Genomic DNA, 121,896 nt, shown 5'->3' on the forward strand with positions numbered 1-121,896 from the left:
ATGCTGCTATTTAAATGAAAGAATACTTAGATAGCAGCTTTGGCAGTCAGGATCATCTTCGGCTTTATCTTGCCGGGCTTTTTTGGCAATATTTCAGTCATGCTCCAATTCTCAGTGAGTTCATCTCTGGAAACTGACAGGGAAAAATGTGTTTTGAATAATTACGATACAGAGGGACTAGCCAGGGAAGCCTCGGAATAAATCAGTGAGAATTTCCAAGAGAATGTCATGCCCTTGAAGGGCGGACTCAGCATCAAAATTTTGGGATCATGCTCCCACCACAGTCCAAGGCAAAGAATCCCACCGACTTCAGTGGGAACAGAGCTTCAGCTTTTCGTTCGCATTTCATTGTCACTGACAGTATTATAGTTTCTTCGTGAACCTTTTATACATTTGGATCACCTGGTAACTGTATAACTACTGAGATCAGAATTACATCATCTTCCTACCAGCTTCTTTCCATCCCACTTCCTTATGCCAGTTGCAGATTATCTTTACATCAGCATGTGAGCTCACTGTGAGAAAAATGTTTTACTTTTCACCTGCAATAGCCAAATTTTTCTTGCCATTCTAGAATTGTATTAATTCAAGGTTCTGCAAGTTGATAGACTCCAGAATTTCCTTCTGAAATACATTCCCGGTTACATTTTTCCATGAAACAAATATTGCCATCTTTTCTTGATTGTGTGTATCACAGAATAGTTTGGCTCTGATATTGAAAGTAAATAAGAACATGTAAACACTAATAACAACACCCCTTAGTTTACTTGGGAAATTACATTGATTTTTGTTTTCTTGAAATAATGTTAGCTTCAGGTATAACTTACACCAAATTATATACTTATAATCAGAAATTATATACCCTAACACTAGTAAGCCAGGTCTGGGATTTCCATTCTCATGTTATCTGTCTGTATGCAGGCACCTGCATACATTCAACTTTCCCAGTATATCAAGGATGTGCTTCAGCTGCACAGCGATACACTGCTTCACTGTTGTGGTTTGGTGCAAACTATTCCATAGCAGAATCTTATGTTTAAATAAAAGATGTTGCTAAAACATGACTCTCCGTTCTCCAGAAATCTCCCTGCATCCGTGACTCTCATTCTCACTGACACTAAGGTCACTTTATGTTGCCAGGAAATAAATGAAAATCAGAGGAAATAAATGAAAATCAGACTTTACACACAAAGATGTACTATATTGAGGAATGGGAATCGAGAATCATGGAAAATAGAAAAGAACAAGTTGTGTGGAAAATTGCTATTTTCATTCCACATCTGCAAATGTTTCTCTTCAACGAAGATGCAAGATGAGCAAAATTCCTATTATAAGATTTCTCATGGGTTTACCTGGGAGAAGGCAGAATTTACCTGCGATGCTTGGCACTTGCTGCAACATAAAATTCTGGAAACAGAAAAGTGTTTATATCAACAGAGATCAAAAGAAAGGATAAAAATAATTGGCAGAGAAACTAAAACTTTATTTACCTGTTATCAAAACTATTATAGAAAGCAGTTTATAATATTGCTATACTGTTATTTCTCTGGAGAGCTGTGTCTCTCATGGCCAAAGAACATCCTGAATATTCTAGAATTTGTTTCTTGAAAACATCTGAAAAGAAAAGCATGAGAGATTTTACTGCATTGCAATTTCATTCCTGACATGCAAAAAGACAGTTTTATAGTTATCATTGGTACTATTTTTTCTATTACGATTTTATATATTAACAGAAGAAAAGGGAGATGGCTCTGTAGGCTTCTGGGAATATTTTGATATAAATTTCAGTGTTCTGGCCTGCAATGAAAGGACTAACCTGCAGTAAGCCACATCAGTGTGCACTTCTGATTTATGCTAATAACACTGTTTGAATCGGAAAATCCTGAGAAGGCTTTTCAAATAGGCAGCAGGATATGGTAAATAATAACAGAAGCATACTTCACATTTTAGCATCCCAGAGAATATTACAGAATAGAAATTTTACAGATTTGGGTAGTATTTTTACAAGGAAATTTCCATCAAACTAAATGCTTCTTGTTAGTACAGTTGTCCAGTAAAGCTGATGACCCATTCAGTATTGTATCTTCACTGTTCATCCCCAGGGTAAAATAATAGTAAATTCAGTTTGCAACTAGCGTAAATGAAATTATTTTTTATTGTTATTATTATTTAAGTTATCTGTGTAAGTTATCTTTACAAAATGAGGGCTTCTTACAATCAAAAACATTGGGTTTGTATTATAAGCAAGAAAAGATAATGCTAACAGTTTTGGTATTGTGCAGACTAGCAAAAAGTGAGTGCTTTTGCCAATATCTTATTCTGTATTTTAATTCTGGGTACCATGAAAATTGCCTATGAATGAAAGTTGTATGTTGCTTTTTTTCTCTTGGACCCAAAATAATTTCCCATTTTACTCCATATCAGGCAACATATACCCAATTCCTGTGTATTGTAACACTAAATAGATGAGGAATGCATGTTTATATTAGCAGATTATTTGCTTCTGTGGCCAATGCATGAGAACAAATTCTGCCTTGATAGCTTCATGCTACATATAAGCAAAAGGAGGAGCTGTTGAGCAAGAAATGTTTTTTCCACAGGTTCAAGTCATTACATAGTGTATGATCAAGTTTATTTGTGAAGCTGACTGAGTGATGGCTTTTCATTCCTTTCACAAATGAACAGAAGTCAGAGTCGTCATCCCCAACAAAACCAAAATGAAATCCTTCGATAACAAATATTTGTGAACTTTTTATTATTGATTTCCAGTGTTTAAAAGAATGTGTTTGGCTTGAAGCTCTGTTTCTCCACTGGGGAGATTTGCTATAGTAAGCAGTGCAGGATTCAGCCATGGAGTGCATAATGAAACCCGTAAGTGGGCTTTTTGGCTCACTCTGGATCAGACTACTGAGCTGTCTCAATGGCACTTTGAATTTTGCACTTAATGGTACATTTGTGTAGAACTTGCACTTAATACCTGGATTATTAGCATTTAATTAGTGGACAGTTCCATTTATAGGGCTGAGTATTTACACGGATTACTTTGAGATGGCCCTATCACGATGACAATTGCTACCCCATTGCAATCATTTAGCAGAACAAGACTTTGTCTGTATCCTGTCGTTTCATCTGCCTCCCATTCAGAAAGGAAAGCTTTAGACACTCTGCAGCTGCAGAGCGTTTCAGGTCGTATTTTCACAGCTGAGATGCTTTTGGAACCAACTCAAACTCTTTTGCAGCATAAAATATGTATAATGCAATGGAAGAGAGGCAACAATAATCGTTTTGCTAATGGACTGCTCTGAGGTAGTATCAAGCATCTTCTGCTCCTGGGGGTGTTGAGCACAGAGAGGATCCTGTACTTCTTTGGAGAAAGTTGTTGGACAGTGTATGGATACTTGTCCTCGGCAGCTGAAATAACAATGAGCTGGTGGTTGGAAGAGCGATTTGTGCACTCTCTGGCTTGAAACCACTTTATTTCGCAGTTCCATAGTCTGAATTCAAATTGCCATCAGTGAAACACAACTTTCATACAAGTCACAGTTCCCTGACAGTATATACACATCTATATTTCATTAAAATGATGATTAAATAAATAATGAATTAGTTGGCAGTAGTAAGCAGTATTCTCTGCATTTTTACATTTATTTTATCTTTCATTAAACATAAAATTAAATAGAATTAAAATAAGCCATAATACAGTTGCTATTATTAAAAACAAACACAATCATTACAGAGCCAGTTTTGCTTAGCAGCCACATATGTCTGGCAGCCAGTGCAATGAACAACTCAAAGGGGCGTTGCTGCCGCAAATACAGCAAAAAGCCAAGGAGAAGAAATCAGCTAAGGGCACACATACAAAGACAAATTGACTGCACTGAGGAATTTATGTTGTAATGCAAGTGTCCCAGGCACGCTAAGACGCAGTTTAGATAGAACAAAACTGAGGCTTTGTTTAAACTGAGAAGTTTTGCTAGAAAAGCTCTATTCGCAAAATGGGGACTTAGTCTGACCGAAAAGCTTCAGGCTAGATGTAGCTACAAAGTTTGTAGTAGCAAGAACATTATTTCATTGGTGCAACTTCTGTCAGCCTCTGTTTGTCACATTTAGTCTTATGTTTCCTGGAAGTACTCGTTAAGTTAGCTATTCAGTCAGCGTCATAAGCTACAGATGCTCTCAAGTCTGTGTCATTACCGTATACCGAACTCATGGGCGCATATTTTGGCCTTTCAGGTAAAGAGCCCGCGGCTCCACTCAAGCGGATAGTGACAGACTGGAAGATAAAGGTAAGAGTTTCTTCAGGCCTGAAATGTACAGCTTTGATAGTCCTTTGAAATACTAATGAAGTGTTACGTACCTCTAGGATTTAAAGCAGTATCATTGTTATATGCAACATCTGTCATTAACTTTCCTGCTTCTCAGAGTTGGATGTAAGAATCGGACACAGAAAGGCTTAAATCATTAACTTTGGGTTAACCAGGTTGGGGTTTATGTAATTTACTTAAGGTGATCTTTGAAAAAACTAGCAAAACAATAGTTTATGTATGTTTATGTGTGACTTCTATGTTAACAAAAGTCCTGAGGAAGTGGGAGCTGCTGGAAGACTTGGAAGGCATGTACCTGAACACTCAGCCTTGGCTGAAAGGCATTTTATTGTATTTTGCACTAAAAATTTCAGACTGGTTTTGTGGTTTGCTAATTCATTTTCACCACCACTCTTACGTGTTTGACTATTATATCAGCTGTCATACTCTCTCAGGTTGGTTGACGCATTTTGTCAGTTTTCAGACCCCCAGCCTGCCAGCTGGATGAAAATCACTCCAGCTCATTCGCAGCTCAGGCACTACACTGAATTGTTTATATTCCAGCAAACTTCTGCTTACACAGTCACAGCTTGTAATTTTCATTGCTTATCAGTTAGCAGAAAAACGATGACTTGCAGAAACGGGTCAGCGAAAGAGAATACACGTTTTGAGTATGGGTTTTTTTTTTCCCTTAAAATGCTGTCTAGGCAAACTCTGTTATCAGTTTAATAATTGAGAAGTTCCTACTTTGGTTCCCCTTTACCTGCGAGCCCGTGAATGTAATTGGAGACTACCTGATAGTCCTGTGAGAGTATCCTCCAGAAAAATCACAGCCCTGTTTTGTTTCTTGGTTTCCCGGGGTTTTTAGCAGAAGCAGGGCTGGCTGACGGGGTCACCCCGGCTTTTGAAACACGGCCAGTTTGCCGCCCCGGTACTCCCTGATGGGAGTCCGAACTGCCCGTAACAGACCGGGCTATCGCCGCACCGCTTTACACCCACCTGCCCGGCGCGTCCCCGCACCGCCGCCCGCCTCCCCCGCGGCGCCCGCCGGACTACAAGTCCCAGAAGCCTTCGCGTCGGCCCCGCCAGCCCGTGCCGGCGCGCCCCCCTCCCCCCCCGCGAAGGCCGCCGGGGCTTGTAGTCGGGCGGCCGGGGCCGGGCGAGGAGGAGGCGGCGGCGGCGCTCCGCCCCGGGGGAGGGACGGCGCAAGGCGTGGGGGACACGGGAGACAGGTACCCGCGGGCGGCCCTGCCAGGCACCTCCTCGCTGCGGCCGGCCGCCGGCTCCGCGACGCGGCGGGGCGAGCTGCGAGAGCGGCGGAGCGCGGCGGCCTCCCGCGGGGCCCTGAGGCGGAGCAGCGGCCTAGGGGCGCCCGCGGCGGGCTCGGGCTCTGCGGGGGGTGCGGCACCGGCGGAGCCTGCTGAGCTGAGCCGGGCCGGGCCCGCTCCTCGCCGCTCCTGGCGGCGCGGCTCCCCCGCGGGAGGCACGGGGCGCCGCGGGGCCGGGACGCGCCGGTGGCCGCCGCCCGGCAGCGGCGGTGCGCGGAGCCGCCCCCCGAGGCCGCCGCCGGGAGGAGGGAGCGGCGGGGCGCGGGACTCGGCGCTGCCCGCCCGCCGGCTGCGCCCCAGCGGAGCATGCACTGACTCGCTGCCTCGGATCAGAGCCATCCCAGCCGCCGGGGTGCGCGTTGCATGGTGTGGGGATACACGGTCTCGATAATAAATGATAGAGGATACAATGACTTTGCTGTCTCTGCTGGGTCGGATCATGCGTTACTTCTTGCTTAGACCGGAGACCCTGTTCTTGCTGTGCATCAGCCTGGCCCTGTGGAGTTATTTCTTCCACACAGATGAGGTGAAAACCATTGTTAAGTCCAGCAGGGATGCGGTGAAGATGGTGAAGGGCAAGGTGGCCGAGATCATGCAGAATGACAGGCTCGGGGGGCTAGACGTGCTGGACGCAGAGTTCTCCAAGACCTGGGAGTTCAAGAGCCACAATGTGGCTGTCTACTCCATCCAAGGCCGAAGGGATCACATGGAGGACAGGTTCGAAGTAATCACTGACCTGGTGAACAAGACTCACCCTTCCATCTTCGGGATATTTGATGGGCACGGAGGAGAGGCAAGTGCTCAGCTGGAAAAAAACAACAAAAAAAAAGGGGTGGCAGGGGGGAGGATGGTTACAGGGCAAGGAATGGATGTGTTTTCGCCCACCAGGTTTGTGCAATTGTCTTGAGATGTTTTTTGGGGGGGTGTTCCTTGGTTTTTGGGGGGGGGGGGGGACGGCGGGAAGCCTCTAAATAGGGAGAGGGAGCAATCCCTTTATTTCTCATTACCCCTTCCACGATCGGTGCAGTATAAATGTGTTTATACCCCCTCTGCCCTTTACAGTAGTAAACGTTTAATTGAAATAAAAGCCGTTGGAGGTGGTTCTTACGTGCATGGAATAACGATGGTGAGCACAAACTCCCTGGAGTCATCTTTTGTTACAGCAAAGTGTGGTGTGATCTGATTTTGGCACAGGGCTGGTCTCCCACTCCTGTCAGGGGGTGTGCTCAGCAGTGGTTAGAGAGGAGTTAAAGCGGGTGTGCTTAAAGCGTGTCTTCGCAGTAATTCACTCTCCTGTGTAGACCAGCGAGTCACTGAGAATGAGTGTGATGTTTGTGAATTGCGTGTAGTTTTTAAGTCATTACAACTGTGCTGTCATACTTGTTCCCTCCCTACTGGAAAGCCAGGAAAACTGTGTTTTAACCTCTTAACTTTTTTAGGCAGGGTGATTTCCTTTAGGTTGTGCTGTGTAATTAGTATTGCAGCTTGATGGGATACTTCGTTTATTACAGATGACAAATGTTGAAACTATAGCTTCCTCTTCATTTAGGATTGTGGTGCTGCCACATAGCTTTTTTGTGTAGAACAAAGCACATGTTTCATAACTGTGGAAAAGGACAAAGAATTTGTCCTTGTGTGACAAATTAGCTCTAGCAACCATTATGCTGGGTATGAGATTACCGTACGGGTTTTGCTGGGATGATGGAAGCTGGAGAGAAATGTTGAAGTTTTTCACATAACCGAGGAGGGGTAAGGCAGCAAGAGAGCTTGAGTGTTCCTCCAGCTGCTTCCACAGATCAAGTAGTCAGGGTCCTTCCTAGAAAAGCTTTGGCAGTGACCAGACACTAATGGAGCGCAAGGATGGCAGCTGCTGCCCCTCTAAACCTGTAAATGCTGCCTGAAAAATCCAGGCCTTAGGCACGTAATCAAAAAGCTGCTTTTCTGTTGCCTGCACGGTTGTAAAGGGACTCAGTCGTCTGTCCTACTGCTGTCTCGCTGCATCTAGCATTTTGCCCCCTTTAAAATAATGCAGACACTTCAGATATTGAAAATTGTCGGCTTCATGAAAAATTCTGGTCGTGAACCTGTTTTCCTTTTTATGTCTGATTTCAGTTGGGGCACAGTTCTGCCAACTCTTACTGGCGTACTTGTGCCAGTTCACTATTCCTTGGCCTTTGAGGAATACAGGTAGAAATGTATATGTATCGCAAACTGGTACATGTCTTCTGCTGAAGGAATATTAGCTCTGATCAGTGTATTTGGTACATCTGTCTCTTTTGTTTTCTGTGGCTTTGGATAGAAGGTGCGTGTGCTCTGTCTTCTGCCTTCTTCCCTTTGTTTAAACTGACAGTTTTCCTTGTCTGAACTGATCAGCTAAAACAAGTTTGCAGGAATATCTATGTCATGTTTTTAAACAGTATTATGAGATTGTTACGGATGGAAGTATGATATACACGCTTAGACTTTGGCATTGTGAAAGGGGGATCTTACTTCTTTCTTTAATTTTGTATCATATATGTATCTTGCCCTACACTTGATTGCAAACTCAGGATGTTAAATAATCCAAAACTAGCACAGAGAACAGCTAAATGACAAGAATGTGTCCTATATATATTTTTTGCTTGTTTATTTGTTTTGTTGTGGATCTTGGAATTACATCCAAAGAATATATTAATGATAATACTGGATCTGTGGAAAGCTCGTTTGTCTTTTGTATTCTGATTCCTCAGAACTGGCTCTAATTGATTCAGTGACAAAGTGTGAGGCTTTTATATGAGGCCTGTCATTTTGAAAGGTTTAGCAGATCTCTCTCCAAACCTTACTAAAGTTAGTATTTTAAAAATGTATCTAGTATCTCTTATTTATCTTTCTGATTAAATCCCCAGATGTTCTTAGTGGCCTTTATTCCTACAAAAATAGGTGCCCAATCATTGAGGACATAACTAGTTTCTAGCTTTAGATTTTGTGTAAAACTGATCAGAAGAGCATGAACTGTGTGCTGTGCATACAGCAAAAAATAAATAACAAAAAATAGGTTTTAATCTAAGCAGGTTTTGTAGTTTTGAGTAGAAAAGAGGGGAGGGAAAAGAAATAGCAAAAATTTATGCTCTTATTTAATCCGTAGTACATAATACTAAATTTCAGGTCTCCATTTGAATTGGTTTTCTGGATGTCTTACTTTATTTTTACTTTTTTAAACAGATAAATGACTTTGTGGAACACTTTACCTACATATGTAGCAAAGCCTTTGTGAAGATTAAATTTTCCGTATGGGCTCCCATTAAATTTCTTTATGTGTATTTAAAGAACAAAGAACTGCTAATCTCTGGAGTTACATGTGAAACAAGCTGTTCTATATGGGGGAAAATTGTTTTTCCAAACAGACAATACCACAGATGAGATGCTGGATTAATTCTTTCAGCTATATACAACGGAGTGTGTCTCCATTAATTACTTCCTGCCATATCATGTTGAAGTGGAAGGGTAAAGAAGCATGGTTCAAGTAATATGAATTACTGTGTAGTGCTAATTTATGAAGATTTCTGGATTTTGCTTAAATCTTGCCAACATTTTGCATAAATTCTACTTTTCTGTTATGTCATTTCCTCTTCCATCTTACAATTTTAGCCTGAATAGGTTGGCAGCCATTTACTTAAATTTTGTGGCTGGCTTGATGAGAAAGCAATAAGCAAAAATAATTATTAATGCTCTGTGTTACAGCTAAGAATTTGGTGTGCTGCTGCAATTACTTGTTAAACGCAATAATATTTCAGAGATAAAACTCAATACATGGTGTGTAGTGCAGTCTTCCTTTTATAAAAAGTTAGTTTGTTTCTTGAAGATTGAATAATAATAATGCAGAACAGGTAGAGGGCAAAGAAGTAGAATCAGAAAGAATGAAGAAAAGTTTCTGCCTGTTGTCTCACTGAATGACTTTGGCCAAAGGAGTCTTCAAGGTGATCTAACTTAGAATCAAAAAAGAAGAGAACGTATTTGTCTGTTCTCTCATCAACTTCTTTATAAGGCTTAAAGATGGCTTGAGAGCTTCCCCCCCCCTCCTTTTTTCCTTTATTTAGAAGTTTGGGGGCTGTCTAGACTGGAAGATTGAGAAGTGGCAAACTACATAAATGATAAAGTAACAAACAATGAGCTTCAAAGCTGAGCAAAGGAAAGGATGAATGCTTAATCATAATGATTTAACTATTTCAACTAGCATTTACTAAAGGGTTCGTTTCTCAAATATTTAAGGTTTAAGCACTGAGTTTAATGAGATCTCATTATTAGACAAGAACAAAGTAGCTCAGCTACCATCTGCAGTTTTATGGTTATGGCTATGTCGCATATCCTAACCCTATGAGGTGAACACTTTAAAAATAATTATGCTAATAGATAGTACCTTATATGCTGCCTGTGCTTGTTTGCGGTTATAAACTGATGTGATAGCAACGGTGGGAAATTAAAGCTCAGTAACTGTCTCATAAAAAATCTCTTGCTCTTTCTATTTCTCTTAGCCTCCTTAAATAGGAACATGGCAAGGTTTGTTGCTTATGATCTGTCGGTGTGGATAAGAGCATTTTGCATGATGTAATTGGTTTGTAGAGTTGCTGATATAGTGCTGCAGTATGTGAAATGCACCTTTTTATTTTTATTCATAGTGTAGGGAAAGACTGGGGAGCTTAAATGTGAAAGGAGGGAATTTGCTGTATAACTGGCTAATGTTTGTAACCATATACAAAATCGCGTAATGCTTTGTGTGCCACAGGACCTTGAAATCAGTAGCACGAACTGTTGGCAGAAGTCTCTGGTTACTGATTAACTTACAAAGACAAAAAAAAGGGAAAGGTCAGAAGATAATGGTGAGAGTCCTTAGTAGCATTATCTGAGTCTGTGGAAATGTGAATGCTGAGGTAGGGCCTGGAGAAGAGGGCACCGTGCCAGCTGTGTTTAAATGAACCTGCTGTGCATTTAAAATCCAGGTACTTGAAAGCATGATTAATTCCTCCCTGATTCATTGGGGTGAACTTGCTGTTGTCTCCAGGCCCATCGCAACAAACAACTTGCTGCAAGGTTAGGTTGGGAAGGGAACTTCTGAAATGCTGCGTAACATGGTAATAGCTCATGTTCATATTCTCCTCCTTTAATGAATATGGGATGACTCAGTCCTCAGTGAAGGCAAACAGGTAAACTACCATAAATTTTCCAAATATGTGAGGATATTGGCAGAGGAGCTGTAAATCATACTGTCAGAATAGGATGTAGTGTCTGTACACTTGTGTTCATACCAGTTAATGTGATTTTTAACCCCTTCACAAACTGATGACCTGAAATCACCTGGGTGTAGGCTGTGCTATGATGATGAGCACCTTTTCAGGCACTGATAGGGGGAAATTTATTCCATTTAATTGGCGATGATAGTTGACAGTTGGAAGATAATGTTTGCCTTCTACCAAATATGAACTAATGAGCTAATATTTTTCTTTTTATGATCTTTGGATTTTTTCTTTTTTCTTACTTTCTGATCCTAATAGCAGAAGGTGTTTATGCTGTGTTGAAAGAAGAGAAAGCTAACAATTTTGGGTTTTTTTTCTAAATTTATGCAAATCTGCTAATTCTAATTCAAAACCTGCTCCTCTGATACTGAACTACTCAAGCAAACTTAGTGATGAAAATTTATCTATCATACTTTTGAGTAAAGGCCATTAAGGATTAATGGCTTGAGATTTTATAAAATACAAGAATAAATCAAACAGCAGCTTTGAGTTTTTATGGATGTTATAGCCTAGTTGTAAGGTGAAGTCTTTGAGGCTTTGCAGTTTTTAAAAAGAAACTGCTGGGATGGTTTTCCTTTTATAGTAATTTCCTTCAGTTTCTAATCTAGAATCCTCTGCAAAGTGCCTAAATGTTTGAATAAATATTTACATAGGTGAGGTCATGTTGATATGCAAGTCTCAAATCTGCTTATAAATTCCACATGAGGAGCCTGAAATATAAGCCAAAATGATATATAGGAACATTTCTGTCATTTTGTTCAGTTTATCCGAGTTTTGATTCTTGGATATCATGTTACAGGGTTATGATTTTCACCCTACAAAACCATGCTTATTTGATTTTTATGTCTACGCTATATGCTCATTTACTGTACAAAACTGTAACTTAAAATTGATTAAAATGGTGTAAAAATATGTAATTGGAAGTAGGAACTCTTATCAGTGCCATTCACAGCTGTATCGTTGGGTGTAGAATTGAGTCTTTTTCAATTTTTATAAAAATCAAGAAGTCAATTAATTTTAAATGTAGTCTGCCAACTTAGCTTGCATCGGTGCTTCCATGTTTGGGCACACAGGCAGCCAACTGATTGCCACTGGTTTAATTAAACCAATTTTGATTCTTAGATGCATTCAGATTATGAAAGTCATTTAAATTTCTCCGTGAACTTGATTAACTCGGGCTTCTCCATAGGAAGTGTTTGTGTCCGTGCTTTTGCTGCGTGGTCGATGCTCAGCAGCTTATCCATCGCTGTAGAGGGGGAGGATATTTCACAGCTACTGAACAGGAATGTTCAGACCGCAGTTGTTAGTGTGCCTGACGCTTTTTAACTTGATACCCTGCGGTAGCACTCTTGGGGCCACGTCCTTAGATACATAAGCAATCTCTAAAGACGGATCAAGGCTCAGAAATGACAGCATCTTAAATTTCTTAAAAATGTGCTTATTTGTGCTACTGACACTGCTTACCACACAACATAGGCAACAGTGAAGTCTGTTAGCTAGTCCTGCTTAACCTGGTGTCCAGCCTGGATGTATAACAAACAAATTTAGGTACAGTTTTGGGGCAGTAGGATTTTGATCGATTCTGTTCTGGAGTTCTGTCAAGTCAGGAACTTGGACATTTTTGGTTTTGATAGTGTGAGAGACAGAAAATTCGGATTCTTTTGTCATGTGGGGTTAGTTAAAACAGCAGATTGCTCTAGCCCTATCTTGAGTGTTATGCTTTCAGTAGCTCTTTTGGACTGGAGTGGTATTTCTTCTTCCTCTCTCTTGTTAGAGATCCAAATATTTATGATGTAAATTGTTCCTTAAAACTGAGTTTTTGGCTTCTGGCAGTTTCACTTTTTAAACAATCTCCTGGCATATGGATGCTTTGTTTTGCTGCTGTCTAGTTTTTGCCGGTGACTGCAATTCTCTCCTGTAGGAGGTCCCCGTACTAGTTGCTGGGTTCCCGTGCACTGGATCTGGCACCTCTAAATTTTCCCTTGCTCTCAGGACTCTTCAGCCCTGTCCCTCTTCATCTGTCCCGTCCAGCGTGCTTCCTCAGCGCATACATACTGCCTTCACAGTAGTGAAACTACGGGCAGTGCTGCACCTTTCCCCCATGCCCAGGAGCCTTTGAACATGCTGATCTCTTCGGAAACGGTCATGCATGAGATCGGTCAAGTTGTGTGACCCAGAAAGGCAATCTAAATGTATCTGGCACTAATGTTGCTTGGGTCTCGAGGTTCAGGGCTTGCGCTTCATTTTAAGCACAGCATAGATTTTGATAGATCTAGAAAAAGGAGCAAAATGCTTACGTACTCCTTCTGTAGTGCCCTTTGGTTTAAATCTATGCGCTTGAGAGGAGAGTTCCCTAAAACCAACTTAAGGGCAGCAGCTGCTATAATTATGCACAGAAAGTCATATGCCTGTAGCTCCACTTCTTCACCGTGGTATTTGTTAAAACCTTAAAATTTAAGCAAACTCACCCACCCTTTGGATGCTACTGCCGTCCTCCCTACTCTGTGCCCCCGCAAAGCAAGCCTCCGCACCCACACGCCCGTGTCCCCTGCTGTCCAGGCAATTTTGTGACCATGCTTTTGTACCTGAGCATCCCATGAACCTTACACCTTCATCCATTCAGGGGATGCTCTACCTCAACAAGCTGTGCTCTGTTTGCCCATGCCAGCCCTGCACCGGGTAGGTCCTTGCGTGTGCTGGGACCCAGGGTAGATCCAGGAGGAGCTTACAGCGGCGCTGGGGTGCTCAGCCTGCGTCCCGGGCAGGATGCCAAAGACAAGCAGTAATAAGAGCTGTTGCTACTCATACCGTGTGGCACATCCGTGGTGATTAAAATGATCTGCATGTTCCTAGCAGTGTACGTGCGTGCCCCAGTTTGAAAACCTCTGTAACAAGTTTGGGAATGTATGTCCTGTGCCACCGCCTTCCAAAATAGGGAGTAGTATGAGTGAGGCTCTTTTTTCTTTAAAATAGCTTCTATAGCTATCAGTTCCCTTCGGCTGCTGACTTCCTAGTCAGGTTCACGTTATCATCAATGTTCACCATCACTGACTCTTATTAGATACCAGTCCAGCTGGACAGACCAGTTTCTCTGGCTCATGGCCAGTCCAAGAGATATTCCATGTAAAAGAAAGTCATAAAAATTTAATGACTCTTTGTCTTTATTAGCCCTGTAGAGTTTCAGTTCATCCCAAAGGTAATAAGACAACAAAGATGACAGATAAGGCAAGTCCAAAAGGAAGTTTCCATCCTGACAAAGATGTACATACAGACAGCTCGTGATCTCCAGGCCATTATAAGTTGTATGCAGAATCAGTAGTTGCAACAAGTTGGAGAATTTCATTCTTTTGGGCTGTTTGTGTGCTTTTACTCCTGTTGTTTAGCTAGTGTTAAACACTTCAGCTAGTGTTTTTATTAAAGCAGTTTAAAACTTACTGCCAAATGTAGAGATTTCATTTGAAAGCAGCATAGCTTGAAAAAAATGTAAATTTCAGTGCAGTTTACAAGAAAAAAGGTTTGCAAATGCCAGAATAGTAATAAATACTCGAGTCAGGGTAAGTAGGGGAGACTAGTGAGAGTGTGTAAATTGTAGGTTAAATGACTGCCCACTTATGCCATAAGGCCTGATATTTAGATGGCAGTTCTTCCTGATCTGGTATAAGCGAACTATCTTGATCACATTCAAGAAATAAAAAGAACAGAAAGTACTTGTTAAGACTAGGCTTTCAGGTCTAGAGTAATTTGCAGGCCATAAAATAATCCAAATGGAAAAATCTACCTTTCTTTCTACTCTTGTGGAAAAGTCATTCCAGAAAAGTAGCTGTCGGGTGGTTACATATGGCACAGTGCTGGGACAGGGGCCCGGGCTCCGGGGAGAGCAGCGTCCGCGTTGTCGTGTGATAAGCAAAGCGGACAAGGAGAGAGGAAGAAGCATCATTCTTTCGGTTGGGTGCCATAACGAACTTCTGAGAGCTGCGTGGCAGCATGGAGTACCAATCCTACTGCTGCTGATACAAATTGATTATGATACTGAAACATTGCCGGCTCTCATCATCTCCGACCTTGTCTGATTCACAGCTGTGTGAGCAGCTGACATCTCCAGCCAGACAATCAAAGTACGTGTTTTAACTGCTAAACCACAATGCAATTATCCATAGCACGTCATGTCGGCAAACCTCAAAGCTCCCCTGGAGAAATGAACATTTATTTGCATTTACTTCCAGTGCTAAAATGTTATCCCTTGCAAATTTTCTCATTGTCATAAATGTTGAAAAGGCTTATTTTTTTTACAAAATCCCCTTCAGGGGTAAACATTTGATTTTATTAAGTTCTGTTATAATAGCTGAAACTGTCATACAGTACTGCTTTCAATCAATACACTTTTTAGTGTAATAAATCTCCTTACTTTTTCGTTCTCTACCAGATAGAAAACTGCTGGAGGGCATGAAACATTTCTTCTGATAAGTGAAAGTGCGTCACCCATAATATAGTTCTCTGGTGTGCCATGGCTTGCTTGCACTTCTTTAAACTTGCATTTTAAATGGGAACATGATTTATTTGCAGGTAGCCTATGCACGGACTGCACCACAGAATTGCCTAAACTTTTCCTGAAATTTATGTTTCCTCCAGACACACGCTGAAGCTGAGGTGTTGAAATACCTGATTGTGATCAGCGTTAAATAAAATGTGTATCCAAGGCTGTGTGCTTCAGGAATGGAAACTTAGTGTGGGAGGAGGAGGAAGGGGAGGACGAAACGTGCTTGTCTCCTTAGTTTTCTTAATGTTTATACCCCTGAGCTTTCATCTACTTTCCTGCATTTGAGTGTGAATGGTTTTTTTTCTAATTTTTCTAGCCTTTGTTTTTTAATTTATTATTTAGATCTTTTTAGAGATGTATAGGACACTATGTAGGATGTAGAAGGTGCTTTTATTGTTTGGTTTTGTTTTTTTTTTTAATCTGACATATATGCGACGTGGTTACAGTGGGTTTATTTCTGCTGAGAAGCAGGGATGTTGGACAAAAGTCTGGATGATCTCACTGAACAAAACTAGTATATTCATTAGATATTTACTCCTGATCATCCTAAGTTTGGCCTTTTATTGGTATGGAAGAAAAGGGAAATCACACAGGGAGAAGTAGGAAAATAACTACAGAGTAGATAAAAATAGTCTCTGGTTCACAAGGAGAGAAGCAGCAACACTGGGAGAGTGTTGAGACAATCTCATTTCCCCGAAGTGGCGTTAACTGGGAGATGCCAAACTGACCGAAGTCATACGTAGGATTACAGTACATGTAGATGGTTGTCTTATAACTCATGTTCTCCTACAATTGAGATTAAACAAGATTTTGTTATGAAAGGCCTATGATAATGATCACCTGATACTGGGATCATGATGCTCAGCACACCTGATCACAGCCGCTGATGTGAGGACTGAGCCCACTTGTTTGTGGGCAGGATGCTGCTGGGATTCCCACTGGAGAGAGGTGAAGGTGAGTGGCCTTGCACTACGTGCTTGGAGATGCAGTTAACTCTGAAACATGACAAGGAAAGTAAGTTTTTACTAACTGCTTGAAAAAAAGCTGTTGCTAGCTTTTCTGGCCATGCCATTGAAAGCAGTCAGTGTTCTTACTGGAATAACAAGGCACAGGGACTCCAACGCAGAAAGGGCGTGAGGGAGGTGAGAAGTGGAGCTTGGGACTTGAAGACAAGAGTGTGAGTAGAGGAGAAATGGGAGAATAGTGTGTGTTTTTGCATCATAGCTTGCCTTGATTTTAGATTGCTGTAAGACTGACGTATTTAATAACAGACTGTCCTAGCAAGATCACCAGGCAGCCATAGGAAAACTACTATCAGTTTCAATGTACCGTTGTTTATATACTGCCTGAGATCCAAAACCCGAGAGATGTATGTGTAAGGGTTATTTCTGTGGTTTAGGATGAATACTGTTTTATCTCTGTTCATGTTTGAGAGAAACAGAGAGCATGAGTGTGCATTTTGGCAGCGTTTCTTTATGGCTCTTGAAGGAGCACTAACAGTTTTGTAACTCTGGATGCTCTGAAAACTAAACTTTGCCCTCTTTGTTTCTACTGATGGTCACTGGTTTGCTGGCACGTATTGACAGTCCTTATTGCTCAGGACTTAGAGAACAAAATGTAGGACCAGCTGCCTGTTTCATAGTGCCAATTGGAAGAGCTCCAAGCAGCCCCTCTTCTTGCTTATGTTTCATGCATAAATAGTAATGTGAGGTGCTACATTAATTTACAAAGAGATTGGTATGACAGACTTTTTCATTTTGCAAAATGTTTTATGCTTTCATATAAATACATCACATAAGTTTGGCTTTTTTTAAAAGGGACTTGCCTTACAACTACTATTACAGTAGTTTTGGAAGGCAAAGTAGAGTGATTGAATTCTCTGTGGATGAATGTTGCATAAAAGATTTGTAATCTTTGGCAATTAGAAAATTGTTGCTGAGGTTAATGGTGATATTATTTTTAACTTTGAGGGCAGGAGCAATCTCCTGCCTCTGGGATGGAATTATTTCAATCAGTGCTTTAAATAAGCACTTTCTGTGATGGTTTAAATTGACAAACATTTAAATCATCAACCTGAATTCTTCTTTTGCTTTAGTATTTATTTTAGCAATTATGTATCCTGATATACCAATTCACATTATTTTTATTTTGTATTGTTTCTGAAAAGGAGAATGGTATTCACTATCATTTTTTTCTTTGGTGAGATATTTCCGCCCCCCCCCCCCCGTTTTTGTGTCGATATCGTAACTATAAATAAAAGCAGAACAAAAAACTAAATGAGAGGCCAAATAATGTATCTACATTTGTTAGAAGTTATTGAATGATTTGCATCTAGAACTAATTGTACGCAGCATTTTAAGCCCTTGGAGGGTGAATTGATCTGAGACACGCTTCTGGGACTTTTAAGGTCGGTTTTGTGATGGAGGTTCTCTTATCAAGGATCTCTGCCTGAGACCTGGACTTGGTGGCCAGATCGTCCGTGATGAGGTCAGGTACCGTCTCCTCAGACTCCAGTTATAACTTGAATTAGAGCAGGACAGACAAGAATTGGAGGTAATTCTACCTGATCAAGCTAACCTACCACCTCGTCAAAGAGAATGATGATGAGATAGCCAATAATTTCTAAAACCCCACATTTTTTCTTGCTTAGGAGAACCTCCTATCCTGTAAGGTACTCTGCTAGAGTATTGGTGTCCTCATCTAAATCTGCTCGAAGGCTCTGTCCTGGTGGCTCTGGTAGGAGGTGGTACCTTGATATTACCAGTTCAGCAACTCTATTTCTCTTCAACCTTCAGAGGCAAATATGTGCTGTTTCTAATCTATAATTTTAATTTGTAATGTATCACCCTACTAAGATAACTTTCTCAGGCTTTGAGATATAAATTTTGTTAATAGTTTTATTTTTAAATAACGTGGTTTTTTAGAAAAGCAACTTCTCTAACTTACCTGCCTCCTTGTAAAGAACAGTGCTAGTCTGGCTGGTAGTGTTGTATAGCAGCTCAAGACAGTAGCTGCATAGTGGTTCATGTTGCATGTCTGCATGTGATGACTAGAGTAAATTAGAGTATCTCTTGGGATGTGTTGGGTTTTGCACTCCACACTTTTAAGTTGCATGAGTTGGAGTTTGTATATTCTAAAGTGTTCATGTAAACTTTCAAGACTGGCAATTGAGATAGCTGTTTCTAATAAACTATAAACAGTGTTATGATGCCATGGTAGAAGCCAAAAGAAGGTGTATCCAGCTGCATATTGGAATTAGTTGTTTCAAAGGTAGGTTTTAAAAGCTTTTTTGGCATGCGGGTGGTGCATCTCTTATTAAGGAAAAACCTGACTGTGAAGGAGGATGAAAATCATGTTGATGAATAATATGAAAGGCCATAATCTTAAACCTATTACAGTGAAGAGAGGTATTTTTACTGGGATGTTTTTTTATTGCGTTTCTCAGCACTCCCGATTGATAGGAGAGCTAAATACAATTTCAGTGACCAACACTGTTTAATTGAGATATTTTTATATACAAATTGAAAACTTAGCATGTTGTCTGTCACAGTGGCTTTCTAAGTCGACCTCACTGTGCTTCTGATTCAAAATATTTCAAAAGTGTGTCACGAAAAACATTATACCTCTGTGAACAGGTGTTTTTAGATCATTTTACAGGCTTAAATTTCTGCTTATGTCCCTTGGCTGATCTGATACAAGTCAGTAACACAACTGAAAATAGAACTTTGTAGTCCTCCTCTCCTTCTCTCCCAGGTGCAACTGCTCCTTTTTTCTCTCTGTCAGACACCAACATCGTTAACTGTGTGCCTTCCATTATTTAGTGTAACACCATCACCTACCTGCTGGGTTTTGCAGTCTTCAGTTTCTTTTCTTAATGTGATTATCAAGAAAGTAATGGCATGTAAGACCTAGCAGCATCAATGCTTATTTCACATCGGTACCGTGGATCTTAGTGGTCGTCTTTCGTGCCAAAGTAATATTACTGGCGTGTCCCTGTCACTGTGAGAAGCTGATTTGAACCTGCAGCAAGCGCTGTGCTACTGTTTGTCATATTTTAAATGAATTCTTTCAGCATTTGTTGTGAAACAGAATTTTTGGTTTAAAAGTAATCTAAATAGCAAGGCATCAAGTGCGAGAAGATGGCCAGCTGTTAGACATAGCTGGTCACTTACCAGCTCTTTTGGACGTGACAAGGGTGAGGAGCACAGCTGGTTTCTCGTTAAGTGAACTCCCAGTCCTGGTGGCTGATTTGATAGCTGAAACTTGCTGTGGATGTCATGAACTCATCACGCGCATAACCTGTGAGTCTGGCACTTCATCAGTCATTTCTGGAGCTGGAGGGGGTTTGACTGGCCGTTTCAGGAGACCCAAGCACGTAACCATTTAACTGAATTAACCTCCAGAGCTTCCAGCCCTTATCTGCTGTGTTGGGGGAGAAGCTGAACTTAATCTTTGTGCTCACCTGCTTCTCTGGAAGGGGAACTTGGTGTTCCCTTTCTTTGCCAACAGGAGTTTTTCAGTGTAGGGAGCTAATGGCGAGACTTGAAAACTTGGCATAATTTGTTCTCTCTTGAGCAACATGAAGGAGAGTCACTGCAAGCAGTCTGTTGCTTGCAATTTAACTGCTGCAGGTGTTGCAGCGTGGGTTCCTGAGGCAGTTCTCTTTCTTCTCTCTAATTTTCTGGTGTTGAGAGTTAAATAAATGCCCTGGAAGACTAAAATCTTCTGGAAGCTTTTCATCCAGGAGACCAACTTCTAAGAGGCTGGGGATGTGAACATAGCAGCAACGTGGAGGCTGGAAGTGAGTATGGGTAATGTTTTCTGATTTAAATAAGGAAAAAAAAGTTAAATTAGGGAACATAGGGTTTTTTTATTGTTTTCATGAAAATGCCCCAGAAGATCTAGTTAAGTGGTTTTGGTTTTGACTTTCGAAGTTACATTAATAAAACATTTAAGACCGCCTGATCTTCTTGAATTTAAGTGCTGTATCGCAAGAAAATTGCCCTTAGCAGTGAGGGGCGTTTCAATGTGAAGAGGGATGAGTTGGGAACAATAAAAGGAAATTACATGAATTAAAATGGGAGTGGGGTGTCCGTGTTTTACCATGCCTCTGTATAGCCACGTGAGTAGAGGAAATTAAATGAACCAAATGAAGTAAGTGTGTGTATACCCCAGCTGAACAGGGATCTTACTATTGCCTAAAGCTTATAGCTTAAACAACTCCACACCACTGGAAAGAACCTACAGGCATTATTTTTGTGCAGCAAGAATTAGTGAGATACTAAAAAAAAAAAAAGAGAGAGAGATGATGACTGGTCAAAAGGAGCAGATATGTAAATATTTTATAGGGAGAAGTAATTAGTGGTAGGAATGAGCTAATACCCAGGCCCTGAGCTGCCAGAGAATCTAGATTCCCCAATAAACAGTTTCAGAATGCATCACCAGTGCCTTCTCTACGTCAGTCATTAAGCCATAATGCCCAAGAATTTATTCAAATGTCAGAGTTCAAGAGCTTGTCATGAAACTGTCTTTATAGGAAGAAAATGAGTCAAAACACTCCAGGAAAGCTTTTTTTACTAATGTATCTCTGCAGATGCCTGTGTCCTCGGGAGCACAGTTCCCACCGATGTACTTTTAGGAGTTTGTGCGAGCACCTCTGCATCTGGATTTTGGAAGCTCTGGCCCCAGATTCACGCGGTGCACAGACACCTGCAGGGAGCTCTAGCGGTGGTATAGCACTGGCAGCGCTCCATCAGTGCTCTGCAGTTTTTCCTCTAACTCTCTAGCTCTAGGTTGACAAATTAGAGAAGGATCCGGGCTGCTTTAGGAGTTATCAGTGTTCCCTGCACTTCAGTAGGCGATACGAGGCCAATGTTGCCTTGACCTGTCCCTGTTGTGCGATCTTACTATTTCAAATGCGATAATTTTCAATATTTGAGTCCATTTGAACCACTTGGAATTGCTAAATATGTTAATGATCTCTTATTTGCATGAACTTGAAAAGAGCAGAGCTATTTTAAATTTCTGTTGAATTCCTAAGGGACCAAAGTAAGGATGGGCTTAACTGCCTGGTGCATACCTCGCATACGGTACCTGGTGATTGTGGGGCATGTACCTGAAAAGGGAGGCGTAAGTGCAGGCTTTCTTATCCCTATTTTCCTTTTTCATTAGCAGAATTTATAGCATTATGGGACACTATTTACAGCATAAAAAGAGCTTGACTTCTTGATTTATCAAATAATAGAAACTGAGGATCTCATCAGTCCGAAGTGCGATTTGAGGGGAAGTTTGAAAAATAAAAGTGAAACAAGCGAAGTCTTTTCCCTTCCTTTAATAGAAAAACAAAATCAATTCATTGGTTTCTTGATTCATTCCGGTCAAGATAAGAATGTCTGCTTCAGCTTGAAAACAAAGGTTGAAACAAGGATTAAGAGGGACCCATATACTAAGCTGACTTGAGAAAGCTGGCTTTGTTGTGCACGTGCGTGTATGTGTGTAATAATCATGGACACCACTGCTCCTGCAGCTGGATAGCTCTTTCTTCAGGACCTCCTAATGAAAGCCACCACTGGCCCAAACAGACAGTGACAACATGAAAATATCGGTGTGCTTGGAAGCAGCTGTAAAGAGAAGTTTCTGAGTGTTCTTAGGTATTCATCAGCCTTGTTTGTTTCCAGTTGTGTTGTTTCCAAAGCTCTTGATAGAAGGGCTATTTGTTGTTTGGGACAAAAGTGAAAAAGGAAAGATGGCTGCTCTGTGAGCAAGATGCAGAGGCTCTCAATATATTTCTGTGTGTTTCATAATATCGGGTATTCCCATGCTGGACTGAGAGGTGATATAAGACTACAATTGCAAAGTCTTGGGTATCAGTATCTCTCTTGTAATTGCAGTGCACCTTGATAATGTACTTCAAGATTTGCAGAGAAGCCAACTCCTGCTTTGCCTTGTGAGTTCTTAATTGGGAAAAAGAGCAGCTTGTACAGAAGCCTGAGGCTATGATGGATTTAACACTCATTTTAAATGTTTCTTCAGATGAGGAGAAATATTGCAATAGAATGCACAATTGTATCAGGTTATGATAGTTTGGAGACTAAGGCATGCCTGTATCACCGACACCGCTGTGACTGTGGCATGTGCAAGCTTGTTTGAACTAGCTTGAGTCCCATGGCTTGTGCAGCTGTTGCAGCACTCTTTGAGACTGAATAAAGGTGTGTAAAGTTAGCCTGCATGGGTCTCCATCTTACAACAACCACATGCTAGCAATACGCAAAGAAGCTATTTAAAATTCAGCACAGTAGTATAGATTATCTTCAGTATAAATATATCTTCTGCAGTCTCCACCAGACCTACTTAATTCCTCTTCATTTTTCCCAGCAACAAAGTTGAAATGTTTAACTGCTTAAAGGAAATATTTGTTAGCTGTTGCAGGAGTTAATACTTGGTATTTGTGCATGAAACCAGATCGTTGTTCATTAGGATGGAATTGGGATTTCTAGCTAGTAAAAGAAGATAAAAGTGCTGTTTCAGATTCTGCTATATGAGAGAATTTAGTACTAATTATTCATTCTATGGATATTAGGTTTTATTATTTTATATACAGCTTTTTAAGTAGAGACTTTAAATCCTCATATCCTGTCTTGAAAACTAAATTCCAATCTGAACTTGACAATCTGGTTTTGAAACATGAATAGGTAAGCTTGCAAAGCACTATCCAGCACTATATCTGCATGTCATCAGAGTTAGTAATGCTTCTTTTTTTCTGGACAAGGAATTTACATACATACTTATTTAATGAATCAAGCGTGGGGAGAAACGTTCTGCGTGTTTGGTCATAGTGCGTACGTAAACAGTAGGAGGTCAGACTCCAAAATGTTACTGTTCTTTTTAAATTGAAAGCAGATAATAACCATAAAGATTTCATACCCTGGAAGTGTATTTAATAGAGGTTTATTGACAGCTGAGAGGGATCTTATTTAAAATGAAATCTGTTATTACATGCGTATATGTTTAATATCAATGCCATTTTCCTTTCATTGCTCATAGTATACAACTTGCTTGTGATTTGACTGTAGGAAGGAGATGGTTAGTCTATAATCCTTGCTGTCAATGCAGACTGGATTTAACAAAGGAGGTGATTAGAGAGTTTGTTGGAGGGACTTTTTGCTCCCACTTCATAAAGGTTGTTTAACACTGCCCTAAAAGTGAAGTTCATAAATTTTTTAAATTGTCCATACAGTAAAAATTGTAGATTTGTATTGGTTGAATAATTCATCGCTCCCTGATTGTAATCCTGATGCGACTGCTGCCCTTCCCACTGCAGATTAAAGTTCTCAAGACTTCTTTAGTTGCAAGACATTCATCTAGATGAAAAGGAAACAGAACTTGTGAGACCAAAAAAGAAAAGATTTAGTGTGTGCAAGTATGTAAGGAAAGAGATGAGGAAGAGCAAAAAGAGGATAAGAACTGCAGCGTTGTGCAGTTATATCAAGCTTTTTGTTAGGATGTACAGGACTAGTAGTACGTCCTCTCGTGATTCTCCCAGATGGTGTTTTCAGTCCTTGTTTGGCTGACAGAAGATGGCTGGAATGACAACTATGTATTATGTCAAGGGAACGCCTTGGGTGGACAGCAGTCTCGCTCTGCGGGAACTCATTCAAAGACTGTTGAACTGAGTGTGCTAATATAGGAAAACAGGCCATGAAATGCGTGTAAAGTATGAAAGAGAACCCAATTAACAAAGTTTTCTTCCATCTTAAAGAAAAGGTGGAGATTTCTTTAGCAAAAAGATAAGAATACTTGAAGGAAACATTGTGATATTTCACCAACTGAAAAAGAGCAAGAGGTCTCACTGAAAATTTGCTATTCGAAGGCTACAGCTGCTCATCGACAAAATTTATCAGAGCCAAATGTCGGGAATGGAGAAGTTAAGATAGACCATCTAGAAGATGAAGAAGAATCTGTGAGCATTATTGGTGTTTAGGTCTCTGTTAGTCAAGAGGGTCATGAAGATTTGTTATTTTAAATTGTTCCAAGTGAAAAAATAGGAAACGTTTCTTTAGTACCTCCGTAAAACTGTGTTAGCATGTCAGAGGTTGAGCATTTGCTATGTATATTATATCTGCCATTGAAATGGAGTGGTGGTATACAAAAACACGTTTCACTAATTCTTTCATTGTGGAAACCAGATTTTGCTTTCAAAATATTTTGAGTATCTGTTGTAAACATGATCCTTTAAAATAATTTTTGTGTTTATTATTGGATTTATTTTTCCCATCTTAAATGAATCCCATCTTAATATATGACTTCTCTTTAGAGAAATAATGCACTTTTAAAATCTGGATATAGTCATACTCGTGCTCTGTGATTATTTGATCTTCCTCAGTCCTGTAATGCGTTAGTCTGGTTTTGAGGTAATGACCATCCCGTCGTAAATATTGATTGCAATTCTGTCCTCCAGAGTTCAGTGCACATTCTCTTTTTGAAAAGTTAAGTTTGAAAAACTGACTTTCGATTCTTTACATATTGAGCGAAGGTAGAAAAGAAGAGGAACTTTTGCCATATTATAAAGGCTGTTAATCTCTAATAACTACAGCTTTTCAGTCTGAATTCGATTCTAATTTACTGTGCCAAAAACATATGATTATTATTTTTTTGAATTTCTGAACTACTTTGCAGAAATTGTGCAGCAGTGTACTTCTGGTTGGAAGACTCTTCTATGCTGAAGATGGGGCTATTTTTTTAATTTATCAACTGAGCAGCTGTGTTGCAAGAAAACATCTTATTCTAAGATTGGGAGACATGGAAATACACTTTTTGGGAATGACCATTACAGCTGTGATACAAACTGAAGGACACTTGCTAACAGAGCAAGTCTGTCTGGGGAAAGAACTTGAAATAGTTTGAATTCATCTTATTTTTTTCGTAGAAGCAAAAACAGAAGTTGAAACAGCACTGATCTGTAATTTGACAGTATTTTGACTGGACACAAGCAGGTTTTTTCAGTGCTCAGCAGTTCAATAAAGGAGAAGAAATAATAGTCAAAATATTATCCATAGCTACAACAGAGAAAAAGGAACTGATAAATGTTGTCTAATTACTTACAATGATCTAATTTGTCCTGTGACACAAACACCTATTTGTTTGCAAAATCTATTGGGTGACTGCGTAGGATAAAGACATTTCAAAATAGAGGTCAAACGCTGAAGTTCAAGATGTTATAAAAAGACTTCTGCACATGGAAAATCTCCAGTCAGTGGGCAGAGCTGGCAGGAGTTGATGAATCTTTGCAGGAGTGGTCATGGCTATGAATTCCCCAGCTGTGAAGTTACTCTGGCCTCCCAGTACAATACTGACTTCCAAACACCTATAAATGTGCTAATTTTTTCATGCATACTGTTTAATTTGAATATTTTCCAGTTCGAGATTTTATCTAGCTATGTAAGATGTCTGTAGCAGGATGTCTCTCGGATGCGGTCTGTTGCTAGCTGCTCTTGCCTGTCTGAATTAACGTGATGTTATTCCCCACCTGCTTTTTGCTTTCTCCTACATAAAAAACTGCACCGAAGTGTACAGCCCTCATCGTCTGTTTGTAATCAGGAGAAAATGTATTACCATATTCTAGGAACACTTAACTCCATACAGTGTCTTGAATATGTGACAACATATTCAAGCGATGGTCACAAGTAACCACCCTTGCAAGGAGGAACATTTTCTTTCTTTGTGATGCATTAAGATCCAGTTGGTACTCTTAAATATACATGAAATTAAATATATATTTCTTCCAAGGCAGGATTTTATAATATATAAATAAATGTTTTCCAAGAAAGGGTCCTTGCTTTGTCTTATCAGAAAGGCCACAATTCTTTTACCACAAATGGCATAAGTAAATGCAGCCTAGTTCTTTCTCTGTGACAAGCCTGTGTGCCTACAATAACCCTTCTGCTGTTCAGTTAGAGATGCGGTGTCTGGACAGAGGGAACATCCTAACCAGTAGATGCTGGTTAAATGTCTAAGTGTTAGAAGAAATTTATCGGTCAGCTTTCTTAGGTTGTATGTCTTCTGATTTAGTCTGCTAGTCAGATGTCAGATACATGTATTTATACACAAATACATATGCGCATACACCTGCTCACAAGTGAGTCTTCAAATGCAGAAATAAAAATCCTCAGTGTGATATTGGGCATAAAATGTTTGCGTAAGACTTTTTTTGCATAAGACACAGCAAAAACTGGCAATAGTTCACTTAGATTTCATGCTAAATTCAGATGCCATTGTGGCAAGAATGAAGTAGAGGAAAGTCCAAAATGCAAACTGCTATTCTGCTGAAGCCTGGAGGGCACCAAGCAGTTTCAGGGGGCACAATGGGAAATTTGCTTTGATTTAGCAGTTCTTGGCCCCGTCAACAAGTTAGTTACTAATAAACAGAATTGAACTCTGTGAATGAAAGCTTCATGAAAATGTTATTTTAACAGGTGCACTTAAAATATTTAACAGATTCTGATTAGCCCTATGGTTTGGGTTTTTTTTTTAAGAAAACCTGAGGAAATGGTTTGAGAGTTACATATTTCCAGCTGATCAAAAAATCTGCACTAGACTTAGCTTTTTAGAGATGTAGATGTGGAAAACAGGCAGATGTGGTAGCAATCAGCATGAGAGAGCAGTGCCAGCGTCATGAAGAGTATCTCAGAGTCCTTTGCCTTTCAGCTGGACTTGGTGTTCTCTGTCTTTGAGAAACACCTGCAGCAGGAATGCTGTTAAACTAGTGGAAAGATAATTCTGAATTTTTGTGTTAAAACATTTGTCTGAAGTCTTTAGAAAACCTTTAATATGGTAAATACATGTATTTTGGTGGCTTTTTTAGTGGAGTATGTTGTACCTTCTTTAAAAAGAAGAAAAAAAAACAATTGCTGTAGAACAGTTCAGTTACTGGATGCAGTGTAAAAAGCACTGATCTGCAGTGAGTAATACTGTCTGAAGTTACCCCAGGTATCGTCAGGAAATTTGCCATATGTATAGGTTCCTCCTTTGGATTTAGAGTCACAGAGTAGGTTTCTTTCCAAGCTCATCAAAAATAGCTCTAGCCAGTCTTCCACAGACTGCAGCCTGTATTTTCTTAAGGCTCATCTCTATGCAGAGGTTCCGGTAGATTGACATTTAATTTGTTTGCACTAAATTACTTTGCATCAACATACAGGTCTTAAAAATCCTCTAGCGTAGGGTGTCCTACCTACCCTTTTAACTGGCATAGCTGCCTTCTGCCTACCCTACTTGTTTTCTTCTTTTTCTGGACACTCGAAACACTGCAGTTAAAAGTTTTCTGCCTCACTGTTAAATTAACTCTCCATGGACTTTGCTTCCTCTACAGCTTCACTGTGCTAAAAAAAAAAAAAAGGGGGGCATTCCTAATTCCACAGTCCCCCCTGGGTACTGTCCTAATAAAAACCCAGCACCTTGTCAGCCGATTGAATTGAAATGAGGTTGTTTTATGCAGCTAGGTTGGCGATAGCTCTCTAAGCCAAAAGATGTGTGTTTCTGTGGGGTTTGCTTTTGTTGTTTATAGCCTGCTATATCACAGTAAACAAACAAGCAAGCAAAATAAAACCCTGCGGAGCTTCTCCACTGAGATGAGTGTACTTTATCTAAGAAGCTGTCTGTTCTATCCAGTGAAATTAGCTAAAGCCAACCAACTAGTTCAAAGCTATCAGCCGGTCCTCATCGAGATCTGACCCTGGGTGAGTGCAGGCAGTGCAAGGGAGCACCAGTTGCAGCTTCTTTCCTCGGCCACAGCACCCAGCTGTGCTTGTGCTCACTGCTGCTTCTCTCTAAAGTAAAAAATACATTAATTTATTACTGATAATAAATGACTGAGACTACAAAGGTGGTTTTTACTTCTTGCCGAGGTGCACGTATCGCAGCTCATTTGCTAAACAGTAAGTTGCTTAGCAGAAGTAGCCAGGATGTGGGTTCGGGGTGTCAAGCTGATCTAAAAGAGGCTGTTTCCCCTCGCTGCTGCCCCGACCTTGCGTTCCTCCTGCCTGACGCTTCACTGACTGTCAGGAGCTGCTTCAGGAAGCTAAATTGGCAGAAGCTGTTTTTTTCCAGCTGGTATCTACAGGCGTGAGCTAACCTGGAGCCCGCGGGAAGGGAGGAAGGGGGACGTGGGGCAGGGACCACCACTTAGCTGGGTTTCAGTGCACAAACGTTGTCGTTTCAAGCACTTGTTTTTCTGTGTAAACATGACATGAACCTGGTTTTCTTTGCAAGGGCAGTGCTACAGGTTAGGCTCCTTCGGGCAATCTTCAAGTATTTCTGTGACTCACTCTCTGCAGTTTCCTACCCCCGCCCCAATCTTCCAGTGTGGTTTTTACACCTGTGTCTCGTTAGAAGTATTTTTCCTATTCCTTTTCAAACCCTTCACTGCCTCTGAAGATTAGCTTAGCTCTTCCAGCCTTGGTGTCACAGGTATTCACTGCTGACCACTTGCTGTATTCTTTTTTTTTTTTTGTTTCTCTGGTTTTGGACATTAAACTGCTTGTGGTTTTGAGTCAGTCTGGGAAGCTATGGGGGAAGTAATCAATTCTTTAGAAATGTTACAGCGGTGTGGGAGACTAGCAGTGCTGCTTTCCTGCATGTTTTTTTTTAAACTACAGCAGCAGAAGCCAGCCATAGTTCATGTCTTGCGAAAGAATATATTTTGTGGGAAGAAGGCAGGAGAGGTAATTAAGGTGGTGTTTGAGTGCATGGGTTTGTGTGTGCATCCATTGTTCTGGGGTACAATGAATTACTTGTCTCTGATATGATAAACTGTTATTGCAGATTTAAAAGTGCTTCATATTACGCGAGGCATAGTAGAGACAGAACAAATCTCCCCAAAGGCTATATTAATATTCATTACAGAGTTAACAGCATTACAACGCTCCAAAACAGACATAATATATAGAGAAGAAACTTCGTGGGGGTTGAATCTGAGGACTCTCTGATCTAAAAGTAGCTGCTGCACTTTTGGAGCTGAAGAATCTTGGCAGCAGCAGTAAAAGCACTTCCCTCCTTCCAGCCATTAAAAGGCAAGTAAAATATAGCATTGCAAAGCCTTTATATTTTGAGCTCCATAAATTCAGTTGGAAAAGATACACAGGTCTCCTGGCACTGACTCTAGGCAACCTGTCATGAAGTCCATAGAAACTCAAGTGATGTGCCATAAGCAGGCAGTTCTGGGGTCTCTTAAAACCGGCTTGCAGACGCCTTCTCTATGAAATACCTCCTTCGATGTGTGCGTGTCTCCCATATTAAACTAAATCTTATATACTGAAACCACTGCTCTGGTTAAAAGAAAGCTGTTCTCTGTCTCTTTTGAATTTGTGCAGCATTCTTAACGTTAACAAATGTTTTATTCTCAGCGATGGTCTTGTGAAGTAAGCAGTAACCTTTTACAGACAGAAGGCGGCTAAAATGGAGCAATGTGTTCCTAGAAAAACTGTGTCGCTAGAAGAGAAAAGGGACTGTCTCCACACCAGTGGTTGGAATAGGAGTTACTGGGGATAAATGAGTTCCACACAGCAAAGGATGAGGGAGTGTAGATGGTGTTTTTTCTGTGCCAGGCCACTATGCATCTGGTTCAGCTCTAAAGCAAAGTGATGGTGATAAACTCCCAAATAATCAATAAATAAAATCTGTGCCATATTATTCCATCATTTTTACATGATCTAGTTGCAAAACACATAGTATCCTGTACTCTGTATATAGGTATTACTCCTTTTTTTTTGTTTACCTGACTGTGATATTGCTATAAATTTAGTTAGGAGTTGAAGCTAGAGCTCAGGTGCTACCTAACATATCAGTAAATTTCAATCTTACTCAAATTACGTATTATTACATTTGTTTAGTAAGGTAGCTTTCATTATCTTGGCCTCATTGACTGCATTTCACAGATTCTCAGTGTTACGGTTTATTTTCATTTTGTAATCGAAAATGTGTGATTCCAAATGGGCTTTTGTGCATCTTGACCTCTTTGGCATCAGCCATATTTATTAATTTTTAATTCCTTTAATGTAAAAGTAGGTGTTCCATTTGATGTTTGCTTTGTGTTGTCTCTTCGGTATAGCAAAAATTAGAGAGAAAAGTCCAAGATTATCTAACAATAGCTGTAAGTTTTATAAATAAGGCCTTAAACACTACATTTTCTTGTAGTAATAAAGGTGGGTTAATTAGTTTTACTCCTCTATGGCAAAGGGAACTGAGTGGTAGCTCTGATCTGATGGGTTTCAGACCCAAGGGACTAAAGCTATTCAATGATTGGTTTGGGGTTTGTTTATTTTTAAACTGAGTAATTGTCTAGGATGGGTCTTTGTAAGGTGTATTTTCATCTGTTTAAGTGTGGTTAATACGGTCTGTCTCTTCAGTGGAATCAGTCTGTGTTACATGGATGAGCAACCATAGTTTAGTAACTGATACTAAATATTTCTGATTGCTTCAGAACTATGACTAAGATCAGGAAGAGCAAAATAAAAGGGACATAATTAAAATTTTAAAATAAAAAAAGACACAATGCATTTAAGATTATTCTATTTGTAAATTATATGGTACTGGAGAAAATGCAGGCTGTTCTTAATTTGTGCTTTAATAACATTTCTAAATGGAAGACTAAAAAAAATAAGTTCAGAAACGAGTTGAAGAGGAGCAATGTTTACAAATTACTTTTAAAATACCATTTGCTGTAGTGTAAGATGGGTGTTCATCTTCCTGTCTGCCAGTGATGATGAGGGTTCAAATCGCAGAGGTCATTACGATAGGAGAAACATCCCTCTTTTGTTGACGGCCTCAGACTGTTGTTAGCGACAGTTGCGGCATCCCAGAGCAACGGTGTTTGGTTCAAGATTAAGATTTGTGTCTCCGTAAAAGTTCTTGCCTATTTGGCAGTGTCAGTTCAAAAATTCAGCCAGGAAAATAAATGTTCCGCATCTAACAAGTTCACTTGAAAATCATCATGAGTTACATAAATAATATTGTTTTAAATTTTTCCTACACATCTCTTAAGAGAAGTGTGGTTGTTAATCCTGCCAGATATGGCAAAAGTGTATGGTGAAAAGGTTTTAAACAGCTCAGCAGATGGATTTCTTAAAATGCTACGTTATTCCCACTTCAGAGCACAGTATTTGCTGGGTTTGTTTATCTGCCTCATCTGCACTCCAGGAAGTCTCTTTAGGCCAGTGCTGACAATTTTAAACCAGCAATGACATCGATGCATCAAGTTTTGGAGGCTAAAGTTTTTTCCCCCAAATAGATTGCACTGTCTCTCTACATTACAAATATTTAGCTCAGGGAGCATGCGAGGTCCAGTCCAGATCACTGCCAGTCCACAAATAAGTAAGTGCGAATGTAACTTTGAAAGGGAAAAAAGTTGCTTATTATGTTTATAAAAGTAAAGCTGAATGTCTCTTCTTACTTTGTTTTAAAACAATTTGAAGAGAGACCTATGACAAAGCATAGGAGTATTGCTTTATCACCATTTAATCTGTAGAAGAGCTTGTGGAAATAGCAGTGAACACAATAAAAAAGACTTTGCACTTCTCTTTGTTGAGTACCAGCCACAAAAGAGGTGTCTTTGTGTTAAATCCGTGTTGTATGACATAAGGTAGTCAAGCTGTTAGTGAGGGAGAAATAGATAAATAACTTGATAAGAATCCCTGTACGTGCTGAAAACTGCTTCAGATGACAAATTTGAGGGGTGAAAATTATAAATACTTTACAATTGTAAAGACTTAAAGAGAGATTTTAAATTAGAGTTGCTATTTTCTTAGAATTCATTCAACCTGATATGAAGCCAATGTTTTGGAGAGGTTAAGATAACAAATAATGAACCTCCAGTTTTACAATTGATTCCCTGAAAAATCAATTACACTCCAAAGTACACTATTCTAGAAATAATAGTGTGGTTTTATTATTGTAGTTTTATAAATTTTCTTTCCAGGGCCTAAAGAAACTAGGTTTTTTTATTTTTCCATTTAAGCCTTCTGGGAATACAATATGTTGTAAGCATATAATTTTATAAAGAATTTGGAGAGTGAGGGATTAAACCACGTTGCTAGAGCACCAGTAATGAAATAGTGACTCTAGGCATAGGAACTGAATTACATTTATGAAAACTGTTCTAACAGTTGCAAAAAAATCCTGAGTGCTATAAACGTGTCTGAAAATTTCAGTAGAGAAGAAACTGTTTCTAGTGCTGTATTTAGAGATATGTATTTGTCATCCATTTGCTGCTGTCGGTTAGTACGGGTGGAGCATGCTGTCCTCTGGAAGAGGCAAAAGTCCTAATGCTAAGAATTGAAATACTCATTTGATATGACAGCCTGTTGGCTTTTTCAGGCCACCTTGGAGCTATAGCATTGCCATGCTGGGGAACAGCTTAAAACAAAGCCCTGACCTGATAGGTACGAGTTCATTCTTCTGGTGGAACTAAGACAGTCGAACTTGAGTGTTGCCCCCTGCAAGCTTATCTTGTCCCATCGCAACACTGTCTAAGATAATTTTGCAACGTGTCTGCCACACTAGAGAAGGACCGTGTGCCAGGTAGGTAAATGCTAATACTAATGGAGCACCTAAAGAGCTGTCCGAAGGGATGAGCAGTCCTCAGAAACACTTGCTGAGCTCCTTTCACTACTTTTATTTTGACACTATTCTATCACACCTGAGTCAACAATGCTCCGTATTCTTTAACCTCTATGTCTCAACAAAGCCTGCTGTTAGAGATTAAAGGGTGTGAAGAATATGGAGTAACCTTCAGATACTGCTCCTAAGGTTTCAAAGCACGCTTCCCACGCTTCCCGGGATCCCATTTCCTGCCTAGTGGTCCCTCCGAAGTTGATATTTATGATGGACCTGCCTGTCTTCTGGTGCGTAGGGCTGTTCCCACAAACGCTCTGTACCTTAAACAGGGGGATACTGAAAATAGTTGCTATCTTTAACATAAGAGGAAAAACAAATCAGATGATTCATTTTCATTTAGCTTTCCTTCACTGCTGTGGTCCAGTCTTTAGCCCGATTTTTGTACAGTTATTTTTATAGCAAAAACTTATATTCAATTTCAGTATTCTCATTCACGGTTTTATGCGAATTTTGCAAATTATCCTTACCAGCATCTTTCTTCCTAAAACTTCAGGCTCTGTGATCTTCCTTGTAGCTACTGCTGATGTTGTGACCCTAGCTGACTTAGAGTTTAGACCTCCCGCTGCTTTTATGTCTCATCTTTTCCTGGGCCCTAGGTTATCTCCTTCCTCTCTTTCATACTTCTTTTTCAGCACTTTTTTTTTTTTTTTCCTTAATCTTTCTCTCCCCCTATTCTGGGAGAGTCCCTGGAAGCTGTCCTCTCGGCCCTTCTTTGTCTTCTTCTACCGCTAAAGGTAAAATGTGCAAATTTCACCCTCTGTTCTCTCCGAGCTAAGATGTCAGTGTTCATGGCCAAGTCCTGATCGTCTATCACTGTTACTATTATAATTTCCTTGACTGACATTCTATATATCTGAGGGCTAAATTTTGCAACACCTTGACACATGCTCATCAATTTCCTCGGAGAAGGTGTGTCTTGTCTTTTTTTGTGGTGGTGTTTCCCAGCCGGTTAGTAAGTATGACTGCTGCAAACAAAATAGTGGTGCACTTTCTCCGGTCCATTCCCCGTCATTAATATGGTCTTGGCTCCATTATTTTTCTAGACATGTTGTTAATACTGAGTCCTCCTCCTCTCTGGTTGAGCTCCTAAGACTGCTGGTCTTGGATCTATGCTCAGATCCAGCTCATGTCTTGTATGGAGTACTGTCCTGCTTTTCTTTTCCTGCTGGGAAAGAGTCCTGGATTCCCATTGCCTTGTTCTTATCTCTGTGTAGTATTTCTACACAAATTGTGTGGGCTTAGGAAGAGGTTTTTTGGTTTTATTCAGGTGAATTGTGGTCTGTGATTTTGTAGGATGAGTGTGCAGCCTTACAGAGGAACTCAAGGCAGTTTAGAGAACAGGATCTGATACAGAAATAGGTACTAACAGTAATATAATATTTTTTAAAAGCCGCTACAAAACATATTCAAATATTTTGCTTTTTTTGTCAACTTTGCACATTAACTGCTCACTGTTGTAGCAACAACTGTCTGTGCCTATTGAGTCCTGATTTATTCCTTTGCTGGAAAAGTCATTATTCATTGCCTGGCTAGATTTGCTATATTAGTTTATCACTTAGTAATACAAATGTGAAACACAATCAGGGAGGGGGTAAAAAGTGTAGTTAAATTTGTTATATGTAATGCCAAATGAATAAATTCCTTGTTTTTTAGCTCTTTGTAAAGTTTTCTGTGTATAGGCGAAATACTTTCACTGTGCATCCAGCTGTTTCATGTTCAGCAGTTCTCACATGGGAAGAGAGTGGGGAATTGTCTTCAGTGCTGTGACACTTTGTGGATTTCTAATTAGATCACCCAGATAGAGTCATCAGCTGTAAGTAGTGCTCTGCTAATTTGATGAAGTTCTGGGCCCACAGTTAGCTGAACAAATATATCTCTTTGTAGAAACCACAGGCACTTCCCCAGTAGACAGCAGTTGTGCTTGGGTGCAGCGAGTAAAACGAAAGAAAGCAAAGAAGAACAATGCATTACGTGTGCGAAACAAAAAATAGCAAAAAACCAAAATCCGCCTGCCTTGCATGGTGTCGTCATAGAAGGTAATTGTTCTTGCAAAGCTTTTGCTCTCTTTGCCTCCTTATTCTGTTGCTGGAATGTCAGCCCCCTCAGAGGCAGGCTTGGCTGTTTTGATAAAAGAGCTTTTTATTTAATTATTAATATTCAGAAATGGGCTTTGGTTGTTAGATACCTTGTTTAAAAACTGTTTTTTACCTAGGTGTTCAGACAAGGTGGGAATAAATTCATCTTGGCATGACTTTTTGTTTGCAGAGTAACTCGGTCCAGTGGTATGTTTTAGTTACATCCCCATACAGTCTAATACCATCTGGTGAGCTTTGGGGAGAGGTAAGCATATAGTGACATATTTGCAGTGTTTCAGAACTGGGAGAAAAATAAATATTTAAATATTCAGCCAGTGCCAGGTAACTGTAGTGAATTTCCCACACCTGAGCCAACCCTGCTACTCCTTTCATCAGATCTGTATGTCTCCCTCTTGCAGATCTCTGTTATGGGGATCAGCATCTCTCACAATAATATCTAGCATCTTCCAGTACTTTTGCTGATGTTTGATCATTATAATTCAGAAAGAGTCTAATATAAGGCCAATGAATTCACTAGATTAGGCCCTAATCATTTCAAGACAGATGGGCACAAATTAGCTATCACAGGGTTGAGGACCATGTAAGTATCTAGCTAAATGTTTAATGATACAAAATATTAAAAACTAGCTCTCCCATAGGTAGTAAAATGTGAGGAGTAGAAAACTATCGAGTGACATTTAATTGTAATGTTGAGTGGCTTCAGGATGTGAAGAGCAAACACTTTTGGGCTTATGTGGTGAAATAAAGCTCCATAATAACTACAAGACTTTATTCCCAATCTGGGAATGAATCCTTTCATGGCTTTCCACTTGGCTGTGGATCCTTTTTATTTAGAGAATATAAAATCCTCTGCCTGTGATGTAGGCAGTTCCCTAGGAACCAGTAGAAATTTGAAAAATGATCACAGGACCATGTCGTTCTCCACAATTGTATCAATTTCAGCTTTCCTTTCTTAACAAGGTCTATCCTGTGAGCACAAAACACTTCATGTTTAACTCGTCTCTCACAGCTAAAAACCTTGTAGTCATAGTTGGATAGCTTCTGAAGGGCATCAGCGTGGGTTAGCGAGGTAGTCTCTGTCTTTGCTGTTTCCTGTTGATTAATGAAAATCTACATTTCCTCCTGGCATACTTGTTCCTGCTGAAATGTTATGTTGTTTTTATGTTTACATATCAACTAGTTTCCTTTCATGCTATCAAACTGAAGGAACTAACTGTCTGGGAATAAATACTCCCAGATAACATTAATATTAAATAAATATAATTAATTAATATTATGTATTATCAAAAGTTTTTTCTTTTTTTAATCTTACAAATGAAAAACACTACTGCCTCCTTCATTTCTTTGCTTTTCTGTTAAACTGTCTCTCTGGCTGTTGAGAATATGGCAATACTTTGCAAAAAAAGGGTAATCTGGAAAAGTCCTCTTAAAGGAGCCAAGGGACTGCCTTTTAAGTTGGCGACAAGTTCAAAAATAAATCACGCCATATAAACATATAAAACACAGTATTAGGATAAAAGTTTGCATATGTGTAGTAAATCTAATACAAGGCTGCATGCAGCCTTTCTTAAATAGATGCCTCTTGTAATTACGTTTCTTCCTACTTATTTTAAAAGGTTTAGTATGTCAACCTCTTCAATATGTTTAAAGTTTCAAAATGTTACTGTGAGTGCCAGCTCCTCTTAGGAGGAACCTGAAACCATCTCAAGTGTTTTCTAACCTGCCGTGTGAAGGCAGGAAAGCTTTTAATGCATTCCTTCGGAGCTGACACGTGCTAGTGGAGTGTGGTGGAAGGTTGACTTCACGCGTTGAAAGCCTGGGGTGCACGACTGCAGCATCTCTTGGCTTTTGCTGTCGGTGGCTTTTACAGTTTTGTCACTATTCCTGCTTTTGTTTGTCTTGATCTTAAAACATTTACTGTGATAGTTAAACAGCAAAGTTTGTATTTGTCAGGACTGTGTTACATTTAAGAGAAGTACACAGAATAATTTTTCAGAATGAAGAATTGGACTATTTTTAAAAAATAATTTAAAATCATGTTACATGGGGTATTTTTCCCCCAGATAAATTCATGCTTATGTTAACTTTACAAGCCTATTACTAGTGCCTTTATTGGATACACGAGAGAGGCAGACTGTCTCAGTGCTTACATCTCCAGCCGGCCTTTTCTCCATTGCAGAGTTCCTGTGTGACCTTGGGTAATTATTTAAATTTGTGTGCTTCATTTCCCCATCTGTGAAGCAGGGAGAAAAACTCTTCCTAGCATTACAAATGTCTGAATACAAATACACCAAATTGTGTGAGGCCTGTAGGTACTACAGTCTAGATTAAAACAAGGGCACTATTGATCACAAAAATCTGTACCTTCTAAACAAATCAATTTTTTCAATGAATAATGCAGAATAAGGATTGTTTTTATGTAGTTAACTGTACAATTGGTTTCATTAGACCTAATGAAGTTCATTTCGATATCAACTCGGAAGTTTGTTTTCCTGTGGGGACACTTGGTTTTAGGCTGCTGAACTGACACTGTATTAATTTTTCCATGAGAGCAGTTGGAGATATTCTTCTTAATGCGTGTCAAGTGTTTAGTGGCTGGAGGGAGCCGTAACTTTGAATCTGGCTTCTCCGCCTTTCAGATGTTAATACCTCTGTTGCAAGGTGGTTTGTACTGTGGGTTGCATGTGTTTCCATAAGTAACTGGGGAGCGGTTTAAAAAGACGAATTGGTGTTGTTAACTACAGCCAAATCAAGTGACAAAAGAGCGCGCAATAAATTTTCTGTTGCTTTTTTTTTTAATTGGAAGCTATGTTTATTAATTAATTCAAAGCAAATATGTTCCACAGCAGATACGGTGAACATAAAGCTAGAGTGCGGAACAGATAAATTAATGACAAGATATTTTAGGTGTTTATACAGCCTGCTAATAGTTATTTTCTGAGACTTTCACAAAGTGCTTGTATGCCTAATTTACTTTAAACAGGATTGAGGCACTTGGGCACTGCAAGTTTCTGCCAGTCACCGATCTGTATCTTTTAGAACCTGAAAACTTAAAAATATCCGGCACTGCCTGATTTCCTTATTTAATGCCTTATGCAGGGCATTACAGGATCTAAAATTCCTAATTCTTTTCCTCATAACACTAAATAACGTTTTCTTCCACATAGAAATGGAGATTTTGGGAATGCTACTTAATCAATGGACTGGAAATTGTCTTTTTCAATCTAACTGTACAGTTTATATGCCCAAAGCAGCCCAGATGGTCTGCTCTTCTACACTGGGGGGAAGGATGAATAGCAAAGCTTTGGGACTAATCACAGGTACAGCCCATCGATGACAATATTTGGTACAAAACGCAGTTGTAAGAGGCCTTCTTGAGTTTTAATTGCGTTGTGAAATCCTCTGGCTTTTGCACCTTCCTGTTCACTGCAGTGAAGTCTAATGGTACCCTACTGCCATGGTAATCTTGGAGGACCTGAGAGAGGTATCTTTTGGATCCCTTTAGTAAACCAGAAGTGCATAAAAGTATTACACGATAACTGTTCTTCAGCAGGTTGTACAAACAGTCAATCAAGAGTCAAGCTTTCTATCACTGAGCCATTAGAGCCATCTTTAATCATATGTAATAACTTGTGGTTAAAGAAGTTCTGAGTCACAAAATTAAAGTTCATGTGAAAGTCTTCATGTAGGATTGCACTCCATCTTCGTCATTGTCCTAACAACAAATTAAGCGATATTGACACGGAAGTGTCATGTGAGCGAATATTGACTTCCCCCACCTGACTGTAATGAAGTATCACCTTTTAAAAATACTTTTGAAACTTGGAGAAGCGTAGAGTAGAGGTGAGGTGGGGAGCAGGGATGATGCACCCTCTCCCCAGGGAGGGCCAGCAGGCTTGCATGGGGCTCCCCACCATGGGGTGGAGGAGTGACTGTCCCTTACCATCACGTTGCAGCTGTGCTATCTCCCAAGTAGCTTATGAATTTATAAAAAAAATTACCATGCAACCCGGTAGTTCTCATTCCTAAAAATTCGGGTGGGTTTAATTTTTCTTCTGAGGGGATACATATAAATAAAAAATTTGCATTGATTGCATTGCATGTGATTTTTGGCTTGAATTGGGGAACAGGTTGATCCATGTTGCAAAGTGGCTGGTTTTACAATGACCGTACACACAATTTATTTGCAAGTGAAGGCCTAATTTCGGGCACTAGCTAGCTTTCTCCCTGCATGCCCTGCATTCATGTTGCAAAGCCGGTGTCAGTCGTGCATCTCTCCCGGCTGCCGGCACCCTGCTCCGCAGCCTCTTTCGCATCTATTCTGGGAAGAGCCATCTATGTCACTGTGCACTTGGGGGGTGGCCCAGACGAGTTTTCTGTCATTTAAAAAGAGGAAAGTAGGCTGTGCTGCAAATCTCTGGGGTGTGGATACTGGGAACGTGTCAGCATAACCTCTGGGCTCAGAATCAGGATCCTGCAGGATCAGGAACTTGTCTCGCACTGGTTTGGGTTACATGCAGCAGGGCCAGGAGGCCAGCCAGGATTTGATCAGACAGCACGTTTTGGGACATATTATGTTTATTGATGCTTTACTGTATGCTCCTAAGTGGTCTTCATGTACAATAGTAAGAAGAAAAAGTGGAGAAACATTCTCATGTCTAAGAAATGTTACCTCTTTTCCAGTGGCTTGAGATTTATTGGGCAGATTTGCATGCAAGAGGTGTTTTTAGCCTTCTCATCTTTCAAATTCAGAAGAACAGGATAGGCCTTTCCAACGTTTGTAGGGAGTGGTAGTTGATAATTGCTGCTTTTCTTCCAGAGAATTTGACTAAACTGAAAAATAATACAGTTTCAGATTTCAAAGAAATCTATTTTTTAATTTTAAACCTACTGTATCACCTAAAGGATTTAAAATATGCTCATTTTAACTTCTTATGTAGATAGCGGGAGGGGACAAGCCCTGTTCCTGCTTTAAATTTTGATTACGGTTTACTTGAGTTCTGAATAGATCTAGGTCAGCAGAAACGTTAGCAACTAAACGAACAGATTTTTTGGGTATTACAAAGCCATTTTTTGAACGCTAAGACAAAATACCCAGGATGGGTGAGGGAAAGATTTTAATTTTATTAGAAAAAGTACTGTCTCCTCTGTGGAGCAGCGGCAGCCAACTGAGGAGAATGAATTAGTCATGGTAGCTGGGTAACATCTCTAACTGTGGCATGCTATAATCTGTGGACATATATATGCAAATATTAAAGCCATTAACTAGACAGCTTACAAGACTCCCATGTGTCCCATGGGCAGCCGTCTGTTTCAGAACTACGACCCTATTCCTTCATCTGGAGGACGGCCGTCCTGGTCGTATCCTGGTAGTTACCTGCCAAGGTAGAAAATAAATGCTGGAGCGAAGCTGACTATACCTGCTGGAAATGGTGTAAGACATCCCACAACACATGTCCAAATCTCAGCGTGAAAACCTGCTGCAGTTCTTCATTGTTCAGCTCTTTGAATATACATTTCTTCTTTGTACTAATTTAGTAAGCTTTTTATACATTATACCATGTGTTAGCACTTGGATATCATCTTTGATTGTGCACCTTGACGTTCTTACCAACTAAATGGTTTTTTGCATATATTAAACATGCACTCAAAACCATTTTAGCAGCACCTTTCTGCTCAGCTCATGCTAAGCAATTTTAAACGCCACGTTCGGACGCGTTCTGGACACTGTGATCTGTGCCATACCGTGAGTCTCACTTGCCGACTGCTGGCGCTCTCTGTTCCCCAGGCATCCCGGTCACGACTCCACATGGCACTCCCAAGTTCCTTGGTGCTATTGTTCAGCCACAGTAATTACTCATATTGTGTTAGGTTTTCATCTGTTTACTTTAGCCAGTAAATGGCTAATTATTTACTACAGAATTCTCTGCCATGAATAACTGAATACCCTGTAAGTCCTACTACTTCAGAACAAACTTAAACCTTTCTCTTTACACACTTTTCTCTTATAGCAAAACCAGACAGGTGCAAGATAAATTCTTCTGATCCTGGATATGCAGCAAGAAAAGAGATTATGGATTAATATTGTTTGATCCGTCTCTGAATTTATGTGTGTTTTTATTAGGTACTCAAAAGTGATATTGAAGTGTATGATTACAGGGCAAGAGGAAAGAAAATCAGCAACAGAATGGAATAAAGTTATTTCTCCTCTGCCATCACCACTAGGAATTAATTATCAGAGCTATGTATTCAAGGAGATACAGGTCCCGTTTTAGAGCTGTTTCCCTGAAGAGCCCCAAATCCCAGGTGTCCTGCCTCTCGGCATCATGTGCTTTCTCCCACTTCCTTGATTTGTCTGTGCCATATCCCAATTAGTTGTACACAGTTGATTATATTATTCTGTGGCCTGAAATGGAGAGTGATTTATTTATTTATTTTGGGTCACACTTGTAACATCTTAATGAAAGTTTAGCAATTTAAGTGCAACATCTTGTAGGATGAATGGGAATTTTAAGTTTATGGCCTTTTTTTCTATTGAGGAGTTTAAAATTTTTAAAAATGGATGAAAGCTTTAAAAAGTTGTTTGACAGGAGCTGCTATGAATAACTTCCAGAAGCAGCTGAAGTTACAACTTTGGGCCTGCTTTAGTTGTGTTCAGGGAGGTAAACATGCAGTTTTCCTTCACTTTGTACAAACAGTGTGATAGATATAGTCTGTTTTAATTTGCCTGTCTTGATGAATGGCATTTCAGTTTTTCATTTACAAATTGCTAGGGCATAGCGCGTTGAGTTATTGGAATAATTGGGGCTTTCAGAAGAAAAGACTAAATGAAAAGAGAATGGCTTTTTAAGACTGTTATTATGCAAAGATTGTGGGAAGCAACATTACTGTTATAGTCCTTTTTGGTGCATCTATTATATAAATGCTCACTATTCTTTAATTTGTTGCGAGATGAATAATCTGACTTGTTAATGCTCACCAACAGCTTGAATGCTCAGTAGTACATCAGCCCGAGGAGATGTCACTGCTTGTGACTTGGATATTGCTTTCTTAAATAAAAATGCTCACTGGGTTTGGGTTTTTGTTTGCCATACCCAAAGACATACATTTCCCGGGAACTCCTATGGTATATTTTTCAGCTGCTTAAGTGTCTGTCCCATTGCTTGCACCAAGTCAGGTGCGTTTGCCTTGAGCTTTGTTGCGGGATGCAGCGCCGCACGACATTTGTTTGTACTATTTATAGACCAATATTCTTTGAGCCACAAAGTTCTGTTTTAAATGACATAGTCTAATGACATAGTCGGAAGTGTCCGACTTCACATGTAAGGAAGCAATTAAGCCTTTGGGCAATTAGCTGTCAGTTAAAGCATGACTCTTCTTAAATTGCTTCAAAGTAACCATGAGTTAAGTTCATCAAGATGAGAAATTCAGCGAGTAACACCAGAGTTTCATCTTAAAAAGGCTTTTGTCTCCATAGTGGAGACAAAATCAGTATTATTAGCACTGCCTGGCATGTGTTTAAACCATCTCTCCAGCTTCATCAGCAGTAATTGCTATGATCAATATGCAATTATTGCAAGTAAAACAAGTTCCTAATGAACTTGGTGAATCAAATAGGTGTCCAGGTTTATTTCTATCACATTTAAATCAGTTTTTCAAGGATTTTTTGTCTATTTTGCACTAAAACAATTATTTTATTTTGTGCTTATACATCTACAAAATGATATGGTCTACATCTGCAATATGTATTTACCTAGCTCTTTTTTATTGAAGTCTCTTAAAAAAATTTGCTGCTTTATGGGCAGACTGAAATAGAAAAACATTTTGGATGTCCCGTTTGAGATATCTAAAGCCCAAGAACATCGTGGCCACAGATGTCAAAGGTTTTTTTAATTTTGTTTTTATTTCAAATGAAGTTGTGAATGCTTTGTATCTTCACAGATTAAGCAGTACTGTCTCAAGTTGATAATGGGCAAAACGCAGATACCAAGAAGTCATCAAAGTCCACTTCCAAAAATTCAGGCTCAGGTCACACACCAGATGTGTCACAGGGGATTGATGAAGGCTGGAAGTGAAAGGAGGGTTGTAGCCATTAAGAAAGACTGTTCTGAGTGTATCTGCTGGCTTTGAGGGGCTGGGGGATGCAGGTTGGGAGGCAGAGGGGGTCCCAGCTGTGCGGAGGTAGCTGGGGAGCTGCAGGATGGTCGCGATGGCCGTGGAGCCAGGGATGGCGGGGGCTTTGGTGGCCAATGTTGGACAGAAGGCAGCTCTACGGGACCTGGTGCTGAGCACCGCAGGGGTCTGCGTGACACCCAAGCGGGGAATGGTGGCTGGGGGCTGGATTTGCTGAGGTGGTGGGCTGCTTGCTGGCAGGGTGGAGGGGACAACATAGGGTGAGCCAGGCTGATGGAAGCAGCTGCTACTGCTTTCTCCTTTTCTCGCAGCTCCTCCTCCTCCATTACGCTGGTCTCAGCTGGCCTTGGCAGCTCAATCCCCCCATCCCTTATGGACAGACTGACGATACGAGATTATCCTGTTTTCTATTGACTTAGGGTATAGTAATTAGCAGGTGTAAAGATATTTGTGAGTTATGAATGGAAGACACCCCCTTGGTATTCTCCATGAATATGGATGTATAAAGTATTGTATCAACGAAAGCAAATTATCCTGAAAAATGGAGCACTGGCAACAATGCTATTAAGAGAAAATTATACAGGCTTACCCTTTCTGAATAGAAGTGCCTCTAGCTATATCGTTTGTCCAAATTGCAGACTATGCGGTCTAAATTTTAAAAAGCACTTCAATATTCCTAAACTGAGGAATTATTCATAGCATAATGTACATGTGAACTATTTTTAGAATGTGCAGACTACAGACTATTCATTTTACATTTACTTGGGGATTTAGACTCTATTTCGTATTGTGTAGCACGGAGTGAGTTCTCTGTTAAAATGTCTTGTCCGTTCAGAGGAGGAGGAAAGTAGAAAATACTGTGCCTTGCTGCTGTTTTCAAACCATACAGGTATTTTGTACGGTATGAAAGGACAGAGATACTGCCTTAGTCTACTTAATTAATTTTCTACTTATTGTAGGAAAGAAAGACATAACCTTAAAAGCTTCAATGGAAGAATACAAGTTCCACAGTGGTGAGTGTGCGATATCGCTGCAGTTCGAGTGATTGCCAATAATGTTCAAGTCAGATATATAGGCATCCATGTTGCCTTCATCCCATATCAAAAGCATAATCCTTGCAAATAAATACTTAACAGAACTGTGCCTTGAACATATTGCCTGTATTTCCCCTGTACAAGCACGCAGGACACATGACCGCTGTAAATGCTTTTGGGGGGCATGAGGAGTATCCTTTACTCATAGCGCAAGATTGCTGGTGGTGAACAGGCTGTGTTGGCAGAAGTCGGTGCCCAGAGGTTGAACGCTCAGAGATGCAGCCCACCTTGCAAAAGCACCCCTCAAAGGGCATTTTTTTTGCCAAGAGAGAGGTTTCAGCCAAATTGCAGTTTACTTCCCCAGAATGCACTTGCCAGGGAGGCCGCAGAGCTGCTCTCCCCACGCCTGGCAGCTTTGCACAAACATCAAACCCATTTTTATATGAGCCTCTAAATGCCACTGAAGAGAAACCCAAGCAAAGCCCAGAAAATATGCAGAGGAAAAGATGTAGTGGAAAAAATACTTTAAAGCACTTATTTAGTATGAAGTAGCTGCAGAGGAATCACTTGAGTGTTTACTCCGTACTTTGCCATTAATATTTATCTTGGAGGAGCTGAGAAGGCAGAAAGGGAAAGTGCTTCGGTATCGGTCCATTAGTCTGGAGGTGAGACAAAAGAATACGTGAAAGTGTTTGCTGACCATGCAAGATGTATGTCTTTCAATAATAGAAATATATTTCTATTTTTGTGCTCTTGAGGGAAGCATTTGTGTTAATGACTTTCACTGCGGTAAAAGCTGTGACATGGCTTCTGCTCAGCCTAATGACCATTCATATCCAGGTCTTGGGAGGGTGGGGGCTGGGGAAGAAAGTATCTGGCAACCTTCTTTCCAGCACCAAATGCACGGCCAGATTTATGTCTGAGATCTAACCCAGCTGTAGGGTTACAAATTCAACCCTGCATTGAGTTCGTAGAAGAATTTGGCTCTTGAAATAGCTTATAGTTGATTGCTAGACTATCTGTTCTTGACGAACGTCATGGTTAATTTGCAGCTAAAGCTGTTTCCTTGAAGACCATTTGTGCGGATATATATAGAGTAAACTTTTCTCATATGCACTGACCAGAACTGACTGCCAGATTAAAGCAGAAATTCCTCTTCTCTTCGTTAGCTCCAACATCCTGGCAACAATATCAAATAAGGTCCAGTGATTATCTTGAAATGAAGTGGGTGCCCTGCTTTATGGTTTTTGGGGGAGAATTATTTCCAGTTCCTATTTTCAATGGAGGTCTGTCACAAAGTTTCTTGCAGGTCATAAATATAAAATACACCTTGCATTCACAACTGAGTTGTAACTCTTTGGTGAAGACCAAAATATAGTACATTATTAAAGATGCTTTCAGGAGGTGTACCCATAAAACAGAGTTATGAATAACTATCCCTTATCTTTCATGCATATTTTGCAGGAAAATATGTCTTGTCAAGTTGACTGTGATGGATGAGATTTATTGTACTATACTGAATATACCAATAGATAAAAATCTGTACAGTTGTGTTTCTAAGGGGGAGCAGCTGGAAAACCACAGGCAGCAGAGTATTACCAAAACTTAAAATTCACAAGAGTGTCTTAAAAATCTCCAGACTTCACTGGAATTATTATATCCTCTTTATTTTGGCCTTTTAATTATCATTTTAGTTTCCCTATTCATTCTTTATGAGTGGCTGCTGAGAGACTGCTATGGTGTACACATACATATATGTAAGTTGCGGTTTGACCTTCTGTGGTAGAAATACCAAGGTTTGTATCATGGGCTGCCCGGATATGTGGAACTTGGATGTAATGCGTGAATTTTATGCTAGCATAAGATCACCTTTGCCTTGAACCATTCTGTCCCAGGCTCCTTTCCTTCTTACACCCCTTCTCAGCTGTGGTGTCACAGCAAGGGAGGGCAGCGCTTATTCCCCCTATTTTCCCAGAAGGGGAAGAGGTAGATCTGCTCCAAGCTATTATCTCTCCTGCTGCTCTCCTTTCCTCTTCTCTGTTGTGCAAACGCTTCCCTGCATCCCCTGCCTGCCTCAGCATTTCTCCTGGCTGGGAGAAAATGGAAGGGGAGCATCCCTTTATTGATACAGTTTCTGGCAGTTTGCAATCTAAAATTCAGTGGAGCAGCTATGACAGTTTATATTCAGCAAAAATCTGCCCTTGGGTAGTATTAATAGTGTAATTTTATATTCATATTAATCAGTCTGACAGCTTCCTCCTGGAAGGACAGCTTCCCACTGGAATAGGAGCTGCTGATCAACACGCTTCAGATAGGAAGGTAGGAGTAAATTACTGAGGTTTTAAAGTTTATAAAAAGTGGCTTAAAGAAGTGACACTTTTTTTTTTTTTTGCTCTTGGCAAATCATCAGTTCTCTGCTGTCAGCAATTACGGTGATAGTTGTCACTAAAAATGCATCTTGCTTGTCTACACCGTAGTGACTGAGCGATACCAGTTTGAAACGGGTCTCTCTGCTGCTGAATTGCTTTTCATGAGGCAAAAGCAGCTGTAAGCTTACAAATTGTAAGATGAAGGAAGAAGTGGGGAGCCTAGCTGAAGCCTGGAGTTCTGCAGGAACCTGCGTCTCCTGTTTTGGAGCGTCATTTCAGCAGTATTTCTCTGAAACTTGTAGCCTTCTTGGCACTGATTGTTGGTATTCAGACTATTCAAAGAGCGTTTTTTAAGTTATTCAGCCTGTGTGCACACATATTTCATGCCTTACAAGTTCCTGTACTACTTGTCCTAGTTGAAGTATAGCTGGATTGTGTTAAGGTACATAACATTGCTCATTTTTCTGTGCATGGTTTTTTCAGGTGGGAACTTGTTTGTGCAGCGAAATGTTTGCTTTGATAGGCTTTCCTTGTTAAATGGATGCTTCAAAAGTGTTGCTTTGTCTCATGTAAGAGGATGTAGATGAAAGCAGTGCACCTTGGGGGGTGAGTTTTGCAATACCCTTGAAGTTTTGGGGGGATTTTAGTTGTATAAGCTGATCAGGGATGATAGAAAGCATGTTTCTGCACAGTTTACCTTTATCTGTTTGGGAAGTGTTGTGTTTTGCCTAAGTAATTGGTAATGTTTTCCATCCTGAGGCTTAAGATGGTGGACCCATACCAATAGTTAGTGTAAAGCTAGGGACCAAGATTATGAAGCTGATTTAATTTGTATGCATATTTTGAATAGTGAGATAATAAAGCCCAATGCCAGACTTGCACTGATAACGAATTTATTAAAATGTATCGTATTAATGTGGATTTATTGTGGATATGATTTTGTGTACACAAGGTTTGTCATTTTTATATTCAGTGTACTGACTTCAGCAACTGTATTTAAGCCCATTATTTTGTTTTTGCAGTAATAATGTTGCACGGTCTCTGCAAATGTGCTTGTGTAGATTAAAGTCTATCAATGCATAATGTTTCTCTTGGTCCCATCAAAGACATGTACAGTGCAGACATAAATATTGATAGTACATATGTCATTGCAAAAAAATGGACAAATGCAGCAAGGAAAATTGTCCTTCTCCAAGTGATTCTGGCAACAGTTAAGAATGAATGTTGTTCTTGGGATAACAAATCATGTCTTCTCTGTGCCATTTTCAGGCTTCAGATTTGCATCAGCCTGCAACGATGACAGAACATCAAGTCTCCAAAAAACACAACCACCCTCGCCCCCAACTTACCCAAACAAATCATTTCCTTTTTCCTACTACTGTTGTGTCAAAAACAACAAAGGCGGCTGTTTGGGTTTCTCATAATAGAAAAGAAAGAAGAGCATCTTCCTGTATCTCCTTCTATAGCTTTTCTGGAAATGGCTGTGCATTATTTATCTTTAAATAGTTTTTCTTTTCTCCGATTTGACTTTTTGGTTTAAAGAGACAACAGCTTTTGAACGATAAATTTTGTTGCAATGTATGTAAAGCAAGAACTTGTGTAGTACTTGCCTAGTAGTATATATGCTGAATATATTATTTATATGTATGTTATAGTATATATAGAAAGTGTATGTATATATTATAGCATATGTTGTTTATACTGATGTAATGTTGTCTACAATATTCAAAGTATTACCTTAGATTGCCGGTCCTGAATGAAGTGTGAATGGTACAAGCAACTTTTATGAAATTTTTGATAGAATTAATGTACGTCAGAGATCCTGAGAGCATCATCACTGGCACTAAGGGATGGCGCGTTACTATAAGAAGCATCTTTAACAGCTCACTTCTGAGCCCCTCATGCAGCAACGCACCTGCAGCCTGTGTCGCCAAATGCTGTCGTTGGTGCTTGTGCAGATGGAGAAATCCTACATTTGGGGCAGGAAACTCTCGAAGCAACGGCTTCACTTGTACTTTAGCTCTGCTGCTCATGCATCATTTTAGTCTCTTTTTTGGCGTTTCTGGAGCAGCGACCAGTGCTTTCTGGATACAGTAGGAAGGGCCACGAGCTAGAGCAGGCTACGAGAGGGGTTGCTGAATCCAGGGTGGTTCATGCTTGGAACTACTGCCGAGACTTTTTCTTCCACTTTTTAATTGTTCCATCTTCGGAGTGATTTTATAGAGGGAAAAATTTAATCTCTGTTTTTTAAACATTGCATTGCAAAAGTAGCACTAGAGAAGTAGCAGGCTGCTATAGTACTTGTAAGCGTGGCAAAAGATGCGAGTTGTCCTTGTTTTACTGAAATGCCTTAATGTTAGGTCTTCCTTAATCTAGGAAATCCATGACTGATGTTAATGCAGCAGCCTTACTGCAGGGAACACTAAATAAAAACAAAAAAAGCCAACAAAAAAAATCTTCTTTTCACTGTCCTGTAATTATTTTCTATTAAATGGAGATAACGTATATTAAGTTAGCATCCTCAAAAACATCAGAGGTTAGACTTGAGTAATAACCCAGATACAGCAAACCCATAGTACAGTAGGACTGTTTGATTTCACAGTCTGCATCCATCCTGCTGCAATGTCATTTTCAGGTTTCATTTTGGAATTTCCTAAGTAATAGCAGTGTAGAATTATTGTTTGATTTTAGTACATTCTGCTTGATGTACTTGTTTTGTTGTCCTTTGGCAGAACTTGCATAGCTCTCCTGACTTGGGATGGACTTTATCTACCCGCTCGCTGGCAGGGCAGCTGTCCTGCTAGCTCAACCCACTGCCTTTTCTTCACAGGCAGGCAACTGGACAGCAGCGGATGTGGAAGAAGGTCTCTCCTACCACCCTGCCCCGCTGCCTTGATGTCGCCTTTGGGGAGCAGTCCAGGCTCTCCCTTCCAGACATTTCTTTTTAGCTTTCAAAGCAGAACTGTTATCATAGTTCTGGAAAAAAAGTTCAAAATTGGTTTCAGAAGGCCAGTGCACAATTTTACCTGTTACTCTGATGTGTAAATCGACTTCATCGTAGCTAACAAAGGGTAGCGTGATAGCATGACCACGAGGCAGCTGGAGCTTCTTTAGCATGAAAGCTTTCTGACGTGGAAACAAATCTTGCAGATTCTTAAGAATAATTCTGCATGTTAGCAGGAGCTGAAATAATAGTTACGTGGTCGATTCTTTGCTCTGCATGGGCAGCACTTTACAGGAATATCCACAGTGTAGCCTTTGGTCTCCGTTTATAGTTTATTCGCATTTAGAAATATTGCTTATATATTCAAAATACTCACTTCTGTATTCATACATGTTTTCGCGTTCACATCTGAAGCAAAAATTACATCTGAAATTCAAATCTTAACTCTATTACAGCATCCTTCAGTTCTGCGCTAAGGTTTTCATTATGTTTCTGAAATTTATTTATTAAATGTTTATGCCATTGTAAATTTAGGGAGAAAATCTTGACATATGAGCCACACGTCAGCAGCAATTTGGCCACTTCAGCTTTTGTCAAGAATAAAACCCCCATGATTAACAATTTTTATGCATTGTACAGTATAGGCTCAATAAACTGTGCAGCTGCAAAGAGGTATATGCACTCACAAATACAGTGAGTATAGGAAAATGCCATTTAATCTACTATTTTGCTTTAAATGTTTTAAGGATGTTTATAAAAGCACACAGTCAAGCAGCATTAAAAGAACATTCTTAAGGCTATAATCTCCTAAGTTCAAAAATGCTGGAGTTAAGTTTCTGATCCTTGTAATGTATACCACGCTTCCCCCCATACGCTCAGTTTCTATGCTATCCATGCTATTAGCTGTAGCTTTAGATTTAATTTGCATCTTTTTTTTTCTTTCCCGGTGGCAGTTTAAGGTACAATGTGATGCTAATTTCGCATTAACAGCAGAAAAAAATAATTTCATCTGATTAAATTAAAATGCATGGTTGTGATTTCATCTTCAGCTCCGCAATCCTGAAGGAGACTTTTAAGTTTCCAATCTGTTGAAGGCAGGAGGGGGGAGTCCGAGGACAGTGATGGGGCAGTGCTGTGCCCTTGCCCTTATTCCCCTGAGAGTAAATCTTCAAGTAGAGATGCTCTCCCTTCGCAAGTTACAACTTATTTCCCTATTCTGCCTGGGGTTCAGCCTTTAGGTATGCCAGTAAAGTAAACAGTAACGCTAACCTTTGCCTGTAGTAAGTAATACCTTGTGCCAAGCAGTTTGTATTTTAATTTCCATAATTCTAATGATTTAACTTCTGTTCCCTCTGGAACTATGAACTAGTACATAAAACTAGTTCTGGGTTAGATGTAAACAATAGTTACACCGCTGTTGTTTTCCTTCTATAATAACGCATATTTAATGAAGTGGAGAATAAGCAATAAATACCAACTGTTCGTAGATCTGCTTGCTGGAAGCAGAAGAAGGTATAATTGCTTTTTAGTACATTAGTGCCATCATTCCTGTGATTAGCCAGGAGCTGGTCTGAGATGTTTATAACGTGACCGGAATTGGTACCTGCGTCATCACCAAACACGCATCTCCGCAGCTCTGAGGAGCCTCCTAAGGTCCAAACTCAACTTCACCTCTTTCTCAAGATTTTAATCTTCTGTCTCAGAACCCGGTATCCAAGAACTCAGAATTAAACTGCTATTTCATTTAAGCAAGTCTGGACTTCTAATAAATTCAAAGTCCTTTTTCTGCAGTCAGTTCATTAAATTTTAACTTGTGCAGTCTTTTTCTAGAAGGGCTTTCAGCAGGATTTTCCCTTTGCCGGGATAAATTACATTTCTCTGTAGATGCTGTGGGTTGTGGTATATTTAAGAATGATGTTCCGTGGGTTCTAAAACTGGCGAATATAATTATATTTATTGGATTAACCTCTGAACTTTCTAGTCTTAAAAATACCTCAAAACATCAGACATGAAGCAGACAGCTTTTTTTGTTTTGTAGCCACAGTTTGGTATAATTTACTTCATTTGTCATCTTCTGTAATTATTTTTCCAATGCTACATCTACCGCAGAGACAATATGTGAATTTTAATACGCTGTGAAAAGCTGTTCATGAGGGGAATAATAATTTAAACATGTGGAGGTAGTTACTTGCATTCATTTATTTTTAAATAGAAGTTTCTTTATCCTTCTTATTTTTGTCCTTTATTATTAATAAAGTTGTGGCTTTTCCCAAAACACTGCCATGGTGTATGTGATTTCTGCAGACAGCCGTACTTGGAGGGCAATTTCTTTCAATTAGCCTGAATTAGCTAAAATGGTTTAAAATAACAAGGAAGTAATTTAAGCTGCTAACCTGAGCTGGAACCCGGATTTCCCCTCATCACGTGCATTATAACTGAAATGAAGAACAAACCTTTTTTGCAGTGCAGGGAACCATAAGTAAATTAGGAGCCTGCTCGGTAATAAAATGCCAGTAGGACTTTAGTCTTAAGTATTGACCCATACTGGTAGTTTTCTGATGTGTTATTCAATAATTTCCTACTCAGCTTGCCATTACTAGACAGGTTACAGTTTTATACTTTTGAATTCCCTGAAGCTTTTTGCTGTAAAACTTAGGAATCAGCCTATTTATGAGACCTTCTCATAATTGCTTTTAATTTACTTTGTCTGTTCTGTCCTTCTGGTTGCAGACTTGATGACTTTTACACAGCAATAAAGTTAGTAAATAACGGTGTTTACATCAGGTATCTTGCTCCAGCTTGAGACCTTTAAAAATCTGTGAGGGGTCAGCATCTGCCTTCAGAGTCCCAGCTAATGCCTCGTTGTCCTCCACCGGATCTCCAGACCTGGAGAAGGCCAAGGTTTTGTGCAAGCCAGCGAGATCTGTCCTCTCTGGGTTCCACCTCCTTTTTCTCCTGCTGGTTTTGAAGGCTCTGCCATGCAGAGGTCTGCCCAGAGGACTGCAGCCCAAGCCAGTGCTCTTCGTGTTGCTGTACGTAGTCTAGCTGTTCCTTGAGATCTCCCAGCCCTGCTGCTGAGCCAGGTTGTTCTTACATCTCCTGCTTTCATTTTCCTTTGTTGGTTGTTCAAGTGCAGCGAGTTAACCGGCTGTGCCTTTATCTGTTCTTCTATGTAGTGACCTTCCTAACTGCACCGGATGACGACTTCTTCACTTACTCATAAGTCATTGCCTATTCTTTTATCACACTTTTTTCTCTTCTGCTTTTTTTCCTAGCGCAGTGCTTTATTTTACAGCTGTCAGCAGTTATTTGAAGTATACCAATGTCACTACCCCCGAAATCCTTCCAGTTAGTGAGATAACTGTTTCTTAACACCTGCTGATCTCTTCATATATATATCTCTCTATATAGATATATATCTCCCCTATTTAATATCTCCAGTCTCTCGTTCTTTATTTAGGAGAAATGCAACAATTCTTGTATTGGCACTGGCCTACTGAACGTTTGGTTTATATTTGGACTTTGCTGTTCATGTCTTTCATGAAGGAGAGGCAGTGGTTAGTAGAGACCAGCTTTGTGAATGCACTGTGCTAGTAGAAAAGCATGTATACATATGTATATTCTGTGCAGGTATGTATACTCTGTGCAGACTATAGCTGGGGTACTCTCTCTCCACTCTCCTAGTCCTTTCCCACTGAGATTTGTGAAATAAATCTGTGATTTCTTCTTATGCTGCTCGCTCTGTAAAGGATGTTTTTCCAGTCTCACACAACTAAGCTGCACTCCTGCTCACTTTCAGGCCGTTTGGGCAAACTCGCTTTTCTGTGTTTGTTTCTTCACATTTCCTTCCAAATACTTGAGGTTGCACTGAAAGGAAAATGAGATAACTTGTATATACTTAAGATATACTTGTATCAACTTAATCACTTAAGTTGATTTTCCTTTATATTGCTTTCATCTCATTGGACATTGTAAGTGTGTAACATACAATGCAATTAGGAAATAATACCGTTTATTAAAACACACAACAAAGCTCTGTATGCTGGGTGTACTCAATAAATTAGCATCTTGAAAAAGTACCAGAGAGCAATCCAGTGTTTCAGGCCAGCTAATACTCATTTGGAGGCTTTCTTGGACAAAAGTAACACTAGCCATGATGATGAAAAGGTTTAAGTGTTACAAATTTGTTGGTGGCTAGATACAGAAACATGAGGACTCTCCCTAGAAGCTGGCAAGTCCCTTGCTAGTAAATATTATTATTAGAGAGAACTGTTCATTATAGGATATTTGGATTCAGTGGCAAGGGAAACAAAGCTGGAAAGAATATTTCTAAGTGCTCGCAGAGATGTTGTACTATAAGGAGCAATAGAGATAACGTGGGATTTATTAACATAGACCTTTCAGCGGTTCCGTCGTAAGAAGAGGTAATGAAGAACTTACTGATGCAGAATGAAATTAACACAGAATCGGTATTTGCCACTGCTGTCTTACAGAAAGAAAATGGGAAACACTTTCAAAATTCTTCCAGAGAGAAATAAATGAGATGGGAGATTTAAAATAAACAACCAAACAAACTTGCTTATTACCCTGATTGGCAGCCCGAGATGCTCTTCATCAGAAGGTATCTTAAATCATCAGGAAAGGCCAAGCTGAGTAGGACAAGGGCAAGAGGGAGGGAGAGAAGCAGAAGTTGTTTGTGAAACTAATTACTGTGTAGCATGTGAAGTTATTTGCCTTTAGTTATGCAGATTCAGAATTCAGTATTTGCACATATGGTTTTCTTCTGCATTTTTGGCAGTCAATTTTATAACTATATTGAGATACTTAAGATGAGAGTCATGAGCCCGTGCTGCCACTCCCGGATGGCAGTGTGATTGACACTACCAATGGCTCCGGTCGGAGTAACAGCCCGAGAGGCGGTGGTGGGTACACCAGTCCTCTGGTGTTGTGTAGCCTCAGGATTAGCCCGTTATCAGGTCAGTTGTGTGACTGAAGATCTCGTGGCAGTTCTTTTTTTCCCCAGTTCACTTTCAGTCAGATCAGTTGGCTGATCCAAACGCCATCCTCGGCCGCTTTTTTGCTGGATGTAATGTAAATGACATGGGAATGTGTGCCTGGTGGTGGGAGAGAGCAGGACTGTCCCTTTTGATGATAACTCACTGTTAAATCAAGCATGTCTTGCATCTGCGTGGAAAAAAAAGCGTGGCAAAGAAGCATTTTTGCTGCAGCAACAAAAGCGTGGCCATGGGGTTTTTCTTGGAGTTGGTGTTTTATCAGTTGCAAATACAGTGGTGGTCACGCTCCTGTCTTCCCTTCCTTTCCCAAACCACCTGCATTTTAAGAAGTTCTTGGGTTTGCAATCATTTGTAGCTCGTTCTCTTCCAATCCTATATCAACGTTGCTTTTTTCAGTGTATGCGGCACACACTTCCCAAAATTCCAGCCACGTCTCTGCGTGCTTGTAGACCGTTGATGTCAGTGTGAAAACCTACCAGAGGGTGGATTTTGGACCAGGAATGTTTTTTCCCCCGGTCATGGGCTGAATGCTATTCCAACTTTTATTCTGGCAGCTACCATGAAAAGCATGTGTTTTGAACATCAGGCGCTGCTATTTGTTCCAGGATACAATAATTCCATTTTCAAAAACAAAATGTACAAACATCCTGTCCACTTCTGTGATGAACACGACTTCAAAAAAAGTCTTTTAATATTAAAAGGGATACATCAAAGAGAAACCTTGTAAAAAAAAATTCCCCCCCATCTAAAATAAACCTGCAAACAAAGCCCTGGATAGGATGTTGGTATTAATAATGTTTTGCATCGCTTCCTTGTTGACAGAGGATCTGTAAACTTAGGGGTTTTTAATCTATTTATAAAGCATTTTCTGTTCCAGCAGTTTAAATACAGTGGGTTTTGATAGTTAAGGTCGACTGACTAACTGCTTTCTCCTCCTCCAGTTCTACATCTACCTGCTGCAGCCTACGTACACGCAGTTGTGAAAGAATTAATTAAATTATGCTGCCCATAATTATTACACTGTCCCCTGGAATGTGATACCTCCAGGAATGGGATGCTCCAAACACTTTATTTAGAAGCTATATGTAAATTACCCCCAAAATTGTGTATTTATTTGTTTATCGTGTTCTATGCAGGACGATGAGATTGTTTCCTCCATTTATTGAGGGTTTAGGAATATGTCAGATATTTTGTTCTGTTCAGACCATTGCTCTGTGGCTGCCTATTACAAGAGTTTTTTAATTATGGCCATTACATTTTTTAGCAGGAAACTTTTGTGCAAACGATGACTATGATTTAAGTACATGTCCTTGGTTTTGTCTTTCTATGACCTGATTGAGCTCTTTAATTCCTCAAAATGAGGCAAGCCAGCAATAAAGCTCAAAGCAGGGTTTACGCTGCAGCATATGATGATGCCACTTAGCCCTCAGATGGGCCAAAATACTCTATTTTTAAATCCAAGATAATTCTTTGAAGTATTTATTCCAGTCAGAAAAGGCAGTGGGATCAGCACAAAATATATTTTATTTATGCCAGAGGTACAAAGTTGAAGCTTTCTTTCGGAGATACACAGCTACTGTGACTTTTGCAGAGGTTTAGGCCTGAAAGTGGGAGTTCTTTGATTTTTTCCAGTTACTTACCCATTCCTTGGAAAAATCACTTTTTAGTTTCTTCCTTGACTTGTTTGTTTGCTGTAAAGGAACAGGTCAGTGCTGCAAAGCAGCCACTGACTAAGGATATGAAATTATTTCTGCGTATGAATACAGAATGCAATTGCACAGATTTCTAGCTGTCATCACATTTGTTTAGTTTCCACTGGCGGGCTCTGCGGGGAAACCGGTGGTCTCGTTGCAGCAGGAGAAACCTCTCGCGTTCCCTCTCTCAGGTTCCCATGGTGCAGAAACTTTAGATGCAGAGCAGGGTTTCCCCTGTGTCACCTGTGATTGCTAGAGTTGATCAAGAAGTACCAAAAAATATGAGAAGGTTCAACAAAGTTATGGAAATAATTAAGGGAAAGCTTTTCCTTCCCTTCTTTATGGTTATAACATTTGTTATTTTATTAAAAATTCAAAATGCCAAATCTGACATATGTTTTTATGCTAGACACCTTTAATGAAAAGGAAAACAGTCACAGGACTGCTGGAGAACCAAACATTAAAGATGTGATTTACCCTGAATTCCCTGTCATATTTATATGTCAAGTCATTTTCTAGGTGAATACTCAGATAAAGTTGCATGGAAATTATTTTATTAGGTCCCTTTCAAAGTTAAAGTAAGTGTTAGTCCTTCTAGAAAGAAACAATCTGCACGTTATTTTGGCAATATTTGGTAAGAGAATAACAGAGCACAGGTTTTTCTTGTAATTGATTCATTACAAAAAGTACATGATGCTAAACCACTAAGAGACATTATTTGAATAAATGGGTTTCTAACTTGGTTTTAAGTGAAAGTCAGATTATTTCTTGGATACGTAACTATGATAATATTTTAACAGTTTTTTTGCTTGACCCAGTAGTTATATATTTTATTTTACATAACGTCTATGATCTGTAGCGCTGAGAAAGGCTAATAGCTGCCACCAATAAAAAAGCACAGGAATCAACAATGAAAAGCCAGAAAATACCTAGCAGGTCCATGGGCCCTCTCGTGGACATGTCACGCTGGAGTTTCTGAGGCTGAATTGACTCCCGGGTCCCATTAGTGTCATGATTTCTGTTGGACTCTTTTTGTCAGGGTGAAGGAAAGGGAAGGCTGACGTGTGCAATTTCGGCATGGGTCACAGCACCCAGGAGAAGACAGGGAATATATCCGTACTGCTCCACTCTTTTCGTAGTATTGTACCAGCCGTTAACAAGACTGAGCTGGACAAGCAACTGTAATAAGAGTGTTATTGAAGTTTCCATCTACGTCCAGAGCTGTCAGCCATTGCCTCTAATGCACAGAGCTCTTCTGGGTGGCTGGACTCGGTTTCAGGATGTGTGAGACTTGATTTCAGCTGATGATAGCTTATGCACGTAAACGTTCTCCTCAACTTGTAGGTGACAATCCTCAATTCACGGAGCAGCTCTGGCAGGAAGGTGCCACCAGCGACTGCAGAGGGAAACCCTTCTAAACCACCTCACCGCGCTGGCTAGCCTCTACGTCTGCTCGGCTCTTGGGGTGGCAGACCCACTGGGAGAGCCTGGGAGATCGGGGTCGCTGGCCTCGGGGGAGACGCGATGTCATGTCCACTTGTTAGAGCTCAGGCCAGCATAGCGTACGTACATTCGTTAGCACGGGCAGCAGCGTCCTGGTGACGATAACGGATCATCTGTTGGCACGGTAGGCGAGAGGATGCAAGGTCTCCTCTTGTTGAAGGCATCTTTCAAGCACCTACCGGCCTTTCCTTTCTAGTCATCCCCTACTGCCTCCCTAAGCTGGAGAAGTCTCTGTTCAGCTTAACTGTGGTCCATATAACAGTAATGTTGGTTTAGCCTATGGGCTGTGATGCCTTTTCTCTTGCCCCTGAGGAACCGAAGTTCTTTGGGGGACTGGCTGAAGTGTTCCTGCTTATAAACCTGTTTTTTCAGTTGAGTCAGGCCCTGGAGTTCAGTCATGGGACTGTTTCTGAGTCCCACCAGTCTATCCCTTGTCTTGCATCTACCAGTAACAGCCTTTTCTATCAAGTGCACCTTGCTGATTCCTATAAAGTACCATCTGAAATTACTTTAAGAAGTTTTAATACCACCCCTGTCAGATTACCTAAATGTGGTGCTTGAAGAGTGCGCATAGTTTGGTTTTCAGATACAGCTGCGGTTTGCTGTTCTATTTATTCTCTGTGTGTTTAGTAGAATATCTAGCATATCATATAGCCCTTGCCACAGAAAATCTACGAAATAGATTTTAATTTTCAAAATGTCTAGTTATGCAAAAAATACACAGTGGGAACACGAGGTTGAGTAACACAGTGTCTAGGCTATGTTGAAAAGTTGAGTCCATAAATTCTGAGTTGTTAAAGAATTTAAGGAGGTTGAGGAGAATAAAACTAGATGCTTTAAGAAAGGATGCCAAATAACTGAGAGTTGGGGGAGGAATAAAAGTGGGAAAGCTGTGCAAAGAGGCCAAGGGCAAAAGCATGGCAATGAGAAGTAAAAATAGCAGGATAAAGATCATACTGCTACCAAAAAATAGCCTGTAGTTCCTCATGTGTATGTGAAACTTGACTAGTGACCAAAATAACCTTCGTGGAAGAGAAATCCAAGGTATTTATTTACAAGCTCTCCAGAACACCTATGTATGGATGTAGGTGATGAAGTATTTCCTTGTGAAATAGCTTTTTACCCAGTGGAATAAAATCAAGCCAAATTCCATTTTGTTTCTTTATTACTTTAGTTGCTGGGATTAAAGATTTCCCCTTCAGGTAGTTTAATCTGCAGTTCTTTCAAATATATTTTGAAATATATCTCTCATAATTGTATCTAATGATAACGTTCATTACACAATTTCGTATTTGAATTCATTCATACCCTTTGATTTCTACCTTATTTCCAAGCAGTAGAGTTTATTGCAAAGCTTTGGAAAAACAGATTTTGTTAGAACAGAATGGTTTTTTAAGTGTCAGGAAATGTCAGGCATTTTATCATGACTTCCTACGGTCGTTGCTCTTGCAAATTTGATTTATCAGTTCACTAAAATGCTCTTTTTGAAAATATTGCATCTACATGTAAGGGAAAGGGAGTTTATGGACTCAGAAATTGAGATAAGAAGTTCAGAAGTAGCCCTGATTGAATTTTCTTTGGCTTTTTGCTTATATGTTTTGTTCTGACATTTTGTGGAGCCTCTTAGGTGGGAAGTGAAATGTTTCCTTAAAGCAGCACTTTTGCCTGCAAAAGCAACACGTGCGTTCAGTTTAGCTCATCAGATGAATTTGCTCTCAGATTCATGCATTTTCATTTTAGGATATTTTTGGTTTTGTATATAAGTATCTGTAGCTCTTTAAGGTGAGGCTCATTCTCAGTATTTTTTTTTTTGCAGGGGATTTTCTCCTTGGGATGGATTAAAAATAGCCAAGATTCAATCAAAAGGCCAAGCAAGGCAAACTAATCTGGTTTTGAACTACTGAGCTGGCATATACACCAAGAGAGGGATTGGCACGGGGCTTTTTATGTTGCTTTGCAGCTGGCAGAGCTACCTTTAACTGCGAGTTTCTTTTTGAGTGAAGTCCAGCTTAGTGCTCTTATCAGTACTTATCCCAACAAAATAAGCTTTTCTCAGAAAACAGGGAATCGATAGACTCTAAGTTTATGTAGAGACTTAATACCTGTCAGGGCACTGAATAATGCCAGAACCTGGGGATTTGCCTGCAGAAAGCCTCCCAGAAGTTGGTGATGCTCTTAGCAGCAGCATTAACTTCTAATCTATAATTTTCTTCCTCTTTGGGGAAATTAGGTGATGTTTTGTATGTAACTGTAGCCTGGTGCGTCTATCTTTGGATACCCATGTCCCTGAAAAGCATTGTAATGAATGACTGTTGAGAAGTCAGGTGTGTCCATGTTTAGGCAATTGATGATGTTCTCTGAATTACCAGGTGCCTCAAGCACCTTTAACTTCTTTTACCCTCTTCATCAAAGCTATCTTTAAAGTTGTCTCTTAAAATTTATCTTTTCTGTAACAAGCTTTTTGGTGGTTGGGCTTCCCTTTTGTCTACCCTTTTCCTCCCTGCATATACTTTTTCCCGAAGTAATCTCATTATTCTTTGGCTGCAGCACTATACCAGTATGTTGGCTCCAAAATTGGTTTCTCAGTCTTCCACACACTGTGTGTCTGCCAGGTTTTGTTCCCCCAACATTTCCTGTTGGTATTTTATTTTTCTTTATCTAGATTAGTTTCTGTCACACCCACAACATTCCCAAATCCCGTTTTATCCTTTTTTTGCTCAGTGTTGGCACCATTTCTTTCAACCGTACGCACGACACCGGGATTCTTTCAGATGTTGTTTTCTCATTCTGTTTGTGTCCCCACTTCAGTCGCCAAGAAACAGCCCACTTTCTGGTGCAGAAAGCCCTGACTCCAGCGGTTTCCTGCTCTAAATTATTTTCTCACATTTTTGTCCTGATCTGTCGAGACACTTCGAGTAGCATATTTTTCCACTCTGCTCTTCTCTTTTGGTTTCACCACAGTTCATCCCTTTAGTATGTACTTCTGCTCAACACAGAGAGTTTACAGTGGTGTTGGCAGAGGAGCAGTATTGCAGCGGCATTTTGAATGGCTGGAGATAAAGCTAGATGGCAGCATGAAGGGTGATCCAGTAGTTGAGATCATGCAATGCCTGGAAAGAATGCGTTACCTAGATGGCTTTAAAAGCAACTGCATTTTTAGAGGATGTGCTGGAAGAATTGGGAAGGTTTAGACATGGTTTAGTTATCAAGTATAGTAAACAGAGCCAAGTCGGAGATAACACCTTGGATACGTCCTTCTAAGAATAATATTGGGGTTCTCCTGGTCTCTGGGATAAAGGGATGAGAGGAGGACTTGTGGGAGAAGATTAAGAGCTATGCTTCCACTGCTTTATCTTGCACCACTGTGTGAATATCCCCAAGTAAATGTTAAAGCTGTCTGACTCGGATTTTAGTTCAGAAAGCTCGGGAGAGTCAAGGTGGATTGGCAAGTCATCACCATAAAGATTACAGCTGATTTGGTTTCTATGAGTGGGACTCGGCCATGATCCTTGCCTTGGACAACCATTTTGAAACTCCACAGGCCCTTATCTGAGAGTTATCCCCAGTTATGCTGCTGATCTGCCTCTTTTGTTCTGGGCTCTGTTTTCTTTGATGGCACCTGCATGTTTTGAAATTTTACCTTGAAATACATCTGCTTCTTTGTGCCTCTCAGCAAATCTGTTTCTGCTGTGCAATCTGTACATAGTTTCTTCTGCTTCAAACTGTACCAGACACGGTACAAGCTCGGCTGTAGGGTCTAAGTACGAGGAACATGTTGGTTTAATACAAGCATTCCGCAGGGGGAAAAAAGTTGTTTATTTTACAAGGACTTAGAAGTATATAGCAGCAAGGAAATGTACTGCAGGAGAAGTGGGATTTTTAAAATCTCGGGACAGCAGATGGTATTCATTGCGCGTTCAGTGCACAGTGCTGTATGTGCCTCTGGTAGCAGTCCAGACTCTATTAGTGGAGCCTATTTGTGGTGCATAGGTCCAGCTCAGTGTGCTTTAAGCTGTTCTAACTTCCATCAGCTGTGTGGCGTGGGAAAAACAACAGGGGAGAGAATAGCGCTTGTGCAGGTGGAGTACAGGTAATGAAGAGGGGAGAGGGAAACCTGGAGTTCGTCCATCCTCAGGAGGAAAATACCAAAGTTAGGGCACAGCACCAGGCTGAAAGACAGAGCATCTTACTGAAGAGACCAAGTGCCTAAGAGTTTGGGAAAAAAAAAATTAATGACTACAGAAAATAATAAATCAAAAACTGAGTGACAGCAAAAGAAAGATTTGCTACCAGCCCTTTTCACTGAGGAAATAATCTTGATCTCACCATCTTCCAACTATATACCTCAGAGGCTGTCAGCTAACTGAATCAGAAAAACATGAGTAATTTATTCACAAGAGGCAGATATTTCAATGAGTTTTGGAAAGCGAAGTCTGTAAAATAAGCTGCTTGTTAGCTGTGTTAATCTGGTTCATAGGGAACAGCCATATTATAGTTTGCTTTTGCTTTTGATGAGAATCTGAGTAATATTATTCTTCTCACAAGATACATTGTGTGCTGGAGTGCTGAAAAGAGATGATCCAAAAGATAATGCATGTTCCTTGGAGTAAAGGATGCACAACTATTCCTGAGCTGATGACTGCAGGGTATACATAACAAGCTTTGTAAGACTAACTCCATTGCAAATAAGCCTGGAAGGAATTTTTCCATCAGCTGTGGCCCCGCACTCACCGAGGAGCCATGGGGTGATGGTTATGAGTTGGGGGTCTGACTTCTTAGCTCCTCTATCAGTGTGCTGTGCAACCTCGATCAAAACACTTACTTTCTCCGTGTCTGAGATCTCCTTTCTGTGGATAGGACGCACAAGGGTGGTGATGGCTCATTCATCTTCAGTCGAGGCATGTGCATGACAGATTTTAACAAACTTAATTTGCCAGGCACGTAGAAAGCAATCCTCCAGATGTACCCAAGTGGAAGGGTTTGGGTTCATGTGCCTGAGGTTGATGGGTTAAAGCAGCGGTCCAGGTCCTGGGGCACTGCCGGCACTTCAGAAACAAATCTCCCCACGAAATGAAAGCATGACCAGCCTTTATGATGTATTGGGTTTCTCTGAATTTCAAATTTGTTTTTCTTTAGAAACATTGGCTCAGGTTTGCTTAACTTTCTGTTAACTTTCTGGAAGTTAAAGGTTGAATATTTTTAGGAACTTTCCATAAGTTGCGTTGCTACATACTCCTGATAAAAAGGTATATGCTTTTTGTCATCTAAAGGCTTGCCGTGAAATCTGAAAACTTCAGGCTGTGTCACTTTAATATACAAACATGCTAAGCAATACAAAAGGCTTAAAATCAAAGCTGTGCTGTTATCTCTTCAGACCAGGAGCTTTTTCAAGGAGGTTCTAATGCAGAAGCAGAATAACTTCCAGTTGCGTCTTTGAAGTTTTTTTAGTGTGATATCATGGACATTTAATCCGTGCTGTGGCTGCTCTTAAAAATAGTGAGAAATTGCAAAGTGAAGCAGTAAAGAAAAGAAGCTGTTTGAACATTTAATCAGTCTCACTTGATAGAGTCTGCTGGTTCGCTCCCAGTATGGAAGTAAACCTGGTCACGGCTGTAACTTTAAGTCTGATGCTGCTGAAATGTCCCAGTTTAGGTGTAGTACAGTGTGATGATGTATAGAGATATAAAAACTACTAAAGTGATGACTACAGCGTACGCTTTGATGTTATCCCAAGGCTCAGAGCGTGCATTTGTGATTAGAGTCGACGGAGAGACGGCGTGTCCCCGGCAGAGGTCTCGGCTCGTAGCAGAGTGCTGCTTATTCACATCTGTAAATCAGCGTATCATGAAGTCACTTTTTCCCCCTTAGGTAAATGCATTCAAAGTTGCACTGAAATTATTTTGTTCATGTTTGCGGGTTTTTTGCCTGTGTATGTTTGGTTTTCTGGTTTTGTGTTTGGTGATTGTTTTTGTTCCGCAATGGCATTAAACTCTGGCAGCCAATGCAGGGAAAGAGGTGTTTGCGGAAACCCTGGATCCTAATCCCAGCCACAGGGTTTCAGCAACAAGTCATTTTGCTGAATAATTTCCTTGCTCAGCCCCCATTTCTCCATCTATTCAGTGATGAAAATAGCCTGAAATCTACTTGACCTTCTGCCTTGTTAGTAAGTGCGATTAACAACCCCTGTTCTAATGAGCTAGAGAAACAAAATTACTGTGTACTATCATATTTAATTGAACTGTGTTTCAGGAAACTGTTGTTTAAACAGTAACTTATATTTCCCTGGCATTGGTTTAATCCTTCCTTTTTCTAACTTCATTCCCCTTTACTTACTCTTCTCCCTTTAATTAGTATCCCTTTGTTCTTTTTTCCTATGTCTGTCTCTTTCCTCCCTTCTTTTTTAATTTGCTGTAATTTGGCTGGTCAGGCACTAAAGTGATGTGAACGTCACAGAAATGCCTCCAAAGGCAGATGCAATTCTGCTTTCGTTGCTGCCTCCATGAACGTGTGCGGGCAAAGCATCGGAGCACAATGGAGATAAGGGGTGGATAATGGGAACTGAGGTATGTGCAGGAAGGGCAGATACTCTTCAAAGAAAACAAGCAAAAAAGTTGGCTCTCCGGTTAAGGGTAAGATTGAAAAAGGAGGTGGAAAGCCCCAGAGCCTTCTCCTGAACTCTGCATCTCTTCGCTGGTGGTCCACTGCCTTTGCAAATGCCGGGTGAGAAGGCACCAAGGGCGAGCCTGCTGCAAACAGTCTCGTCGCTCTGCTCTGCTGCCGTTGCAGCCCCGTGACATGGTGCATCTTCCACCGTGCCGCCCTGGACAAGCCATCGCACCTCGCTCTGCACACTTCGCTTTCCAACCCAATGCAAACTTCTGTCCGTGTGCAGGTGCTGCCCACTTCGCAGGCGGGCTCTGTGCATGCATCTACCGAGAGCGTTAGCTGGTCCTCGTGTGCTTACAGGCATTTGGGCTCAATAAGCAAAGATGTGTTGATCACACAGGCAAGAGAAATTCTTTTTTTATTCTTTAACTATGTACATTTCTAGAGGGAAGGAATAATAACATCCAGGCATTGGTGTTTATCCTAACTGGAGGCCTGATTTATGCTGCTCCTTCTGAAGGGAACTGCTCTCAATGTTTATGTAGTGAAATGGCACTGGAAAATGAACATGCTTTGGAAACTATTTATGGATTCGAATTGGCTGCTTTTCTATTTAAGGAAGTCCCTGTCTTTGAGTCTGTGCCATTTAATTAAGTGGTTTATATAATTACTCTCTGTCATCAATTCTGTCCACTCTGGAAGGTGTTTTATTTAATGCTGGTTTGTAAGTCCTTCAACTTGAGAGACAAAACAGCACACAGAAATGCAGAATCCTGAGGTAAAGACACTTTCTGTAGCAGGGTGGACTGAGTTGAGTGGGGTGAGATGCTGCTAAGGCCATTCTTTTTCTCCTCAGTTACTGATGTACGAAAAATTTCTCTTATTCCTCCTCTTTTTAGGAAGAGGAGCTGCGATCCAATCTCTGTCAATACAGACAACATCTGTGCACTCTTGGCAGAATACCTAGCCTGGCTCTTTCCTTACTATAATCCTGGAGACATTTCAGGATTATGAAAGGTCTAGCGTTCTTGACATGCAGGTAGTACCTCTTCATGCCCTCAGCGGCTGCTTTGTGTAACGTCATGCATAGCAGTGGAGTCACTGAAGCATCTCTTGCTGCAGAGCCTTCTCTGCATCCTTACCTGTTTGACCTGTTAACGTGCGTTGCTCGTCGGAGGGAAGGTTTCCTTCTCAGCAGCAATTACTTTGGTGACAGAGTAGAGATTTCGGAGTAACCTGGTTTTCCATGAGAGTTTATGGGTGACAAATTCCTTCTCGCTCCTTCTCACTAAACGGAGACTGCTGTGTGGAAATCTCCAGTTTTTCCACTTGACCTTAGCTTTGGTAAATTGAGACAGATTCTTGCTTTTCCTGCTGTAACCTGTGGGGGTTTTTTAATTGTTTTACTTTTTTGTTGTTGTTTTCGTAAACCCTCAGATGTTCTCTTGATTCTCAAATTCCAGGTATAAGAACTAGACACAGTTTTCCATTAACAATTCCACAATAACTTTCCTACAATCAATCATTATTATTCCTCTATTTATACAGCTTAGGATGCCAGTAGCCTTTTTAAACACTATGTCATACCATAATCTTATGTTTCAGCTGCTTATCACCCACATGATCACAAAGTCTGACAGGCAAGAAAAATCTTTTTTTCCTGGCAGACTGGTGTTACAGTAGCACACACAGAGAGGAGACAAAAGTTTGCTTCATTCTTCAATGGTGTTGGATTAGTTTTACATAAACTATGAATGTGGCGCTTTCCTTGCTAGCTCCCAGCTCATTATTTGCAGCATAGGTCAATACAGTGGCCTTTTCACATCTGAAGCAGGGAGAGGACCTAAGCAAAAGAACCATAATTGCATTTAAACAGAGCTCATTGAATCTCAAAGTCGTTGTCTTCACAAATTTTAATTTCCATATACATTGCTAAAGGAAAATGTCATCAGGCCCCTCCAGTAAATTGTTTAAAGGACTACACGGCCACATTTTCTTCGTTAACTGTTTGTGTGCAGGGTTTGTTCCAGCTTTTGAAGAGCCAGCAGGGGACTCCGGTAAATAAGGCTGGAACAAATTGCGGTTGTGTCATCTATTCATTAATCCCTCCAGCTCCTTGGAGCAAGTGGCACAGCAGAACTGCTTGGATTACCCCCGAGGCTCTGCAGCTTCTTTCTCACACTGGTTTATCTCGATTCGTATCTCCTTCTCATCACAGCATTGGATGTAACATGGGGCTAATTATTAATGTGATTTCTTAATACATAATTTTTATAAAGTCAGTCCTAAGAGAAATGGGGACCTAAATGAAAGCTTAAGAATTGCTTCCAGCATTAGACCTATCCTGTTTAATAAAAGCTTTATCAGGACAGGACTTGGCTATTGGGCCCTGGGAAAAACATCTGGTCAAAGGTCCTGCTCCAGAACAGAAGTAGGTGACATGCTGCCTGCTGCTGCTGCAGTGTTTGGGTGTGCTGGGTCTCTAAGGTGGTGATGTGCAGGTGATTTATGACTCTGGAAGGCAAAATAATAGTACTTTATATGTTTATACTGAAGTTATTTGAAAATTCCTCTCTATTTTCTACTTGTTAAGCTTTCTGGAGTTTTGAAATTGTGCTGGAATAATTTACAGAAGTATTTCATTCAGGAGCGCTGGACTCAGTATTGGGAAAAGGAGCAGTGGGAGCCTCGCAGGTACCCGAGTTCTTGAGGGACAGTGTGCCCAGAGCAGCAGGGTGGGAACCAGTGTGTGTCTGACACTGTGCTTCACCTAATTCTTTTAAGTCCATAAAAGAAAAACACCTTACACATTTGCTTTTTAGAATGAACCATACCTGCCTTCCACCCATAGTTATGAAAACATAATGCAGAAGGGCAGAACTTTATTTACCTTGTGCTTTGACCTAAACCCTGAGGAGTGACTTACGGATCGGGGTCTGTGCATCTGCCTTTCTGCACGAGAGCTTGTAAATACAGAACAGCTCTGTATGAGCCATCTGTACAAATTACTTCAGCTAAAAGTAATGGTCAGGACTGCAGCGAGCCTCAGTCTACCAGTCCCAACCAGTGTTCCTCTGAGCACACTTCACACTGCGCAGTCATATGGTGGGTAGCAAAGAGGACATGAGCAATACCGGTACGTTTCTGTGCTGGGCATCGTAGGAAATGCAAATTTCCAGCTGTATATAAGGTGTCTTGTGTGCTGCTCTCTTCATCCATCACCTAAGAGCAATGTCTTGCTCCATCCTGGAGACATCCCGATAAGTATGAGTGCCCTGCGTGTGCAGTTCCCTGCTCTGCATAACTGAGGTAGTATCAAACTGAAGGTATTTAAGGAAGCGTTTGCCAAAACTGTGACTTTTACAATGGGAAAAGCAATTTCTTGTTCCTTAACTTCGTTCTCTAGATAAATTAAATTATTTGGACTACATTTTTTTTTTTTGTAGAATAAGAATCTAAAATAGAATACAAGTTTCTGACCAGATGGTTGAATTTTGGTAAAATTGTAAGCAGGTGAAAATAGTCTTCTTGGTATCCTGCATAACGAACTAATTCTTACAGCGTTTCAGACCGCAGCTTTCTAGTTCTTGTGATGATTTCTACTTGGCAGAAAGGATGTCTCTAAATCAGGAGAGACCATTTAGACTAAAATCTTCCACTATACTCACTCTTTCTTTGCTTGGAGATAGAGAACAATGGCAAAAAAAGAAGGAAGCTTCTTGCTATTTAATTCAGTCTAATAGGCTATAAATACATTTTTGCCTCAACTAAAGAAGCAGAATGAAAGGCTTCTGGTAAAACTGATTCTTCATCAACTATCTTGTATCCCACTGCTATTTGGAAAAGCACCTGCACAGAAACACCTGTAGAAATCCCCTGGAGTGGTTTTAAAGCACTTTAATTGCTGATGAAGGCTTTCATTTCAGGATCTGCATTGATGCAAGGTTACAGTCGCAAAGTTTTAAACATCATTTTCTCGGGGGTTGCACAAAGTTGCAGTCATTTTGCAAAACTGATTTTTTTTCACCTTCTATGTTGAACTTGATGAGCTCAGTAAAATACGAAATGCAAAAAAAAGCTTGATGCCTAGCTTGCAAAATGAGCAGTTCAATACTCTTTTAAAGTTAGTTGTTTTTATGATATTTCAACCATTATTTTCAGTGTTATTTCTCTTTCTCTTGCTTCTGTTTTTTTATGCCAATATAAAAAATACGATCCCCCATAGCTTAGATTTGATTATAGTAATACAAGAAAATGTTTCAGTTCTTCCTGGTTGGATGAAATTTTTCTGGCAGGTCTTCAGCAAATGCAATCCCTGCTGGTATAGCTGTATAGGCATTTATATTTAGTAATCACTTGCGACCATAAATTGTAATTTGGGACCCAGATTTTTCTGCACTGTTAACTGGTAATGGGTAAGTATTTTCATGCATTTTTAAACATTTTTTAACATTTTCTAATTTAATATTCAGCTCATCTATGTTAATAGTTACAACCAATTAGCATAAAAATTGGGTTAAATCTTGACAAACCTATTTTTTTTTTTAGTAATTCATTCAAATATATTTTGCTTTGTTCTATTAGCTAAATCATGCCTTTTGTCAAATAGAGATATTAGTGTCGTGCCAAATATTAATGTCTTCTAGATATGGCCATGTGGACATGCTAGTCATAATTATTGCTTGTCTTTGTGTCTGTGCTTGTGTCTTCCAGGATTTATGAAATACATCACCTTTACAATAAGCTTCAGCCTCCTATTTGTTAAAACTAACAGAAGTGTTATAAAATAAGTGCTTTGTCTGTCGCTAATTTTCAGTTTAATTTACCCACTAATCTTAATTCTTCTCCTAAAAAGGGCATGAATAATAATTGGCTTTCTAGCACAATTAAGATTCAGAGTTTGTATCTGTGCATATGCAATTTAAGTGCTAATGCATTTCCTTTTACTAGAGTAATAACTCTTCTTTTTCTCATTATTTTTAATATATTTACTAAACATTTTTGGGTGCATATATGCAGTCGTCTAAACAACCAGAATAAATATTCTGGGTGGAGTAGCCATCCCAATGAATTCTCTGGAAATATTTTTACAGAGTCACAGAAGGGCTGAGGTTGGAGGTGCCTCTGGAGACCATGCAGTCCAACCTCTGCTGGAAATGGGGCAGCTGGAGCAGGTTGCTCAAGAACATGTCCAGTTGGGCTTTGGCTCTTTCCAAGGATGGAGAATCCATAGCCTCTCCGGGCAACCTGCTTCGGTGTTTGACCACCCTCACTGTGAAAAAAAGTTTTTTCTTATTGTTAAATGGACTTTCCTGTATTTCGGTTTGTGCCCATCACCTCTTGGCCATTCAGTGGTCACCACTGAGAAGAGCCTGGCGCCATCATTTGTGTTTGTACGCATGGATAAGATCCCTCTGAGCCTTCTCTTCGTTGGGCTGAACAGCTCTCTTAGCCTCTCCTTCTACAACGGATGCTTCAATCCCTTAGTCATCTTCGTGTCCCTTCACTGGACTCACTCCAGTATGTCCCTGTCTCTGCTATACTGGGGAGCCCAGCACTGGACCCAGCACTCCAGATGCATTTCACCAGTGCTGAGCAGAGGAGAAGGATCACCTCTCTCGACCTGCTGGCAACGTTCTCCCTGATCCAGCCCAGTGTGCTGTTGACCTTCTTTGCTGCTAGGGCACGTTGCTGGCTCATGTTCAGCTTGTTGTCCACCAGAACCCCCAGGTCCTTCTTCAACCAGCTTTCCAGCTGGTTAGCTCCCAGTGTGTACTGGTGCATGGGATTGTTCCTCCCCAGGTGCAGGACTTTGCAGTTCCCTTTGTTGAACTTCATGAGGTTCCTGTTGGCCCATTTCTCCAGCATGTCCAGGTCCCTCAAACTGGCAGCACATCCATCTGGTGTATCAACTAATCCTCCCGGTTTTGTATCATCTGCAAAGTTGCTGAGGGTGCACTCTGTCCCATCATCCAGGTTCATTGATGAGAATATACTTGATTTCCTTGCGAGCAGGATTTCACTTCATGGCTGTATGAATCGAAGTGTTTGATTGTTTTCATCAATAATAATAGTTTGAACAGCGGTTAGCCAAAACTCACAAGAAGAATATGTGTTTTGACTTGATATACATGCTATTTTGAATACTTTCAAATCAATGCAGTGTATATTAAAGGGATTAAACTTGAGTTGCACGATAGACTTCAGGATAATTATAAACAGAAATTGTTGAGTGGGTATATTCATAAGGAGAACCATGCATTTCGGTATAATCAACTGTAAGTCTATATATCTAATATTGCACAGTGTAGGTCATAGAAGATTTAGGGGCTACATGAACTGTACATGAGATCTCAAGGCAATGGTGAGCCTATAAGCATAATGCAAATGGTTAATAAAAGCAAGGAACTGGTTTTGGTATTAGTGAATCTTTCTGCACGGTGCGTTGCCTTGCTGTGATGATTACCCCTAAAGAACAAAGTTGGAAAACAGGAGTGTTCAAAGGAGAACCCTATGAATGCTTGAAAAGATTAGAAAGCATGCACGATAATGTGACATGTAATAATGTGCCATTCAATGAGCTCCATCTGCTGAGTTTATCAATGAGAAGATAATGTGGTGATTTGATAAATTTGCATGTATTTACATGAGAAAAAGGAATGTAGGTGAGCAGACATTTTACTTGATTCAGTGGCTGAAAGTCATAGATAATAGCAGATTCAGACTGGAAATAATGTGAACATTTTCTGTTGTATGTGAATTTATCCTCTTAACATTAAGGATAATTAACTTCCAAAGGGCTATGGAAGATTCTCTGTCTCTGAAACAGAGTCGAATATTTTTCAAAATGACTTATTCATTCAAACAATGAGACAGGGAAGTCCTGCGGTCCTGATTCAAGATGCCAAACAAGATAATCATAATGCTCCCCCTTGCCTTGATAAAATTAATCTTTTAATTAGATGTCCAGATTCCAGCGCACTCCTTGTAGCTCTGCCAATTGCAGTGAAATCTCTGACAAATCAGTCTCTGTGCTTTGTTTCTTTCCTCATCTGTAGAATGAGTGACTGCTTGGCTATATCACATGGAACATGTTTTTGTTAATTTTAATTAATTAATTAAAATTAGTTATTTTAAAAAATGACTTGTACAAGTATTTCACTAACCACTCCCTCATTGGAAGATGGAAAATAATTGTTTTGCATTTATTCTCACCTCTTCTGATCCATGTCCTAGATTAACGAGTACCATGCCAACATTTTGCGTGTATGCTCCCTGCAATGTCACACATTTCTATATGACTAATGTTGGGGGGAGTGGGAGGGAGAACAGAACATGTAATTTTTACATTACAAATTTTGTTGACTTGCTTCTCCTTCTAGGACATTTAAATAAGTCTATTTAAGAAGCGAGTGACAAGTGCTGTCTTAGGGAAGAAACTAAAATGCATAATTTAAAGCCATAAATCATCATCATTTTTTATTTTTATCCTTTCTGTTTGGTGATACGGTTATTTGGGTTGCTTGTAGCCATAAATCCACATATAGGCTGTGTCAAAGAAGAGCAAGCTCTCCGTGCTCAAAGCATAAAGTCAGAGCAAAGCTCCACAACAGATGGCCTTTTCTTTCCATTTCATGGACACCAGTTCTCACTGGGCAATTCATTATTTTCTACAGTTGAAGCAGCTGTGGATTACTGTAATTACGGATTTAATATATCTCTGACAATACAGTGTGAATACTAATTCGAACTTTATACATCTCCTTGGAATCAGGTTAATTTTCTCATGATTATATAGCTTCTGATTAACTAAAGATGTTTGTGAGGGTAATATTTTTCCTGCTACGGAAATAAATTGTGCATGGATTGCAAAATAATAGTGTTTTCAGTGTTCAGTCTTGTTGGAAGTCCTAGGGGAGAATTTCTGAGTTCCCCAATTCTTTTCAGATATCATGCTTTTGCTAATAACTTTGTTTTAAATTGTGAGTTTGGCTTTCCTAGGATACATATTGATCAATAGTAAATTATTTACTTGAATATTTATTTTGGAGAAAAAAGACACTTTTTAATAGAAATAATAGGCTAAGTGTACCAAAAGTTTGTATTACAGGAAAACTCTACTAACGGGTTTCTTTTGGCATGTTTGTTCTTTAAATAATTCCGTGCTTTAGAGGGCAAAATGTTTGTCTTGGTGCCATTTGCAGATCTTGTATTATCCTCTTGAGAGTAGATTATGTTTTGCTATCATATGTTTTCCTTCTGAATAACTATTCATAGCTTCATGTCCTTATTCCAAGAGGTTTGCCTCAGCAAAATCCCACTGACTTCCGTGGAGTTATTTGTGGTTCATGCTGATGAAGGAGAGGCATCCGATCTTAAATGCTGGGTGTGAGACGTGAGAGTCAGGGCTGATGTACATACATCTCTCGGAAATCAGTTGAAGTGGCACATGTGGGCCTGGAGGCAGGATTTTTGTATCTACTTCAATCAACACCAGCCTTTCCTGCATTGCAGTGTGAATAGGTTGAGAAGGTGGTTTGTCTGCAGTAAGTTTAGCTCTCAAGGAGGCAGGAACCCAAAGAATATTCTTTAACCATTTCCTTCCTATAGTAAGCACCCAACAAAGCATCAGGATGCCGAGAAACGACTCTTAAAGTTCTACGACTGATTTGCGAATACAGTAAAATGGGAACACATGCTCCATATGCTGCACGGTGTTCGAAAGCAGCGTGGCTGGGCAGGGGGAATGTGCTCGTAAAGTTGTCCTGGTTTACCCCTGGAAGCAGGGACATCTCTGTACCAGAGTGAAATGGTCAGGGAGAGATTGACTTTCAGGTCTTTTATTTAATCTGAGATGTGATTTCTTTAACCTAGCAATCTGGTTTTTTTTTTTTTTTTTTTTGTACTGTACTTTTTTGAAATAAACAGGAAAGCTTTATAGCATTACTACAAAAAATCAGTAATGGACTCTCTGGAATACATTTCTTGTCCACAACCTTATTATGCCATGGTTTTTACCATCGTACTGGGAGATATCTAATAAGTTAAGTGCACTGTTCTTAGAATAATGAATCGTGTGGTTTGGGGTTTTTTTTTAAAGATGTGAGTCCAGAAACCTGCATATAAAAGTATTTTTGCTAAGGAGCGCTAGTCTAAAATGTGGAATGTGAAATTCTGAGTGGGATCATTATGTATTTCCAATAGCACCTCTAGCTGAAATCTTTGTGTGGCGGCAAATGAAGGTCGGATGGTGGCAATGACAGGCTTCCACACCCCGCATCCGCTTCCCGGGAGCACCAAACACACATGGCAGGTCCGAGGGGACTCTGGAGATGCATCTTAAGCCTGGGAGATTCTCTGAAATGCTTAATCTGCGTGAGATTCAGCATCCTAATTTACATGGAAGGCTATTTCTCTGAGATCCCCTAAGGCTTAAGAGAATAGCATGAAAGATTTGTCTGTGCTGATGATGTGATCAGTGGTACTAAGACTTTTAAGCACGGGCGTGTTTGCTGGAATGAGCAAGGGAGCATTTGCTCCCCAGACTGCAGTTGATAGGAACTGAATTAGCAGGTCTCCTTACATCCTGAGAGAACCACTTTGCTCTCTGCGCCTTATAAATCTTGGTGCTTTCGCATGCGTAGAAATCATTTGATCTTTTATCCCATTTTTTAGGCATCAAAGTTAAATTGACTAGTCTGTAATTCTCTCCCTTTATACTATTTTAAAAGTAGCCCCGACATTTGCCCTCTCCGAATAGCGTCTTGCCATCCTCTGTGAATTTTCAAAGACAGAGGTCATTAAATGATTGTTTCAGCCCATTACCTACGTATACCTGAATGAATTTCATCTGGCCCAGCCATCTGGAAAATATCTAATCTCTATAAGCACTTTCCAACATGTTCTTTCCCTATTCTGTCGGGAGATTTTGGTTATTTGCCTCTGATATTAGCTGCCAGTTGAATGCAGCAAGGTAAAGATAGTGAGTACTGTAGCAAAAAAAGACATTAAATACTTCAGCTTTTATGGCATCATCTGTCAATAGCTTTTCTACTCTGCTGAGCAGTAGAGCAACATTTTGCCTGGGTTTTTTCTTATTACAAATGGACTTGTTGAACCTTTTCTTGCTACCTTTGCTAGCTCCAAGTCATTTTTTTCTTTAGTCTCCATTTGTTTCTCGGTGCTTGTTATTCTTTTAAACTCACATGGTATTCTGACTGTGTGTATGTCCTTCCTGAGTTTGAGATCTTATGATCTTGAGCAGCTTATGACTTAGGTGCGTTAATTCCTAGGTTTTTTCTGCATTGGGATAGTTTTCACTCACATCATTTCCCTAAGGAAATGTTTACTCCCCATACCTTCTTTTCTTCTTTGACTTGCAGCTGTTGGTCCTTTTGTACTGTCAAGCCTCAGAGATCTTCAAGTGTCGTTCTTTTAAAGTCCTTTGTCTTTATTATGTTGTTTTCTTCCTGAAGAATTAATCGTCACCTTCATGCAAGTTGTCTTTTGCCTTCCTTATCTTAGGGGGCTTCTCAGTGCTGGAACATCCCGCACCCAAACTGTGGTCTTTGCTACTATCACCAACACACTCCGAGGTTGCTGGACAACCTGTGCTCTGAGATACATTTCCTATAACATATCTGAGTAGTTGCAGTACTTCATTACATCTTGTGCTTTGGCTGATTATTCCAGTTCCTGGTTAAAAAAACCCAACCTCTCTATTTTTTGTTCGGTGTCTGGTGGACCTGGGTTGTGGTAGTGCCCTCTGCTTCTCTTTTTTACGTGATGACTTTCAGCAGGTCTGTCTCCCTTTTACAGACTGGACCTAGAAAAGCAAATATTCTCTTGATGTGCAGGGCACTTCTTTATTTCCATAGCCTCCTTTCTCAATAAGTTATATCATCTGTATTAACAATCTAATCCTGTGAATTATTTACTGAGCCCCTCCTATTGCCCAATTGTATTACAGTTTTGATACTGTACTAATTTTCTTCCAGCTCCTCCTCCACCATTCCTGTAGAGATGTCTAATAGGTTCCACAGGTCAATCCCACTTTACTCTTCATTGTGTTTCCTTCCCATGAGATTATCATGGCCAACACTGTCTTCCACAGGGTTTACACCCTTGTTCATTTCTTGTACCTACCTCAGGCTTTTATTTGTCAAACTCACTTGATCCTACTTAAAAAATTATTTCCCTGAGGTAAACCAGGAGGTGAACAAAGTTGAAATTCCTCTTTTTCATAAGGTAAACTCTGTTCTGGCCGGCAGTTCATGGTGTATCATCTCTAAAGAAGGAAACTTCTTGTAGTGACCCACGTGTCTTTGAAGGGGAGGGAAACATGTGAAAAGGAGAGGCAGCAAGATGCGACAGAGGAATCTTGATGGTTTTTTAAATCCTTCAGTGCTATTACATGCTATGCCAGCCATACCACACTCTAAAATAGATCCTATATTTTCCCATAGTCTCTGGATGTTTGCAGTAGCCGGGCAGGCAGAATGAATTGTCTCAAAAATATTAAGATCATAAATTTGTGGTTTCCCTCCTCTCCCTGTAAATCACAAGAATCAGTGCAGAGTGCGGGTCTGAGACAGTAAAGTCTCTATCTTCCATTTTTTAAATTGGAAATCTGTGTTTAGCTAATTAGATCCTTCAGTTGCTTGATGTGCCAGTGTGCTCGTCTTGCCATAGCTCTTGTTTGCAGTCCTTGTTTTTCCTGGGGTCGTGGAGCTGCTTAACACTTGCCCTCTTAATTAACGGGGTCACTTCTTGCATGTTTACACGTGTGCCTATGGAGGTGTATCTTCTCTGTGTGCCAGCATTTGGGTGAAGAGCCGCGTAATTCGGGAGCTGGCCCCGATGCTCTGCAGTCCTGCTCTTCCTACCAAACCCCACCGCGGGGCAAACAGCAAGCAGATTCCCAGGGCATCACCACTTGGAGAGGGTTTTCCACTGCCCGGTGTTCATCCGATGATAACACAGTTTAATGAGACACGCTTGAGTGTTTCAAGTGCCAGAAATACGCAAGATCACTGTGTTTGCGTTGGTGAAAACCTGAATTTTAAAGGTCGAGCAGGTTGGTAAAGCCATGGCTATGGCTTTGCATTGAGCTGTAGCAGCCTGCAGAGCGTGATTAGGATGAGCAGGGATGCAACTGTCCCTTACGGGTGTGGTGGTCTTCCACACGCCAAATGCTCTACTGGGAGTTGAAAGCCTTTCCGAAATCACCCAATATAACTCTGTAAGGAGAATGCTTTGTCAAGCCGCCACCTGACTTTTGAAGCAGTTTCATAAAGAAGCCTTTAATTAACCATTTTAGACCTTTACTTACCCACATACAAGGGAGGTCCCAGAAGGATATGCTTCAGAAAAGCAGAGCAAATTTTAACAGGCAGTTAGCATAATTTATAAAAAGAAAATTTACTTTGGATATCTGTTTCTCATCAATTAAAAGATGTGGGCAAATTCGGTAGTTACAGAAGGATGGCTGGCTGCATTTGAGGTTCAGGTTACCACACAGCTGAGCATTTCCTGATGTGATTTTTATGTAGGGTGGTTTTTTTAGTGAATAGAGAAAAATGTGATTTTTTGTGAATAAGCTCTGCGAGTATATTTCATTGTATGTAGATTTTTTAAAATTTATTCTATATATATGAAATATTAGTTTTCCATGGTAGGATGAAATACCCTAAAATCGATTAAGGTATTAAAGTCAATCCTTTATTTAATTTGGAGAAGGGTGCTTCAGACTGAGAACAGATTCACAGGGGATGCTGCAGTTTCAATTTTATGAAAGAAATTGATAAATTCCTGCCAGAAAATAGGAGGTTATTGTGACCGAGAGGGGTAACAGTTCAGCAATGTGCATTTCTGTTATGTTGTTGTTTTGAAGCAGTGATCTGTGGAACGGTGCCTGCATGAGGAGGACCACCGCTTCTTTGCGTTTCTCACTGCTGGAGTGCCTACGGCTCCGAGTTGCTTTCTCGTAGGGATGGTGATGAGGAATACTGACCAGCAAATGTTGTACAATTAGTTGTACCTGTAACTAATGGCTGTGGTCGGGTGTTTTCCAGGAGCAGCTAGGTTTGTAATTCCTTCCTGTGGGAGTAAGAGGGACCGTACAGAGGAAAGGAGGATAAAGCTATTTTGAAGCCTCAAAGTAGTGAAATGGGTTTTTTCCCCTAACTTCTGCCTGTGACACAAATACATATATTAATGAAAATAGATTTCATGAGAGCGGGGGGACCCCAGCGCTGGCTGGAGGAGGAGCGGGTGGCTGGCATGGTGGGATGCTCTGCCGGCAGGCTGCCGGTGAGCGGCATCCCGGCAAACGGGTCTCTGGGCTGCAGTCTGCACGGAGGGAGTTTCTGGTCTACTCAGAAGTGGAATATTGTGGTCTGCGTGGTGAGAATTGCGGTAAGATGGAAGAGCATGAAAATGGTGGAAGTCTTTCTTTTTAAAATGTTGTTTAATTTTTATTCACGCAGTACAGTTAGCTTCTTGGTTTCTTTAATACCAAGCACGTGCATAAACACATGCACTCACACCCTCACACTTTTTTAATATTCCAGGTACTGGAAGTGACTTTTAAAAACCGAGATAAAATTACTTTTGTAGTGAATAGAATATAATACTACCTGTCTCATCGCTGCAGTGCAGCTAGGGATGCAATTACTCAGATGTGGCTGATCACCTTCCTTGCTAGAAAAGGAGAGGAGTTTGTATCGGTTCCATCATTGCTTTACGGTTGAAATCGCTAATGACATCTAGATGTAATGTGAAAGGCAGTGGACTAAGCAAGAGTGTTGGGTTTTGCTTCTCATCAAGGTGAAAAAAACCCCACCTGTGAGATCACACTTGAAGTCCTTGGCCTCGATGCCTGTGGAAAAACTTGGCGGTTGGACTGCACGTGGCTCACCCCGCTGTCCATTGTGCCGATCACGGCTGATGGTCCCGATGGTCTTCCCATCTGCTTGTACCCATCTGTCTCTTGACTTTTACTTGGGCTGCAAGATCTTTGGGACAAGATGCGTATTTTTCCTTACGTGTTTACAGCCAGTAGAATGCAAATATCCACTCGGCTGGCACAAGACCTATTTCAGAAAATGAATATGTATAAATTCTTCTTTTGTTTTCTGCTCTTTAGAATTGCTGCCTCAGGGAGAGCACAGAAATACCCCCCCACAGAGTAAAACCTCTTCTGAAAGGAAACATTAAACACAAGCGCCTGAACTTAGACTAAAATAATGAGTATACAGTGTATCTTTTGGCCTTCCCTTGGAAGAAAACCACTATTAAAATGTAACATTAAATATTCTGTACTCATGTGGAGAGTTCTTTTAGTTTTCCTGGAATAATTTCATTCATCTCACATGGCTTAGCTTGCAGAAAAATTGAACACAACTTCAGTGATATTTTAAGGTTGCAATTTAATCAGCAGTTGACTTTGGAAAACTAAATACAAACCCAGGAAGAGCCTGTTGCTGAGTAGAGGTAACTTCTGGTCAGTTCCAGGCCTGAAACAATATAACCTTGCTATCATTTATTTTTCTCTTTTGTCTTGAGGTTGGCAGGAGAGCTGGAGCACTGGGCAGCAGCCTTTGCTACATCTTACTTTTCCAGTTGTGTTTATACCAGAGATGGAAAGCCAAAAAAAAACCCAAACCCATGTCAGAAAGAGGACTTTCTATTGTCTCTTATAGTGGGAATGTAATACTTGCAGGAGAGGGATGCTATGCTTAAAAACCAGAAAGCTGGTTTGTGTTTGGATCTCCCCAGGGTGTCTGAGCCCAAGCCACGAGGGAGAGAGCTGTTCCAGTGGTGGCAGAGGACCAACACCTCTCCAGAGGCAGATGCTCTTATTATTTACTACCATTTACATTTGCGCACAAGGCTCCATAATGTCGGTACAACCATGCCACCTTGTGTTAATTTCTGTTTGCTTATGGCCTTGAGCAGTCAGAGAAAAAAATTTAAAAGGATCTTCTGTGTGTGGATGCATGTGTATATATATGTCATTTTTTTAATGCTGTTAAACGTTCGCTTCTATCTCCCTGTCTGAGCCTGGTTGTGTATCAATAGCAGGTGAAGTGATTCCACTCTGTCACTTTGTACTTTAAAATATAGAATAAAGACATTATATTTCATAGTTATAGTTTCAAAATATGTTAACAATGAAGAAACAGAGCTATTGTGGTATGTATGTGTCTAGTCCAGCATGGGTAACTCTTTCTGGACTGCCATAAACTCCCTGCTTCAGAGTGGGTTATGCCTCAGCTCAGGGAATTTGGGTCCATTATACCCCTGACTCCCTGGAAGTTTTGGGCAGGCAGGGGTCATTTGGGCAGAGAAATGACCTGTGAATTTTGCACCATGGAGTTAGTAGCATTAGGAGTGTTTTATTGTGAGGAGCTACATTTGACAATGTTTTAAAATTTAAAAAAAAAAATTCCTATGGATATGCATAAAGCTTTTCAAAAGAAAATGTATTAATTAAACCTTTGCCTCTTTTCTACATAGTCGGCAGCAGAATATGTGAAGTCCCGCCTGCCTGAAGTCCTAAAACAACATCTTCAAGACTATGAGAAGGACAAGGAGAACAGTGTGCTGTCTTACCAAACCATCCTGGAACAGCAGATTTTATCAATTGATCGAGAAATGCTGGAAAAATTGACTGTATCGTATGATGAAGCAGGTATATTTGTGTTTCTTTCTAAGTTACATTTTACTGAAAAAAAATTGCTCACTTTCAGTCTTTCTGCTGAATACTAGTGCTTGTGCTGGCAAATTGAACTTTGTCCTCAAAGGTATGAGGTGACTCAGTGAAACATTTCTTTCTCCTAAAATCAAGTTGAGATAGAAAATTTTCCACTTCAGTGATTGAATACTAACTAGCTGAAAGGACAGTTATTTTTCTAACAGTAATGCACTGATGTTGATTGATCCAGCCATGCCTCTTTATTGTCTCTGCAAGTGGTGCGACCTGGTTTCTGCTGGTTTCTCCTTCACTGCTAACTTATTTTGGGGCTCACATAGCTAAGAGTGTACTGGATAATTACAGAATCTGATTTTCAAATGTGACATGATGCATGTGGATAGCCAAAACCAGCTGATGTGTAGAGTGTTGGACACATTTTAACAGTGCAGTTACAGGAGTTTTCAGTTTTGATATTTACATCTTAATAATTTGGAGGTTTTCTTAGTTATAGCTAATACTTTTTACTAGCATTTTGTTCCAAAGTAATTAGAAATGTCTGCCAGCTTTTGGATCTGTCACAGAGTTGTCCTGATGCATGGTCGTCTTTACAGTTACAGAAGAAAAAAGAGATGCTGTTGATGTTTTTCGCTGATCTTCCAAAATAGCCACTAATATCTGCTATGTGCCCACTCCCCTGAATCTTACCAAGTTTCTCGGTGTTTAAATACCTTGCAAAGAAAGAATCAAACAAAAAGAGCAGTTCATTATTTTACTGCTGAATTAGTACTCACGGCCGCGAGCGGCCTGGCAGTGCGTACGGAGGTCTGTGCAGGCGAGCCATGTGTTTCCACTCCAGGTGTGTGCATGCCTGGCTCGCCGCGCTCCCCCCAGTAGCACATCTCTCGGCATCCTTCATTTCTTAGCTTTATCTGAAAGATGCGGCACTCTGTTTCTCCCCTTTAACCACTCGTGGCTGGGAGCTACAACACACCACCTCCTTTCATCTGCAGCCCTACCAACCAGCCTCGGGCAGCCTTGTAGTACAAAAAGAGAGTTTATACTTTGTACGTCCTCATTTGGGGGTTTTTCTTAATCCCTGGTGGCACTTCCTTGTTCCATTATTCCCCTCACCGTACCTGACACTGTGGTGCCCTTGGGGAACCATGCTGAGCTCAGCTCCAGGTTTTCCTTCCAGCTGTTTTAGGCAGAAGCCTAGGCCTTGTAACTGGGTTTTTCATCCCATTTAGATGGTATTTGCCAGACACCATCCCGAGTGGATCACTGTTTTGGTTGCATCTGATTTGATGGTACTCTGCTAAAATCACCATCTTCTGAGTTTCTCGGCACTAGCCCAGCTCTGGAAAACCAAGCACTGACAAGCTGGTTTATTTTGTCCTATTACTTTGTACTCACGCTGCAGTGCCCTGAAGTACTTAAAATGCTCAAACCACTTATCAACTTTGTTCAGACTCCTACTCAGACTCCCACTCACTAGCAATACGATTCTCTTAAGCTACTTTGGTCTCGAAGGCGCTTGAGCAACTTAAAATGCCATTTGCAGATTGTGCGTTCTGGGTACTTATAGGGCTGTGAACTTCAGTAACTTCAAGTAATTACAATGCTCTATTATCAATTATATTCACGCGCTCACCCAATAAATAAGCCTGATTCTCTCAGACTGCTTTGATCTCGAATGCTCTTGAGCCCCGTACTGTGCCATTTGCAGACTACACATGTCATGTACTTAAGGAGTCATATGAGTTTTCGAAGGACAGCAGAGTTAAAATGAGGGCGCGGGATATTTGTTTAATCACATATGGCCTGTTTTTAATGATGCATAAAAAATAAGCTTCGAAAGTTGTTGCTTTCTGTTGCTTCTGTTTATCTTTTTTAACGCAGAATTTACCACTCCAATGAATCATGTAAATCTCTTCCCTGGTTTGGTCGCTTCATCTCTCCAGTCATTTTGATTGATAGGAGTTTGTTAGGAAGGAAAAAATGCAGTGGAGGAAATTACTGACTCCTGCAGAAGAAAAAGCAAGCGTTTTCCTTTATTGAAAACTGCATGTTTGTACAGAGAAAATAAAGATTAAAACTGCTTGAAACACACATTTGGGGATTTATATCATGCAATAAAACAATTGTGGAAATGAGAAGCCGCATAAATGACTAGTTTAGAAAAGTCCCAGCATATACACACATTCAGAATGGAGAGAGAGTGCAGCTTGCTGTAAATAAAAAGCCAGAATTTCAGCTTCCCAATCAGGTAGAGACACCTCTAGAGATTAAAACACAGAGATGGAGCCCTCTCGTCATTCTAATCATGTCACTTGTTTACTACAAAAGCAGAAATGGTGCTACCTGCTCTTGAAGTAAGATCTGATTGTGAGCAAAGCACAGAAAATGGGCAGTTAAACATAATTGCAGCAGCTGTTCGTGATCCCGAGCGCTCCAGCTATTCAGCACTTGAGCAGTTGTGTTGGTGACATTTTTCTTTTATTAGTGTTTTTCCATACCAAAGTCAATTTAATGAGAAGATCAAGCTGCTGGTGGTACATACAAAATGAAGAAAGCAATCTTTAAAAATCAAAATGGTGAAAATAAAAGCAATTGTGATGTAAGGGGAAAATACAACTTTGTCTGGTGGGAGACTACGTGAGACATCAGCGAAACCCATCCCAGAGAGCACTGTCAAGGGTTTAATTTCTGTAATCATGAGCAGTTGGAGTTCTGCTACGCGTCAGCCAGGGAAACTAGAAAGTTAAGTGTTTAAGGTACGTGATCCAAGGGGCCAGTAGCCGACTATAGGAGGGTGCTGCATGTAGAGGAGCGCTTCCACAGCAAGGGAGCAGACCTTTTCCATCCGGGAAACCTTTCCCCTCCCTCTTGGAAGGGCCATTTTCCGAGGGTTCGCAGAGTGCTCGCCCCCAGCTAACTCCCCTCGCCCCAGGGATGTCTCCCAAAGCGGGTAGAATTCAGCTGCATCCATTTGCCAGAATAAAACAGAACTGCACTAAAATGGCTTGGGCTTCTGGTACAATTTTGCATGTTAATTTGGCCTTTCTAGCAGCATGCAATATTATAATGTGCAGCTTCGATGGACTCAACATCCTAATGCCTCTTTTTGTAAATCTTTTCCCTTTAGGAAATCAGTATATCAGAGCTACCGAATCAAATGAATTCATCTAAAAATAGTAAAATGTTGACAAGATTTTTAGTGAAGTTTGACTAAGGAAGCTTTATAAAATGAAAGCAGGCCAAAAGTGACAGATGGGTACAAATCCGCTCATAATCTTTAAATCCCTTAGTTTAAAAAGTGGCATTCTTGACTAGCTAAGGCTGGGTTAATTTTGTGCAAGAATGTTTTTTCCTGCTGAAGCTTTATTGGATGTTAATCCTATTCCTTCAATTTATAGCATCTCTAAACATCTGGGGTGGTCAGTGACTACTCTGTACAAATACAAGTTTATGATATTTAAAGGCACTTTGGCATTTAACTCTGGTGTGCCAGGTAGCTAAAGCCTGCTAGGAGATTCTGGTGGTGTTTTTGTATTGTAGTCAATAGGTTTTTCTTTAATGGATGGCCCCTCTCCCCCAGAGTCCTGTAGAAATTGAGTTTCATTATTGTGCGACAAAAAAGATTAATTTCATTTTTCCCTGCTGTGAAGCAGTCATGAAAGATATTCATATTTAGGCACTGTATCCAGAGCCAGATGTCAGCCCAAAACATGTTTCCTTAGCTAATATTTGCCAGGGTGCCCCGTGTTTCCTGGAGCCATGGGGGTGGGTGCTCCTCCACGTGTCCTCCCAGGGGGGACCAAAAGCTCATGCCTGGCCGGACCCTGCGCGCCTCTCCCTGCGGATGCAGTTTGTGTTAGATTTCATTTGAAAACCTTCAGATACAGTTGATGTTCACCATTGCTTGAGATGGTCGCTGTCAGTACCGTGCTGTTTCTTAAAGTGAATTTTTATGCTAGCATTCCACGTCCCAAATTGCCTGAATACTCTGACTTTAGCAACAAAATTTATTTTCTGCTGAGATAAAATGTGGCCATTAGCACCACAACATACTGCACTTTGTCTCCGGATGAGACGGGGGTTTGTACTCTGCCTTTCCCACCCATGCCCGAGTGGTGTGCTCTCCCGGGGCATCAGACGGGCCTTCAAAGCAGGTGATGCATCATCCTCACTCCTCACTCCCGGCACGATTTAGTATATAATGAATGGATGAGGAATTAAATCAACTCCTTGTATTCAGCCTGTATTTCTGTGCTCCACAGAAGACTGGGTCTGGTTTCTCTAGTAGCTGCAGCTGTGAAAACCGGCTCTGAGCGTAAATCCAAGGCTCAGACCTTCATTCCAACTGCAGGACCGCAACCCGGCGTAGATCCAGTCCCATGAGCAGTTGCTGTTTCTGGCAAAAGTACAGAAAAGCAAAAATATCCAAGATTAAACTTCAGCCCAAGAGGCTGGCAAATCCATCTGCTTCATGCAAACGTCCATGCTACTGTGGTCGCACTGGGAAAAGGTTAACTTTAATCATCGAGGGGCTAATGCTGCCCCTTTTTCAATTACAGTGCTCCCTTTCGGGCAGGTGTTTTCCTCAGAGAAAGTGACTACAAGGAGAAAATGAGAAAATTAAAGCAGCAAAATGGCACCACAAATATATCCTATAATTTGGGATTATAAATACCTTGCTGGGGAAAATCCTTTTTTCCCACTGCAAAGACTTTACCAGGTAAAGTCATCACTATGTTACATCGCAGTGAAGATAAAGTAAGTTATCTTTGCTGTGATGTTTATCTTAAGGTGGCTCCTGCACAGCAATAACCCATTAAAAATGCAGAAAGGGATCTGTTGGGTTTGTTATGTACGCCTTCTTTAAAATAAATAAAAAAAGTATTGTCTTATAATGCACACTCATGCTTGGACCATGCTTTTGGTATGAGTTTGACTGGTCCTTTTCACAGAGGGCTTGGTCTTTGGGGAAATATGGGAACACACTTTCAATAGGGGTGACTCATCAGGTGTTTAAATCCTTGTCCTGACAAGGAGCCTCAGGAATATTTCTCTTCCAGTCTTGGCTACAGCCATTACCAGTAAGGCAGGGTAGGGGCATGCTCTACTGACAGCACTGGGAAGAGCAGACATCTGTAATCTCACAATTATACAGTGATAATGGTCCTGCAAGAACACGTAACGCTGCCAAATATGAAATGACCTGAGCCTAAAAAATGGGTGGAAAGCTTTCTGTAAGTTTTTAGAAGGGATTTAAAGAGCAGGAAGGAAAGTCATGCGCTCAACACGATAAAAACAACAGTTGCAAAGGCAATGGGTTGCACAGAATATGCAAGAACAAAAACAGAAGAGCTGTAAAGAAGCTGTGAGGAAAAGAAAAGCCAGAAATGATACCTTTTTCTGAAGGAAAAACATGTACAGGCAAAGCATGGTCATAGTAAACGATGTGTTTCTAGTATCTCGAGGGATGTTGCTGGGTAGGCTTTCTGTGTGCTGTGGTGCGCACCCCTTGACAGGGGGGTAGCAATCCAATAAATTTATTTTCTGATGTGTAGCAAACACGTCGACACAGCAGATCTGTAACTAACAGCTCTCGAATGTGTCAGGGCAATGTTCATGGCTGTGCTGGAGGCTTCCTTCTGACAAGGAGAGAACCAGAGTGGCCTGCAGGCCACCGCGAGTGGTGGCTTTCTCTCCAGCTCAGGTTCGGTTTTTAAATGATTTTTAGGTATTTGATCTCAAGAACATGATCTAAAACAACTCCCTTCTCTGGGTCTTCGGTTGCTGCACTGAGAACTCAGCATTGTGCTTTTTCCAAATAATACTCTTTTTACTCTTTTTTTTTTTACTCTTTATAGCCAGATGATTACTACTGAATTTATTTAAACTCTGCCTTACACACAATGCTTTCTTTGGCATATTTAATTTCTTTTACACATTAAAGCTACATGTTAAACTTGGTCACTGCCAACCAGTGCTCTGTTTTTCTGTGGAGGACCAATACCTACAGCAGAAATCACAGGGCGGTCACCAAGGGTAGAATTTGTCTCTCTTCCCTTTCAATATCTGAATTGTAGACATGCAATTTTGGACAACTTTTCTAGAGCTCTTCAATAGTCATGGAACGAAGCTCTTCAATAGTCATTTCTAGTGTGATTCATGGGTTTATTTTAAGCATCTACTTTAGTATGTGAAGAGTCATATCCTAAACGTGCCTGCTCTTTTCCGCTGGCTGTGAATTAACTTTTGCTCACAGGTAAAATACAGGTAGACAGGCTTAGCTGGGAGCTGAACGCCAGCCTAAGGGTCTCTGTAGGTGTACACATAAAACCATTTAAGTTACATTTCAGGGTATAGCTTCAATGCAAACCGTGTAATTTCTCTCCAATTTCCTACGTTGTGGTCTTCCAGCTTTCTAGAATATTGGCAATATTTGTAAACAACAGACATGTATTTAAGCCAGCCCAAGCGTGATGTATTCTTTGGCTCCATTAAAATAAATTTTTATTATTCATGTAATTACAACCTTTCAGCAGAAGCTCGGAGCAGAAATAGCACTTTGACAGGTGCCTACTTGTCTGTGAAATATTCTTCACTTCCTCATCAATTTTTGAAGTAGGTCTTTAGCTATTTAAATTTGTCAGCTAGCAGTCGATTTTTCAGAACTGACATAAACACTAACAATACTTGGTTTGGGGTATTTGGTAAACATATTAATATATTTGGTAAAACAAAAAAAATGTATTTTTATGTATTTGGTGAAACCTCCGTGCAGTGTAGGTGCAATGGTGGCTCTACAGGGCTGTGTCAGTAAGTTAGGGATTTTTTTTATTAATCACATGACGTGTTCTGTTCTTACTGAAGCATATGTAACTATTTTCAGTCTTACTGTATAAATGCCATGTACTCTTCACTTCGGTATTTACACATTTGTAGCAATTTAAAAAAATAATTTTAAAATCTACTATTACCAAAGTCCCGCAGAAAGAGAAGAACCCAACACAGCCCTGCAAAGTGCTGAGATTCAGAAGTGTAATAGAAAATGTTTTTTAAACCATTTAATGGTTTTAATACTAATTCTTACTAACTGAGCATTTCCTTTCTGTGTACTTATCGATTAAGTCTGGAAAACATCTTAAATGCACAAACTTATTTTTAGGTGGTTACTTAATTCAGTCGTAACTTGTGGCAGAGTCAGTTCAGGTTTGTGCTCAGGGGAGGAGTGGTTTGAGGTCTCCTACATTTGGGAAAGGTTGCTCCTCCGCACTGCAAGAGTGCTTTTGAAGGGGTTTTTCAGCAATGCTGCATTGTCACCACCTGATTGCCGTCTTTCCTGTTTGTATCTTTGGCCTAAACGAAAGACTTAAAAAGTCTGCAGAGTTAAAACCGCTATTTGAGGTTTATTTTGCATAAGTTTTTGTTAGATTTCATTTGAAAACCTTTAGATTCAGTTGACGTGCACCATCGCTTGAGATGGTTGCTGTCAGTACCATAGCGTTCTTCCTCAATTTCAGATGCACGTGTTGCATGAGTAGACAGATGTGGGCATGGATTTATCTTATTTTTTTTATTATTATTTATTAAAAAGATATCAGACAGAGATAGCATTTGAAGACACAGCTCGCTGGAAATTCAGTGCAGGCAGCGAGAACATCTGTTCCAGGCCTCTGGAAGAAAGCTGTCCATCTCGGCGGAGGTTTGTCACCTGCTGATGGATGCAGAGATAAATGCCTGAAGGGTCTTGTGAGTAGCAGTGAAGGCAGCAAAGTTAGTTCTGCCTACAAACCTGACAGACCATTTGGAGATTCTTATTAAATTTTCCTGCATCATTACCCAGACAAGCATAAACAGCATTGCTGTAGCAAGGTGGAGTGGCACAAAATCATCATCAGATACACCTTAGCAAAACTCTTCATTACACCCGCAATTGCTAAATTTCAGTATTGAAATGAGTATCTTCAGTCTCGCTGCTCCTAGCTTTGCCATATCATGTATGAAAAGCTAATATTTGGGTTCTTCTGAAAACATTTTAAGAGGAGAATCATTGAGAAGAAAATGTATTGTAATAACGTCAAGAGCATGCACATGATTTATGGTCTAAGGGCGCTACTGTGTTTCTGGAGATCGCTTGCACTCTTGCACGCATCTTTGTGTCATCTGTCCTTGCGCTCTCCCCATTTGCAGCAGCATTCAGCTCGTGCTAAGCCCTGCTTTGCATGCACAACTGCATTGCATGCCACAATCAATCACTCTTAGCCTTTTCCATTATTTCCCAGTGTTTGAATTATACATGGGGAGATGTAGGAGGAAAAAGGAGCAGGAACAAAAGGAGGCTTTCTGTTCTCAAGTGAAGCTTTCTTAAAAACCCTATCCATAATCTGTAACAACCCATTAAGGTAAAAAAGTTGGTCATAAACAAGCAAAACTGGCTCTTCCTTGTGCTATAACACCTGTCTAACAGTGGCAGTTGCCGAGTGTCAGCAATATCGGTGTTTTTCCTCCCTCCGTGTGCATCTTTTCCAGGCAGCTCTGGGATTATCAGCTGCAGCTGCTGTCTGCCAGCGGCTTGGGCATATCTTTAGAAAGGTGTTCACCTGGGCTCCGTCTGCCAGTTGAATTTTCTGGTCTCGTACAAAAGTTCCCCGCAAACTGTGCTGTTTTCATTCAGCCACATGCTGGGAGGATGATTTCTGAGGTGACAGCTCTGCCCCAAAAAAATGGACATTCAGCAGATGTGGAGGTTTTTCATTTGCAAATGGGCAAATTAGGGTTTGATAGAGAGAGCTGTAAGTTACAACTGGAAAATACAGAAGGAAAAAAGTACAGTCCGAGTGACTGTTGGCCGGGCATTGGAAGATGATTAGCCCCAGAGCTTGATTAACCTGAAGAGGGGAAAAGTCACCAGCTTGATTTAAGCTGCCACCCTTTCTCAGGCCAGCCAGCCTCAATTTACAGCTCAGTAAAATCTGCATCAGCAAATTTTGTGTGTTGGATGGTGGAGGGGATGGGGACAGAGTGAGACTCTTGAATTAAATCACAAATCTCCTTAATTGTGTGTGATTCTGGTGCGTTATCACCATCCTTTTTTCCTCCTCCTCTTGCTCTCACTCTTCTGCTAGCACAGGAGATACAAAGTAAGATCGCGATCCCTTGGGACGGGGTACATGTTTGTATTTCTAATTTGGTGATACACCTTGGGCACTGAATAAATAACTCTTAAATACTGCCTTGCTGTACAGCTCTGCCTGTATACTAATAAGTTCCTTATTTGTTCAGGAATTAAGGCGAGTGATCCGTCATGCGCGTGCCTCAGGGCAGCTGGAGAGCGCGGCAGATATTTACAGTGGTCCTTAATGAAATTAGCTGCAGCCTGATAGACGGTCCTGCCACCGATGGGTGTTAGTCCTTCGTGAAACCTGGCCACAGGAGCCGAGGGATAATGTACTCATAATAAAAACCCATTTGTCGGATACAATTGCCAGCCGCAACAGGGATTTTCGAACAGCCCTGTTCAGGCTGAGTGATGCAGGGATGTGCGCAGCATCTGTAAACTAGCCGTTAGTTACACTGTTTGTGAAGGATTTGCTAATTATATGTCTCGAGTTCAGTTTAGTGCCTACCTGCTGACACCTTATTTATAGCCGCTGCTTTAAGTCTGGTATTTATGGCTCAGGCACCTCAGGAAAGTGCAGGTCAATTCCTGGGGTTCAAATGAAATTTTGCAGCCTTGATCCTTTAGTCAGGACTGAGATAAAGCCAGAGATGTCACAGGACTCAGCACAAATTGGATGCTTTTAATTATTTTGGTGGGTTTTTTTTTTTTCCAAGTGGGATTTTCATTTTGCTCCTATTTTTTCCATGTGATTACAGGCCTCGTTACAGTTGAATGTTGCTAATAAAAGCCTGTTGAGCGTCTAGCATAACATTTTCTAACTAGATCAGGTCAGTCGTATTCTTTCCCGGCCTCGTGGGGCAGCGTGTGGAGCAGCGGCATTGCTGACCTTATTGCTGACGCTTAAAATCACTGAGCATCGGCTGTCCCTGTGCCGCCACCGGCAAACTTCTGCTTGGCTTAAATGTAGGGCAGATCCTGCAGCAGGTTGGTCCCAAACTGTGTCCCTCAAAGCCAGTTAGAGTCGTAAACGTAACATCTTTCCTATCTTTGGCACTGTGATTGTGGAGCGGTTTATTTGTCTGACATTGCTAAGAGGATGGAATCCTTTTTTTTTTTCTTTTTTTTTTTTTTGTGTGTGATCAGTTCTGCAGACTATGTTTTACGTTGAAATTTGATATATTTCCATAATGGGAAATGCAAAGCTGTAGAAGATTTCTAATGGATCTGTAGAAGATCTGTCTTACAGATCACAGAACTTGGGACAAATCTTAACAAAGCAGACTACGCATATCTCACTGTAAAACTTTTAGTAGCTTTTGTTTTTAAACTTTTATCCAGCTCTTCCTTAGAAAAGTTAAGATATTGTTATTTTGAGGGAATACCCTTATCTTTCCCAATGAAAAATGTACAACTTCTTCCTGAACACGCTGGGTTCATGTGAGCAGCTTTTGTTAACAGGGACGGGTATTTTGCTGGGCTTGGAAGAGTCGTGATATCCTCCGGCTCCTCTTCTGCCAGCCATTTGACCCGGCAGAAATCCCACCGCTTTGTTCTGAGATTGCTCAGCACAGTTGCCGAGCTAAACAAAACCAAGCTAGTTACTGCCTTGGGTCAGAGTTACTCTGATCTCCTAGGGATGCCGCCAGTTCAAAGGAGATAAATTACTGAAATTGCCCCTAAATCTTAGTTCTGCTGTAGAGGTCTAGGAATTGGGGAAAACATGTTCAACAACAGACTGGGGGGGGCGGGGGGAATTAGGTGTAATTCTTGTTGGAAACTTTTGTTTTTCAGTTTATACAACCTGTGCTTTTCAGCAAGGAAATGCTGCGTGCTTGCCGTCGTTTGAGCTGGGGGCTGCGCTTCGTCTGCTCTGCCTGACATCTGTAAACCTCACGCTAAGCTAGACCCTTCGCTCCTGTTGCTTGGCTCATGTAGCAGCTGGTTAGAGCTATTGTAGGAATACGGTTTGAAATAGCAGTAGCAGGATCCCTATCTGCATATACACTACACTGCATGATCGCCTACAGTCATTTTAGTTTCAGTGCTTCGGGAGCTCCTAAAATCAGAAGAATTCAGACTTTGCAGCGTGTGTGCAAACGCTAGTGTTGCACTGACCACGCAGACTGTGTTTCGTGGGTATCGAAGGCTGACAGGGAAGAGTCAGCCAGACATTTCTTTTCCTCTCATGTACAGACCTTAGCGCAGGCATTTTTTCTTGTCGTATTGCTGCAAGGCTGCACGGGAGGTTTAACTGCTGCAGAACGCCCGAGCCCGTCCGCAAAGGAGATTGCCCGTGTGGTTTTCTGCATTTTAATTAGCCTGGTGACATACAGAAATTTCTAACCAGAAAAAAATAAACCGTTTTCAGCATTTTCCTACTTCTAGCGTATTAAACGCTAGAGCAGGATGTTCAGGTGAAACTAAATATGGGAGCGATGCCAAGAAAGTGACTTTCCAACTGAAATGGAGATTCCCTTTGTATTAAGATTATTTTTCATAAGGACAAGACATTAATCACGTGGTGCTAGGATAGCGTGAAGGTGGGAGCGCTCCCCGTTTCTGCTGCGGTATTGATGAGGCAATGTCAGAGCAGTCTGGAAGATGGAGAGGCTGCCCAAAAGGGTTTCCATTTTTCAGTAATTAACTTTTGTTCCCTGATGCACAAAACTTCCTTCCAGTTCTTGTTTTCCTACCTGGAAAACACTTTTTAGGTATTTTTTACATAGCTGAGTCGGAACATCTACATGAATCTGTTAGTCTGTGAGTATATCCCAAATATGATGAATATAATATGATTAATGGTAAACAGGATTGAGTTATATATACGTACTCATCGATTAGACAGGAAAATAGGGTCTATCTAAATAGAAATACAATATGGTTCTCTGTTTCAAATATAAAATCTTAAAATAGTACTGTATACAGCCAGGTAGGAATTGTTTCATGGTGGAAATTAAGCTACAATCTTATAAAGATTTGAACTAATTTCTATGTATTTCTAAGAATCCAATGGTTCTTTTAATCTATTTTAGAAGAAGGAGTTCTTTTAATTTTATGGGGGAAAAAACATTCTGTTGAGATGATTAAGGAATTATGAGACCGTGAATTTTTGGAATGGTTATTTTTAGGTTCGTGCTGTAAAGAACTGACTTTTGCAGAGGAGTTTTGTTAACTGAAAGAAAGGGCAGGTGCAGCTCATTTGTAGGAACACCACCACTGAGGGCATTCAGGGACAAATGCCTGTACGAGGTGTAGGCTGTTCAGTCCCGTATACCTTGCAAGACATTTGAGGAAAAGGAGGTGGGTACTTTAAAAATGCACATTTATTTTTGAAAGGTATTGTGAGTGATCAGCAGTTCATTTCATTCGCAGGCGGTTAGCCCAGTAATCTGCTGAAATTGTATATTTTGGAGATTGTAATAGCATTTTCTCTAATATGCGTAGCTTCTGCTAAAAGAAATTGCGTAGCTATTTAAACATTTCAATAGCCTATAAAGGAGTAAAGGACGAAGAACTGCTAATGAGCACAATTAGCTGGGCCTTTCACAAAATCTTTGATGAAGGTTGGATGTCATTAGAGAAGCCGAAAACGCACATGAAATGGCGCCTTGGATTAGAAACCAGCCAAGGAGGAGGCGCGCACATCACTGGGATCCAGCAAAAGGTCTATCTCAGCAAAAGGTTTTACAGCGATCCCACCCCAATTACAGGTTCTTGGGATCATTTTTGTTTGCAGAACTGTTGTTTTCAGTACATGATTTGTCCCTCCTTTTCCGTGCAGACACAGTGGTTTGGGGAGCATCAGAGCAAAGAAAGGGCTTCAGCCTCTGCAATTCCTGCAGTTCCTCTCACTGCTGTAGCACGAATGAAATGTGAATGTCTGCTGCTTGGTTTTATCGTTGCTTATCTTATAGATCAGCAGTGGATAATTAGATTTATTTTTATGGCTTTGGATTAGAATTGGTGGGTTACTTGGAGGGCACGTGGAGGCGGCGTTTCATGATCTTGATGGTCTCACACCACTTTTTATCCATACTCCTGGTGACTGGGAAGCAAGAGACTCCCTTACCCTCCCTCATATACTTACTTTCGGTGTTTTTCTCAGTCTTGCCTATTCCACAGGCTATAATCAGAGTTTTATTTGCATTGCCTGAGGGGTATGTGCAGAGCATGTAAAATAGAAATTCAGGAGACACATGGCTGGTCTCGACGGGAGGAGCTGAGGCAGATGGGCGCAGAGGGCAGCTATATTAATGATAAAAATGTCACATATCTGCCCTGAAAACTACTGGAGTCTTATTGTTTAGGATTTAAAGTCCCTGTAAGGCAAGTGGAAATGCATGGTCTATAAATGAGAAAGAACCTGCATGCAGTGTGAGTTGTTAGTGGAGAGTAAATATAAATCTATATTTGAGTTTATCCTGCTTTTTGCACTGTTCTGAGTAAATCTGTTTCCTTCTGGAGATTACTGAAGCTCGAAAATACTAGTTCTTGCTTAACTAATGTGTGAATTCAAGCTTAAGCACTGTTGAAAAAAGATGGGAAGGGGTTTTTTGAGTTGCTTTTTGTTTGTTTTTTGATCAGTCCAGCCAAGTAAGTACCGAATTTCTTGACTTGCAGTCGCTTTTAAGCTGCATTTCTGCTTAAAGGGTATGGCAGACCTCTACTCTCCGGCGGTCAGGCATCACAGGAGTGCTATTGTACACCGTCAGTTTGTGAAAGGGGATCCAGACTTAACAAAAAGCGGTTGTGTGAGTTGATTTAACATGCCTCCCATCCGACTTGGGGTCACGATAAGGCAGGACTGGCCAGAGCTGTTGTTCCAGTGTCAGTTCAATGCCTGGAGAAGGGATCCGGCTGCTTCAAACCTGCTGCTATTTTCAAAGATACTGTCAGTGCAGGGCTCATGCTGTTCACATAGACATTTTCCCCAGCTCTATGTTCTCCTGTGTTCTCCTACAAAACGCAGACTGCGAAAGCTGTGTCCATCAGAGCATGGTGCAGGTCCAGGCACCTGGGATATTCCCTTTCTAATTAAGGTTACTGGGGATCTTCTTTCTCCCTGCAGCTTCACGGTGGCCCCAGCTGGTGCAGCCCACCTCCTCCTTCTGCAGACCATCTCAGAGGCTGCGCATCCTTTGCCTCCTTTGTGCACTTCCAGTCACTGCCTTGTCGTTTTCTGGTCTCTTTGCATGTCTCAGTCTCTCTCTAAAAATTGATTACATTTGGATTTTTTCTTTCTCTTGTCACTTTGCTTTGTTTCCAGAGATGAGATTAGACTAATTTCCTATTGCGCAGACTTCTGTTTAACACAGACGAGCTGTCACAAGCCCTACCTGTGTGGGAATTAATGTAGCTTTTAGCCATCTGGGGCTCAGTGCTTTTAGGCTAAATGCTAAGAGGACAGTGTTGGTCTCTCCAAAGATAATGATGATGGTCTCTGGTTTTGAGGTCATCACTCTGCCAGTTTTCTTCTTTTTCCCTCAGAGTGAAGCTGAGTGAAACTCCACATCAGACGTGTTAGAAAGCTGAGATGAGGCAGCAAAGCGATCTGCTCCTTCTGCCGTGGTGGCACCACGAGGAGCCTGATAGTGCTTTTCACGCTGCCTCACCAACTCGAGGTTTGAGGGCAGCATCATGGGACGTTGGAGTGGGAAATGACCCCTGGGAAACTCATGGGAGAGAGCCTGTGGCAGGGGCCACCCCGTCCAAACCGGGCTGCAGGAGATGGGCAGTGAAAGTGTTGAGATAAATATCTGCAAAGAAAACAGGCTGACCCTTTAGTTGAGAGAAGAGACCCCTCTGGGTGGAGAAGCAGATGCGGAGGTCTGTATGGAAACACCGGTGATGTATATGTTTGCAGATGGGGCTACGCAGGAGCAAGCCTACAGAGGGGACTGGGGGCTGGTCAGACTGGACTTGAGAGAGGAGAGGAGAGGGATGAAGGGGTCTTCAGAGATGCTTGTGGTTAGAGAAGCAAAGGGGAAGACTAGGAGAGAAGAGTGGTGTCTCATCAGCCGAGAAGAAGCGCTGAGCTGGCTGTGCTGGAGGCAGTAAGAGGGATGAGAAAAGCTCGCTGTCTGCCCTGCAGCTGGAAAACACTGTTATGGTCTTGGCGGAAGCCGTTTCGGTGGCGAGCCTGGGGCAGAGGCTGCGTTGGAGGAGGCGTAGCGTGGAGCTGGAGGGAAAGAAACCTCCAGCAGTGACTGCAAATGGCATCTTCAGTGAGCTCACAGGTGAGACAGGAAAGCAGTGATAGCCATAAAAATCAAAGGTAATGATACTTTTGTAGAGAGGGGCATTACAAAGATGCGCTGCAAAAGAAAAGAGCCAGAGAGGCATAGGGACGAGGTGGTAACGAATAAAAAATGTTAAAATCAAGTCACAGGAGTAGGAAGACGGGTCGATGGGAGGCAGCACACCAGCAACCTCGGCACGCGTTGTACAAATGGGGAAGCAATGGTTAAAACGTAGGCGGGGGAAGTCTCGTTTCTCAGTTTTGTCTGAGAAGGAGATCCGTGCGAAGAGCCACAGGAAAGGTGGGGAGGAGTGGGAAAAGCAGTGAGAAGGCACGTGTGGGAAGGACAGTTGTTCAGGAGGAAGAGCCTTGCCGGGGACTTCCGCTGTTTAAAAGCCTGAGATGAGGGCAGGGGGGAGGTTTCTCATGAAGGAGGGACAGGCAAAAGTTCAGGGTCGAAGAGAGCGATGAGGGGGAAGAGGAAAGGAAGAGGTTACATGTGCTGATAGCCTGAAACCTGTGGGGCATGAGAGACTTGGACAACAGAATGAAAACTCGGCAAAGAGGGAGAAAAGAAGCGACGTGGTAAGCACCTGGTGAGATTAACTGCACTTTTGCTAATGGATTAGGATGAGACGAGGGCTCTGGAGGAATTTCAACCAGCTTGGGCCAGCCGGAGCCCAAGAGCTCTGGTCCTCATCCCAAGCTGCCCCGACAGCGGGGATTTGGAGCCAGGCGTCCGCAGGATTTTTTGACGCCGCAGGCGAAGCGCCAGATCTCCAGCGGCTGCAGCGTGAGCTGGATCATGCCTGGGCTCTCTAATGCCTTTTAATGTATTAATCAGGTCTTGTTTGCACTCTGGTGACTTTCCCTCCTTTCGATAAAGCGGTTTTCTGAAAACCGGTAGAGCCGATGCAGCCTTGACTTTTACAAGGTGCCTTGTCTGATACTAAAATACAACACCAATAATCTTACCTGACTTAAAAAAAAAAAAAAACAAAAACCAAAACAAACTATCTCTGCAGCCAGTATAGTACAGGTTTTAAATTTTCTGGTGATTTTCTTTGTAAACTGCTCAGCAGGGTATTATTCAGGCAGCTGCATCAAGGGACCAATATAACATGTGTTCTCAATTTTGGACCCTTTATGTTGGGAATTTTCCGTTGTGCAATTGCATTAAATCTGAGGCGGCAGACAAGAGCACGATGTTTTCTAACTCCACACAAGGTTAAATGACTGAAATAAAAATAGATGGAAAAGAAAACAAAGTAAAATAAGTGTGCTTTCTCATGTAACGGCAGGCAGTAGCGTGAGGTCAGGGACTTAACAATAGCCCAGCCATCAGTCAGGGACCGTGAAACAACTGACCCTTCCTCAATCACTTTGGAAATTATCTTCTGTTTCAGACATTTGTTCCCTTTCATTCACACAGCTCATATAACCAAGACGACTGTGTTCAAAGTTATCATTTTTATATAAATTGTGGTAATAATGACTATATTTGTGAAGCATTTTACTTTCTAAACGCCAGGGCTCTAAGATGTTATTTGCAGTATTTTCCTTACTAGGAAACGTATGATTTTTACTACTGCCTGTAGGAAAAATACATGCTGGGCTGGTGTCATGGGAAGGGGGAAGGCAATCTGCAGAGCAGTAGGGTGGTCTTGCACACAGGAGAGTTGATGAATTTAAAAATGCAAATGTCAGGCCAAGACGACAGCTAGAGGTAAAGCAGGAGCTCTGATCTTCAGAAAGAAGCATCAGTTGGGTGCTGGATCACGGAGCCTTGCAGCCTCGTCTGCGGCGCGTCTCCTGCAGCCCGCTGGGATCCTTCTGGAGTTGGTTTTGGCTCTATATTCCCATCTAACAGGGCTTTCACTTTTGCCCCCGTTTTTACATCTCACAGGTTTTGTTTTCAACCCAAATTGCAAAGGTGGCTGGTTTTTTTCTCGCTGAAGTTTAGACGAAATGTCAGACCAGCTTCAGCAAGTACCAGCCCTCTAGTCTCTTGCAGATTGCCAGCACGATGCTGTTTGAACGTTTGTTAAGGAAAGTTTCATAAATAAAAGCAAGGGAAGGTGCTGTTTATTGCCATGATTTTCTTATTGAAGCAGAGCTTTGTGCATTTGCAGAGTTACTAGCTTTTGTTCAGGTAGAGAATGAGGTGATCTCAAATGCTAAATCCCATTTTGTTCTGCTTAAATGACCAGCTGCACCCCACTACAGTAGTTTGTGTCCTCATTATAATTTTGCTGTCTTTCTGCTTTGGATTACTGGTATTTTCATTACCAAGTCCTCTGGTGTTAGAGCAGGTCTGTTCATCAGGGTATGAAGGCCGGACACCTGCATCCGAAAAGGGTGGGCATCCAGCCGGCAGGTGCCCCTTTCAGCACAGCCTTCTTCACACCCTTCGGTGCAGTCTCGTGTAGCCCGCAGAGGAGGTATTTCTTGAGCAGGCAGCTCATTTTGCCGGGTTCCTCGCGTGATCCTGGTAGACGGGTTCCTGTTTTTAGCTAAGCCATGAAGTTGTGCAGTTAGTAGGGGGTTTTAGCAACAAATGAGAAACTATAGGTCTGCAATGTGTCAGTCAATTGCCAAAAATAATATATATATATGTGTGTGTGTGCCTGTATTGTGAAAAAATAGCTCTAGTTTAGAGCTGTGCAAAACAGACCATTAAGTTAAAAATAAGTCTTCAGAACACAGTGCATCTGAACACAAATTGTTTATTACTGGCTATTTTATTTATACCAGTCGTGGTATAAATACTGTTATGGGAAATGCTGTTCCCATATTGACATGGGAACAGCAAAACATAGTTTTTAATTCTGGGTTTGGACAGCAACGCAACAAGCGGCAGCTATGAAAATTTGGCTTTAAGACCACAGAGCATAGACTTAAACCCTAACATAGCTCCCCAGGAGCAAAACCAGGGTCAGGATGCCACTGGTGGTAGCAGTGCTAGAATGCCCTGTTGCCGGCATTTTCCTTAAAACCGCGTCTTTGTCTGATTAGAACGCACAAGCAGAGAGCGTTGCTTTGTAGCACTGCTGTTGGTTGAGTTTCATCACTGGGGCCCTTCATCAGGCACGCTGGCCCCGAGTGCTTCTTCCAGAGCACCCCAGCTGTGGATGCAGCTTGTTTTTAACAAGTTATCAGATGTAAATTAACAACAGAGGTGAAAACTCAACCATGTGTTTCTCTGGTCTGCCTAAAAGGAAAAGAAAGCAGCCATTAAGTTAATTTTATTTACCATTGAAGGATACTAGAGTACCTTTTGTAAAAATTTTAGCAGCGCCATGTAATCTCAACTGAGTGCCAGGCACGTTCCCTTTTGATGTTTGTTAATGTATATCTAAAAACTTACTTGCCATCTTTCTATTCTAAAATATGAATGAAATTGTGACATCTGGTCCAAAGCCCGTGCAAGGAATATCGGTAATCGGTGGAGTCTAGCTCACACTAGCTAGAAGGCGAAAATATAGAAAAAGCATGGTCTTAATGGGCTCTGCTTTGCTCAACATTCATTCCACTTAAACGAGGAAAATAAAAACGACAGTGTTCTCACTTGAAAAACAGCCAATTTTTCCGATATTTTTCTGCCACCTTAGCCAACAAATACTATGCCTGTTGGACACGGTGGTCAATGACTAATTACATTTTCTGTGTTTTTAAAGGTTAAAGTAATTAAAAATGTCAAATCTTTTTCTCTTTTCAATAAAAAAATAAAAAAACTGACCTTAGTTCTTGAGGGGACGAGGGGAGAGAGCTCTGTTTCACCCATGCACAGTCCAGTGCAGTAATTTCAGTTCACAGAAGCTGCGAGTGGGCTCTGGGGCTAATTTGTACTTTTCTCTCATTACTTTCCTTGGCCATTAGGAGACTGGAATCCACTACTCCCGCTTCAGCCCCTCTCTGCCATTATTAATAGGAAGAACATTTTCCTGCTAATCGTTTTTATATATATATACACACACACACCCCCCCTATATATTTGTTTTGCTTCCCATTCCCTTCTACTTTTTCCAGGTACAACTTGTCTGATCGCACTGTTGTCAGATAAAGAACTCACAGTGGCCAACGTTGGTGATTCGCGAGGAGTCTTGTGTGACAAGGACGGGAATGCTATCCCCTTGTCACACGATCACAAGCCCTACCAACTGAAAGAGAGGAAGAGGATTAAAAGAGCTGGTGAGTCGTAACGGTTTTGCTTTGGATTGAAGGTTCATTTTTCTTCTCTACTCTGTCAATAATATAGACTTTTCCCCTGAGAGAGACTGAAAAGTACCAGACTGAGGCATCAGCAGATAAAATCTTCCATTATTAATACAGCACTTTTCAGTGGGATTTCGTGGTGCAGACAGAGAAGTGGAAGCAGATTGACCTATCGCTTAATGAGCCAGTGTCAGAGTAAGAAGAGCAGCCTTCATCTTCAACAGCCAGTTGACCGTCCCGACCAGTTCCCCTGTGATCTCTGCAGGGAGCAAATTAATAAACAGGAGCAGCAGCATTACAGGCTTCTTCACACCAAACCGTATCACCAGCCTTTATGTGAGAGGCTGGGTCTGAAGCTGAGTCAGGTTTAGTTCCTAAAATAAGCAGAGCATGAATCTAATTCATCAAAGCTATTTTTTGTTCCCATATAGTGACTGCTAATGAGCACAAACATGCAAATTATAGCAGGAGTATAGGGAAAGAATACAAGAAACAGCAACCTTTCCGCAATAAATCTCTCTCACTTTCATCACTTGTCAGTTTAGCGACCTCCTGGGCTAGAAGTTACATTTGGATCATCAAGTTTAATAGCCAATTCCCCATGAGTTTGTCAAAGTCCCTTTTGAACCCGTTTCTGGTTTGGCTCCCGCAGCAGCAAATTATGTGATGAAGAAAAAAAGTTCCTCTTGTTAGCGTTAAACCTACCGATGAGCGTTGCCTCCAGAGATGCGTTGCCTCTCTGCCTCCACGTCTTCGTCTGTAAAGTGGAAATAACAAGTTTTTTCCCTGAGTATAAAACATTTTTAAAACCTACAGGTTATCACTACGCTCACAGCAGCATAAATGCCCAACGTGCGCAATGTGCGCTTTCCTTTCAATTTGCTTTTATCGCCGAGGAGGCCCAAGAGCAGTAGGGATCCTTCCTGCTGCTAGACAGAGAGCCGAGGTCACGCATGTTCCCCAAAGCAGAAGAAAAAGTGTACAGATCCTAAGAAGGAATAGGAAAATCTTGGTCTCACTTTGCTTCAACTCTGTACTTGGGCAATGTATCAATAAAATCTGGAGATTTTTCTGCAAAATTGCTTCCCTCTTAGCCGAGTCCAGGGCCTGTATGCAATTGTTCACTTAGAGAAGGTCTTCACGTAGGAGAAAAAAAATAATTTGGGTGTTTCTTCTGTGTAGAAGTGAGACTTTATAACACAGCAACGTGAAAAATGAACCTGGATTTTTGCAGGTATTTCCAACTTTGGAAGAAATTACTTTAATGGACAGGTAAATGTTACAACTATCTGCAGCTAAACAAGAAATATTCTATCTAGCCTAGTGTCTTAATGAATTAACTTCTCTGTTTCCTATTGCCCCATTATATTATCATGATTGATATGGCCTCATAGTGCTGTTAAAAAGCATACAATCCAGTTTATACTACTGCCGGATACTTCTACATTTTGGAACATCCCTTCTTTACATACAGTAAGTGTAAAATTGAAGCAAAGTGCCCAAACTGAATTATCAAGCCTACGTTGCTACTGTGACAAAAGGACCTGACTTTTTTCCACCATCTAGATTCTTTCTTGTCACGTAGAACTGAAGAAAGTGACAATAACCACATCATTATGTTACATTTTGGTTTTCCAACTTCACATTGCACCGTTGAGCTGCACTGTCCCGTGCCCTATAGGTAGTTATAAAATGACTGCTCGTTGGTGTTAGTAGGATTAGATTTCATTTAAAAGTGAAATCCATATAGCCACGGTTGAGAAAATATCCTTCAAACCTCAGTCTCACATAAATCAATTTGAGGCAGCCTGAAACAGCAGCTCGAAGAATAGCGTGCCTTGCCCTGTGCATTTCAGCGGGGCGTTAACATCGAGTTGACAAGCCTAAACTAATCCGTCATTTTTTGCTGCCACGGTGGACGTTAAGGAGGCTCGCTGCTTGCTGCTCTCGGCGGTCGGCAGATGGGGAATGAATTCAGTCCCTCTCTTTTCCCCACTCCCAGCAATTGCGTACGAAGTCTTCGTCACCCCACAGCCTGAAAAAAAATTCCCATTTATCAGTCGGATGTCTCGAGCAGCTCTCGAAGCCCCAGAAGCCAACGCTCAGGTTTCTCGTGGGAGTTCCTGCGGCGCCGTGAGAGGTCACTGGTACCCAAGCCTGCAGCCAAATGCCAAAAGGAAAGACGGCAGCTAAGAGAGCAGGGCAGGGCCCTCGATTTTGAGCTGAGGTGCTGCATCCTGTGGAATTACCTGCTCCGCAGCGTGGCTGTGTAGTTAACAGCACCGGTCACAGGGTTTTTGTCAAGACGGACTGTTATTTTCAGAAGAGGCTGGCTGATGCACGCTCAGAAGTGCTGCGGTGCCGCTCGTCTCGCAGCTGAATGAGATCGGGGTCCCGCCACTCTGACTCGTTCCTGTGGGATAGAGGAATGCATGTCCTGCGACACAAGGATGCTGGTTTCCCCAGAAAACACAAGGAATCTCCTTCTGATCAGGAGCTTGAGCGATATATATAGTATCAGCGTTAGACAGTGGCCTTGAAACAACCGTGGGTTTGGCTTGTGAAGAGACACTCAGTTGCAGAGGCACAAGGTGACTGTCACGGACAGAAATTTAAGTCATTCACCTTGAACATAATCCTCTGAGCTCAGCTCTTGCTAACATGCAAAATGTTTGTGCGGTTGCCAAAAATCTTCTATTTCTTTAATGCCTTTTCTTCTCTGGTGACAGTCAGTGCTGCAGAATGTTTGCTTTTCCATGAGCATTTATATATATTCTGTATGGATGGCTTTTAAAAGAAAATATTAGAAGTGCCAACAGACACCTCAGCAAACCACAGGAATTCGACCTGCGCCGTAGGCAGTTCCAGGTGCCACGCGAGAATGGCACCGAAAAGTCACTTTGTATGCGTAAGCACAGCCTGCAGCGAGTCAGCAGCATCCGCTATCTCCTCTGCAAGTACAGTGACGGGTGCAGGCATTGCTGTCCTCTAATTGTGTGTAAAATGCCTACTTAAAACTGCCTTTCTTAATTGCATTTTGCTTCCCCTGTCATTCCAGTACGTACACATGATTACACTCCAGCTACTATAGTCCTAATCACGGACTCCTTACGAAGCCCCTCCCTGTGCTGGTGAGTTGGTGGCAGTGCAAGATTCAGCTGAGGCCCACAACGAGGACTTGCAGGAGGCTCACCAGGCCTTCCTTTTTTTGACTGTGGAAGGAAACGTCTTCATAATGGAAAGTCCCTGGAAGGATTCATGAAAACACCCAGCTAAAAAGTTTTGTTTCTGCTGGTTTTAACACAAATCAAATTTCAAGCTTTAAGCAACAGTCATTAAATGAAATGTAGTTTCACCTGAAAGCAGAAGGAATTTACAGATTAGATCAGCCAACCAGGAATGGAAATGCTATCGTAAGATTTAGGTGGCTAGGTGACTGACAAATAACATATAGGCTGAAGCGCAGAGCTGAAAACATTCTGATAACTACAAAGAACAAAGACATTTATAAGAACACCAAAGCGGACAGCTTGCAGATATAAAAGACAACAGTTCACCTAAATTTGTCATACATTTTCATGTTCCATGTTTGCAAATTATTTGTCCTCAAACGACTTTTCCTTCATGTTAAGATGACAGGAATATTGCTGTGAAACAGTGCAGGCAGTGGCACACAGATGCATGCACAGGAATTGAAGGAGCCTAAATTTTACTGTTTGACATTGAACTGTGTAGTTCCCTCCCTGGCACAACCAGACTGTGTAACAGCCAGGTGCTGGCTGTGTCAGAGTCATCGATTTCCGTGCAAAACGTATCTCACTATAAGCAACCCCTAAACAAAATCTATATTTTCAACTAGAAGTACCCTTAATCCTGGTGATGGTAAAATCAATCAGGCAGATGCCACATTGCATTTTTCTGACTTGAAGTAAAATTTTGTGATCGGTTTGTTCACAGCAGTTTTTTGGTCCTTTTTGACACAGCTCATTCAAGGCAGTTTGATAGAAGAGCCTATAAATGTTTTTGCACTTGCTTCTTTGCTTTATGCCTTAAAAGTGAGATGTGCGTCCTACTGCAGGGTGTTTTCAGTGTTGTTTCTTTCATAGATCTTCTGAAATGGGGAAAACGTGAACTACACAGAAAAAGGAGAGGTTTACGACACAAGAATGTAAAGATTTGCTTTCAGTATTTTTGCCTTAACATTGCCGTAAGGCTTTCTGAACAGTCAGTCGTGTAGTACAGGAATACCGGTGTTCAGTTGTCGGTCTCAGTGGGGGAGTGGAGAGCATGAAGCTGCTTCGTTTGAAAGCAGAGCCATTCCTGACTTCTCTGCTTCAGCTGTTTCAACAGCACTAGCAGCCACAATCCAGCTCTTCCCTGCAGCGCTCTGAGATTTTCTTACGGCATCTCCTGCTTTTTGAGATACGTAACATCTGTATACCTCAGGATACTGCAGGGTGAATTTTTGGGTGAGTCTGGCAGAAAGCCAGAGAAATGCTTTAACTTTAAAAAGAACTGCTTTAAGTGTTGGTGTTTCTCTCCAGGTGGTTTTATCAGCTTTAACGGCTCCTGGCGTGTTCAGGGGATCCTGGCCATGTCCCGCTCGTTAGGAGATTACCCTCTGAAGAACCTGAATGTTGTCATTCCTGACCCTGATATTCTTACCTTTGACCTGGACAAACTGCAGCCAGAGTTCATGATCTTGGCGTCGGATGGCCTGTGGGATGCTTTCAGCAACGAGGAAGCTGTCCGATTCATCAAGGAACGCCTGGATGAACCACACTTCGGTGCAAAGAGTATAGTTCTACAGTCCTTTTACAGAGGATGCCCTGATAACATAACAGTGATGGTGGTCAAGTTCAGGAATAGCAGCAAAACAGAAGAACAGTAATTACCAGTGGTTCTCTGCCTCACTCTGAACTTAAAACAAACTCTTACATTTTAAACATAGTAGAAAGCTCTAGTAAATACCATTAAGATTCTACACAAAAGGAACAGATCCCTCTGGTCTTTGTTCTTTGCTTAACAAAAGGAGCAATACAACAAATACATTCTGAGCGATTATAAGAATTAAGTTTGTTCACATGTACCTGTCTCCTGTGACCTTGCTGCTCCTTAGAAACTAACTGTAATCTTCCATTTCAGAATTTTCTTTCCAAATCCTGTGTAGACTTTTCATTTGGTTCCTTACCTCTCATTTCTAATACTCAAAGGGTCAGGGCAGTGCTGCCGCTTAATAGCAAGTGATAGGAATGATGCTGCTTTTCACCCGTAGGTGTGACTCTTCAGAACGATGCTTTCGTGTTTCTCATCTCTTTTCTTTTTTAATCTGCAGTGATAAGGTTGTATAGGAAAAGGTTTGCGATTATTGGCCTGTTACTGATACGAAAGAGGAAGAGGAGCCAACTGCTAGCCTGCTACCACAGAACTGGCTCTCTCGCTTTGTTTACCCCCCGCCCTTAAATAAATCCCGCCAAGCATGTGATTAGGTATAGTTACTGAATTACCTGAAGCCACGTTTATTCAGTCTGTGCATTACTCGAATAACATTTCTTCTATGCCATACTGTATTCAAACCAACTAATGTTAAACTTCAGCAAAATACTCTGAGGTCCGACACCTTCTATATCAAAAAATAGCTCTGTTGTGATACAAGAATGTCTGTCATTCACCGAGACTCTCCCTTAAGTTAGTTTTTTGGCATGGACTTTTCATAGGCATGTAAAGAAAGAGATGCAAGATAAAATTAATTTCGTTAGTGACTGTTTGGAAAACTAACCAAAACAGGGCATTCCTTAGAGCTACCTAGATGGAAGTCAAGCCTCTTAAAGACTTCCTTGTACCACTGCAGATTAATTTGGTGTTAATCCAGGGGAAGACCACTTTAGAACCGGTTTTTGGTATAATGTATAAATGCCAGGCAGTGTCATTGCACTGTAGAGATGAAAGCTTGTGTTAAATCTAGATAAAAATACGTTTAGATCTAACTTTCAGTATTTAATTGTATTTCGGAATCTGTGACTACTGTAAGTTTAAACGACGACAGTCTGAGTTTGCTCTACATCTGATAACTTAGCGGGCTGCTGCATGATGGAGAGGCAGCAGTGGCAGAGTGACCGGCAACGCGTGTTCGAGGAGCAGAGCAGGGCCCGAGCCGGAGGTTAGTATTTTGGACGGCTTGCTTACCCGTACCGTGTCTTAGAACAATCCTGGGGATTCCTTCCCTGCAAAACGTGGTCCTGGATGATCTGCTGAAGTCTCTTGCCTTCAAGGTTGTCAGTATTTGGGTCCTGAGGTGAATGGGGGACATACTGCATTAACTAACTTTGTCTGTTTCTTGGATAAAGATACAGTATTACTTAGTTAAAAAGCTACCTGTTTCTCATCAGCCACCTATAGCCCTTTCTGGGCAAGTGGCTTGCTGGTCCCTAAAATACTGTGATGTGTTGTGGTTGTGCTACGCGGGTGCGATGCCTCTCAAGACAAAAATGAAAGAGCACAAATTCTGCTCTCTGCTGGAGAAGGAATTCCCATCTTAGTCTTTTCATTTTTGTTCCCAGGTTATCTCTTCCCTAACAAACTTCCCTCCTTTAGTTTGTTCGGAGATAACCACAGCTCTGGATCTGTTGCTATTACCACTGCTATTCAAATTGATTACATGTCCTTTAGCAGCCTCTTCTCCCAGACGCCCCTTGACTCTGACAAGTGAAAAGCAGAGGTATAGAGGCGTCCAGCATCCTCTGAAACCAGCAGGCACCCGGCCTGCACTGGTCCTTCCCTGGAGGATGGGCGGTTTCGGACTTTTTAAATCTCTTGAACAGTGCATTCAGTGAATTTTAAATGCAACTTTGCAGTTAAATTGAGCAGTTAACAGGAAATGTTAATAATTGCAGAGCGCTTCAGTTATTTTACTTTGAAAAGGTATTTGAGGTCAGAACGCTGTGAAATGAAAACCTTGTGTGATATTTTCACGGGAGTGCTTCATCATGTACTCATAATGCTACAGCAGCAGTATCGAAACTGTGCTCCCGGCAGAGCTCGTGGTGCATGTGGTGTTTGCCTTTCCTTTCTCCTTCACAGATGATGTTTCCGTTGTACCGGCTTGTCTTTGTAGGACACTGCCTGGATGTTTGTCAAAACAGCTGCCCAGGGAAAAGAAGAATTAGTCCCAGCAGCCTACAGAACTCTAAAGCAGCGGGACGCTTTATAGCAGAGACACCACTACTAATCCTTCACAGGCATTCGAGAAATGGTCAGCTCCAAGAAAAACGTTAGAGACTAACGCCACTTGAGCGAAAAGCTCGTGGCAGCCGCTAAGCCTCCTGCAGCTCACGTTCTCGAGGTTAGCGAGCATTGCTGAGGGATGCCCGACCTTCTCCTGAGCACAGCTCGCTTGCTGGTTGCTCCGGCACTCGAGATAGACAGGGAAATGAGGTGCGGGAATCTTACCCGTTCACAGACTCCCAAAGCAGCCGTGAGGACAGTGGGAGGGTGGCTCGCTCTGGAAGTAAGCCATGCTCACAGGATTTAGGAAAACACATAGCGCAGTGCAACACAGAACTGTTCTGCAGACTTGTCTGGGTCTTTATGGCAGGATTCATTTACTCCGTCACTCACAGGCCCATCCAGTCCGTTACCGGCCCTATTTCAACCTTCGAGTGTCTGCAGTTGCAACAATAGTTGTTTTAGCACCTTCAATTTTCTGTGCAACACTCCCACTTTTGTAGTAGCTCTTTCCTGGCCAAAGACATTCACGCCAATGACCTCTGGTAAGGCTGTTGACTTTTATTACTTTAAAAAACTAGTGACAGCTACTTGAGGTTTAAAGATGAAGGACTAATGGAGATGACAGGCTTTGTGCAGTCTTCCACATACATGTGCAGTGCCTCCCTGAGCTCCCTGTTAGACGTCTGCTAAGAAGTTTTTAATCCTGTTCTAGACATCTGTAACTTTCCAGTTATGCATATTTGTGCCAAATTCTGTCATGATACATACAGCTGTTGTATGACAAGATTAAGTACATATTGCTTGTGCAACCTAAACGATATAGAATCTGACCCTCCACTGCCTTAATAATATATCTTACATCCAGGAGGAGTTCCCAGACACTGTAGCCAGAAGTACGCCCAGGTGGGCTCAGCAGTGTGGCAGAATGTGCTACAGCATCGGGGAGGCAGTCCTCAGTCCTGCTTTCCTGCCTGGGCACCTCTCCAAAAAAAGGGAGATGGGTTTTGGTTAAAGTGGCTGGCACACATCTGAGAGCTCCCTCTTGCCATTCGTGTTCACGGCAGTTTTTTGTTGCTTAAGCCCGAGGGGCTCCACTGGTGACATCTGTTCATCGAGTACGAGCATCACACGGCAGAAAACTGATCTATTAAGTTGCTGCCACAGAGCATCTTTCCTATGGTCCAGGATGAAAAAATGTACCTTGTAATTAGTCATCTGACCCAGTGCTTGAAAGAATTTGGGCTCTTCCCAGTGGTAGTACAAGCTAACAGTTTAACTCACGTAGTACATTTTAAAGGTACTACCATTTAGCTTTTCATTCTGATTATAGCCTACCACGTAGTTTATCATTCTGATGACATACTAGCGGGGTTTTAGAAGGGCTGTTCCTTCCTGTAACGGGGATCCCCCGTCGAGGTGCTGGCCTGGTTAGCTGTGGTCACAGCTCCGTCTAGTGGCTGGCCTGGCCTACGCACGGTACCAAGTTAAAGTCAATTCCTTAAAGTTCATAGCTGCTCTCTTAGCCCGTGTGAGAAATGTGTGACTTAACGTCTCCCCGGTGCAGAAGGTCAATGCAGCCCGTTCTCTCAGGCTGAATTTTACAGCAGCGCTGAAGCAGCGCGGGCTGAACGCGTGCATCCCCAGACACGCCGAGGAACGCAGCTGCTCAGCTGCTAAACACGTGCGTGAAGGTTTGGCACACCAGGACCCTGCCCTGCATCCCCTGCCAGCTCACCCCCCTGCGTGGGTGTCTTCGCAATGCTGGTGAACGCATTTTAAACACTTCTTTGTGGGATCCAAATGTTGGGCAGCAGCGCGGCTTACGCAGAGCGCAGCGATCCAGCTTAGGAGAGTCCAGAATTCATCGCTAGCCTCAGGGGCGGCAGGAGACGCTGTGTTGTTTCCTATAAAATGTACACCTCTTCTGTCGTGGTGACATCCAGCACTAGCGGTCTGGGCATACCGGTCCTGTCTCACGCGAGAGGGATGGTCGCAGGCGACACTGTGAGGACTGCGTCAGCGCCGCAATCCTGACGTTTCTAAACATACAAAATTTGAAATGAATGAGCCTGTTTTACTGAATAGAATGTCTGGATAAATACAAATACAGTAAATGCCCTCTGCCATCACAAAGGATTGTCTACTGACTTGTGAACACAAGGTCAGTACCAAAACTACTGCTAGTGCCACTACAGTATGATACAACTTACATAAGGTAGAATTAAAAAAAAAAAGGTGTGAAGTTTTTAGCTTACAGAAGTTAGTACTAAAGCACTGCATCAGCTTGAAGTAACTGTGTTTGCTACATAAACACTAATGCTGCATCTTGAAAATAAGGGAGTTTTGTTCAGCTGCCTCTCAGAATATATGACATCCTTGCTTTAAATAATAAATGTATTGCTCATCTATCTAATACTCATTTTACACAGAGAAACATTTAGTAAGTGATTATACAAAAGAAAAAAACCCTCACCAGCCTTTCAGTTTCTAAAGTAGGTTTTTAGGCCTCCATCCTGAAATCGGGCTGTAGAAAATCGCAAGGTTAAAATTTAGAACGTTCCGCTGAAGTTTGGCAACTGTATAGACCAGAGCTGCTGCCCCGCAGTGTTGTCAATGCATTCATAAATTATCTTTCTAAACCTGAGGACTCATATCTAAAAAGATATCAATCTGAATTTTAAGTCACTTTTATTTATATACTGCTGACACTATATAAGGCTTAGGTAAGCAGCTGTTTTACATACAGTTTTCCCTTACATAAAGTTCTAGGTATCAGTTGTCTCTAGTTATATATGATAGTCTAGATGCCCTGTTAAGCAAAACGTGTGTAGTCAAAGCAGTTGAAGCCTATATAACACCATAAATAGTGTTATATTTTGATGTGAGCAGTCAAAAGCACTTCTTGAAGTTTTGAAACCCACTTTTACGAGTAGGTCAGTTCCTGTGGCCGGTCTGCTCAGTCTTAAGGGAGAACTCCGCATTAGTTGAACAATAGGGAAATAAAGCTTTTTTTCTGCGTTTGAAAGACCAACCCTGTATTCCTTTAAGCCTGTGGAGACGCATCAGTCCTTCTAGGGACACAGATGCTCAGAAATCTGCTTCAGCCTGTACTCCGCCAAGTTAATTAAATGAATAACCGGTTATAGCGTTTTGGAAATCTAAACGCGGGACTGCCAAGCCCTGCTCTCCAGGAATCCCTACACTGTATTCAGGGGTGTGAGAGCAATAGAGATGAAACTGTGCTTTATCCGCACTTGCTTTCATCTTGGGAACAAGGAGAGTCGTGAAGTCAAGCTGTGTGGGCTGACTCCTGTGCCTCTGCAGATGCGCTCCGCTGGCTTCATCGGGTGTTGATGACAGGGGCCTCACACCAGAATGCCACAGTCCAGCTGTGAGTATGAAATTTTCTCCTTCTGGTAAGAAAAACTTAGTTATGTTAAAAACATAAATTCATTTGGAACAAAGTTCCATTCTGTGCTGAATCTACCCTGCTCTTTGGTAAACCATTCCTATATGCATAAGCTAGGTACAAAACATAAGCAGTGGTCAGCAATACTGGTTTTACAAATGAAATCCATTTTTATAGATTTCAAACCCATCTACCTTTAACATGGCAAATGGTATCAATCGCCTGTTAACTACAAAGTTAACAGGAGCAGCATCTGGAAAAACATCATTAAAACCCGTACTGTGACTATTACATTGCGCGACTGTAAAACCACGTCTACCCAGGGTATTTGGAAATGCTCTCTAAGAAACGATCGAGACAGACGCGTTACGAAAATGAACCGCACATTTAGAACTCTGCGAGGGCAGGTCAGAGCTTTACTAACAAAAATCCTACACAACACACAAGACAACAAAATCGCAATGTTTAAGCAATCCGTCTTGGTTAAAGACAGCTTCCATTTAGTACAACAGGGCTGCGTTATCGTAGATAAGAGCCTCTTCAGGCTTCCGCTTGTAACGTTTTTTCAGTCGGGAGCCAGAAGTGTTTTTAAGATTTTTATCTTTATTGCAAGCTCAGGGGAGACTGCACTTTACTCCTAGGTGGAGGACCACCGCAGGCAAAGCATCACCGAGGAGCAGCTAGGACGTCAGGCTGAGCCCCGTCCCGGCGGGGATGGACGCGACGCCTGCGCACCGTCGCCTCTCGCACTGTAAAAAAAACCTCATGCAGATAATTCGGATCAATGCGGCCTGGAAAATTAACGTGCCACACAGCAGCTGTCAGAAGGCGAGAGGAAAACAGAGCTCAGATACATAAACCATCTCAAGAGAGGTCGCTTGGGGTAAACTTTGTGTTTTTAAGTCCTTGTTTTATAGGAGGAAAACGAAGTCCCAAAGTCCCATAACTGCAGGTGAGACAAACTATACTGTACCGCAGGTGGTGCTTCCTCGTATGAGTTGCAGGTCGCTACTGCCTTTAGCTAACAGTCACGTAACAGCAGCATTTCAGAGACTGCACTTTCTTTAGTCCTGTGAAAGAAAGTGGCTTTGTGATTTTTGGAAACCCAATATATAGGTAGAGGAGGGGTTGGGTTTCGTTTTGTTTTACAATTTTAGGTTTCCTTGAAATGTGGACATACGGAAAAAAAATAATAAACAAACCCAACCATCTGCTTAGCTTCATTTTAACTTTGTTTTCTTTCCTTCCTACACGGAGTACTTGCATTTTGATACGGTTTACAGCTTAACATGCTGTTAAAACCCGACAAGCTTAATTTAACAGAGACTGCAGAAAGCTTTACATCTCTTTCCCCACCACCTCTGTCTTAAGCAAACTGCAGAGTACTTAATAAATGACCCAAATGGGACACGCTGGTCACAAAAACGGAGATGAACGAAAATCTGAAAAACAGGGAGCTAAGCTCTGCCTCCCAAACTCCTTCAACATACCCAACACAACCGACAGACACCTATCAGGAACTCAGTGTCACGTTGTTTGGTTAACCTTCAATCAGGTTCTAGTTTAAATTTGAAAGGAATACGGAAAAATTACATTCTTTATTGTGCATCCAGGCATTCCTGAGTTAGTTACAATGAACTTGCATTGAAACATTTTAGCAGTAACTACAAAACGTAAGACAAAACTTAGGAAAACATTCCAAACCATCTGTGTCCTGTTAATACTGAACTGATCATAGAAAATAATGCCCCTAAGTTTGCAGAACATAGTGTTTCATGGTTGATTTTGAACGTTTGTTCTAGAATGCACACAAAACATGTAAGCATTTTGACTTTTTAACTCTTCTGAAATAGTTTACAGGCAACCCAGGCTTGAAATTTTACATTGTAAACCCCTTTCGCTATCCACCCAGCCGTAGTTTCCAACATCTTTGACCAATGGATTATTACTAGGCTTTTCAAGTCAGAAAGCCCCACAATTTTCATATCAAAATCGCAAGTGCTTGGAGTTCTGATTTAATACAGCTTTCTGAAACACTTGCCTGCAGGAGAAAAAGAATCTTAGGACTTGGGAAGATCTTAGCCTGTGGTTTAGGCTTCGTTTTTAGTACAATATTGTGGGCAGATGCAATAAAACTTGGACCCACCACTGACTTTAATGCTTACATTAGTTCACAGTCTCAAGCTTTTTTTACCTCTTGCACGGCTGCTCACACTAGAAACTTCCCTGATATTTGCTTTAAGCAGAAACATTAGCTTAGTTAAGAATTTTTATGGTCTTTTAAGCAATAATAAGGTCAGACTCAAAATACAAATCAGATTTGGAAATGAGTTTTTTTAAAAAAACAGGAGCAGGAATATTTTACCGTGTAAATTTCTTGCAGAATGATGTCACTTTAGATTACAATTTCAGGTGGCACAAACAGATCACTGTGTATAAACGCACATTTGTGAAAGCAAACCCCTTGTAATCCATTATCAGTGTTATCGTTCTGGGGCACAAATACAAAAAATACCTTGCTTGGTGACCGTTGCATTTTTATTGCAGTCCTGCACAGCCATTTCTCCGTGATACTCGCTTCTTACTCTCTCAACAGGAGCACTGTCTGCTCTATCTATCCCGTTTCTGAAGATTGCATCGTCTTTCATAAGTACATTTTTTTGAAAAAGCAATACAAACTGCTGTAGTATCAGTGTTCTTGTGACAAATAATTTATTTGTTAACATGCCAGGCTTATAAAAAAAAAGGAAGGTTTTTTTTAAGATGTATAAACAATCGAAGAACAAGTTAAACATTTCTCACGGAGCTCTCAGGGTCTGACCGCAGGACTACAACAATCAAATAACAGATCCTAAAACCATAGGAACAGCTGTAGTTTTACCTGTTTCTAGAAATACAATAGCATTCTTCCCTCAGTTATGCAATACTGTATCTTTAGCTATTTAGTTTAACAAAAAAATCTATTTTTGAAAAACTTTGACCTTCTTAACATACATTCTTAGAACACTGACATCTGAAATACTTGTCTAGAGAGTATTCTCCCCAAGACCTCATTTTTGTATCTAAAAAAAATAACACGTCTTATAATTCCATCAAAAAACCATGTGCAGTTGTTGGAAAGATAGCAAAATTCAGTACTGACCATAATCACAATGTAACAAAAAAACTGGTGAAACCTCAAACTTGGTACTAGAGGTTTCTGCACCTCTTCTAATTTGTCTCTAAGAGACGATCTGAAAGACAGCCAAATGTAAATATATCATAACATCTTAGCTGTAGTACAAATAAGGTGGCAGTGCTCTGTCATTCTCGATGTACAGGATGTAACTATAGTATCTTCACTGTGTAGTGGGTGTGTCAAGAATAATTATGTTAATGCAACTGCAGATTCTGTATTGTTGTCTATTAGAAGTGTAAACTACTGAAAACTTGGCCTTGCTGATATGAATAAAGTGATTAAAATATCCATCTTTACAGATACAGTAGAGTTGGTCTTCTTTAAGAAATACGAATCTTAGAATTCCTTACTTTTTTCATGTTAAAATTTGAAGAAAGAAAACTATTTTACAAACATATAAAGTCACAATATAAATGCATGTCTTAATCTTCCCTGCATGGTTCCAAAACCCTCGGGATGCGTAAGTACACCTGTTTCTGTGCATAGATGTGGGTTTTGATTATCCCGATATGTTACAGACATCTAGTAACTAAACTGCACATGAACTCTACTGCATCTAGCCCTCTAGTAGTCCGTGAATGTTATCAAAGACACCAAAGCAACTCTATTTTATAGGTATATAGATATACCTAGATATACACACACAAAGTGCATCACGTTTTCAGAACTTCCCATGGGCTGCTGCAGACCGCACAAGAGCCACGGGCTTGTAACGCTCTCCGAAGGATTACGGAGGTGATATGTCTAAATAAGAAGGTGTAACGCGCTCCGAAGGATTAGGGAGGTGATATGTCTAAATAAGAAGGTGTAACGCGCTCCGAAGGATTACGGAGGTGATATGTCTAAATAAGAAGGTGTAACGCTCTCCGAAGGATTACGGAGGTGATACATTGAAAGAAGGAGGTCGTTGTTAGTTTCATGCTGGGCAGAGAACAAATACTTGAGAGTGGCAAAGGATGATGCAGTTGCAAAAACAATTTAAAAAATCCAGGTGGGAATTTGGGAAGCACCTTCAAAGCTACTTTCTTGGCATAAACATTATTTCTCGTGACATTTCATACATTCCAGAAGACTCAGGTAGAAATCCCGTGGTTACAGCAGACCCCGTGGAGAAGTGTCAGAACGAGACATGACAGGGTATTCCAAAGTATCCTGCATGCGTAGGATAGATACATGGAAAAGCGCTTTGTGAACGCCTAATATTTTTATTTAAGCATGTTAGAATGTCCCAGAGAAATGCTGCCATTGCAGTTTTGCCCCGGCAGCACAGCCCTACTTCAGTTGAGTCACCTCTATAACTGTGTTTTTGTTTTGTTTGCCGTGGACTTTAGACATTTTTACACCAAATAGGTTTAAGTTTATATATTAATACAGAATCAAAGGCAAGTCACTGAAGTGTTCGATAACAAACCCTGCCAAAACCTGATTATTTCACTTGATGTAATGCCATGTACTGCAATCAAATGTCTATACTTACAGATATCAAAATTAATTTTATAAAGAAAAAATTGTTTATCTTCTGGAATACTGATGTTCACTTTCAGTATATTTAAGCAAATTCCAACATAAACATCCTCAAATTTAATAGGTTTGATATGACTCATCAGTTCATAAACCCTCAGAGCCAGTTTTCCATCCAATATATACCCCATCCCACTGCAATATGGAGGATACAACTTGAACGGATATTCATCATAAGAGATGTATGTTTTTTTGTAAAAGCCTCTGTAGGCAAAGTTATCTATAAGAGGATAACCAGTAAAAACATTTTCTGAGGAATTCAGCTTCAGAAGAAATTTTACCAAGTTAGCGGTGTTGATGAAGACATCGGCATCAGTCTTCATGAGGAATCTCGCATTTGGACAGAACTCAGTGACCCACCTAAACGCCATGATGGTTTTCAAGGTGAGATTGTCGTAAGTGTCCATAAAATCTTGGCGAATTATGTCACCGTAGAGGATGCTTTCATCTTCTACCGACAGTGCTGCGGCATTGTCTTCTCTTTGAGTGTCCTGACCTAGCAAGAACAGGGTTAGAATGCGACGTCCCCACCAGAAGTTTTGAGATCCCCACGTTATCCTGATGGCCTGCCTTGACTTCACATCCTTCGGACGCGAAGACACCAGGATGACTAGAAACGGATTTGTGTCTTTGCATTTCAAGCGCTCCCGCAGCGTGAAGAGGTAGCGTTGCTTGTAAATCGGTTCGTATTCATAGAAATACATGAGGTTTGTATGCTCAATCACGGTGTTGGGGAAAAAAGTTACGTACCACATTGTTACGACAGAAAATACAAGGAGAAACAAAAAAATCCATTTTAATGTTCTCATATACATGACACTAACTGGAACTGGGCAATGACTAATTTGCAGAAGTGCGTCAGTGACCTTCAAAATCTGTACCACAAGTTCTGAAGCATGTTTCTTGCTGAAAAAGAAGTGAAAAAGTAGTATTCAGAATGCTATTATTCAAATATTATCTTTTTCTTACCTTGTCTAAGTGTCAGTTGAAAGCATGCTATAATAGAATGAAGACAAAACCAAGACTCACTGGTCCAGCTGTTGTACACCACGAATCAATGCTGTATCCCCGAAACAAGCACGAGCAGAACACTGAGCTGATACTGAGCATGGTATGGATTGAAACCTCATAGCTTTCACCTTGGAAACTTCCCCTACACAAACGTGATCACTGCAAAAGATCACACGTCAAGCATTGTGATCCCAGAGATCTCAGCACAATGTCTTCGACTCAAATCTCAAGGAAGGAATACCGTGCACAAGATCTAATGGCTACAAAGTGCTCAGCAAATTGATGTTCAAAGGCTGCAAAAATTTGTCATTTATTTCAAAGAAAGGAAGTCCTACTAGTTTTTATAAGCTGGAGCAAATCAGCTGAGAAAGCAGGTAAAAAGAGAAGTACAAGCAAATATTTCATCCCTCATTTACGGGTTGAGCAGCTACTCGTTCTGAATTGACGGAATAGGTGATGGGGGGAGAAGGAGAAAACCAACATCCTTACGAGCTGCAGACATGCAAACACAAACGTATCTCGACAGACTGAGCTCTTACACTGCCCAAAGAAACAGCTACTCCCACAACACGCAACATTATACAAATCATTTCTTTTCTAGTATGTGCTAATTAAATCAAGTGATCTAATAAAGGGGCATTGCAATCAATTTTGTCATAGCAGCTTTACAGTTCACCTAATGGGAGCAGCAGAGAATCCACTGCAGCAGATGAGCTTCAAATCTTGAAAGAAGTTTTGCAAATTCTTCTAGCATTTTCCATTTAAACAAACAAGACACTACAAAATCCTCCTGCTACTTCCATCTATTTAAGTTTTAAAGAAGAGAGGATCCCATCTGCATTATTTTTACAAAACGTCTACAAAAATGCGACAGATTCGCTCAGCTCCATCAGGCATGCCACACAAACCGAAAACAGCAATCGGCGCAAGAGATGAAGACGAACCGAAGACACGCATCTTGGTCTGGAGTCCAATCTACACGGACAGCTACTTACAAACCCCCGTGAGCCCATGCTGAAGGTATTACTACAGCGTCAGGACCAGATATTCAAAGCAAAATTTAAAAATAGAATCTGAGTCCTCTACCCTTGAGCTTGCCTTTACTGTATTTCTTTAAAACTACATACGCTGTGAACATATATTAGATACCTTTAAGCCAAAGTAATTACGATGTCTTACTGTGGGAGTTCCAAACGATTTCTAATGTTTGCAGTAATAATATTTACCCTGCACTGTAAAGTATCCACAAAGACACAGAAAGGACGATGGAAGGTTCAATTTCACAGTGCAATTAATTACTACTTAACTTGTCTTCGAAATGATCACCGCAGGGCTTGTAAATGTTTTATATTTAAAAAAAAATAAATTCAAAGCCCAACACAGCACGCTAGAATTTAGGTGAATTTCATTTGCCAGAGCCCACCTGCCTTGTATTTCTGTGTATGATATGACTTTAATTTAATGATCCTTTAAAGGAAGCATTTAGAGCCCATTTCACTAACGATGCATAGCGCATCACTTAAAATGTATTAAAGCAGTTTTATACGAATAGCTATTTAAATAGAAGAATTTCAGACTGGTCCCTCTCAAAGCTGTGTTACTCCAAAAATACTGCGTGGCTAACGGGGGTCAATCCTTCACTAAAGGTACCTCACGTAACTGCAGATGAACAAGGGGGTTTTATTAAGAACTTCCTAACGTGACTGATGGTCTTTCCTAGCTTATAAAAACATAGAACCTCAGAAGTTTTATGTTGATTCACTTCTTTTTCTCCACAAGGATTAAACATATGCAAGTATAACAGAATAGAAGTTTGGCAAGTGCAGAGGAAACTATCACTGGGACTGTTCAAACTGCATTTAGGGAAGTTGATGATAACCGCAAAAAATTTAGGTTTGCCAATCTGGTATTTACCTCCTGGCTTTATGGGAAGAAAAAAAAAAATAAAAATGCTCAATTCTTCTCTCTTTATATATACCAACCTGACTTTCAGTGAACAATATGAAAAATACATACTGGAAGAAAATAACCTAAGTTATATATCAATGCTTATGTATTTGATTTTATATAAATAACATTTCTCAGGGTTTGATGATCAATTTAAAGGAAAAGCATATCAAAGTTTGATCAGTTCTTGACTACCTAATGGAAAAAAAATCTGATTATAAGGATTTTGATTCTTTATGGACAGTAAAGCCTGATTACATGACATTTTGAACAACAGAATCAGAGACCAATGCCTGATCTGCTACGTAATGAAAAATCTGGGAAAACAAATCATCAGTTCAGGTCCTTTGCCCGCACTATGCGAAACACACTCATAAAGCTACCGTATCCTCATGAAAAGCCTGCACCGCAGGGCTTCCAGGAGGAGCACTGTAAAAGGCTGTTTTGCTGCGTGACTCCTGAGGAGCTAGGAAGCCCAGTCCCCACAAACCCTGCCGTTCTCTTCCCTGAGGTCACATTCCTCCAGTGACAGGCTAAACTGTTTGCAAGCTAGCACAGGTTCACCAAAACACGGCTTTTATAGTGGCCTACACTCCCCAAAACATGAGACAGCTATTTCTGCAGCGCTGAGAATTCAAAATACAGGCAGTCATCCTCCAACACCATTAAGCGCAGAACTCTGACTTCAAACGCAAGCAGGAAAGAATCAAAGGGCAAATCAAAGGGGAAACCCTAACCACGGCCCTCGACAGGTAAATGCCCTTCTCCTCCTATTTCAAATGCTTAACCCAAAGTATCGAGGTTGAAGAAGCGAGGGCTGAAAGCCACGCTGGCACTTTTGCTCGGAGGTGGTGCAGTTGCAGACCTTCCAGCTACGCCCAGGACAGGTTCTCCGCCACCTCCAGACTTTATTTGCCGCCAGTTTTTGCCTTCCAGCTGTACCGCGGCGGCACGGGATATGCAGCAGGAGCAATACCAGGTCAAGAACTGCTCCTTTCCAGGGAAATACTTTCATGTGCTTCCAAGCTCGCAGCTTGCTGGCACGACACGACACAGCCTGAGATTATCCGGACAGATAAAAATGATCAACTCTAAAACAAATGTAAGAAAACATGTACTAAGCATGCTCTACAGTAATTTTGGATACATTTCTCACACTCTGCTATAGCTAGGTAATTATTGAGTGCAGACACTTCACAGGAAAAAGGTGGCAAATTCTCATATTAAAGTCTAATAATTACAATAACCAATGGATAGTCCAATTTAAAGATTAAAAAATACCGTATTTATAATGTTAGATGCATAAAAAAAAAAAAATTTTTTTTAAAGCTAACAGCAGAAATAATTTGGAAATATATTACTGTTCCCGGCTTCTCATTTTCTTCATATGGCTTACTACCACTAGAAACTAGAGGAATTTTTGCAAGATCCTGGGCTATGATGATCTAATATAACAATACTTTAAAAGTTATTTTAAATAACCTTTAACAATGACTTGATGTCACCTCAGATTGCCCAAGCCATCTTAGTTCTCCGTTCCAGGCAACTTTTCGCAACGCAGAGATGAATTAAGAGGTAACAGCCCAAAAGGCAGAATTAATTAAGAGGAAAGCTACTGCCCCCTGCTGAAACCATATAAAAATTTAAAGCCATTTAACTGTTTTCTATTAAACAAAGGAAAACACGGTGACAGAGTTGTTTTGTATTGATACACGAGGTTTTCCCGCTCACGCAGCTTCCAGAGCCCGCTCTTTCCCCCAGCACACCCGCAAGGCGCTTCGCCCGGGGCGGCTGCACCCCCTCCCTCGCTGTCCCGACACCGCCGCCTCACGACATGCCGGGGGGGCCGTCCCCTCCCGACCCGCCGTCACGGCGTTAAATGGCGGCGCCGCCGCGGAGCCCGCCCGCGCGCCCCCTCAGGCAGGTCGCGGCCCGCCGCGGGGAGCCGCGCCGTCCTCCCTCCCTCCCTCCCTCCCCGCCGTTACCGTGCCGCCGTTACCGTGCCGCCGTTACCGTGCCGCCGTTACCGTGCCGCCGTTACCGTGCCGCCGTTACCGTGCCGCCGCCGCCTCCCGCCCGCCAGCCGGGCAGGGCAGGGCAGGCCGTCGCGCTTCCCGCGCGTAGCGGCCCCGTCTCCTCACGGCAAGGGCCGCGGGCCCCGCTCGGAAAGGCTGGCCGCGCCCTGGGGAAGCAAGGGGCGGCGGGCCGCGGCGGGCACCGGGAAATGCCCGCCTCCTCCTCCTCCGCCCGCTCGCAGGGGCCGCAGCGGGCGGCAGGGCCCCTGCAGGGCCTGCGGCAGGAGGGCGCAGCAAACGGCGCTCCTGGCCTCTCGGCCGCCCCCCGGGGCACGGCCTGGCGCCGGGGTTGTGCCGGGCAGTCCGCGTAGGGCTCCAGCTGGTTCCTTCTTTTAAAAATCACAGCATAGGTAGGTGTGAGGTGAAAGTCTACGGATTCCAGGAGGAAGCGACAGGCGTTTTCAAATTGAGCTTGCTCTCTTGCTCAGCTACTAGAATTGATCATGGCGAGGATTCACCCCCCAGCCTCCCTGAATTATTACATTAATTACATTTTGTAACGTTACAGAAGCATGCAGCCGTGGTGGAATATCCTGCTTGGACAACTTGGGAACCTACATAGTTTACGTAAACCTACATCGTTTACGAAAGGATTATTGTGCAAAGTTTGGAGTTCAGAATAATTAACGGTAAATCAGCTGTCCCAGTTTTGTTTTATTACTCTGGGTTTTTTAAACGGAACATATAGGCAAACCCTACACAAGAAAGATAGCCTCACCCCGGCAAAGCAAATACACCTTTGGACAAATCAAAGGTAGGTTTCTCATTCTAACGTGCAAATGTAGATTTGGAACCGGCAAGCAGAAGGCTGTATCTTGTGCAGCTGTACCTTGTGCAGCTGACTCCGGCTCTGGTTTGATCTCATGGTATATACACTGCAAAGCAACGCGGGAAATCATTACTGGAAGTGGCTCATCACAAAATCTTGCTCTGAACCAAACTCACGTTTGACTCAGGTGCAGTTCAAAACTGCAAAACCATGGAGTCTTCAGAAGCTAGCTGTTCTGTCCTGGAAATAAATTTAATTAGCTTGTAAAAAGTCAGTCATTGCTTAATCACTTATTTAAAGTGATAGTGTGATGTAATAAAATAACAGTTGAGACCGTAAATATCGAATACAGTTGGAGCAAACATACAGAGCAGACAACTGCGAGTAATCTTTAAATCACAGCACCACCCAGGGACACAGACCATCCATCCACTCTGTCACTGCTCGCACAGAAGGGAGGTTTTGCCCTTGATCAAGATAACCATATTTCAAGGAAATGGCATGCTATTTTGCAGGGAATTATGATTCATTTGACTGTGTTAACAACGTGTTTTGCATCATTTCCTGTCTCCTCATCTTTATACTCATTCATATACATTATTTAAAAAGAAATGCAAACACTTTCTTCCCTGGTTTAATACATCATGACCTGCTCCTGAAAAAAATCCTACACATAATCTATACATGTCATTAAATATGAAAAATGTACAACAGTGAGTATGTCACTGTCATCTTTTGTTGCTCCCAATTAGTTCTGGTATAACCCTTTTAGCTTCAAGACAAACCAGATTATAACTTGTCTGTCAAGACTGAGGTTTATTTTACGCAACATGTGTAATATCTGAGCAACCAATGTCGTAATTATCAAAATGATTACCCTGTTTGGTAATTTGGCCATTTGGCCAGAAGACCTTTGCATCTTTTTGCTCATTATGTACTTCTGAAGCAAAGACACATGGTAATAACTAATACTGGTGCA

General features: G+C 41.2%; 2 protein-coding genes and 1 long non-coding RNA gene across 5 annotated transcripts; 2 read left to right on the forward strand and 1 right to left on the reverse strand.

Moving 5' to 3' along the window:
* The first annotated feature begins 5,817 nt into the window (after positions 1 to 5,817).
* Positions 5,818 to 113,890, forward strand: PPM1L (protein phosphatase, Mg2+/Mn2+ dependent 1L). 3 transcript variants are annotated; one of them, XM_075157450.1, is made up of 4 exons: positions 5,818 to 6,425; positions 80,017 to 80,191; positions 99,595 to 99,756; positions 104,325 to 113,890. In XM_075157450.1, the coding sequence occupies exons 1-4, from the start codon at positions 6,027 to 6,029 to the stop codon at positions 104,669 to 104,671; spliced, it is 1,083 nt and encodes a 360-aa protein (XP_075013551.1). In that variant the 5' UTR covers positions 5,818 to 6,026; the 3' UTR covers positions 104,672 to 113,890. The 3 variants fall into 3 exon arrangements, with proteins under 3 accessions (XP_075013551.1, XP_075013552.1, XP_075013553.1); XM_075157451.1 differs by lacking the exon at positions 5,818 to 6,425 and adding an exon at positions 34,746 to 35,139; XM_075157452.1 differs by lacking the exon at positions 5,818 to 6,425 and adding an exon at positions 63,736 to 63,759.
* On the forward strand, positions 15,236 to 17,812 carry LOC142085474 (uncharacterized). The gene is made up of 3 exons (XR_012674701.1): positions 15,236 to 15,549; positions 16,262 to 16,393; positions 17,800 to 17,812. It is a non-coding gene; the product is annotated as an uncharacterized LOC142085474 (long non-coding RNA).
* B3GALNT1 (beta-1,3-N-acetylgalactosaminyltransferase 1 (Globoside blood group)) lies at positions 112,731 to 116,017 on the reverse strand. Its single transcript, XM_075157453.1, has one exon. The coding sequence runs from the start codon at positions 115,928 to 115,930 to the stop codon at positions 114,971 to 114,973; it is 960 nt and encodes a 319-aa protein (XP_075013554.1). The 5' UTR covers positions 115,931 to 116,017; the 3' UTR covers positions 112,731 to 114,970.
* Between the last annotated feature and the right edge of the window lie 5,879 nt (positions 116,018 to 121,896).

The sequence above is a fragment of the Calonectris borealis genome, chromosome 9 (genome assembly GCF_964195595.1).
Source record: "Calonectris borealis chromosome 9, bCalBor7.hap1.2, whole genome shotgun sequence".
Lineage (NCBI taxonomy): Eukaryota > Metazoa > Chordata > Aves > Procellariiformes > Procellariidae > Calonectris > Calonectris borealis.

Bases quoted from the DNA above. Each gene is read 5' to 3' on its own strand.
- PPM1L (XM_075157450.1), top strand. From the start codon at position 6,027: ATGATAGAGGATACAATGACTTTGCTGTCTCTGCTGGGTCGGATCATG. The intron at 6,426-80,016 runs GCAAGTGCTCAG...TTTTCTACATAG, and splicing joins TTGATGGGCACGGAGGAGAG to TCGGCAGCAGAATATGTGAA. The intron at 99,757-104,324 runs GTGAGTCGTAAC...GTTTCTCTCCAG, and splicing joins GAAGAGGATTAAAAGAGCTG to GTGGTTTTATCAGCTTTAAC.
- B3GALNT1 (XM_075157453.1), bottom strand. From the start codon at position 115,930: ATGTATATGAGAACATTAAAATGGATTTTTTTGTTTCTCCTTGTATTT.